Raw genomic sequence first — 142,636 nt, 5'->3', positions numbered from 1 at the left:
TTAGAGACTACACATATAAAAATCTTGTATTTTTCTCATTTTTTTCTTTTTTCCTTTTCCTCGTAAAAATTATTGTGAAAAAAAATATTCGAATTCGATATCTCTAATTTTTTGTATAAGTGAAAAAATCAATCAAATTTAAATTCTAGATCTCTCATTTTTTATACAACTGAAAAGATAAAACAGATCACTTAATTTAACTAATTTTATATAAGAAGATAGTAAATTTAAAAATGTCAGAAATGACGGTTATGGTTTGAAGACTATATACAGTAATATAGAGCAGCATCATCCAACTTCCAACACAGACAAGCCATGTGAATGAAACAGTACATGATGGTAGAAAGTCATGAAAAGGTAAGTGGTGGGACGGCTTTTTTGCACTCTTATTGTAATTATTTACCAACTAACAACCCTATATTAAAAAGATCCCATTGGAGATTATGTTTATTTTTCTTTCTTCCTTCCTTTAATATGAAAAATAAACATTGCTCTTTTGACCATCTTGGGTTTTCGTGATCAGTAAATAATTTCAACACTATTAAAAATTAAAAATTTTTCGATTTACTCACATACTTACAAGTTTGAACATATGACGGTATTTAAATTAAATTTTGGTATTAGAGTGACAATTTTAATTATATTTATAAAATTTGATGTGCTAAAATTAGTTTCATATTTCTGGCTTTTAATATTATTTGTAATAAGTTTAATGCGTAGATTTGCCTGTGAAATTTTTTTTTTCTTAATGCACCTTGAATTTTACAGGGACTACTATTTTCTGCAATAATTAGACGAAAAGCATGCAAAGGAAAGTGAATATCCATGATTGTGTCCATGTAACAACCCTAATAATCTGTTTTTCATTGATAATAAAAATCCCATTTTCTTTTTTTTTTTTTTTTAAAAAAAAACACTTTTTCCTTTCACTTTTACTCGTTTAGAGCTAAAATTGATCCCTCGTTCTCTATATCTAAATTGAAAAGTTTCATTTCTCATCTTCAAAATCGCAGCTTCCTAGTATTTCGCATTCATAAATCAAAGCTGAAATAAGAAAGAAGTCAGCAATAGTATAATATTCTTCCTCCTCATATTCATCTTCAAAATTGCAAATTTATAACAAAATCAGTGATTTAATACTAACCCCATATCTGGAACAAATGAATTCCACAAAATTTTGTGGAATTCATTTAGAAATTTATATTGTTGTGTTTGGAATGAAAAAAAAAATTGTAGATCTCGATTCTAAAAATTTAATTCTATGAAAATGAACATAGATACACCCAATTCACAAAAATGTGTGAAAATTCCAATTGAATTCCACAAAACCAAGTTATCCAACTTTTATGACAAAATTATCGTTCTCCTTCTTCAAAGTCATTTTTTACTTATTTAACTTATATATTTTATCAAATTTGACCAAAAATCATTTAAAAATTTTATTTTTAGAGAAATATTTTCTTATTATTGTGTTTTTTATTTTAATATTTTTCATCTCTTATTTTCATTTTTTTTTTTTTGTATTTTTTTATTATTGTGGGGAGAAATTCAAGTTAAATATATATTTATCACTAAATTAAATGTGATGATTTTATTAATATTATTTTTATTTTATATATTTATTTTAATAAAAATATAAACAAACTTATATATCATAACGTGAATATAATTAGTATTTATTACTTATTTTTGTGAAATTACTATTTCAAGAATATTTAAAAAAAAAAAAAAAAGCAAATGAATCTTCAATTGTGAATTTATTTCATACATGATTATCAAACATGAAAATCCTTTACAAATGAATCCATATTTTAAATTCACGTATACCAAATGGAGCATAAAACTCAACTTATTCAATATTTGAACTAAGATTGTCTAGTTTTTTTTGTCAAATCATAGATATACAAGAATGGAATATCAAGAAAAATAAAATCAAATAGGTATCACCTGGAATTATGATTCAAGGGAAAAATAAGAAACAAGATTAAAATAGAAAAATCCTAAATCCTAAATGAATATAAAACAAGCAGTTTTAGTTATATATCCTAAATTTGTTGAAGTATTTACTAAATGTAATTTTATAAATTGAAATATTTTAGTTGATCAGAAAAAAAGTTGAGGTGTCAAAAAACTTTTCTTTTTATGAAGTATAGAAACGAATGAAAGTGTGTATTGTGTCGTTTTCTCATAAGAGGCTGTTAAATTCTTATCAAAGATTAGTTTCTCTAATCTTAAATACTTATATTTTGAGAATGTTATTCATATTTCTAATAACTTTGAACACAATTTAAGTAGGAAGGATAGTAGGGTGCCTTTTCATAAAATTTGCACTGCCCATATTCAAACTCATTTAAAATTTTAATATCTAAACACAACATAAATCAGTTTAATATTACTCTTGAGATATTCATACTCAAGAATGTTTAGAATTTTAATACTCATATTCATTCTAAAGTCATTTAAAAAATACTCAAGTACCAATAAAACTACACTCTATTTATGCGTTTAGTACCTCATTAAGTCTATTTAACCCTCCTTGCATCCCCAATTGATTGGCACACTTTCTACTTCAGAAAGAAAAATTAGTTATCTTAGTTATAAATGTAAATTTGCATATATTTTTCCTATTATACCCTAACATTAATTGATATATATTACCTCCATTTTATAATACTTGTCACATTTGAAAAAATAGTTTATTTCAAAATATTTGTCACATTTGTGGTTTCAAGGATTAATAAATCTTTTTTTTTTTTTATGTTGACCCTTTGTATGTGACCAATAATTATTATTTAAATTTAATGATTTTCTTAGAGAATTAAGAGTAATATAGTCAATTTACCAATAATTTATTATAATTTAGACAAATTTAATGATTTTCTTAAAAGACGTAAAATTTAAAATGTGATAAGTATTATAGAGTAGAGGTAATACTCATTAATCTATTATTGACTTTTTGCATCAACCAAGATTAATTAATTATCTAAAATTAGTTAACACGCATTGAAAATGACTAAATCTAGTAAATACATATATTTTCAATTTTCAAAGTAATTGTTAACAAATAATGGCAGTGAAAAATAAAAAGTAATCGATAAAAATAAAAAAGATATTATTAATAAACAACATTAAATATGGGTATAATAGAGATTTAATCGTGTTAACTAATTTATTAAAATGATAAATGAACATAATCTGGGACAAACGAAAAAGAAATTTGTGCGTATTAATTGAGGATGAAGTGAGTTAATTAAACCAAACACAATTATAAAATGGTTTTTGAAGGTAATGGACTCCTGTAGTTCTAAACAACGCATCCTAAGTCTGCAGTGAATATACTTGTCTTAATTTCATTTTTCCTTTTTCAAATACTTGTCTTAATCTAATTTAATTAATACTTATACCTAATTTTAAATGAGTGCTTGCACATCAAATATCCATGAACCCTAAATTTGAGAGTCTAAGAGTTTTATAAAACATTTTTAATAAAAAGAACGTGAATCAAAAATCTCAACTTGAGTGATCATATTCGCTTCAATCGAATTATTCTATTCCACCTCTTTAAAAAATAAATTGAAAAAGACAACACAATTAGAAAAAGGCATAAAATTGAAAGAGATGTAGCGAAGAAACTTAAAAAAAAATGAAAAATGAAAAAAAAAGAGTGCTTATTTTAATGTAAAGCACAGAAGAACGAACTACCTTGTCTTGTCCCTTTCCAAAGTACCAACCACGCATGTTAGAAGTTGCAAAACAGAGAGAGATAGGACACGACCTGCATTATCTAATTTCTTTAATTAACAAAAACAGATACGCCAAGTCAAATATAGCTGATTGTAGAAGATAATTTCTTTATTTTTAATTTACTACAAATAAAATCAAAATATAAAATTTATCTATCAATAAAAAAATTTAAATTTTATAAAACAGAATTCATAACAATAAAATAAATATTATCATTCATATAGAATGTGAATACTTTGTATTTAAGCTTTTTCAATAATCAAAAAACTTGTTCAAAAATTTTTTTTTTTTTTTGAGTACAGAAAAAAAAGATTCGAACTTGAATTTATATCTATAACCAGGTTGATTGTATATTCATTAATCACTAAACTATGCATTGTTGTACTTGTTCAAAATTAATATTAATTAAGCGTAGAAGCTATATATTTTTAAAATATATCTTTGAAAATCAAATTTTTACATGTGTCTTTGTGCTTTGTGCTCGATAAATAATCACCCTAGCTTTTAAATTCCTGAATTTATAAGAAAAATGGTCCAAAAATGTTGTCCATTTTGCTATTAATAATGATTTTTCTATGATTTTTTAATCATGTAAACAATAACATATCTTATATTCCATGCCATTAACTGTATAACTAAACCTGATTTTATTCAGATCCTGTAGTTGTTACAAGTTCTGTCGGTTTTTTCTGTAACATAACACTATTTTTTTAAACTTACCTACAACCCATTTCTCAAAGATAAATCTATTTAAAAATTTGGGCTTTGATATGGTTTTATTTTTAACACTCAATATAACTAAGAAACTTTAATTAAAATAAGATTAAGCTACACTTAATCAGGAGTGATGCTAAATTAAATTAAGACACCAAAATTATAATTAAATTGAGTCACGTGATTAAGTAACATTTGGTCATATGTACAAAAATTAAATTAAGACACCAATATGGAATTAATAAGTCTAAGTTACACTTAGAATTAAATGAAATTAAGACACTCTAATTGCAATTAAATTGAGTTATACTTGATTTGTGTGGGAATACTCGGTTTTTAATTGAAAATCGAATTAAACTGACTCATTTCCCTCAAATAATCGGGTTGAATGCATAAAATTGTTTGATCAAATTTATACTCGATTTAGTTTGGCTTGTTAACTGAATGCCCATTTATACTTATTTACTTCGTTCATGAGAATTGAATCATTAATCTCACTTAAAGAGAAAGAGTACCGAATCATTCATCCGAACATTCATTGGTAAATTAACTGAAGTTAAAATCAAATAATAAATATGGATTTTCTTTTGATTTGTTATTATTAAAGTAAGAGAGGAAAATCATTCTCTCATCTCCAATAAGGAAAACAATTAAATTTGTTTAGGAGATTAGAGATATTCTAATGGAATGTGCCATGCACTTAGCAAAAGATGTTGAAGTAGGATATGACAATAACAAGATTGGATTAGTCAGTTGAGACAACAAATCGAACCATCATTAGAGCAACATGAGCATGTTCCTCCTACACGTTAATCCCCTTTGATTTAGGCACTAGAAGCCTATAATTTGACGCCTATGCTTGGAGAATCTTATTACAACCCTACTACTTACTGTCAGTTATACTGTTATAGTCACTACTGCCATGTGTCAACATTAATCAATCACGGAATATGTTGGAGGAAGGTTTCTTCTCAAGCTAACCCAACCCACCATCGTATCTTCTAATCAGGATCATATGATTCCATATTAAGTCAGAACCAAACCAGTTAAAACTGAAACAGAATAGATATGTTTTTAATAATATAATTAACTAATTTAAATATGAAAGTCCAACTGTGATACAATTTTAAGTGTAACATGTTACAATTAAAAACTGAAAATTAAATAATCAAGGGTGTTATTATTAATTATTCAATTCCCATAAAATAGAAGGAATAACGCCTACTAGTTCAAAAAAAAAAAAAAAAAAAACTCTTACATCATTTTGCTTTTAAAATATTTATTGTCTTTTAAATTAGAACATCATATATATTTGGAAAAAATATTTTTGAATTCTTAAATTATATTTTAATTAATCCTTTCATCGCTTTATTTTTTAGAAATTACTATGATATCTTTAATTTTTACTAGCTATCAAGTCTTTTTATCCAAAAAATCAACTGTTTACTATTATATAGACTCATTTTTTAGACGAAATATGCTCACTTTTTAGACAGTACTTAACTGTGAATTTATAGTAAAATTTAGAGATGTGATAATTTTTTAAAAATAGATGGATGAAATTTAAGTGTAGATACCCTATCTATCATTATTGTTTTGATTAATGGATAAAAATTATTTTTTTATTAAAAAATGAAAAGAAAAAGGAAATTGCTTTATATCTACTTGCAAGATGATGAGTATCAGATCATCTAATAACACACTTGTATACAGAGAATCAACCGTTGATAGACAATAGGTAAGTGTGTGTTCGGTTATGTACCCCAACGGAAATAAAGAAGACGGAAGTGGTGGGTGGGGCAGTACTCTTTCTAAACGGAAAGGACTTGTTTAGGACACTTTTTTGACCACAAAATCCTATGTTGCCTTAGCTACAGGCAACATCATTTCCTCTCCCTTTGGCTACACACTTTTTTATCCCTAAAATGCCCTTATACCCTAAACTGGCCCCATCTAATCAGTCTTAGGCAGGCCCCAGCATATATTCCCTAAATCTTGGATTATTTTCTATTTTAATTGAAATTACTGTGTTCAAAAGATACTGGGAGACAAGAGATCATGGGAGTGGAAAATGAAATGATAAAAACATTAGATTTAAGTATAGATTAAGGTACTATTTGTATTATTTTATTTTAAGGTATAGTTAAGCATTCAGTAATCTTAAATTTGGCATCCAGTGCTGTTGTTAAATATTAAATAACGAGAAATGTAAAAGCTTCATCATGTCATCAACACGTTGAAAAAAGTACCAATTTTATATATGTGTCCACACAAAGTTATATTCCCTGATATTTTTAGCTACAGGTCAACCAGAAGAACTGGTGAATTGAATTTAAAATAATCGGATTGTTTTACCTTTTAATCATCTAAGAAAGCGAATCTGATTGAACTGATCAATTTGTATATAATTTTATTATTATCACTGTCTGCTCAACTTCTACGAAATGTTCATTCGAAACAGACCATGAACATCTAATTGCTTTCATAGGGTTTTCCAAAAAAAAAAGGAAATAGAAAAAGGGCAATAATAATTCTTACATCATGAATCCATCATTTTTATTTAACCTCAATGACGTTCTAACAAATTCACTCACATATTTTCAAGATATGAATACAACTTTCCAACTACTAGATTTGAATTTCGTACTTGATGATGAACAAAGCGTTATGGTTGTTCCTGAAAATAGTCACTCTCAAAATATTGTTATAGGCAATAAGAAAGCAAGAAACAAAAAGGAAACATAATTGATGATGTAAAAGATTCTTTAAGCACTGTGTTTCTTTTTGAGTTGTAATAAGGTAACCTAAATGCACTTAGTTATAAAAAAGTTGCGGTTATATTTAGCATATCCATGAAGTTAATTTAAGTATGTATGGCCTACGTTTCATTCGAAGAACATGAATAAGAAATTTTCATCAGTGCTTAGTTAAATTATAAAATTACATTCAGTTAGTCAGAATTAACAAAATCCATGCACATACTCACAAAGTGTAATATTAACATAAAACTGTCTTCAAAAACTAGGGTGCAATCATCTAATTGTCTCCATATTATGAAAATTATACAAATTGCCACTCATGTCCATACTAACGTCTATAAAGTTAAGCACATTGTGAAAACCACATAGAAAATTAGTCATTCAATCATACTTTGGAAATGCAAGTGCATTAAATGCCAACCCTTTTTTTGTCTGTCACTTTTCTCATTCAACTTTATCACGTGCATAACAGAACTCATATAAGGCCATTTTAAACTTTTTATCTGTCATTCTTTCGAAAGTTTTCCTTTAAAGTAAAGTTATCTATATTAATGAAACATTCTAATTGGAAAATTTCTCTGTTTAAAGGGAACAAAGAGAATGCTTTTTCTTTTTGTTTTTTAAGAAATGATTCGTAGTAGCATCTACTTCCATATTGGCGGTGGATTGCAACTCCAATTAAAAGTAGTTAAAGTAGGTTTTGATATCGAAATAGATCAAAATCAATTTGAGATCAATCAAATTAAATTATATTTTGAGATCAATCAAATTAAATTTTATGAATCTTTTGAAATGAAACTAATTTAAAACATAATCTTAAAAATTAGCTGTAAGAAAAGCGAAAAAAATTCAATTAATCGTACCAGATTTCGATTTAGATTGGAATATTGAAAAATTCACCCACTTGAAACTCAAATGAACTATAATCTAAAGATGGATATGGAAGAGATCTAGTGTTGGTGGAGACTAATTGATTTAAGTTGCTAAAAGATTTTGAAATTGATGCAGAGTAACTTGCACTTCAATATATGGAAGATTTGGATCGCTGCAAACCTAAGAAGAAGGGGCACGGCCGTGCCATATCCAGTATGCCCATGCCAGCCTCTGAAAGACCAGGACACGGGACACACCCAAGCTTAAGAAGCACAGACATGCCTATGTTACTTTTCAACCCGCCCGTGCTAGCCTTTGGGAGTCCAGAGCACGCCCATGCCATGTACAACATGCCTGTGCCGACAGGTCTAACTACGATTCGCACATAGATACGCCCGTGTCACTTCCAGCATGCCCCCTGCCAGCCTTTGAAAGCCCAGGACACGCCCGTGCTACCACCCTTACTAGGATTTTGTCTAGTTACGACTTTTGTATTATTTTTTTTTAGGGTTTTATGCTTTAGCCTAACCTATAAATAAGCTATTTTGTATCATTGGCACATTCATTATCTTTTGATCATTATTCCTATCAATAAACTTCTTTGAGAGTTTAGTTCTCTATTTTATTCGTTGGATCAAACGTCATTGATCAAAACTCTTGACGGAGTATAATCGTTTATTTGCATTCACGTAACCGTTCTGCATCAGTTGGTATTAAAGCCGAAATGCGAAGTATTTCCATGGCCGACAATCATGATACACGACTCACAACTATCGAGGCGAGGTTCAAAGAGCTAATCGAACATATTAGGTAGTTGACTCTTGCAACCCAACAAGGCAACCCACAACTTGTAGCTACAACAACAGTTCCGAATCAGCATCAACCAGATTATGTAAGATGCCAAAATCATTATGATGGAGGCCGGGATTACAAAGGCAATGGTGACAATGTTCATGAAGGATACAAGATAAAGGTAGACCTTCAACTCTTCTCAGATCGCTAGACACTCTTGACTGCTAGCAGAGGTCGAACGATTCTTTGAGATCATGAACGTCGAGAATGAATGTAAAGTTTCCATTGTGGCCTATAAACTAAAAGGCAGTGCAACAGTATGGTGGCATTCTATTCAAAATGAACGCCATCGTCGGAGGATTGAACTTGTGAAAGATTGGATCTTATTTAAACAGATGATTGATCAGCGTTTTCTCCCTAATGATCACTCCCAAATCCTGTATAATAGGTATCATGACTGTTTCTAGGAAAATTAAAAGGTAGATGAGTATACGGAAGAATTCTTGAGATTGTAGGCTCGATGTGACAATTGTGAGACTAAATCCCAGTAGGTGGCTCATTATCAGAGGGGATTGAATCATGATATAATGTGTATGATGGGTGTAGCTGCGATTTTCACTTTGGCATATGCAATTGAGATGGCCAAACGTGTGAAAGATAGAATTAATTAGCAGTCTCGATAACCACCTAATTGTAACTAGAATTTCAAGCAACCCTATTCATCCGAAAATCAGCAGTTCAGTAGAAATTCCGGTGGACAAAACTCAAGAGCAGCCACTCCTGCAAATAGCCAGAGTTCACAACAGAAGAAAGGAAAGACTCTCGGGGAAAGGCTTCCATGACAGATAGAAACAATAAGTCAAATCCATATTAGAAGCCAATTGGATATTGTTGTTTCCGTTGTAGAAAATAGGGGCATACATCTAATATATGTCTAGAGCATAGGGGGGCTAATGATGGGCGTCGACAGGTGAATGTAGTTAATGAGGTGATTGAGGTTGAAGAGGTAGAAGACAAAGATGATGGATCCATGGCTGGTTTCAAAGATGGAGAAGTTATATATGTTGTTCAGAAAATTTTGTGTTTTCCAAAACAGGAAAGCGACACTCAATGAAGAAAAATTTTTCAAGCTAAATGTCGAGTTGGTGAAGTGGTGTGCCGACTCATTATCAAAAGTTATAGTTGTGAAAATTTGATAGCCAAGCAGTCGGTTGAAAGGCTAAATTTACCCATAGAATCACATCCTTCGCCGTACAAGGTAGGGTGGATCAAAGAGGGTCCATCGATTAAAGTAAACTAGATGTGCAAGGTTCCTATATCAATGGGAAAGTCATACTCAAACTCCGTTAGTTGTGATGTTGTGGATATGGATGCTTGTGGAGCACTGTTAGGACGTCCATGGAAGTTTGATGTGGATGCATTGCATAAGGGAAGAGAGAATTCATACCTGTTCACTTGGAAAAACAAGAAAATCATTGTCTTACCTTTTGGATCTTCTGCTAAAGCTTCTAAAGTGGAGGGGAAATCTATAGTAGCTATTTCTTTCAATGTGTAGGAATTATTTGGTGCAATTGAGAAGTCCAGAGGTGCGTTAACATTGTTGATCAAACCAGAGACAGGCTCTAATGAAGAGGCACTGGTACCCCCATTAATCAAGGAGTTGCTAGATGAGTTTCATGCCTTAGTTGAAGAACCATCTACACTTCCACCTTTGCAGGACATTCAACATCAGATTGATTTTATCCCTGGATCGAAGATACCAAACCTTCCCCATTATAAGATGAATCCAAAGGAGAGCCAGATCCTTCAAAAACAGGTAGAAGAATTATTAAAGAAGGGACATATTCGGGAGATCATTAGTCCTTGTGGGGTTCCTGCTTTATTGGTAACAAAGAAGGATGGGACTTGGAGAATGTGTGTGGATAGTAGAGCCGTTAATAAGATCACAGTGAAATATCAATTTCCTATTCCTCGTTTGGAGGACATGTTGGACCAATTGTCAGGGTCTACAATATTCTCCAAAATAGATCTCCGCAGCGGGTATCATCAAATCAGGATCAAGGAGGGTGAAGTATGGAAAACTGCATTTAAAACTAAGGATGGGTTATACAAGTGGTTAGTTATACCGTTTGGGTTTACTAATGCACCAAGCATATTCATGTGACTTATGACTCAAGTTTTGTGCCCTTTCTTGTGCAAATTTGTGGTTGTTTATTTTGATGACATCTTAAGTTTCAGTCACAGTGAGGAAGAACACCTTCAGCATCTTCGACATGTGTTGGATGCTTTATAGAAAAATGAGTTGTACATTAAACTTAAGAAGTGCAGTTTTATGACCAAGCGGATTTTGTTTCTTGGCTATATTGTTAGCTCAAAAGGAATTGATGTTGATGACAGAAAGATTAAGGCCATTGGAAAATGGCCTATTCCTAAGAACATCACTGAAGTTCGTAGCTTTCATGGACTTGCTACTTTTATAGCGGTTCATCAGGAATTTTAGCAGCATCATCCCTCCCATCACCGATTGTTTGAAAAATGAGAGAGTTCGTCAATTTGTGTGGACAGAAGCTGCAAACAAAAGCTTTAAAGAGATCAAAGATAAGCTTACTTCTGCCCCTATTCTTGCTTTACCTGACTTTGATAAAATGTTTGAGGTAGATTGTGATGCTTGCGGGATTGGAATTGGTAGTGTTTTGTCTCAATCTATAAAGCCTATTGCATTCTTTAGTGAGAAATTGAATGAAGTTAGACAGAGGTGGTCTACCTGTGACATCCTACTGAATCGAGTCATTGCATTTAGCAAGTCGAGTTGAGTCGGAACGAACCAGAACCCAATTCGAGCCATTAGAGTCCAGAGTGGGGTAGAATGGGATTTAAATTAAATAAATAAAAGAATTTGACTTAATTGAATGAAACATAAAGATGTAGACTCAATTGAAATAAAAGTATAAGGGTTAGGACCTAATTGAAATAAAGTATAAAGTTTAGGTATTAAATGGTAAAATATTGAAAATTTAGGTACTATTTGGTATTTTTAACATACTAGAAGATATATTTAGAAGTTACCCGAAAATTTCATTCACTTTACCTTCTCCATCTTCTCCTTTGTCTTCTTCCTTCACTTTACCTTCTCCATCTTCTCCTAAATCTTCCTCCATTTTCTACCTTAATATTTAACCTTTCAAGCACTAAATTCAACCTATAACTCAATCCAAGTAAGTTGAATTTCTTGAATTTCATAATTTAGTGAGATTTTGGATGATTAATAAGATGTCCTTATGTATAGGAGAGGTGAGCTCAAAGTGAGAAGAAAAAGGAAGCCAAGAAGAAGGTTTAAAGCTTTTTGATTGAAGGTTTGATATCTCTTTTAGTTTAACAAATTTTCTTGCATGAGAATATGTGTAGTGTGATGATAGGGATAAGATGTGTTGCTGAATGTTGAGTAATAGGTCTGAGAATTTCATAAGCATGAGAGGCATTGAATAAATGAATTGCATATGGATTTCATGCTGAAACAAGTTTGTTGGAAAACTGACCAGTAACTTCAACCTGAATTTAAACATGTTTACCGATGGAATTAGAAAGTGGTATCTAAGAGTTATAATGATATGTGTGCATACATACTTATTTATTTAATTCTTATTAAGTTGAGATATCCACTGAGCTTTAATTACTCAGCGAGTTACCTGTTTTAAATCGCAGGTTTTGGGTCTGGACTGTAGAGAGTCATCTTTCCAACTGCTACAGTTCATCTTTTGAAGACCCAGTAACTTCAACCTGAATTTGAACCTGTTTACCAATGGAATTAGAAAGTGGTATCAAAGAGTTATAATGATATGTGTGCATACATGCTTATTTATTTAATTCTTATTAAGTTGAGATATCCACTGAGCTTTAATTACTTAGCGAGTTACCTGTTTTAAATCGCAGGTTTTGGGTCTGGACTGTAGAGAGTCATCTTTCCAACTGCTACAGTTCATCTTTTGAAGACCCAGTCTTCAGGGTAACTGTTCATTTTGATATTTTGGTTCTGTGGCATGTAAAGGGCACATAGTTGGGCCCATTTCATTTTGGAAAATAGTGTAATGTCTTATAACTATTAAGTAAATGTCTGTATATAAATGATGTATAAAGCAACAACATGACATAATTTTTAACATACAAGATGATATCAGCATGACAGGACATAGGTTCAACCAAATTGTAGCGTCTCGGCTCGGTTCATTCGGGTTCACGGGTGGACCGGGAAGGGATGTTACACTACCTATGAGCAAGAGTTATATGTAGTTTTTTGAGCTTTCAAGAGTTGGGAATATTATTTGTTGGGGCGTGAGTTCATTATTTACATTGATCATTAGGCTTTAACTCAATTTCAAACTCAAAAGAAAGTGAGCAGGATGCATGTGTGTTGGGCAACTTATTTTGGTGCTTTCCATTATGTCATTAAGCACAAATCAGGTACTTGTAACACAGTAGCAGATACTTTGAGTAGGTGAGCAGCCTTGTTGATTACAATTAGGCAAGAGATTGTGGGGTTCGAATTTCTTGAAGATTTGTATGCCTCAGATGAAGATTGTGCCGACGTATGGGCAAAACTGATGCTAAATAGCCTACCAACAGTTTCTTGGTTCATGACGGGTATTTATTCAAGGAAAACAGGCTGTGCATCCCTCGATCTTCCCTTCGGGAAAAGTTAATCCTAGAAACCCATAGTGGAGGATTGATTGGACACCTAGGGCGAGACAAGACTATTGCAGGGATAAAGGCTCTATTTTATTCACCACAATTGAATAAGGAAGCAAGAAAGCTAGTATAGAAATGTTCAGTTTGCCAGATATAAAGGCCATTCCCAAAATACCGATCTATACACTCCATTAGCTGTATCGGAACAACCCTAGGACGACTTATCCATGGATTTTGTGTTGGTTTTACCATGAACTCAACGCGGAGTTGACTCTATTTTTGTTGTTGTAGACAGGTTCTCCAAGATGGCACACTTTATCTCCTACAAACAAACTAATGATGCCTCGCATATAGCAAAATTATTTTTTCAAGAGATTGTTCGGTTACATGGCATTCCCAAAACCATCACATCTGACAGAGACTCAAAGTTTCTAGTGCACTTTTGGACAACTTTGTGGAAGAGGTTTAACACTTAACTCCACTACAGTAGTACTGCACACCCACAAACTGATGGACAAACTGAAGTGGTGAACCAGACCCTTGGTAATTTCCTTAGGTGCATTTGCAGCGAGAAGAAGAAGATGTGGGACCTCACTCTTGCCCAAGCAGAATCCACTTACAACAGTTCGATCCATAGCGACACCAAGATGTCCCCTTTTGCAATTGTCTACCGGAAGGTACCAGCCCATACTCGTGATCTACTTTCCCTTCCAGCAGGTGTAGAGAAGAGTGTTTCAGCTAATAACTTGGCTACCGAGCATGTGGAGGTATTCAAGCAAGTGCAGCAATTCATCACTGATGCTAATGAAAAATATAAAGTTGCAGCTTATAAACACCGGCGTTATAAATTTTTTACCGTCGGCGATTGGGTCATAGTTTATCTTCTCAAGGAGCGTGGTGCAAGATAGAAGAAGACATGAAGATCTCCAGGACCTTCAATGTTGCTGATTTATTCCCTTGCTATCCCTATGATGATCACTCGAGGTCGAGTTCTTTTAAAGTGGAGGGGATTGATGCAGAGCAACTTGCACTTCAATATATGGAAGATTTGGATCACTGCAAACCTAAGAAGAAGGGGCACGGGCATGCTGGACTCTGGAAGTCTAGGACGCAAGACACGCCCAAGCTTAAGAAGCACAGACACACCTGTGTCACTTTTCAACCTGCCCGTGCACGCCCGTGTTGATAGGTCCAGCAACGATTCGCACACAGACATGCCCATGTCACTTCCAGCATGCCCCGTGCCAGCCTCTGGAAGCCCAGGACATGCCCGTGCCATGTCCAGCATGCCCGTGCCGCCATTCTTACTAGGGTTTTGTCTAGTTACGACTTTTGTATTATTTTTTTTAGAAGTTTATGCTTTAGCCTAATCTATAAATAGGTTATTTTGTATCATTGGCACATTCATTATCTTTTGATCATTATTCCTATCAATAAACTTCTTTGAGAGTTTAGTTATTTATTTTATTCATCGGATCAAACATCATTGATCAAAACTCCTAACTGAGTATAATCGTTTATTCCCATTCACGTAACCGTTCTACGTCAGAAATCATGTTGAGTTATTTAGGCTAGTAGAATCTAATCAAATCATATCATTCTAGTTCAAGAGAAGAAAAGTATAATCATTAAACCTAGCTCAACCAGACAGGTCAACCTGAAAATTAGTGACTGGCCTCAAAATCAGATTGGTTTTGCTTTTGCAAATTTAAGGAAGAGAATCAGATTGAACCGGCTGATTCATGATTGAACCAGTCAACTCGCACAAACTAAATTGATCAAACTGAATTTTTGATAGTTTCAATTATTTTTATTATATTACAATTATTTTAAATTATAATTGTTCAATTAATATATATTATTAATATTTATTTATCCTGTTAATTGAACTATTTAGCCACTGGTTAAACCAATGAACTATCTATCCGGTTTTTTTACGGATCAATATTCAAACCAGGTTTAATAACACAGGCAAAAAGCATCATACTAGTCATAGGATTAAAATGCCTTTGCTTACTCTCCAAACTTTTTAGAATGCATTTGTACTGATGTACTCCATAAAAAGTTTGTGAACAAACAAAAAAAAAAAAAAAAAAAGAAAAGAAAACAATTATCAAGCCTCATAAATGGTGCTTGCTCAAGTTAATTACTTTTATCACTTTTTATTTCTCAACCAACTTTTTGTTGCTCAACTGAAATTTGATGTAAAACTTTAACAAGTTCTATGTAATGTCTTTTTGTAATTTATATTTTTGCGAGAAGCAAATTATATTACATTGCTTTTTTTTTTAAATGCTAAAATTTTAGTTTTTTTGTACAATTTTTTTTATTGTTTTGATTATTGTACTTACTTTTTCTTAGGCCATTTAACTTGGACGTAAGAGTTTAACGTTTATGGATTTTTAGGTTTATTCGGTAACAATGTTTTATATAGCATAGTGCATTTAGTATTTTGACTAAAACACTATTCTATTATTTATAATATTTAGTGATGTAATATTTACATTAGTATTTAAAATTTGAGGGAATGAATTACAAGATATTATTTCTTTAATATTTAATGGAATGCTAGTAAAATAATTGATAAGTATTAAAATAATTAATTTTATCGAATAAGACAATGGTAAAGATGATCACATTATCCGCTTTATTGGATATTCAATCTAAATGAAGCACATAAAGTCCTATTTTTTTAAGAATGAAGCAAATATGGATATGTGACAATTTGATCGGATCTACCCGAACCTTATTTGATTAATTTCTTTCTTTATTTTTTAAAAATAAGCTTCTTTTCTTTTGGCAACTTGAATCAAGTATCACAAAATTCAACTCCTATCATCATCTCAAATCTAAATTTGTAGATTTTTAAGTAATCGAATACATAAATTGTTCTCTGAATTTTCACAAAAAAAACTTTATGGTCCTTTCAACTTTTAAAATAATCTTATGGCCTCTTAAATTTTACTTTTTGTAATAATTAAATATTTTGTCACACTAAAAAATACAGATTGGAATGCATGCACTATGGAAAGAGTGACGGGTAAAGAAGTGTCTGGCATGGACTCTGCCATAGCAAACATTTTTATCTCTTTCTCAGAAATGAAAAATGCTGACTTGTATAGGTCAGTCAAAGCAATTCGGTGATGAGCTGCGGAGTCAACCCAATTAGTCTGCCACAGTGCCACTGGTAATGCCCCTAACACCAAACATCATCAAGCAATTAAATTTCTCACTTCTCATGTACTTTCAAAAGTTCAGAACCCTCACTCTGTTTTAGATTCCTAATTCAAGGTATAATTATCATTTTTCCTTTTTAAAATTATTTTTTATAGCTTATTAAAGACATGGCATTGAAGGCCTCCGGAGCAATTCTAACATTGTAATCCATGCATTGGACTAACAACTTAGAGCCGACTGAGGAATAACTCGAATGAGTTTAACGTGGAATCGAAGAAGTTCCAGTAGTCGTTATAGCGGACCGAAAGCTCGAGCTTGATTGCGTAAATTGGTGGTCTTACTCCATTTTTCTTTACCGATCGATGTTGCTTTCTCCATATATTCTCTGCTCTTTTTTATATCAATTTCTTATTTTTCTTGTGATTTTTCCTGTCTAGTTTCATTTATCTGTCTCGTGAATCATGCACGATGTAAAATGAAGAAGGGTTGGCTTTAGGTTCGTCTCCCTTTGCTGCTTTAGAAGGGTTGGCTTTGGATTCGTCTCCCTTTGCTGCTTTCTCTGGTTTCTTGGCTTTTGTTCTTTGTTCTGTGAAGATGGCGGTGAAAATATGGCAGGGGAGATAGGTAGGTGAATGGTAGAGATGAGATGGAAGGGTTAATTTTTCTGCATGAGATGGACAAATCTGACGGGTAAAACTAATTGTCATTTGGAATGTCAATTTTCTACGTCATACGCATGTATTACATTATGCATTATTTATTGTAGTGTGGTGTGTAATTAATATTATAATAAATAATAAAATTTAGTGTATACAAAAAGTAAAATTTGAAGGGTACAAGATCATTTTAAAAATTGAGAGAATCATAAAATTTTTTTTTTTAAGTTCAGTAACCATTTATTTATTGCGCTGTTTTTAAACTCTTATACAACCATTTTTACCTAATTGCATATAAAGATTAATGAGTATGTATTAGTCAATCTAGGTGTTCCATTTTTACTTTTAACAACATTGAAATTTAATCAACACACTAGTAATTAATGTTTGGTTCTAAACATATACAAACAATTAAAGTTGGTATTTTAAAATTTTAAATGATGCTGGTTAATGAAGCCATGTTCCGCAACAACCTTTAAGATAGTTTATCGTTGTGATTATATAAAAATATATTTTTATTAATTACAGTATTCAATAATGTAGTGTATATAATACTAGCTTTAGAGGTCAAGGAAACGTTTAATTATTATCCAACTAACATTTAATATATCACAATAATTAATGGATTAATTTTTAACACTTATACCATTATTTTTAACATTTCTTTTTTTACCATTTTAAATTTAATAACTTATCAAACAATTTTTTTTATAAAAATATTTTCGCTTTAAACCGCTGTATAAATAGCAAGCAATAATACTTAACAATTAACAATTATTACAACAGTTAGTATTGTTTGTTAAACGTAATTGAAGAATAATGTGAAGATATATGACTGATTTTTTTTTTTTTTGAATTTTGAAGATATAATACTCTTTTTTAATATATTCAATTTTTTATCACAAATTTATTTTGTAATTATTATCTTAGAACATAAAAAATCAATCTTAACAATTCAAACAGTTAACAAATTAATACTTAACCGGTCTCAATATAATTTATTATTTTTCAAACTCTAATAAAGAAAAAAAAAAAAAAACTAAAATAATGCCACGTTAGTGGTTTGTCTATCACATGGGCTTTATCACAACTGAAACAACATACTCAATCTCGTAATTATCTCCAAATCCAAACCCTTTTCCATACCTCGGTATCCTCATACTGACTTTATATATTCCAAACACACTTGCAGCCACACTGCACTCCCCCAACTTCCTCTGAAAAGGAAAAAAGAGAAAAATTTCTCAGACTTTCTCTCATTTTCCTTCACTTTCCTGGAAAATGTCTAAATCCAACAAAATCCGTCACATTGTGAGAATCCAACAAATGCTAAGGCGCTGGCGTAGGAAGGCGAGACTGACGGCTGCACGCGCCCCGTCCGATGTTCCATCTGGGCACGTAGCTGTCTGTGTAGGCGCGAGTTGCAAGAGGTTCATCGTGCGCGCTACGTATCTGAACCACCCTATCTTCAAGAAACTGCTCGTACAAGCAGAAGAAGAGTACGGATTCAAAAATATCGGGCCGTTAACGATCCCTTGCGACGAGTCTCTTTTTGAGGAGATTCTACGAGTCGTCTCCCAATCTGAATCGTCCAACTCGGGCCGGTTCTTGAATCTCGAAGAGATTCAGAGATGCTGCCACGTTGGCATGAGAAATAATCTTGATTTCTTGGGCGAATCAAGGCCGTTGCTCCATGGTTAGCTAGTTTAAGTAACAGACTAATTTTGTATTTTTTTTTAATATAGTCTTTCTTTGTTTTAGGTTTTAATTAGTATTTTTTTAGTTTTTCCTTTTATTGGAGATGGCGAGTTGGGTTGGGGTTTTTTGGTGACCGAGTCATCCCGAGTTGAGGACAAAACAAGGGGTATTATTACGTAGTAATATTGATAATTATAGAAAAACATAAAACAGAAATAATGTTGAGGACAAAAAATAATGTTGTGTGAAATTTTTATTTATAGAAAAACATAAAACAGAAATAACGAACATCGATTTATGGATATTTTTCAGGAAAAAAAAAAAGAAAAAATCATATGTTTCAAATGCAAAAAAAAAAAAAAAAATATATATATATATATATATATATATATATACATTTAAAAATCCGTTTTTTAATACATAATTTTCTTTTATGATTATTACTTTATTGATTTAATATATAAACTTTAAATAAACTTATTTATCAAAGACAAGAAGCTATTGATTCTTTTAAAGTAAATTTGATGTACTGTTTTTTAAGCCTAAGCCACCAAACAATAGCAACAGGAATTTGGTAAGTTCAATTGCACAACCAATACCTCCATATAAAGAATCCTGCAAACCTGCTATTTTGGCTTTATAATTTTATGGATATTAGTCAATAGTTCTAGATTTCTGTTATATTTAGTTTTGAGCAGTTTTTTTTTTTTTTACTTAAATTATTCAAATTAGGTTGTATATGTGAAGGTCTATTGGCTCGGGTTACTATTTAAATAAAATAAATTTTTTCTAGATATTATAAGTTAATATTTTTTTTATGCTAATTAAACAAATTATCTACATAATTTTTTATAGTCTTAGCGATCTGAAGCATCAGAGCGTTTGCAGATATTTTCAACCAATATTGCTATTTCGTACTTGCATCTATACTCACAAATCTGTTCTTGCTAAGTATCACTTGTTATTTTTGTTAATTTCTCACTCAAGCATTCGATCTAATCACACCAAACTACCATAGCTGAAAAATCGAATTTTAAAAATTCAAAAACCAAACTAATTATAAAGAATCGAATTGACATATTTTGGTTTTTATTGACAATAAATTAAAATTGAAATAGAATAACCAGTGTCATAATTTATTTGTTTTTCTAAAGGAACTGACTTAATTGAAAAATTGAACTAAATATGCATTTGGTTCAGTTGATTTATATAGGTTATCGTTAATTCGTATCTAGCAGTTAGACTGTATGTGTTTGATAAAAATTTTAATTAACAACCGATAGTTGGTAGAAATTACAATGATTTCATCAGTTGTGTTCTGTAACTTTTTTCGTATCAATTGGTAGTTAATTTGTAATTATTTTGTATTTAAACTTAATTAACTTTATAAAAATAATTATTAATAAGCTTATTTTTCAAATTTATTTTTTTATGATTTTATTTATAGTTATTTAAAAATAATAAATTTCTATTAAATATTATTTTAAAATTTAATTGATATTATTATGTATAAAACATATTAAATAAAATATAATATATTGACCTTAAAAATTCAAGAAATATATATTATATCATATATTATATGATAAATAATTAATATCCTTAATATTTAGTTTACATTTTAATAGCAGCTACTATTAAAATTTTACCAAACACAATTACAAAATGATTAACAAATAAATAAATAGTCAATATTATCAATTTAATTTTAAAAAAATGTCTAATAATTTAGTTAATTAAACTAAGATTATCCTCAAGTGGATAATAAACATTCATTCCAAGATAAAACTTGCATACGCTGACGTATAGGTTCACCTATACACCAAATCAATTAATGATGAGATTTCTAAAAACTGTTCCTATTTTATCTTTTTTTTCCAATAAAATCCGAAAATTTTATTTTTATATAGATAGACTCTTACTTTGGATGTAGGCAAGTCTTTCTTTTAGAATTATCCATAATTAAATCGGTTAGTATTTTACATATATATATATATATATATATATATATATATATATATATCTTATGGCAAAGATGAGTAGGTAATTAACGGTTCAAACTTTAATAATTATTTTCATTTTGACACCTTTTCTATATTTAAAAAAAAAATGTTACTGAGTTAACATTTCAGGTAATGCAATCATATTATCTTGTTTCTGAAAAAAAATTCCAAAGAAAAGGAGAAAAAAATTAAAGGGTGTGAGGTGGTAATACTTATGAGGATAGCAAGTTGTTGGTGTGCCAATTAGGAAAATAAAGCGCATGAGATGCTATTGCTGAGCATTAACTGAGCCATCATGCCAATTTAGTGCCGCCTGCCAAAGTGCACCTTCAGTACTTTTTCTCTGAGAATGATTAAAATTAGACTTGACTTAGAATGTATTTAAAGCAGCAAATATGTTTAGTTCGCTCTAGAAATGGTAAAAAAAAAAAAAAAAAATTTCTTTTTTATACACAGGAGTACAAGAAAGTTAACTCTTTCGTTGACTTTTATTCAATCGGTAAAAACTCTTGTGATCGAGAGAATTCGAATTTAATAACCTTACATTCTTCACACTAGTGAGAACACTAACCAGACAACCAATAATTTTCTGTTAGAAATTATGAATGAGGTTGGCAACAAACTGTTATAATTAAATTCTTTAATATGAAATAATGAGGTAATGAGGTTGTCAATGAACTGTTAGAATTAAATTCCTTAGATACTTAAATCATATAATATGAAACCTAATTCATGAACCTAATTTCTTTTTCTTGCAAATAATGCCCGGTGGCAAATTTGGTGTGGCGAATTTGATGCTCTGAAACTAAATTCGACTTATTTTTATTTAATTTGTAAAAAATACGTATTTAGACCGAATCCATGATCCTACTTATGGACCAAACAAATAAAACTAAGAATTCATTAAAGAATGTTTCAATTTTTTTTTTTTGAAGCGTTTAGTCATATTTCAATAAAAATATTTAATTTTATTAGTTTGGTCCATAAATGAGGTTATAAACTCGGTCTGAATAAATTTTTCTCTGTCTTACAATGGATTTCTAATATAAGTTGTGAATTTGCATCACTGCCTAGATGGAAAATTATAAAGGGGAATGTACCAATTAATAGAATTTGAAATGTTTACTTCAAATGAGAATTCTTTTCAATGAATTTTCTTAACAGAATCAAATTGTAGAATATGCATATATAAAAGAATAAATTAATGTAATTTCAAGAAAATGACAATGTTGTCTTTGAAGAAAAAAACACAAAAATTAGAGTCAATGGAGGACTAATGAATCTTAATCAAAGAAAGATACATAATTAATAATTTAGCGGCTTTTTCTCAAGCTCAATTGTCAAGAAAGAGTTGAGATATAAATCAATGGTTGTCAATTTTTAAGTAATTGCTCTTCCATTATTATTATTATTATTATTATTATTATTATTATTATTTAAGTGATTCTTTAATCTTTATACAACTATTCTTTGTCAAACAACAAGCCAATCAAGGAATACTCTCTTTTTATCCATTTCATTTCATTTTCTTTTGTATTGATGAAGCTCCACTATGTATGATTTTTTTTTTTTTCTAATATCATGATAAAAGGTTGATAATTTGAAAAAGTCCAAAAAAAATTAATGTGATAAGATTGATTTTGAATAAAAATAAATGTTTAAATATCTTAATTTATTATAATCTCGCCCACCATATGTAGAATTATATTAACATTTTTTTAGTGATTTTTTAACCCTAAATTTAATTTGGGAATGTTATTATTAAGGCGGCTATCTTCTACTGCTTTATTCATCTTTAATGAACTCAAATCTGCTTTTTCTATAAATCAATCTATTTTTTCCTTTTCTTATTTTTATTTTCTCACTATATTTGATTTTTTTTTCTCTTTTTTGTGATGGTTGGGTAATAAATATTATCTTGATTTTATTTAGTTCGAGATTTATGATCTTAATTTATTGATGTAAATCTTGTACTATTGAGTCTATTAATCAAATCTATTCTGATACCAAAAGGTTGAAACTCATCTATTTGTATCAAATGTAACAAATTCTTAAAAAATAATTACGATATAAAATATCCAAAAAAATTATTTATCATCTAAATCAAATAAAAATATTTAAAAACTTACATATGATTTGAATCAGATTTCAAATGAAAAGATATCATATCATTCAAAATAATTTAAACAATTTCTTTCACTGTTAAAAAGATAAATAACTTTATTGTAATGCACCAACCATGTGTGATGTGTGGTTTGTTTGTTTTTCATTAATAGTTCTCGATGTTATTCAGCCATTGAACCTTTCAGTGAATAGAAAAAACAAACTAATTGTGATGCTTGAATTTTGATATTATAATTTTTTTTTATTATGACATGCGTAGCGCGTTAATTATATTCATTAATTGTATTCGTTCAATTTTTTATATCATTACTCACTTTTACTTGTTATTTATACTCGTTTTTATTTTTTAATATTAAATATTGATAATAAAATTTTCTTATATTATTTAGATTTTTATAATGTTAAAATAAATTTTTATATAAGATTAATATGAACATGATGGTTCATTAATAACACAACAATATGCATATACACGCATAATTCAGTTCAATTTATATCATCATTTATCTAAAATTCTAAAATATCAGCTAATATCGGTATACATACAATTCTATAATATCACCTAATAAATATGTTTCAATATATAACAATCAAATATTATATATATTTTAAATTAAAATTTTCAATTGTTCGTTATTCTACGAGCATTTTACTAAAAATAAATTGTTAAAGTAAAAATTTATAGATTTTGAAAGGTTTAAGCATATATATTCTATTTGAAAATATATATTTTTTAAAAATATAGGCAATCAAATTATACAAACATAAAGAAAAAAAAATTGTAAAATATATACTTTTTTCCTTTTTTTTTATCTCACCTAAATTCTAATAAAAATATCATCAAATATTTAAAAAATAAATTTGAAAAATAAAATATAAAACTTTTCAAATGTCTCATTATCATATATATATTAAAAAATAAATTCAAAAAGATAAAACTTAAAATTTTGAAATGCTAAATTATCTATATATATTTATTCAAAAAATAATTTTAATAAATTATATCAAATCAACGAATAAAATATAATTTTCTAGTTGCTGATGACTAAGGTTATTTTAAAATATTCAAATTTCATTAAAGGTGCCATCGGAAATCTCATTATTTCTATTTATTACCACACTTATATATAGTAATTATAGATTAATGAATTTACATTAAAGGGCTCCGTATCGCTTCGTGCATTATTTTTCTATAATGTGATAATTTTTTAGTGTTAAATTATTCAATATACGAATCCATTCATCCGATTAATTTTTATTTATAAAATCAATATTTTATAAGTATAAAAAAAATTTAATTTTCATGTCAAATGATTTTTTTTATTTAAATCAATGTTTCATATAAGTGCATAGTATATATATATATATATATATATATATATATATATATATATATATATATATATATATATATATATATATATATATATATATATATATATATATATTAATTAGCACGCTAAATTTACCCAAACTAAAAAGGAAACAAGGAAATTAAGAAATGTCAATCAATGTAGAAAACCCAACCAACATAGGAAAGAATATGTTCCATGTAAGTCCCAAAAATCAAACATGCGTTGAAAGAAAGAAAATTTTCTTCGAGAGTCTTGAAACGAACACGAGCTATTGGACAGGACATGACATGGACTAGAGACATTGTAATTTTTTAAAAAGTAAGACAATTTTTTAAAAATTAATTAATTTTTAAAAAATTAAGATATTAATACGATTAAAACACACTATACTAAATAAATATAATTTATTAATAATTGAAATAATTAAATAATCATTTATAATAAGTTATAAGCATAAAATAAATTTTAATTTTTCTTTTTACATTATTAATTAATTTCTCAAATCAATATAATCATTGAAATTCATAAATTCTATAGCTTACTTAGAGATATATTGGCAATTTAAAAAATTCCGATGTGTTTAAAAGATATCAAATTAATCCTTCAATATTTTTTATTTTAATTCATTCAATATAATATTTTTGGCCCCTTCTTGATAAAAACCTCGTCAATTCTGACTTCAAATCAATGTTGTGATTAATTCTTGAATTTGATAATAATAGATATGTAAATTATAAAATAGAGTTTTTCATTTCCCTGTGTGTATCTTTTAGTTTTGTATTTTAAGCATTAACAATAAACAAATATATATTTTTAAAACCACAATTTAAATTTTTTGTTAATGAATTTATCAAAAGTCTTTTAAGAATTTTCAACTGTGGTCGTGAAGTGTTCAAGAAGTGTCCTTAAAGTGTCTCCAAGGTGTCCTTAAAGTGTCCAAAATTAATAAAAATGAAATAAACATGACATATTTTAAAGTGTCCAAAATTAATAAAAATGAAATAAATATGACATATTTTAACATATGCAACAAATGTCTGAGAGTATCTAAATGGTACGTTGTACTTTTTAAGGTGACTGTGTAATCTAAGAGTGTTAGTAAATATATCAACTAGCTTATTAGTGATAAATACTTAAGAGCGTAATTCGGTTGGTATGGATTGGAATAATCTCTTCCAATTCCATTCCAAAAATATTTTTGAACTAAAAACAAATGTAATCCATTTCGTTATTTTTAAATGAAAATTTTTTATTCTATTCCATTTTGTTAAAATTCGGTTTAGAATTTTGAAATTTTGAAATTTCCTATATTTAAATTTTATTTTTCAAAATTACTTGTTGTATTTATTTTAAATGAAATATAAAAATTAAAATAACAATTTAATTATTAATAAAAGAAAATCTTAAATTCAAACATAACTTTAATTACAATTTAAAAATAATAAAAAAAAAAACATATGGGTTATAACTCAGTTGGTAACACAAGCTAGATATATGGAAAGAGCTCTCGGGTCAATATGTACTAAACTCATTTACAGGAAGCGGCAAAAAGCCTTAATTAAATCCAGATCCAAATTTTAATCGGTCTCTGATAATAAGATCTGAATACAGATAATTTAGACGAAAAAAATAATAATTCAATCTTCAATAAAAAGAAGGTGTTTGATTGATGAAGTTGAACACTCCTACGGTCTATCGACAATTACTTTCCTAGGAAAGTTGAATTATCTTGTTTGGATGGTCAAGAAAGTAAGATAATTCTACTTGGTTAAACAATGTAAAAGTTTTAATAAATTATATTTTAATTCTTAGTTTAAATGATAACAAATATATAACTTGGCACGATGCACCGATTAATTATGATAAATTATTTTTATTTGTAAATATAATTTTAAAATTTTGTCATAATATAATGGATCTTGGCATTTTGTATATAATAATTCAACTTGTACACAACATTATAAATATTTTGACATTTATCATGTACACATAATTATATAAGAAATAACATCTACACAGTTTGATTCTCATAGAGTTTCGTCAAAATATTTATTACCGCACAAATACAAATATGTTTTTTCAACCAAATATGGTTGAAAATTCATATATGTTGATTTTTGTTTTAGTTGGTACAACTTTATTGTAAACTTTTTAATAATACAATGTTATTGTCAACCTATTAAAAATAACAATTAATATAATTATTAGTGAAATGAATTTCAACGTTAATTTATTATTTAAATAATCATCAAAGACAATTTATATTCATAATTAATTGAGAAATAAATACTATAGACAATAAGAAGTTTTATTTATTTTTTTATTTTACTTGGTGATATGTACATCTAAATATATAGTAAAGGGCATTTTCGATTATTTTTAAGTAATTTACTCATTATAATTTACAAATAAAAATAAAAATTTTATTCATTTAATATCTCAATTAAAGTTTTTTAACGTGAATTCACGCAAAAATTATTTTTAAAACTGGAAGAAATACATTCTCTTATGATTCTGCTTCCCAGGATGTCCCCATTTTGTTGTTAAGAGATTGGACAAGGTCTCTGACTTTTGTCGAAGCAGGTAAAAATTACTGTTTTGAGAGAAAATGTTCAGTCGTACAACGAGAATGGCATCACTCTGTCCGTTTGTCCAAGTAAATATGGACGGCTTCATGAGGGATGATTATGTTTTGAGAAAGTGAATAATTTTCTTGAAAATGTAAAATAATTGTGTTTAATTACCTCATCAAAAAGTAAAATTAATTTCAACTGTAACATTAGTGTAAATATATCTTTTGCATAATTATTAAAGAAGTAATTATATCACTAAAATTGCACTAGTAAAACATTCATAATTTAACTAAATTATCATTTATTTTATTTAATTATCTCAATAATTATTTGTCTCTATAAATCTACTTTAAATATTAAAAAGAGAGGAAGCAAGGGTTATAAGATAGATTTTGGGTTTTTACGGCAAAATTAACTGTTTGGTAGTTGTTAACTATTTTAATTGTGTTTAATTGTTAGCTATTAGAGTAACTATTTATGAAACGCTAAAAACTAAATGTTATATAGATTAACTTTTTGCAAAATGATATCATAGCCTCTAAAAGTTAGTTTGAACGCTATGTTATCGAAAAATTTTTTAATTAGCGTTTAGTATTTTTAATAGCATTCAGCGTTTTGACTAGCGTTCAATGTTTTTAAGTGTTTTGACTAAAAGCTATTTATTACGTTGTTGTTGAACACAACCTTTTAAAATTTGTAGAAAATAGCTATTGTGTTTAACAGAGATAAGCATAAAAAAGTTATTAATAATTCTAATCTTCTCGAGATGTTGGTAACTATGTATAAAATAATTTTTGAACATCAATAGATAACTATACACCAAATTACTTTTTTTATTAATTTCTGTAGTTAAAAAAAAAAAGATAAAGATAATGTAGATATTTAGATAAGGATAAAGCTGAAATAAAATAATTAATTTATCTTAATTTGTTAAATATTAAAATATTTAGAAAAAAAGTTACAAAATATTAAAATTAAGGGAGAAAATAAATAAATAATATGGACACTATATAGGAATTCATGGAATTAAAAATTGTATATTTTCCATTTGATATTTAACACAATCAAACAATATGACAGAGATAGACGTCACATGACATATCAAAATCAGAAAATGAAACTTATGATTAAACCTCAACTTCCAAAGGATATATAATGAATTTGACTCTCTTCTGAAAATTTCATCAACCAAAAAGCCATCACATTTAAATATTTAACCACAAATTTGCTTAATAAAGGGACATAAAATTATATTCATCTAGAAAAAAATATATATGCGTATTTAATATGAACACTCAATTAATGTGATAATAACACATGATAATATTTCTTTTTCAATTAAAAAAGACATAAAGTAATTTGATGTAATTTCTTTGAACTTGATAATATTTTAAAGCCAATTTGCTGCCATTGGTGCTGCACTGCTGCTAGTTTTGATATATGATACTCAAGTATTGGCCAGTGTGTGAGATTTAAAACATACATTTAATTAATGTAATTAAGTATTTGTATTAATGAAAAATTTTTTAAGGGATAAAAATACATGAGGAAAATAATAAAAATAAAGAAAATATTTTTCCCTTGTCTAGAAACAGTGAGGGAAAAAGCAAAGGGAGGAGAGCATTTTTTAAATTCTCCAGATAATTAATCTAAAGTGGCAAATATTTTTATTATGGAGTCTAATTGTTTAGAGGTTGTGCAATTAGTTCATTCAGTTTTGCATCACGCTCATCCTTTAGCAGTTCTTGTTTTGGATATTCAGAGTTTGTTACTTCGTGATTGAGAGTGCTCTCTTTATTATGTTTATCCAGAAGCTAATTTTGTGGCTGATCATTTAACTAATTTGGTAGCTAAATTTTATTTATGCTCTCTTATTTAAACAAAAAAAAAAAAGGTTCAATGTGGACAAATTAAATTTTAGGGGTTCAATCAATAAAATTTACAAAGTTTAAGGGCTAGTCAGCATATTGTTGATTGATTGTTGCAAAGTTAAAAACATGAATTATGGGTCAATTATAAGAATTTAAAATTTAGTTGGGAAATTTTGTTTTGAAATTGGACGTAACTATTTTTTATCTATTGGACTTTTCAAGCCTTTACAAGTAGGACCCTCCCTTGTCTAATCTTGCCCTTTAAACAGTCCAAACTTTGTTCCATTAAAGGCCCTTCTAAGTCTTTTGAAACAGCTGGCTTTAGATCCCTTTCCCATCCAAATGTTCTTTTGATTTATTGATTTGCCAATCACATCCTAAAGTACTTGAATTTTGGTCATCTTTGATTATTGAGACCTTAAAAACTTATTTGTCTAACATTAAATTCCTCAAAAAAATTGTTTTAGAAATTAATATAATATTTTATAACTGTAATGAAATATAATATAATATAATATAATTAAATATAGCTGCAATGTAAACCTTATATTTGATTACATTACAGTAATGTTTTATTGCAGCTTACTAAATATAGCTTAAAATTTTAACTGACGTTCTATTGGAGAAAATGAAAAAAATTTACTGTTAAGGAGAGTGAATGACTAGGAAAATGATGAAAAAAAAAAAGAATTTATGATTAATTGAATACTAAAATATACTTTTCGCATATGTTACTTTCACAACTAAAAGAAAATAATCGCAAAGAAAGGGAGAAGATAAAAAAATGATTGATTGATTCAAATACTGACTAAAGCTAATAAAGTTTTTTGGTTCTATCAAATGATATTTCTTTTCTGAGTTTACATCGAACTTATCTAAATAAATTAGAAACTCAATAAATATAATAATCCCAAAAATTAATTATTGCTATATTACTTCATGCTTAGTTATGGCCAAAAAATAATTAAGTGGTAAAATTAAAATATGTATTTTTTTTTTTATAAAAAAAATTTGACATTAAATTTTTTTTTTTTTTTTTTTAATTTTGGAGAGTGCCACAATCCTATTGGTTTGGCTGTGTTCCATTGCGAATAATGCTATGTTTGGAAAGGAGAGGAACGAAAATAAGAAAAAACTGTTACTATTATTTTCCCATCTTATTATTCACTTTATGTTTGATTTGGAATGAATTTTCTCCAATTTGAAGAGATTGAGAAATAATGGAAGAGAAAGGAAAATATTTAAAATTTTCTTTTTTTCTAAATTTTCTTCCTTGTTCTAAACAAGGGATGAGATGAGATTCTCAATGCATTTTCTACCTATATTTTCTTTCTTCCCATAAAATCATCACTTAGTGCCAAATTGCGAGTGGAATCTATATTCTCTCTTATAAAATATAAGTCAGTTAAAAATTTTTATACCGAAATTAAGAAAATAATTAATTCTTTTAAATTATAACAAAATAAATATTATTCATATATCACATTATTATATTGTACCTAATTATAATATAAATAAAAACAAGATTGAAAAAAAAAATTATACTCCTTAAAATGCTTTTAAAAACTTATATTTTAAGATAAAATAATTACTATAAAACGATTTATACTATATATAAATGTGGGGACGCGGGAGAATAGTTTCCAATAATACCTTAACTATATTTAAGATACCCTAAAAAGTAATTTAGTCACTGCCAATTTAAAAAAATGTAGTAAAATTTTTCTTTGATTTGATTGGATATTTTGTTAATACTAATTTTTTAAACAAATATGTATAAATTTTTGAGTTTAACTTTTTCAAGTTTATTTTATTTAAATAAGTATATGTGATAACAAGGCATTTGAAAATTTTTAAATTTTTAAACTTTTGAAATCTATATTTGTTATTTGATTAAAAATATTTTATTTTAGGAGAGGACTAAAAAATTACTTTTTATTTTAATATTCTTTTTGATTTATGATTATATAATTTGATTGTATATGTTTTTTTAAAATATATTTTCAAATAAATACATATCCATAATTAAGTTTAAAATTTTTAATTCTTATTTTTTAAATAAAAGGAAAATTTTTAATATACTGTACATAAACGTGTGAATGAGAGGGAATAATGAGATTATCTATAATAAGCTTAGTGAAATTTTAAAAATCTTAAAATAACTTTTAGATAATTGATAATAATTTGAGTTTATTAAATAATTTGAGTTTTTAATAATTGATAAATTGTAATATTAAAAATAAGAGGGAGAAGTTGAAGGAGAAAAATAAGAGGAATACAATTAAGATGAGATTAAAAATTTTTTCTGTTTGATTTCAATCCCAAAATTGAATATGATGAAAAGAAATTAAAAAATAAATCAAAACCCAAAGCTGATGGAAACATGAACTCACTTTTCTTTGCGATTCCTTTACAATGAGAAGCCAATGACTAATTATTACTTTAACTGATTAATTAGGATATTAATTTTTCAAAAAACAGATTATTATCCTAATTTTAAAGTAAATTTTAATATGCAAGAAAATAAAAAAAAACATTTATAAAAAAGATTGTTATATATATATATATATATATATATATATATATATATATATATATATATATATATATATATATAAAGATGGTCTCTCGATGATTAAACATTTTTAATTTTTTGATATTTTTTCCACACATACTAAATCTTTTTAACTTGAAAGAAAACAGTGTTTGGATAATTAAGAAAAAGACTAGAATTATATATTTCTGTTTTTTGTTATTTTTGAGGTTTCAAGGATTCGTGCATGTCAATAAATTCATTTTTCCAATGTATTAAGTAAATAATACTGTCAATATCACCAAAGTGATTTCTATTATCATTGTGGCTCGTATTATTTTTAAACAATTTAAATCAGCTTTTCATTTATTTTCTTATATCTAGCAGTAAGAAATATTAGTGTTATTGACTTAAAATTAGGGGATAGATGTTGAAGATTGAATGATAACTTGATTTACTTTTTGAACACTTACTAGGGTTTTAAGCATTTGTATAAATTAGGATCTAAAAATTAGGTTTAGAAGTTAGCTTGAATTTTATTTTGAAACCACTTTATATAAAATAGAAGTACATAAAAATAGCATTACAAGTAATTTTAAGGCAAAGTGTCATGTAAATAAATATTTTATTCATTTTAATCTAAATAAAAAAAATTATGTTTTAATATGATGTAAACAAAAAAATTAAACGAGTGCAAAGAACAAATATAATAAACGTGCAACGCACGTGATAAAGAAGACAAGTGAACTTGAAAAGGAGCAATCGAATCTTTAATCCTTTGTTTAATTTGAATTTCTAAAATATCCTTTTAGTTATATTTTCATTAAGAATTAGATAATAATCTATAAATAATATTTAAGAAACTTTTTTTTCTCAATATAAGAGAAGATAATATATTAAATAACATTAATATAAGAAGAAAATTTATCATCCTTTCAAAAAAAAAAAAAAAAAAGAAACTTTATCAAAAAATATTAATAATCACAATACCGTTAAATGTCAATAATATATTTAAAAAAGGTAATCTATTAAAAAATATTAATAATCACAATACCGTGGAATCGCCTCCAAAAAGAATCCAGATTTTTAAGGATACCTATTTAAGCAACAAATCATCTAACAACTTTTATGAAAAAATAATTTTCTACAGCAAAGATGCATATTTTTAATTTTCTTAAATAATAATATTTAAAAAAAAACAATATGTATAGAGATAAAAAATAAAAAACGTATGTTTTTAAATATTTGATATAAATTCAACTATAAGAAAAAAAGAGTAAATATTATATTATACCAAGTTAGGTTGGGTATATATGGAAAGCCTATTGGCTCGGGATAGTACTTTGATGAAATAATTTTTTCATGGACGTCAATAAGTTATTAAAATAAATTTATTTGCTGATAAAAAATTATATTATATTTAAAATAAGTATTTAAATTTATCATCAAACCCATTTTAAGTAAAGTTATATAATTAACAAATAATATGATTGAAAGTTTCAATATTGTATTATGTGTTCTAAGGTATTATTATGTTAAAATTTTATATTTATATTAATAAAATTAACTTAATTCAAAGTTGTTACCACCATTACTTTAACTCTTATGTTTAATGTTTATATTAATGATTATTAGAATAACAAATTGTGTTATACAAAGATAACAGAAATTAGAAATTTTCTAATTATATGCTTATGTATTAATTTGTAAAGATTATCGCGTTATAAATTAATTAATAGTATTATTATATAATCATTTATTAATTATAAAAAAATCAAGCAAGTAATATCATAACCGTTTGTAAGGCAACCGTAATTTTTTGAGAAAAAAATAATACTTACAGAGATAAAAGAAAAAGGCAACGAATTTATATTTAAGTATTTGATTTAACTCCAACTGTATAAGCAAAAATAGTAGATATTATATATTAAATTTAAATAAATATTTAAATTTATCATTAAACCGTATATAAAATACTAATAGAGTTCTTGTTATTTATAATTAATGAAAATGAAAATTTTTAATTTACGCATTGAGCTAAGTGGAGGATAAGGGTAGAAATCAGGAAATGTTTTTCAGTCACTAACTTACGGGAGACCACCAAGTAAGCTATTTTTTTTTTTCTTTTTTCATTTTATTATTAAGATTAGAAAAGTATTTTTTTGGGAAGCATTGTAGAAAAGTATTTTTGGTGTGCTGCAATATATTTACTTTAGGATTGTAGTACCTTTTTTTTGGGTATGGTGTAGGGATAATTTGACGAGGATAAAATGTTTCTTTTATATAATATATTTTTTATTAATTAATTAACTTATTCATTTATTTAAATTTGCAACCATGAACAGTAGGGAAAGAATAGACTAGAATAACATTAAGCGACCGATATTAGATCCTTGCATGATTTGCTTTGTAATTTCTATTTATTGACTTAAGTTTAGTAGTTTTTTTTTTGTTCATCAATATCAAATTTCATACATCATATCATACGTTTTTAGTTCCAGAAGGGGCTGATTTTTGAATTTCAAATTGGTAAAATTTTTTAATATAATTTGTTTCTTGGTATATGTTGATTTCCGTAAAATTTTAATAATAATTTTTCTTTTTTTGTTACTAAATAAATTTGTAGCTATTATTATTTTGATTTAGTAAGAGATTTATTTCTTTCTTGCAATAAATAAATTACTTTTTGATGATTAAATATTTTTAATTTTTTTTGACATTTTTTTCTCTGATATCCTAAATCTATTTGACTTGAAGGAAAAATAGTGTTTAGAAAATTAGGAAAAACTAAAAACTACAATAATACTGCTATTATAGCCTTGATTACCATTATCATTTTTGGTCGTGTTATTTTTAAACAATTCAGATAATTTTTTCATTTTTTTTCTTTTACCTTGCAGTAATTTTTTTTTTATTTTTTTGTTTTCCATTATAGTTATATATAGATATTGATTTGGGGTTGGAGACAGGGGCTCGAAAATTAAGTGATGACTTGATTTTCTTTTTAGGTACCTAAAAGGATTTCAAGAATCCATATTTATAAATTAATCATTTATAAGTCGTTTTTAGGATAAAGTGTAATATAAATTAATCATTGTATTTATTTTATTCTAAATAAGAACTTATGTTTTAGTATTATATAAATAAAAAATTAAACAAGTACAGCGGACAAGTATATAACGAGTACAATCAACATGCAAATCACGTCAAAAAAAACAAAACTAGTTAGTTATAAATGTGTTTAATGTTTAGATAAAAAATTAAATTGGATAGTTGATAAATTCAAAATCTACTTATTGCACACAAATTTTCTCAAAGCTGCAAGTTGGATTATGAGGAGATATTTAGCCCATTTGTAAGAACAGTGACAGTAAGATCCATAATTTCTCTGGCTACTTCTAAATGGTAGAAGTTATGGCAATTTGATGTGAAGAATGAATTTCTTTGCAGGGAGCTAGATCATGAGACATTCACGGAGCATCCACAAGGGTTCATCTCCAAGCAATTTCCTCTCTATGTTTGCTGATTGAAAATTTTCAGGTTTAGATTCTAGCTTGTTGGTAAAAGCTAGATCTAAATATTGATGAGCTTGTTTTATTGCACGTGGATGATTATCAGATTACATAAGATAATGAAGTTGAAATTTCTTCACCTAACAAATGATTTGTTTGTTAATTTGAGATAAAGAGTTGAGGTGAGGTTGGATGTTTTCTTGGTTTAAAAGTGGAGAAATAAGATCAATGATATTTTGTAGCTTAAAAAGGTTATGCAAAAGGCTTCATGGAGCATTTTGGAATGGCAGAGTCAAAAGAAATAGCCACACCTACGAAGATTTGTCTAAAACCAAAGAAAAATGAAGGAAAGCCTTTGAAGGATGCCAGGAAAGTTTAACAACTTTTTGGTAGATTGATGTATTTTAACTATTATAAGATAAAAGTTCTCTTACTCTGTTGTGTTATTTCTTAGTTCATGCAAAGACCAACGACTCCTCATTTAATGCTCATAAAAGGTTTCTACGACACGTAAAGGGATCTCTTCATCATGGTCTTATGTATAAGATCAATAAAAGATTGATAGTTAAGTGGATCTGTTGATGTAGATTGGGCTTGTGATGCGAATGATTGTTGTTCTAACTAAATGTGCTGTATAGATATATTTATCGCGTATAAGGATAGAAGTCACGTGGTTATTTTAGAATACCTGTTCCGCTCCAATTTATATAAAAAAGATATATATAGTTATAAATTGGTTTGGGACGGACACGTATAATGAAATTATTATCATAGTGGATATGGGTAAGTTACAGACATAAGTTTTTGGATATCTACTATCCCATTTTATTAAACAGTTTGATAGTGAATTTAAATAGATTAAAATTTATGGATATTTTATCCATTTAAGAGATAATTTAAATGAATTTTGAACGAGTATGGAAAGTAAAAATTTAAACGGTTCGAATATAAATTAATATTTATTAAACGCATTTTGAGTGGACACAGATAATAAAATTTTAGATGGATATCGACATCAACAGCTTAAAATTTACCTGACAATTGCGCGGCTTCTATTCCTAATCAAGGCCTTAGCAAAGGCTAAGTTTGAGAGTTTTTTAGATGCTCTTGGAATTATTGACCATAATTATGAATTGAGGGGAGTGTTGCAAATTAATGCATCTTACATGTGTGATCTTTATTTCTATTATTTCAATTTATTTCTATTATAAATTGAATATATGATGAACTTATTTTCATGTTTCTGCAATTAAAATTCCCCAGTTTTCATCTACTCTTTTGCTTTTTTTTTTAAACTTCTCTTGTTCTTTCCTTCTGTTATCTATAGATGTTATAAATTTGAATAAAAAATTAAATATGTCATGAAATTGGTACAGAAAGTTTAGGATATGATTGATGAGTAAAACCTAATGTTTATGAATTGATGAGTAAAACCTAGGATGTATATGTCAATTCCTCTTTCTTTTTTTCCTGAGAAGGATGTCAGTTCCTCTTCTTGATGATAGATTTGCTTGTATTTGCATTTTATTATATGTGATATCTAAATATTAACCATATTACTTAGATTAAATTATGTATACTAAATTTAAGTGTCGGTTAATTGCCGTGATTTTGTAAGAAGAAACTCGTGTCTTCTAATAAGAAAGACTTACTTGCACTCGGCTCACCTATGCATCAAACTTAGTTTTGGTTCAAATTTCTTATTATATATATTAGAAAAAAAATAAAAATAAAACGGTAATATTTTCTTTAAAAAATATTTTTTCGATTGTCTCAGTGTAAAAAAGAGCACCTATTCACAATTTACTTTCCGAATAACATTTGATGGTGTGTAGGATGACAAGATGTTACTGATGGTTCATAGGATAACAATCTATCCTGTGGTTACAATGAGCAACACTCTTAGTTATTTTTTTTTACTAGTGTTAATTATATTTGTAGTTTTTGAATTTTTTTCTATTTTGGTATTTAAACCAAAAAGATTTGCAATTAAGTTTTTCAACTATAATTTTTACATAAATTATTATATTCAACTGGAATTTCTCATCCAAAAATTAAAATAAACTATTTTACTCTATTGCTTTATTTTATTTATTTTTATAAATTAATATCATCTTTTCTTCTTTTTTCTTTAATTTTTAATTCATAATTGAAAAAAAAAAGAAAAAAAATTTTAAGATTTATTTTTGAAAATAAATAAGATAATAAGATTTAAAAAAATAAAAAAAGATAGATAAATTGAATGGATGTTTATGTTTAATTATTGAGTAAAGTGGAGTATTTTAATTTTTTTAATAAAATAATCTAATCAAATACATTTTTATTATTGAAAAAGATCCCACAAATTAACTTTATGAATGAATGTACCTGAACAAAACCATGACAATGTCCATGTGATACTTGGGCCTGCCAAATGACATGTGGTCACACATCATATGTTCCACTAATTCTGATGGTTCCTGGACCATTAGTCCATTAGTGGGGCAGTAATCACGTGCTACTGATCCCCAGCAATAGCACCCATAGGAGTGACATCTGACCCTTTACTATTTTAGAACACAATTCTGTGCTGTCACTTTCGCATTAGCTACTGTTCTATGAAAATAGGTGGTAGCAGGTGACTTTATCATAAACCTTACAAAAACAATATTTATTATGTGGAGAATGACAAGCACGACCCAGTACAGATTCGTACTTTTCGAGTAGGACAATTTTGTCCCTATTCCCTTTGTACAGTCCTGTCCTCTCCTTTGCCTTTCAAATTTTTTTATTTATTTAATTGTTAAAAATGGAAAAGAATATTTGTAAGATTTTGATAATGATGTCGCAGAAGCAACTTGTTCTGTTCGGGGACCAAACTTTCTTTCTGCAATTAGGAAGATTAATTACATTTTAATTTGTTTAATTTCATATATAAAACAAGCAACTATCACATGAATAATCAAATTAATTAAGTTTTCATTCTAAAATAGGTCATCGCTGAACAAAAATATTAAAAATATTAATTTTAATTTCAAATTTTTACATCACACAGTTATGGATACTAGAATATTTTAATATCCGCTATGTAGATAATAAATCAATTTCAGTATTTTACATAGGACTAAATTTTGCTATTTTTTAAACTGAAATTTGCTAATATGGATTTTTTTTTGAATAAAAAAAATTTAGTATAGTTTAAACTTTATTAGTATAGTAAAATGTGCTAATTTGTGAAATTATAAAATTTAATATTTTCCAAATTTAGGTTAAGCTCAACTCCATTCATGTCAGATTTACCACTTTTAGAGCCGGAAGTTCAAATCTTTTCTCCTTTTGCACTTCTGTAGAATCTGTATTCCTGATTTTGCATGTAAAATTTATCAAGTAATGTAGTCAACATTCTTTGACCCGATTGATAGAACTTTGAACTTTCTAGCTAATGATGGAGCATTATATGTCCAAGCCCTGCATTCTGCTACGCCATTTACCCTTTATTTGGAAAGGAGAAGAAGGGAAATATCGAAAATTTGTTAATTTTCTTTATATAGTTATTTTCCACTCTTGTGTTTGGATACAATGAAAGGAAGAAAATAAATTTATGTGAACCCAGATGAAAAATAAGTAAAATATTACTTCACTGGTTTCCTCTTTTCCCAAACAAGGGAAAGTAATTTTCCCTAAATATTTTCTATAGTTATTTTCCTTCATTCAAATACCCTCATCCAAAGCAGGGTTATTATGTTTAAAATATTTAGGGATGACCATTTGCCATTCTAGTCCCATAACATCTAACGGGATATGGTTATACATCAATCAGGGCTAGTTGGCGTTCTCGTATGGTATAAAGGATTCGAGGAGTTAGAAATCTTGAGTTCAAGTTATTTTCACCATAAAAATTAGTACCAATATGGTAAATTTTATTAAAAGGAGAGAATTTTTCCTATTATGTTGTTAAAATGACTATTTTATTCTTAATAGCATAACAAATTATTAAGTTATTAATGTGTTAGGTCAGATTAAATTGACACATTCAACATGATACATTTAATTAAATAGGGGATAATAAATTTTGCGAGTCAATTTATTACATGATCCATTTTAAATAGTTTCATAATGGGATCAACTCATTTAAAGAACAAATTAAAAGTTAAGAGTCAATTTTAATTTTTTAAATTTATATATTTCGTGAATCATAATCACATGTCACACTATAAAAAAAAAAACGGTAAATAACGATTGTTCATCGGTCGCTAAAACATGATTGCGACCGATTTACGAGTAGTTACAAACGGTTGCAAATTTGCTGGTCACTAATCTGTTATATTGTTCTTGGTATTGTTGGTAGCAAATTGATCGTAGCAAGTCATCGGTTGCACTTTGGTAGCCAATCGGTCGCAAACTGATGGCAAATGAGTCACTGATGAATTATAGAAGTTTTTATAATGAAATAAACAGGCGGTCGCAAATTTATCGCAAATCGATCGCATAGTACAGAGCGGTAAATTTGGTGCCTTAATTTGGCGACCAATTATTGGAGAGTCTTCGATCGGTCGTAGATGATCGCAAAACGGCAAATATTTTCCCTCTAAAAATATTCCGTGAAAAAATTAATCTATCACTGCTGATAAAAAATTGGTTGCTATTTGGCACTTGATCATTGGCGGTCGCGATATCGGTTGCTAATTGCCATTTTTTTGTATTATCAAGATCCAATTTGACATCTCTATTTATTTTATTCATATGATATACATATGAGATTTATATATTATTGTGGGAATCTGAAAGCATGATCTATTAACGTAAATATTTCTACTAATTTTGGATAGTTTAATTAAATTTATTTATCTATATATTTTAAATGACTATCGAAATAAATATAATTATTAAATTCGGCCCGACCCGGCGGATCAATCAAGAAAGTCAGTGAATTGATTTCAAAACCGGACCAATTTTACTGTTGTATCATTTAAAGAGAAAATTGAACCATTGTGGAAAGTAAGTAGCGGACAGTTAGTCCGACAATACCCACTAATAGTATCAATAGAGTATATTTGGTGCCAAACATGTTATCCCCACACCACCCATTCACCTCCTAGCTCCCCCACACAAGTGGCTCTCCTTGTTCTTCTTCACCATAAAAAGACATTTTTATTTTATTAACAACATTAACAATCACAACCAACAAACAGACACATACAAAGTATTGAACAATAGGTGGTGGTGGTGGAGGATAGTTCCATCCATGCATATATATCATATATACGATTCTTGAATTTCAGCCATTATAAATGTTCCATTTTCTTGATCCATGCAAGTTCGATTTGAATTTCTTTTCCTTAAAAAAACTACTTTTCAAGTTTTAATTTCTTGTCGGTTATGAGTAGGATCTGTTTGGAATGCCAGCTTCAAATCAAAGTTATATGGATATCCTCTTTATGGATTTTGTTGTTCTTGTGTGGCTTCAAATATCCTACAATGTGAATTACATTTTTGGCAAAACGAAGTTATTGATCTAAACCCCCCGACATGAAAACTCATTGTTTGAAGTAGGTCCGATCACTATTGGATTATATCGAGTGATAAAAAAAAATTAAGAGTTTAACTTGATTGTTTTATTAGTAACTATAAAATGTATATGTGATTTAATCTTTTTCTTCTAAACGAGAAATTATAAATACACTCATTATATATGAAAATAATATATTCGGACATTAATATTTATATAGTATTCACTTAAAATTATGAAGGATGGATCTCGTATAAATATGAAAAAAATGCATATACATGTTTGATGATTGTACTAATTTTTTTCTGTTTAAGTTTGTCTTTTTTATGGTAATATTATTAAGTTGGAAACGTTTTATGTAATTCAATAATAATATAATAATAATAAGAAGAAGAAGAAGAAGAAGAAGGACATTAATTACCTTGTCATGTAGATGACAACCTTTCCTATTTGGAGATCAATGGCATTGTACTCGTGAACTTACTAATTATTTAACTAAAATCTTTAAATGCATACATAGGGCTTGTGACACAATAGATATAGTCTTTCTTTTAACTCACCAAATTGATGAAAATTCTTGTGATCGATAAGATTCGAACTCGAGAATTATCACTTTTCATATAAGTGAAAAAAACTAACCAGATCACATCTGGTATGTTATGTATTTAACAAGGGCAATCAACATCAAGTAAATACTTGAAGCATGCAAGTGGAATGATTAAGTTGAAATCTTTTTTGCATTTTTTTTAAGATGGGAAAAATTATCAAAGTTTGGTGAGGCATAAACAACTTAATTGTCAATGTTGGAGGCTTTCCTTTCGCTTTCAATTGCATGGGAACCGTAATTTTGGGGAATGATAATTAAGGAACAAGAAGAGGACTTGATTTGATATGTTTAAGGCACGATATTAATCATTATAGCAATTATAGTTTGATTGCTCAACCACCATAGCACCTTCATCCCAAAAACATAAAGCAATTTTATTTATATATCTTCTGCGTATGGTTTCATAAAAGTTTCGTTCAATGAAAGCATTTAGAAGTTTACAAATTTTAAAATTATTTTAAAGAATATAAGCTACAAATTATAGTAAGCTCATGTAACAGTCTTTAATATGATTCCAGGGTTTCATCTAAACAGACTAAGAATATATTTGGCAAAATTAGCTGTTAGTTATTTTACTAGTATTTGACTGTTAGCTATTTTAGTAGTTTTTCATGAAATGCTAAAATTTAAACGTTACATGAGTTAACTTTTCACAAAACACTACCACATCTCTAAAACTAGTTCAAACGTTATGTTACCGAATAAACGTTTAAGTATTATTTAATATCAGTCAAAACACTAAATGTTACTTAAACAGCTATTGTCAAACACAATCCAAATTTTAAAATTCGAGATTAAAATCGATGAAGATATATCAGTTGGTCTATATAAGCAAGACCAATAGAATTAATTTATACAAATCTGTCAATAAATAAAATCAAAGAATTCAAATGAATTACAAAAGATTTTAAAGCAATATATATTGATTTGATATGCATGGAGGGTGAAATTGAAGAGACAGAGTCTCCTTCCAAGAAATTCAACTAGACATGAGTGGGCCATTGGACACAAAGTGCAGAAGATATATGTAAAGACAACTGTAAACTTATTTTGATGTCCATAAGATTTAAATCTCCAACTCATTGTTTTTTTTTTCCCCCTGAATTTTTGATGTGAAAGACAAGACATATTTTCATTGTTCAAGTAGTTGGTACATGTGAATTTTGTCTCCAAATCCATAATGATAATCAAATGGAAAGATTTTGTTGTTATGGATGGATTATTAACATTTGCTTTTGGTTTAAGTTATTAATTAATAAATATAATTTTCTTGTTTATACTTGATGACAGATAATTATTCTTCCTTTTAATTAATTTATGCCTTCTGTTTTTGATTTCTTTAATTTTCTTTTCTTTTACTGTTATTTTCTCTTTGTTTGGTTGTCGATAAAGATTCTTTAAATGATATTATAATTTAGTTGTTAATTATATATATAATTATACACAAATGGACATACTTTATTATAGAAATAAGCATTAATTACCAATGTCCAATACATAAATAATTTCTCAATAAATAACTACTACAATAATATATCACATAAATACTTTTTTTTTCTTTTATTGTCTTTCAATTATGAGATTGAGAAGGCAAATAGCATTTGTTTTTTGTTTTTTAGGTCAATTTTGCACAATCTATTAATTAAATTGAATTTTCCCCATTCTTTTTTTTTTGAGGGATGACCTTTCCCCAGTCTAAGATGCCATTTAAATTGAAATTTCCTCATTCTATTAAAGGAAAAGTAATTATACTGAAATTAAAAAATTTAAATAGAAAGGATAAAAAAGAGCTTATCAAGGCAGAAAGAAAGGAGGAGCAAGGGTCTTAAATTAGGGTAGGTACCGTAGAGAGGATAAAGTGGCAAAGAGCTGTTGATGTGTAGGGGTCATATTGGGCATGTACTTTGTAGATCTGAATAAAAACCTTCACGGACTTGTATACTGAAAATATATCAACCTTACTTTATATCACTCCATGCGTAAACTTACTGGTAAAAACTTTTATGGCTCCTTCAATTTTTATTTTGACATTCCCTTGAATACTTTAATTATATTAATCACACATTAAATAAATATTTTGCCAATAAATGCAAAGAACAAAAAAAAAAAAATTGTCATTGCTAGTATAAAAAGGTCTATACGATAAGAGATAAATTTATGCATTTGACCATAATACAACATGATCAAATGTATTTTAAATATAGAATTATAGATAAGCGCATGGATTCATTGTAAATAGTGGTAAGTGTATTGCGACGTGGCAATACATTCAAGTTCGAATTCCCTTTTTCCAATACCAAAAAAAAAAAAAAAAAAAACCTTTGAGGCAATGGCAGATGTAGTGGTGGCAAGGGGATTTATGAGTTTGGCCACAATTAATGTTGTTTTTAATTAGTAATATTTCCTGAATTCCTTCATTATTTTCTTTTTTTTAGTCCAGACAAATAAGACCCATTAAGGAAAAAGAGAGATGAGATGAGAGGATGGGGATGCAAAAAAGACCAAGGCAATAATGGGCAAAGATATTATTTTCTGAGGAGGAAATTCTATGTAATAGATTTTGTGTAACAGAAGATATTCTTATGGAGCTAAGGGATTTGGAGAAACAGCTGATATATAATTATTTATGTACATTAGAAACAGTTGTAGTAATTGTCAGTCAGGGCATTCTTCTGTGGCTGAAATATAAAGAAAAAGAAACACAAAAACACTGCATTAAAAGAAAAGAGAAGAAGGACCATCTAACCATTGGCAGCCTTTCTTGCACCTCTTTAGTTAATAGTGGTCCTATATTATAAATGTTGCTTCAAATTGTTGATTATCAAATTACAGCCAAACAAAATTATTAATAAAAATAAAAGGAAAGAAGCAAAAGTGTTTGTTAGTTGTGTATGTGCAACTGAGAAAGAGAGGTAGAAATGTGCAATCCATGGATTGGTTAGTTTTTTCTTCTCTTCCAAACACAAACAAATAAAGGATTCTTTATCTAACTGAATCTTTAATTCATATTATCTATCTTAGTTCAGTTTGATTTAGGGGCGAGCAAAATGGCCTATTAAACCGAATTCACGGTATTTGATTTGGTTGATTTGTTTACAATAATTTCATTTCTCGGTTGACTTCGGTTCAAACTGAAGTTTTAAGATAATTCACTTGGTTTGATAAAATCTAATCGGTTAAGTTTCAAATTGTATTTGTCCTATTAAAGAATGACCTATCGAATCGAGTTGGTTTGATTCAATTTGATTCTCACATTAATTTTGATATCGATTTTGATCTTGGAAGTTAAGTTTGTCCTTCTGAATCTTGATTCTTTTTTATTTTAAACTGAATCGACTGTTTGCTCACTTTTGTATATCTTGTTTCAAGCACAAACAAATAATAAATAAATATGGCCAAATATATAAATTCATGATGTACTTTTCACGAAAGGTTTTTTTATACTCAACTTTTATTTTCACTCTAAACGTTTCAACATATAAAATTACTTCTATTAACAGTTCAATTTGCGAAATTATTCTGTTCAACATTTCAACTTATAAAATTAAATTGATAAATACTTATTAAAAAATTGAAAAATATAAAAAATTCATTACTCGTGTGACAATGTGTATCGAAAGTCATAATTCTTGGAGCACAATATATTTTCTCTAAAATTTTGGGTACCAAATAAATATTGATAGGCTAAGTCATGCATATGTTTTAGGCCTGCGTTTTATATTCCTTTTAAACTTATTTTTAATGCTCTTTAAATTATGATTAGAGGTGAATGTTACATAAAAATTGTGCATAATGTATGTATATGAACAATGTGATAATAGCACGTTGACAAAAAACAAGTATGAATGTCTTTTTATTGAAAAAATGGAAAAAATATTATTTAAATAAATAATTCTTGAAATACTCTTCACTTATGAAATAGGTGTATAATATCTACAATAATTTTTTTTTCCTCAGTTTACATATGTGACATCTTACTGACTCGAGTCGTTGCATAAAGTCGAGTTGAGTCCGGTTGAACCAAAATCCGGTTCGAGCCATTAGAGTCTAGAGTGGGGTAGTATGGGATGTACAATAAGAATAAAAAAAAGTGGACTTACTTAAATGAGACAAAAAGATCAAAGTATAAGGATTATGACTTACTTGCACTCAAATATAAAGTTTAGGTATTAACCTGTATTCTGTTGCAAATATAGGTACTATTTAGTAATTTCTCACATAAAATCATTGCTATATTGGAGCTTTCCCGAGACATCCATTTCACTTTCCCTTCTTCATCTTTATCTTCATCTCCTTTACTCACTTCTTTTCTCCATCTTCTTCATCTGTATCTCCATCAATTTTGCAGAAAATTGATGTAGAAAGCAACAACATGATATTATATTCAGCATACATAAGGATATCAGCCTAAAAGAACATAGGTTCAACCAGCTTATAGAGTCTCGGTTCGGTTCATTCGGGTTTAGGGGTGAACCGGAAAGAGATGTTACAACATATGTGTTTTTACATTCAGATTAGAGTATATTTAGGTAAAATTCGCCCAACAACCCGAGAAATCGAATCCTTAAATTCCATGTAAAAAGTGAATACTTTTTATTATTTTGCAGAAAGTAGCTTCAATAATGGTGCAAAACGTTGTCTATCCTAATCGTATTTAATTAATCAATTGATATGCAACTTGACGTTAGCCGGACCCAAAAGGAAAGTATGATAGCTTTACAAAACTGTTGCTTTTAGGGAATGGAATTATCAGAAAAAAAATGTAAGGCTTATAGTTGAAGATGAGTACTCTAGCCCTTTGGATATCTTCTATCTTAGGGCTATATGCCCTATCCTTTTCATCAACAACCTCATTTTAACGGTGCACATAGGCCCATCACCCTCTCTATTATCATACATATATACCATCAACAACTTCATTATTTCCCTACCTTTTTTCTTAAATTTTGTCCAAATTCATGGTGGGAAGCTTGAATGTGACAATTGCTTGTAAAAATTTGGCTCTTCCGGTGAAGAAAGTTGTTAAATATAGACTATGTTCAGCAACAATTTTAGAGATAAGCATTTATCATTTTGGCTAAAGTTAAAATATTATTTCTATTATTTATATTGTCGGTGATGCAACGTTTATAGAAATATTTAGAGTTTGAGGAAGCTGATTATGAAATGTTATTTTCTTTGAATTAATAAAACGCTAGTTAAATAGCTAGCTAATAGCTACTAGGACAGCTAGTAACTATTAAAATAACTAATTTTACCCAACATACCCATATGCTTAGATTTGATTCGATTCAATTCAATTCCTATATATAAAAAAAAAGATTGTGAATTAGTGAATTGAAGCATGACAAGTATGTGTAGAAGTTCAAAATGAATTAGAAGAGGTAAGATGGACCACAAGAATCATAGGAGATAAGATAAGAGTTATTATGGTCATGTGATTTGAATTTTCTATATCTATATATTACCGATACATATAAACAATGTAAATGCAGACATGGATATGTAAGTTTTGCTTTTGGATTATAATTAACATTAATGTAAGAAGAAGAAGATGAAGTAGACCCACACATCTATCATATCCATGCATGATAATGAAAATACATCACAATATAATAAATAAATTTAGCACCAAATAGGACTACACTTGCTGTTCCACATGCACATGCAGAAGCTATCATCTTCTCTCTATTTATAATCCTTGATAGGATAGATGCATCTAATAAATCAGGGCAATCAAGTTTACGGAATTTATCTTATGGCACTCTTAAATTTGCGGAGACCTATTCTAATTCTATAATTTTACATTTCAGTAATAATTATATCACTCGTTAAAATAAAATATAAAAGTGTAAAGTTACGATTGAACTCTTATAAGTTATTTCATTTTGACGAGGACAGTTATTTCTGAAATGTGAAATTATGGAATCATAATAGGTCCCGTCAATTTAAGGGTGCCCACAAGACAAATTTCATAAATTTTAAGAGCAAATTTATGCTCTAGACCAACAAATTAGAGGGAAAGAATCATGTTCATAATCTATCCATAAAAAAAAAAAAAAAAACAAACATTATATTCACATGTTCATATTTAATTCTTTAAAAGATATTTTGTAACGATAAAATGACAGAAATTATAAATAGAATTTAAATGCAGTAAAAATACGAGTTCTTAACTTCAATCACTATACTAATGGTTATAAGAAAGGACTATACTTTCTTACATATAAGAATATTGAATCTATGAAATCAAATTGAACCTAAGGACTCCAATGTAATATTTCATATTTGTTTGACATCACATCCTTAACAAGTTGTCCTCCTTTTTTTGGGGGGCCGAGCGATACCTTAATACAAGTAGTACTTTTCTGACATAAAAACCTAACAAATGATAGCGGTTGAAACTAACAAAACCAACGGTTGTAACCATACATGCGTAAATCAAGGCCATCAAATGACTTACCCACTAAACAAAAAGTTGTTTCATTGCACTTTTTAGAAAGGAAATGCGTTAACAAATATTATAAGTGTGCTAGATAAAATTAATTTTGTTGTTTCATGCCGTGTTTATCATTTTAATTAAGTGAAAATACTTATAATTGCTAGAATAATTTGACCGTTAGAATTAATTTTGCCGAATAAATTTAAAAAAAATATATATTATCAAATGTTGTGCCTGAAGCAAATAATTTTGTTTATATTAATAATCTCCGTGACTATGAGAATGCTGCACCTCTAATAATTCATGGAAAAGGGCAAAGAAAAAGAAAAGGTAAGCTGAAGATCCGTACATACTTAAGTACCCCACATTCTCTGACAAAACTATTGTTTTAAGAGTGTCTTTAGATGCCCTTCTGTAGAGTCATACATAGACTTGATTTGATTTGATTTTGACTAAATATCATACTTTGTTTTTCCAGCTAGCCATGCACATATCTTAATTATTATCAACTAAGAATTGACCTATTCCATTCATTCAAACAGAGATTAAGCCATTGTAATTCAGATTATTTTTAGTCTACGGTTTAATAATTCAGTGATCGAGTATCTGCTGCAAGAATTTTACATTTAAATTTTGATAATTTATTTCTTTCAAAAACTGTTGAAATAGTCAATCTTACATTTCACTGTTTAAATATAGACAATTCATTCCCTTTTAAAAAAAATCCAGATGCACTGAGAAGAGAAGAGAGAGAGAGAAAGAAGTAAGTAAGATTAATGAGGGCAAATAACACTTCTGCGTTGCTTAAAAACTTCTCTCACAGTGGTGTTAACAACTCAATCTGTGAGGAAAACCAAACTTTATACAAATCTAGCTAACCCATTAACACTTTTTTTTCTGGGTTCTACGTTAGTAATTAGACTTAAAAAACCCAAGATCAAGGGTTTAAAAGATACAATACATAAAAATTAAAAAATTAAAAAAAAAAACCAAGATCAAGAATCACAGTGAAGAAGACGGTGAAAAAAAGACTGGCCAAAAAGTAGCTAACTATTTTAGAGTAGCTATTTTGGCTTCATCTTATAGCCATCTTTCTCCATGCAAGCAACATCATCACACAATCCTTTAATGTCTCCAATTCTTGTTTATCTTAGTGAAGATGTTAGAGAGCGAAAAACAACTTCTTCACAAGGAATAGTAAGCCCCATTTCATGATCAAAGCCAAACTCTTCTTCAGCTTGTCTAAGTAGGTATTGGAACTCAGGATGAGTTAACAAAGATATAGGAACTATGTATCTACTTCTATTTTCACCAACATAAACTGCAAAATGGCCTTTTGGTACATCAAGAGGAAGACCATCATCATCATATCCATGTTTCTTGCCTAAACTTGAACATCTCTTAAGAATTTGCTTGAGCACTGCTGTTTGAGATAGTTTGTTAGATTTTCTGATAGCCATTTTTTGCTTTTTGGAGGAAAGAAAAGAATGGTTCAGTTGAGAGGGTAGATGAGAGAGTGGAGTGCAGGTGGTGATGGCAGGATAGAAGGGGTAATGGGGCTATTTATGAAGAAAGTTGAGAGAGAGAAAGAGAGAGGTCATGTGGAGATGTGGGGGCAAAGGACAAGCCACGGGTGTTTTGGGGTATGTGTATGTGAGGCAAAGACAAGGTGGGAACCAAACCCATTGGTTGTACACTTCTATGTTGGCCCTCCTAATGACAGTGTGGACCCTCTCTCTATATCACAGCATTAATTTCTCAGTTGAAGATTTTTCTCTTTACCATTTTCTCATCTTTTTACATGGGTGACGTTTAGGACTTGGTCTATTCTGTTTGCTCTAATTTTAGTGTACTTTGGTATGTAATTATGTTTCAGAATGTAATTAATTAAGCTCCATTACTTTATCTTCAAGTTGTTTCTTATTTTATTCATTTTTTGTACATTGCAGACTCTTTATAAGAAAGTGATGTCAGAATTTGAATCTTTGAGGTGTTCAATTTCATTTCAGGTTTTTACCTTATGTCTTGATATAGGATGTGTTTGTGCTTGGTAACAACTTTTTAAAATTTTTAGCGTATTGATTTTTATAGGATTCGATGACATAGCATTTGAATTAATTTTTACAGATTAAAGTAATATTTTATAAAAAGTTAACTTATTTAAGGTCTAGCATTATATAAAAAACTATTCAAACTGCTAACAGCTAAATGCTAATGCCAAATTTTGCCGAACAGAAACCCTAATGCTAAAGGTAAAATTATGTAAGAGTGAATGTCAAATTAATGTAAAATCTCCCTTCTATGTTAAAAAATAATTCATTTCAGGTTTTTCTGTTTTTTTTTTCTCTATATTAGTTCTGAGTTCATACCAACTCCACAATCACTCTGCCATGCATGCAGTTACCAATTTATAGCAAGATCTCAAATATCATTTTTGAGAGTCTCCATCTAATCTTTTGAAGTCATATTACAACACATAGCAAAGTTCAGCTCTTTCTGCCTAGTCTCAGTGTCCATAACCGTATAAAACGTCTTGGTTTCCTATGTCCTTTGTTCGCATAAAGACAACATTAGTGTATTGAGAATAGTGCAGCCTATTCAGTTTCTAACCTTCACTGCATATTTAAAATGTTTTTAGTTCTAAAATTAATCTCTCTCACTCTGTCCTAATATACCTGAAATCACGGGCCAAAAACTAAAGTGTACTGAAGAGTACAACACTATTGAGGTTTGGTTTTTTGTTATTGTTGTGGCTTGTGATTCTGTGACTAATTGACACATAAAAACAACAGTTCTTACACAGTCCATCCAAATATTTCGCAAACCCATGTGTATGTTACTGCCATTGCAGGTCTTGACCTATACAACTTTACCCTCTTGACATTGTCAAATTTACTGATAAGATACTTAGGCCTAACCCTAAAAAACCTACCCTTTACACATATACACCTATAGTTTTTTCTTTTCTTTTTTAATGTCTTACAAAATTGTTAGTATCAGAAATTACATTTGTCGACTAATTTACTCTCAGGTATTCTACTTCAAGTCACATATAGTCTAGTTTTTTTTATTCAAGTACCTATACCAAGAAAGCTGCATTTGTCTCTCATATTAGTGTGTAGAGATTGCAGTTAAGACTGCTTTTGGTTTGCAAAGAGACAAGCCAATGCCAGATGAAGTATGGATGGTCTCATATGTCTTCATATCTTAAAATAAGGAAACCTTAATTTTTAAGGTAGTCAACTCAACTGAATTAAACCTTCTTTAATCCAAATACAGTAGGTTCAACAACAAAAATTTAATACTAGCTGTCCTTTCCAAGTTTCAACAATAATTTAATGGCACCTATACATCAAATTGTTTCTACCAAATATAAAAATGAAACAACCATTCCTATTTGTTCCATCTAATCATCCAATGGTACTTAGAACTTGGAAGAGCATTATGAGCTTAATTAAACTTACTATTCGCTTGTTAATCGCTTATATGCTCTTTCTAATGACAACTATGAACACAGCTTCAGGGAATGGAGATTAGATAAGCTAAAGTACGGTGTACTTTTAAATGACTTAACTAAGCTAAGAAGTTATAGATGTTTTTTTGTTAAATTTGAAATCCTTATTTATCTAATTATCAAGTAGAGCAGTGTTAGCTACCAAAGAAAAAGGGTATCAACAGAAGAGGTTACCCTATGTGGTCCAGCTCAAATCACCACCATCAAAATAGAAGAGCAAAGTTATGTCAGACATAAATATGTCTAGAATGTGCACCACTGAAATCTTTCGAGCCTGCTTCCATTTCAAACAAGTTAGATAGGCTCAGAAAGTGATCTGCAACAACTAGATTCAATGCATGATAGGGAAATTCTCAGCAGTGCTGACTTCTCCTCTCGTTTTTCTCGAAGCATAGACGTATACATACCCTCAGGGTACTGTCCGTTATTAAGTGTAAGAAATAACGTCTGGAAATAATTTTAAGTTGTAACTCTAAATTAGCCGAGTTAAAATTTATCTATTCCTCAAATCCATGTTGAGAACGATCCAACTCTTGAAGGGTTTATTAACTCTAATTTTATTGATAATAGCTTCTCATACCTTTATGTATATATCAACATACATGCATGCATACAACTGTCACAGTGAGATAAAATTTTTTTCACAGCTAAATCCAAAAATAAAAGAAATTACCCAATAGGTCACCGTCTTTGAGAGAAACTCTTTCATGTTCTGTGAATGAGATTTCTCAGAAGAACGGACAATAAAAATTGGAGACTGGAGAGGCCCACCAAACACGCCGATATACGGTACCCCGCTGAGAGAGAGCAAGGCATTTTCTTTATAGTTGATAATGACTCTGCCTATTGTTCAGCACATGAAGGCCATGTTACTCTTGCCCCCAAAACTCCCTGTAAAGACAACGGAGTACGATCTTGTAAGATCAATTGAACTATTTGAAATGGCTAATTTTACTTGCCAAGTCTTTGTAATTTTCCATTAGTTAATTTGTCCATTCTGCTAGAGATAGCTAGAAAGTCATAATTGAAGCCATGGTACTATAAACAACCATGTGATATAGCACCATCCGTTTCTTTACATATTATGGGTATAAACAAGAACAGCTCATGTGGAAAAAACTTCACCTATGTCATCAGCGTCATGATTTTATATATGTACACTCTAACACTCAGGTAACAGATGGGGATGCCCTAGAAATGTAAACAAGCAAAAACTAAGCACACTCACATGGGTTGTAAGGGCAGTGCTAACAAGGGTCCTAGAACGCAGAGTGGCATGCAATATCGAACTTTGATCAAGCATAATTGTTGAATGGGATTTCCTCTAATACGAACATGTTAGACAACATAGAAATAGTACCTTTATGAATGAAGGACACCACTCCTAATATGGCATGGCCAACTAAAAAGACAATTAAGCAAACATTAATAATTAGATTAGGATCTTGACCACAAAAAGCCTAGCCTAGATAGAGATGGACTTGAGCCAGTTGTGAGAACAGAATATTAGTCAGCTGGACCTACTTCAAAAGAAAAAAATTAAGACAATTTATAAGAATTAAGGATAGGATTGTACCTGGGATGTGCGAAATCAAGATGAGAGTGACACAGGAATTGAAATGACCAAGACAACACGAGCAGGTCCCATCCAAATGCCAGAATAGTTGAACCTATTTCTATTTACCATCTAGAAAGAGAGTCACAAAGGAAAGGACTGATACAAGTACTTAAGAAGGACCCTCATCTTTATTTGCATATAATTCACTGGAGGCAGACTTCAATATAAGCACATGAACTCTGCAAGAATGTTTTAACCAAAGAAATCTGGAAGCTAAATTCAACTAAGGTGATTGATATGTTCAGGACAGCAATACGCATGCTAAACATTGCAAAGGTTAGAAGTGATACAAGAGTTACTGGAATCTCAAACTATATTTCAATGCCACATAGTCAAAATATTTTGATAAATGACATTCATGAATGGGAATGTGCATAACTTTTATGCCCCTAACATTGCCGAATATTTCTTGAAACACATCAATACTCTTGAAACACATCAATACTGAGAAGTAAAGAGCATGTAATTTTTATTTCTTTTCATCCGCCTCCTCTTCCAACTTTTGTTTTTGTTTAGCTAACTTTAAAAGGTAGCATATCAATTGCAATGCAAGCATATCAAATGCGCTCTTGAAAGTCCATACTTTCAGATGCAGACAGTTGAGTAATATTCATATTTACTTCTAAAGAATCAAATTATACATTTTCCTTTTGTTTATTAGTACAGAGATACATTTTCATTTGTAAGGACTGAATAGGAAGTTAAGGGGAGAATAAAAAAGAAGATGAGAAGAGGCAAAGTGAAAGAATCTCCCAACAGTTGAGAAGATAAATATTATTGTTACATCCTATGCCATCATGTGCAGCTGCTGCTCCAAAAACAATGTGAAGTAGAAATCTCAAGAAATTCACAAGTGTTAATGTATAGTCAGTGGTCAGAGGGAGATTTCATCTGTTGATGCTGCCCATCTATCAAGCTTATCTGTCTTCTGAGTTTTGCAATATGAGCTTGCACCTATTCAATACAAAGAATCTAAATTGTCAAATTATTTCATTTAACAGGCTTGAGCAAATTGAGAAACAATGCTTCTAATGCAAAAAGGATAAATAGAATCAGCAGGATTTTTATCTCCATAATCATCGGACTTATTTATCAAATCCAAAAATGTTCCCACAGACCATGGTTCATTTCATTTTAATATAAGTAAAAAAGAAATTGAAGATACAAAATCAAATGGGAAATATATACGAGTGACCAATACCAGAAGTAGTTTCCCATTTCCAGAAATAAGGTACTGATTGTCTAAGTAACTATTGCCAATACATAAAAGACTGCAGATACACGACATGAAACATCTTTTTCTGCTTATTCATTAAAAAGCTTAGAAAATTATTAGAAGTTTATCATGGCTTCATTGAGAAAGCATACAGCGAAACCACTGTCCTCGAGTATATCAAATTTTCACAACCCATTCTGTAAAATAGATCTTGAAGAGATGCAACTAAACTCAACTAGTTGTCCTAGGTCTGGTCCTTCCATAGACCCTCGTCCGCCATTTCACCTAGTTTAGATTATATCTTTAGAAAGATATGGGTTGTAAATATTTTTCACTACTTCCTACAAAGTTGTCCTAGGTCTGGTCCTTCCATTTTTTTTTTTTTTTATCCTGCAGCTTCAATACGTTGAAGTTGTTGGCCTATGATGCACATATCCAGCCCATCTGAATCTCCCTTTTCTGAATTTTTCTGTGAATACCTTAACTTTTTATCTGGTCCATCCTTAAATTTTCACATATCATTCTTAGCATCCTCATTTCTTCTCTGTTAACATAGTCATATTGTTCCTTTACTGCCTAATACTCGTTGACATATGACATGGTAGAATTGCAGTCCTGTAATATTGACAGTGCCACATAAGACTCTTGTTCCGTTTATCCACTTCAACCAACAGCATCAATCTTATGGTTGACATCCTCAATTCTCCCAAAACTTTGTATAATAAAGAAGTGACATTTCAGCAATTTCAAGTAATGCTATATGACAGATCAACTAACATGATAACAACATAAAGTGCCTTCATAGCAAACAAGGTAAAAGTACAACTACAACCTAGAGGTGTCCAATTCTATTCCCAAGCATGTCAACGATTTAGTTTTTGAGATCTAATGTTATTTCAGTTGCAATCTAATGGCCTCACACCATACCGGCCATTATGAATGACAAATACATCTTACCATTAACTTAACTTTTGAAAAGCAAGGTTCTGTTTCAATAATTGACAATTATCCACATCCATCAAACAACTGGATGGATATTTCATAAACCGAAATGGAAGAAAATATATTATAATCAAATGCATTTCTAGTTCGATCATTAAACCAATTCATTTAATTATATCACATTACATTCTCTATCACAGTGTATGTTTTTGTTAAATTTTTTAATCATATTGACCTCAGATGGTTTTTTCTATATTTTTCAAGAAGTTACATTTCTGAAATACCTTCAAATTTTGATGAAACATAACAAAGGATGGTGCTTTTATGGTTCTATCTACGAACAATTTCACTACTTGGATTCAGTAAAAAATAAAGTCAAGCATTCCAAGTCATTATATGCAATGAGATGGTAGAGAGCAAGTGCATAAATAATTACGTTCCATGCTTTTGATGCTGAAATGAGATTAGGAGGTGGATTCATGTTGTGCCGGAAATGGAGTGGATGTACATAACCTACTTCCATCTCAGCTATATATATATATATATCATGTCAGAACAACTAAAGACACAAACGAAAATAGGAAAGACTACTCGTCAATTTTCTATCACATGATGATGCAGCTATACATCCAAATGATTCTTTGTAACCTTCATTCACTCCAGGCTAATCCATTATTAAACACAAAGGGACAAAGAAGTGATAGGTCAAAAGGTTTCAACTTTGAACAATATCATAAGAGTTACAAAAGATTAGCAAACAATTTCAGCTGAAACACTGGAGGGAATTGATATATGTCAGACGCATGGTTTCTTTAATAAAATGGAGATTTTTTTCAAGTCCTCATTTTACTCTATCTTTCTCTCAAACGCACATATATATGCTCTTGCACACCCCTGCGCAGAAATAAAGTTCAATACATCCTTGCTGGAAGAAGACTCAATTCTTGCATAACATAAATCAGATAAAACATCATTTAACTCATCAACAGTAAATATTGGTTTCTGTCATCCATGATCACTACAGAAGTTACAGTGGCATAGCCTTTACATGTTGGGCAATGATTCTCAGTTTCAAAGATCATAAAAAAAATATATGATTAATGAATAATTTTCAACCCCTATTTGAAAATGTTTTGGGTGCAAAGACATTGCAACATCAACGTGATGCCATTAATTGATAGAACTGAGAATTCTCAGCATGTGATGTTGTCAAAGATCAGGTAACATGGTGAACAATGATATGACAGAGCAGGACTAAAGGAGAATCAAGTTGCATTTTAGACTAGAAGAACAAGAATAAATAGAGAAAGAAGTATAATGGAGAAAGTAGATCGTAAATGTCTAAATGAAATCTATTGGTTTTTAGGGGGTCCAACATATAACTATACTTGAAAAGCACATGCTAGAATTCATGTGAGATTAAGACATAACAAACAAATGGGTCCATCTTTTGGAGAAAGATGGTCGGACCCCCTACCTTCTGCAACAAAAATAGTTAGACAATTTCTGCATCAAAATGTGACACTCCAGCTTTTTGTCTCCATCAAATTGAAGAACTGTTCGACTATGTTTTCTAGGAAGATGTTTTACTAAGATACAGAAAATAAAAAGAGAATTCAAACACAAGAAAAAACTATGAACTGATGATGAAGGATAACTGTTCATCAACAAAGATTTCTTCCCATTATGGAGTTTTCCCTTTGGTCATTCATACAGGCTGATTGTTTATTCATGTGTTTTGTCAGTAATGATTAATGATTATATTCATGGTTGAGTAAAGTTCATGTTTTAACTAAAGATAGTGAGGCGGAGTGAAAAATAGCATTCTATAGTTGTTAGTTGTTACCATTTCTCATTTTCTTTATCATTGAAAGTTAGAATATAATTAACTTGTGCTTCCTGGCACAACTTGCCACACAACATTTCCCAGTTTACATTGAAAAACACCTCCAGAACAGAATCATATTCAAAGAGAAGAAGTGGTGATACAAACACACGAACCCTAATTGCACAAGAGGATATTCTACTCCCAAGTGGGCCTATTATAAGGGCAAGGACTAAGAAAGTCAAGGAAGCATTTGATGGATTGGTCAAGAAGACATTTGGGCCTAATGATGAAGCGCCAAATAACGAGATGGGCCTGATCCAAGGCTAGTTCACATGATCCAAATATGTGGACCTTATGCCTTATATTTAGCTTATGTTTAAATTAGCATAATTGGCCTATTTCAATTGGGCTTTATGTTTTAATTAGTTTTAGGATTTCCTACATATAAATACCTAGCTTTCAAGCATTATAGAGACAGATTTTAGTTTATGCGTTTTGTTTCAAGAGAGACTAATTCTCTTTGGTTCTTCATTGAACTTGTTTTCGAACTTATCAAAGAAAATTAATCTTTATGGCATTCATCTTTTTATCTTGATATCTTTGGTTCATACTTCTAGTTGAGTATTGGGTCAAGATCCGTAATTCCACCCAAGAACAAATTCTTAATTTGGGAATTAGGGTTCCTAATTTGGGATTTAGGGTTTATATATCAAATCTGATTTAGGGTGTCAAGACACAATTCTTGAGGTTCCGCATCAAGTGGGCATTGACCCATATTAACCACTAAAAGAGAGTACAACAACAACAACAACTAAGCCTTAGTCCCAAACTAGTTGGGGTCAGCCATACAAATCCCTTGTTGCCAATATCTGCTTTGATCAAATTAATACTAATGCAAGCAAAGTATAAATGAACCACTAAGAGAAGAGTACGAAAGAAAAAAAAAAAATAAATAAGAAGAAGAAGCTTCTATATTAAGTCCATAAAGAAGTATTTGACTTCAAGCCTCTATAATTTATAATGTTCATAAAGGGATACCTATAAGGAGATTTTTCAGGAATAAAATGAACACTGGAAGGTAGAAGCAGAAAACTTTCATTTATAAAGAAGAAAATGCCTTCGGAATAGAAATAAATTCAAAGAGAAGAGATGGCATTGACCCCTATAAACCACTTAGAAAAGAAACAGTAGAGAAAACTTTTGTACCAAGTGCATAAATAACTGAGAGAAAATGCCAAAGGCTCTATAATCCATCATGTAAAATAAAAAAAAAAGGAGAATTTCTCTAGAATGATTTTGTTGGAAAAAATGAAATCTGGAAACAAGGAGGGGACAGGAAGAAAGCAGTCTGAGGTAGAGGTTTGAGAAAAGACATATAATATAGATGAATAAATTCAAAGAGAATAGATGGCATTGACCCCTATAAACCACTTAGAAAAGAAACAGTAGAGAAAACTTTTGTATCAAGTGCATAAATAAGTAACTGAGAGAAAATGCCAAAGGCTCTATAATCCATCATGTAAAATAAAAAAAAGGAGAATTTCTCTAGAATGATTTTGTCAGAAAAAATGTAATCTGGAAACAAGGAGGGACAGGCAGAAAGCAGTCTGATGTAGAGGTTTGAAAAAGAATCCAGAAAAGACATATATAATCTAGATGAATAAGGATGGTGAGAAACCAAGAGGCAAGAGCAATAACATTGTAGACAAAAATAAATGCATGAGAACATGACAACGCAATTACAGAAACTTTGATGAATATCTAATATTTTTACACAGTGGAATAAATAGTAATGAAAAGAAAAGATGGACTTGTTTCTGACCTGCTGGCGAGCTGCTGCAAGTTGTAAGAGCTCATCTGCTTCAGAGAAGTTCATAAACCACTGGCTTAGAGGATGATCTTTAGTGTCACCTCTCTTCCTTTTACTCGCATCCTCAACTGGTACTATAAAAACACAAAAAGATAAAAAGAAAAAAAGATAATTGTTGTAACTATGGGGGGAAAAAGAAATGCCTTGCAAAAATGCATATTGAAAGGCATACCAGGGGGAGGCAAAGTAAAACCAGCAGGTAATCTGGGTAAGGTTACGGCAGGATGACTCTGCACACGAGCGAAGAAACCTTCCGAAGGCTCAGGGAACACAATCTCATCATATGATTCCACAACAACAGGCTTCTTGGTAGACATAGGACCAGATTCATCCTCCGGATACAACTTCAAATGATGATATCTGTGCATAATTTAAACCTTAAATAGGCCAATCTTGAAGTTTGTTAAAATTTAACTTTTTGATACATGAACTATAGTGGCCAATCCATTGCTTGGTGCACAGAAAAAGACTTAATTTTGCAGCCTTAAAGATGCAGGTTTGTGTTCTAAGAGCAGATACTTTATGTAAAAGTAGCACCTGAGACTGTCTCCAGTTCTCCCTTATGGGACTCCAGTTTAATGGAACCACAAATCTTGTGTGTGTATGAAAGAAGAAAAACAAATTGGAGGTGAAGATATCTTCCTCTTAAGAAATTAAGAAATCTAACTGAAATAAATAAAAAAAATGATATGCAATGCCCTCCAATCACATAGAATACCAGCACAATGGGCTCTTTCAAATCTCACTAAAGCTGAATCCATCACAAAAACAAGAAAAACTACATTGCCAAATAACAACTGCAATGATAAACTTTGATCCTTATAGAGATTTGAGCATTTCTCTCTTGTCAGTTACTCTAAATAACAAAAAATACCAGTAAATTAGAAGCTTTGACACTCTTTTTTTTTAACTGTTGGAATTAAATACCAGTAAATGGTCCGACCCTTCCCTGGACCCTGCACAAAGCAGGAGCTTCATGCACCGGGCTGCCCTTTTTTCTTTTGTTGGAATTAATTTTCAGAAAATTTTCTAGCATATCCATGAATACCTAATTGTACTAAGACATATAAATGGTCCATTCCAAACATATTAAAAAGTCATACGACTAAGAAGAAGATGAGAATGAAATTTACTTTTATAATTCATGAAGCATATGTTTTATTATAGTATCTGGTTACATTGTTGCACGTCCCATGGATCCTTGGTAGTAATTTTCGGGAGAATTTAAAGGTTTTTACTCCAGGAAAGATGTTAGAAGAACATAGAAGAATTGGAGAGGTTTAAGTGACAAGAAAGGATCCATAACACCTTATATTTAGGTTCCCGGAGGAAAAAATCTAAGACACAGAATATGAAAAGCAAAAATAAGTATTTCCTTCCAAAAAAAAAAAAAACAAATCCCAAAAAGCAAATATAGAGATCTGCTGATAGGACTTTCAAAGTTCATTAAACCAAGGGGACTTGACTATTAAGGCTTGACATAATCAGAACAGGTGGTAGCAAGATGGAATAATCTGACCAAAGCTCTCTTCATCCTACGACTGTTAAAGTTCTTGAAATTTTCACTCTGATTCATGGGACTAAGCCACCATTGTCTGAAAAGAGAATCTCTCTTCTTCTTGCTCCTTTCATTCTCTTTTGTTTGGCCCTTATTGATATATATGTAGTGCAAAGGACTTTTCTATGTGATTCATATAAACTGGTACACCATTTATCAGTAGTTTCGAGTATTGTCCTAAAATCTTTTTCGACTTATTTTTTTCAGTCTGTTTTCCTTCTGGGTATACATTCTTCTTTTTTACCCATCTCCAACTTCATACTTTACTTATGGGAGAAAGGAATGGAATGGCATGGGATACCTTCAAAATAAACAACCAAAGGCATGCAAGAGTAACATTAGGAGACAGCAAGCCTATAACTTAATCAAAAAGCATGTGGTCTGAGGGAGTTACATGAGCACTTCCAACAATGTCGTTAGACACAAAATTTTCAAGACTATCCCTTTGGGTTTGAATACCAAATTGCAGGTCAGAACATGACTCCCTTTTTTCTTCTTTCACACCATATCTCTGGTTGATTTTCCAATATTACCAATAACTCCTAGAGGATTTTAATAAAAGAAAGAAGCCGAACTAAGTGCGCAAGCTTGAACAAGAGTGGCGTTTTTCACCAAGAGAAAACAAAAATTAAAGGTATGCGACTAAATATGCATGCTGGAAAGCAAATTATAGGACAAATTGCAAATTCAAGCATTCTTGTCCGCCATACACCACAAGGTTACAAAGAAAACACAATTCAAGGACACTGGCATCTTTTCCACATCAAATACTCTAGATTCCGTACCAACAAAAGTTTTTGAAAGTTCTAGATATACTCGATGTTCCATAAAAACACTTACACGTGATTCCAAATAGTCTAAGCCACCTTACAATGAAAAAACAAAAAAAAAAAAAAATTGAGAACAATACTCACTATAGCACAACACATAAGACATCAATAAGAATATGAGGTGTTATTAGGCTTTCTTTGTCTAGAATGCATTTTCAGTATTCACCTTTCAGAGAATAGCAAATAGAAAAAAAAAAAAAAAAAAAAAAAAAAAAAAAACCCTTACCTTCACTAACACTTTAGCTTTCAAATTCTGGTTGAGTGAAAAGAATAATCATCAGTGGAAAGAATATTCATCAAAGGGAGATACAGGGTGAGAATACATAGATTTGCATGAAACGTTTCAAGAAGAATCTGAAGCACAAGTCCCTTATTGACCCTGCCCTAGGGAGTAAATAAACAGATTCTAATAAAGCAAGTGGTGAAGATAATTTATCATCGCCCCTTCATTGAGATTTATATGCTTTTTAGGATCAGGTGTTATAAAAGAGGAATTCATACATCTTTTATACAATGTTCAAGAAATCATACAAAAAATTCATTCGTTGACAATGTTCCAAGATTCCTCAGTGCTTTAAAGAAGTGATTACATGCCTTGTCCTTGTCCTCTTCCAAAACAGCTCCTATTTCCTCTTCCTCCTGAAAGGCCTTTATAACTACCAACAATCATCCTTAAAGGTAAGGCATCAATCCATTCAACCACGATGGATCCAGAATTCATTTCCTCACTCGATCGCGCTCTCAATAAGATAATGGTTAAAAACATAAAATGATCTTGTCATAAATATTTAAATTAAGTGATCAACTATACCGGTAACTTCCTGCAGAACATTCAACAATGTTATCTATACAAATCCCATATTGAATAATTTTTTGATATTATCTACAGTTTTATCTTATTGTTTTATTTTTTTATTTTCTTTTAGAAGTTTTCTCTAGCCTGCAGTCAATATTTGCAAATCCTAGTTCGGTGCTTCAAGAATACAGAAGAATGACTGAGTACAAAATTATTGGCTGCCTATAATTTCTGTAATATTCCACTAAAATTAATACCGAGTAAAAGGGATGACATATCATATTCATGATGCAGCATATTACATTGACTAGGAGTTACATTATTTATATATTTATATCAATTTTTACATAGATTTCTATTATATGTGGTGCATCTATTGAATGCTTACAAAGAATGATCTATGATTTTCAAAACATACCAACTAAAATAAAACCAAATAATATGCAAAGAAACTCACAAGTTTAATGGTTTATCACAAACATCACTATGGAAATACAGTGTGATGGCAATCTCGAATTCACCCCACCCTGCTTCAGATAATTCAAAAGGTGGTGATTCAACAACTCTTATTGGATTATTGAAACTGGAATGCAGCTGAAAAACAGCTCGCTTTATCACTACGCCAAGATCCTCATTTGTGGCCCCTCGTACATACACAGTCCATTTATGTGACTGATACCTGATTAACAAATCAATTTGTAAATAATAAGAATAAACAGCAAAGGCCTATCTAATTAACAACTAAAAATTTACTCACTCATTTGCCTTTTTGCCAAGCCAGAATGAGATGTTGCCGTAAACTATAGGAATGCTAATCTCAACATCTTTGAGCTTCTTATTCAGAATCTACAACAAAATCATCAAAAATGACATTATATACATGCAAAAAAGTAACGGCAGTTCCCAAGACAAAAACCTCGTGGATACTAGCCATGCAAAAGTTGTAATCATAATAATGATTAAAGGAAATCAGCAATTGCTAAAATTTGATAAGAAATAAAAAATTACCTTAAACTACACAAAATTCGTGAAAATCACAGGATTAGATTTAAAACTTGTAAAGAGAAATAAAAACCAAAAGCTCTGGAAAGCAGCATTAATAGTAACTTCAGCAAATACGAAAATAAGTATACATCCAAATGACAACAGAAACAAACTTTAACTTGGAGCTATAGCAAAAGTCCCACTAACAGCAAAAAAGCAAAACTTAAAAACAGAGTCTGCTGTGTTTCAAACATTGTATTGAAGACCAAAGTTAGTAATACCATTTTTTTATGGTGATTCAAGAACTCGGTAAATATGCAAATGAAAATTAAACCCAATTTAAAATTCATGATCTACTAAAGTCCTATTATAAACCGATAAAGGAAACTCGAAACAGAGCCTTTGCATTGAGACTAATGAAAATTACTTCCAAGAAACAGTCTTTTGCTTGTGGAGATTTTTATTTTTGGCGATTTAAGAGATGGGTTATCGTTAAATTTGAAACTGAAATTGGGAACTATTAGTTACCTTCTTTTCAGTGTCCTCAGTTTTGCTCATTTTGGTCCTCTGGGATTTGGATGTGGTCCCACTTAATTCAGGTTGATCTTGACCGTTTCTTTTCGATGATGAAATATTTGTCATGTCCTTTAACACGCTCTCTAGTTAGATTCAAAGAAATTAGGGTTTTCCTCTGCCAAATCACAGTGCGCGGTTTAGGGTTTCAAGATAAAATTATTGCCTACTTCGAGATTGAATGAATGCTTTTCTAGTGCACCAATCACACCAGATGTTAAAGGGGCAAAAGTGAACAAGGAAATTTTTGTGGAATTAAATTACTAAAAAGCCCTTAATTTAAGGTCGTGGCATTTAAGTCCTTAATTTTTGTGGAATAAAATCTTTTACCGTTATTTATAACGACCCTGTTTGGTTTTGCGCCACACTTAAAACCAGCTAACTGACATTTCAAAGTTATAAGCAATAGCTCATTAATTCAAGAACCCTGAATTTGTATATTTAAAACCCTGGTGAGGTGTATTCAAGAAAGCAGGATCATTATAGTGAGATGTTGGATCATGAGTTTAACTGCTTGATGCTCTACTCCTTTTCCTTTCTTTTTTTCTTCTCCTTCCTTGTGAAAGTAAAGGTAAGAGGGTATGAAAAATAATGACCTCATATATTATTTTCGTCTCTCGGTGTAAATTCATAGGTTATGTTGATATATTGTAATCAACTGTATTGTAATCAACTATATAATAGAATGAGAATATATATATATATATAATTCTGAAACAAAAATGAAATTCAAGTTGCTCTTTACATCTAACATTCCTATTTATCTTTTTTACACAATTTTAAATTTTCTTTCATTTTACTATAATTTGATTGGATGTTAATATTAAATAATTATAAAATCATCTTTACATATTATTTATAACAAAACAATATATTGAATTTTAAAATTAAGAGATTATCTTTAAATGCATAAATTTATCCCTTTTTTTCTCTTTATATGTCGATCCACTCCTTTTTTTTCTTGAAATGTCTCTCTTTATGGTCTCCCGTTTTGCTTCTACTACTGTCATGCTTATCATTATCATTTTTCTCTAAATTGGTAATTCTTTTCCTTTTTCATTTTTTTACGTGATTTGATCTTTTTTTTTTTTTTAACATGCTATTGGTTTCTCACTAACAGTAATTAGTTCTTTCTTTATCAATAATAATATCCCCTTTTACTGGAATACCATTTGTTGGTCCTTTACTCTTTTCTTTTATGGTTTTGTTTTCCAGATCACTCGAGATCAATTGTTAATCCCAACTATACATGCATTAAAGGCTTATGGTTACTAAATATTAATTGTTGGTTAGTGAGAATTGAAATATTTACATTTTTATTATATTTTGATTTATAATGTACATTTATATTTTCATGTTTTGTTAGAAATATGTATATTTGTAATCTCAAATTGATTTTGAGAATGGTATTGAATAATATGATTTGGTTCAATATTACATTACATAATATATTATTATATATAAAGCTTTGGCATTTGTGTATGGATTCCAATGAACAACAAAAATTTTCAAACAGTTATAATTTTTTTTCTAAAGTGAAAAAATATTGCTGTAAATGTGCCATATTTACTAGCATTCTTGTGTATGTTATTGATTATATGGTGTGATTGAGAGTTAAATAGAGCCATTTCAAGAGAAAAAGTAGGATACAGTAGCAACAAAATGGAGCATTTTCATTAAATAGGCAAGTTTTCTTCAGAGATGTAATAAAAGTATTTCATCTTTTATGCTTTACTAATTTCATGATATATTAGGAAAACTAAACTTTATTTTCTAGGCAACCAAACAACTGTTAATATTGCCTTTGTAAGCCACATATTATATTTGAATATGAAATACCACTTTTCATTTGAAGCTCCCTAAGAAACTGTTTTAATTTGACTAACTCATAAAAGTATGTTTTAGCTTTTTCCAATGTGTGTATATATATATATATATATTGCTGCACTTGAATTTGTCTATGAATTAGTAAAGCATAATTTATATGCTTCTCACCTTTTTATTTTTTAGTTTTCTATGACTATACTTTATTATTTAATTTAAATTTCCCACCCCTTATTGCTAATTAAAGAGAAAAAAAAATTTGGTGTTCAATTTCAGTTTTTGGCCTATTTCATATTGTTTAACTTAATTTGATTTTTATTTTTTTTATTGTTAAATTAACATATTAAAGCTAAAAAGATTAATGAATATATGCCAAACTAAAGTTTTTTTTTCTAATTATTTTATTTTGTTGTGTTTAATTTTGTCTCAGGTTTAATAAGTAAAGATGAATGATTTAATAACCAAATCAATATTCACAAGCTATATCGACCTAAAGAGGAAAGTAATGAAAGATCTTGAAGTTGGACCTGACCTGTGGATAATGCACAAACATACAACCACCATAATACATCAAAACATACAAACACCATGTGTCTGGATTTCAGTTTATTTCTTAAAAAAGTTGAGCTTATCAGGAAAAAAATAGAACTAATCTGTAAACATATAGAAATCTCGAAAAGGCAATAATTATCAAATTTTAACTATAAGAAATGAACAAGGGCCGATGAAGTTAAAAGGCGCTTATCTGAATTTACAAAAATAATCTCAAATTATAGGATTAAAATTGTAATTACCATTATAATTTATTATTTAATAATAATAATTATTACTTCAACATGCGCAATGTGCGGGCATTCATCTAATTACATTATATGACTAATTACATTATTTGGTTAAATTTTTTTTAACCTTTTAATGTAATTAAAACTATATGGATAATCTTTATTATTTAAATGGATGTAATATTCATTATATATATAAAAAAAATCTATGTAAAGCTCATTATATTCTTCAAAGCACACACCTATTCTCAATCATAATTACCACTCTACCACTCCATCACCACTGCAATCACCACCACCACCGCAATGTCCATTCCATCACCATCACCACTCTAATGACCACTCCATCACCACCACCACTTTACTACCACCACCACCACTCTATTGCCACCTTACACTGTAACCATCGCCACCTGCCACCGTAACCACTACCATCACAACCACCACATCATTATTTTTTTGTATTGTTATAGAAATAGGAAGAATGAAATGAAAAATCACAAAATAAATCAAAATACCATAATTTTATATTGTAATTTAATTTATTTAACGAAGAATATATAAAATTATATAAAAAATTAATTTTCAATGACTTTAACTTTTATTTTGTTGCATTACATTTTTTCAGCTGTTTTTTTCTTTAATTTTCTAGTCCAAATAATTGATAGATTTAAATAGTTTTTAATAGTTTGATATAATGAATAACTTTTAATTCAAATATTTCTTTTTTTTTTTATTCATAATAATGTGGCGGTAGTGATGGTGATAGAGTGGTAGTTGTGGTGGAGGTGAAGTGATGGTGGTGTGCTAAGTATATTATATATTTACAAACAAAAATAAAAATGGATTGTGATTACATTTTATAAATTTTCTCAATTATTTTACCGAACATAGTAATGAAATCGTAATTACATTCCATTATGTTACATTTTTTATTACATTACATTTCATTACATTAAACTAAACATAACCGTAATTTTCTTCTAATACCATCAAAATTAGAATCTCAGTTTTGAAACCCAATGTATCTCCTATGTATCTCATGAATAACAAAGAAGAGTTTCAAATTCTATTAGCTTTATATATTAATGGTAAAGCCAACTCACTTCCTTTTCCTTCTAGCTACTGCTTGAAAATTAGAACAAACTTGTCCCTCTGACAAAAGAGTACATAAAAACCTAATTTGCACTTAAATTTCATCATTTTCAAGTTTCTTACAAAATCAATCTAGCATATTAAATGCTGAATGTAAGTATTTACACAACAACCTTAACTTTTGTGATTTACAGTTTTACCACATTTCCTCTTTCAATCAGAACTGCTGCTTTTGATATTCTGTTTGAGAATAATGGTTAAAGACCTGCAATAGTGATCAAATTCAACTTTAAATTTGTCATAGTCTCTGTGCTATCAATCTGCCGAAGCTGTGAGATGAAAAAATGCATCGGTAGGGGATCTTACCGCCTTAGAGGGGGAAGCACCCGCGACGAAGAGGAAGCGAGAATGGCGCTTTGTTGTTATCAAATCAACAATTGAACCATATGTTATATTTCAAAACTAACAATAATTCAGTTAACTTTTGACCTCAATCCAGCTACATCCGACATCTTTCTTTAATTCTCTATTTTTCATTATTTCCCTAAGCTGGTCAATCTCGTTCCACATACCAAACCTAGCATATAAATTTGATAACATGACATATATCCCTACATTTTGAGGCTCCAACTTAAGTGCCTCTTGAGCAGCCAATTTACCCAACTCGATATTCCCGTGTTCCTCACAAGCACTAAGCAAAGCCCCCCACATAGAAATGCTGAAACTGTCTTGTCCTTTAGTGAGCATCTCACTCACTAGCTTCCAGGCCTTATTTAACTCACCAGCCCTACAAAGTAAATCAACTACACAGCTGTAGTGCTCTGGGCCAGGATTTATTTTAAAGTCTCGAGTCATTGATTCAAAATACTCTATTCCAAGTTGCAGTTGGCCAGTGTGACCACAGGCTGAGATAACTGTAACATATGCCACCCCATCTGGTCTAATCCCTTCTTTTAACATCTCCTCAAACAATCCAATCACCTCTATAAAATGCCCATTTCTACCATAAACACCGATCATTGAAGTCCACAAAACAATATCCCCAATTCTCTTTCTTCCCAGTTGAAATCCTGCCAAATTGAAAACTTGCAGAGCCTTCACTACAAAACCACACTTGCCATACATTTCAATCAATGAACTCTGGAGAAAGACATCATTTACCACATCATAGATTTTACGGGTCAAGTAGGCATGCACTTGCCTGCCAAATTCTACAGCAGCAAGCCCCGCGCACGTGCGCAGCATTGCTGATATAGTAAACTGATCATAATCCAAACTCAAAAAAGGCATCTTTCTTATCAACGTAACTCCTTGATCCCATAATTTAGCTTCAACATACCCTGATAAAAGTGCATTTGCACAAACTGTATTCTTCACGGGAATTTCATCAAACATCATTGCTGCATTATTAACGAACAACAATTTTGCATATAAATCAATCAAAGCACTACCCACAAACACACTAGATAACCAACCTGATTTCATCACGTGGGCATGTATTTGTTCTCCAAAATTCAGATTCTCCAAAGAAGATGAAGCTTTTAAGGAACTGCACAAAGCATAAGTATCCAAAGAAACACTTTCTGAATGCATAAGAGAGCAGGTTTTTACTGCATGTAATGGGAACCCTTTTTTACAAAAATCAGATAGCAGTGGATTGAAGTGTAATGGGCTTTTGGGGTTTAAGAACTTGCAGCAATTAGTTAAGGTTTCAAAGTTGTTCTCGTTGAGGCAATTGGTGTAAGAAAAGATGAGTTTGCTGTGAATATTAGGAGAGATAAAGAGTAAGCCTGTCCTGAGTAGGTGAGCATGGAGCTTCTTGATGGCAATCAAATTTTTAGTTTGACAAGAATGGTCCAAGAATTGAATGAGACAACCATATGATGGGGTGATATGGGAACCGAAATGGTTGAACATGTTCTACGTGTTTGATCTTATGCAACAGTTTGTTAAATTCCTCTGGTATTATAGGTTTGCTCTCGTCATTTACAAATCATGTTTGTTATGTCAGTTGAACAAAGCAGATGATGGAATTCAACAACTATTTCTCCTTCAAATGATGGAATACTTGAATTGAACGTACTGATTAGAAAACACCACAAGCCTCCTCTATGATGTATTTGTGTGTTTGAACTTTGAAATAAATTTTAAAATTGGAAAATTAAAATGATAATTGAAAAGTAGTAACAAGGTATTTTATTTTAATTTTAATAAATATAATTTTATTGTAATCATTTTGAACATTTTTGTTTTTGTTTTTGAAACCTATAATCTAGGGCATTTGACAAAAATAACGTTCTTTAGAAAACTATCTTCCAATCTAATGTCATGTGTACTAAATTAATATAATATGACAAGAATGCTCCTGGCATGTCGCTTGCTAGTTTTGTTTCAGAAACATGTTACTACAGAAAATTCGGAAAGTACATTGGAAAACATTCACAAAGCAGGAAAAGGATGCATGTGACTGAAACCAATATGAAATATAAGGCAACAAGAATGAAATTATGAAGACTAAATTTTAAAATCGATTGAGAGTATAATGGAAGAACAATTTGTTCAAATTTCTATTTTCTAACTTCTCATGTGGATGGACAACAAACATTCAACATCTCACCTAACTCTATAAAAAAATAAGTAGGCAATTTACAAGAACTTTACAAAAATTGATGGTTCTTATTGTGTTCTCTATAATAGATTCAAGCCAGAAATAATGTCAATGAAGATATCTTCTCTGCAAGGAAGTGTCAGACCGCCCATTGGATGATTAAATCCAAATTCTTCCTCAGCTTCTCTTAGCAATTCTTGGAATGAAGGCTGATTCAAGACTGAAATCGGGACTATAAATCGCTTCTTTTGGTTCTCTCCAACATAGACTGCAAAAAAGCCTTTTGGAATTGAATTAGCTTGGTGATCAGCAAGAAAACTTGATCGGCGAAGAATTTGCTTAACACTTTTTGAAAGAATAGCCATTGCTATCTTTTCTTTTCTTGTTTTTGCCTAGTTATTTCTTCAGACAATGCAGATTTTGATTTCAAAACTTGATTTGGTTGTGGCTTTGTGGATTCATGTATATAGTTAGAATGGAAATGTGGAAAATCTAAGAAATGTGAATGAGTGGTGAAGAGGCCTTTGAGTGAGGTTCGGTGGAGACATAAGCAGGTGAAGGATCACATGGCTTTGTCTTCCTGGAATACATAATGTCAAACTAGGGACCATTTGGAAATAAAATTTAGATATGAGAAAAATCAGGTTCATTTAAGTTTGTTTGATCATATTAGGATACAAGACATGCGTAAGACATATAAGCTTGTTATTATTGACTAGATATGTGAAAAATAGAAAGCATTACTGGCATCATCTTATGAACAGTGATAACTAGCATTTATTGCCTTAAGTGTGCAGAAAAAATTGATATATGAAGCACAAAAAAACATTGAAAATTGCTTGACAAGGCCTTGTGAAGAGCCTGCAAGGCAAATGACATTGTCTGTCTATCTTTTTTTTAGACCACCCCATTTCAGAAGTTATTGCAAATAATTGACTATATGATCATTTCCAGCCAACAAATTTGAATATCATTTTTGTATGAATTCTGAGAAAGCAATAATGGTACCATCAAGCTGGTCCCAACATATGATATGGACAAATGTGTTAATAACTCAGTATAGTAAAGAAAAACTAGCCAATGTGAGAAAAGGAAAAATCAGAAGAAATGAAAGTTTTCATTTGGAAACTTGGAGTTTAATTAACATGAAAGAATGAATACCTTGATTCTTTTTCATTTTCTTAAACAAAAATTATATACTTGGAGAATGAAAATTTAATAATTTGGTCATACAAATAAACATCAGGGAAAATCAATTATGTAATAATCTTTCTCATTCTATTGCAAAGAAAGTATTTACAAAGATTTGACCAATTGGCTTTGCAAAATTGTTTTCATTGATTAGACTAATTTGAATTCTCTTATGATTTAGTCAAGCTAGAAATGACATCAATGAAAGTATCTTCTCTGCATGGAATTGTCAAACCCCCCATGGGATGATCAAAACCATATTCCTCCTCTGCTCTACTTAGCAAATCTTGAAATGAAGACTCATTTAGATAAGACACAGGAACTAAAAATCGCTTCTTTTCTGTCTCTCCAATATAAACTGCTAAGAAACCTTTTGGTACATTTGAATACCTTGAAGATGCTTTATTTGCTGAGCCACGCAGAATTTGCTTGGCAAGAACAGCAGACAGATATCTAGCCATTGTGGTTCAGTGGGAAAGAATCAAGAAACAGAAGATGGTTAATTTTATGTGTAAGTAAAGGTTATTAAGTTTTCGATCTGTTGCTTTTGGATTGAATGTGTGGTTATATATATAGATAGATAGATAAAGAAGTGTCCTCTTAACATGTTAATGAGAGGCCAAAATAGTTTGCTGCTGCAATAGAACATAGCCCATGAAGGGCCATGTGGTCTTGCCTTCTAACTAAACAGCAAATATATAATACTTTGTCTATATGTTAGAATGCCAAACTAAATCTATTTGAGTGAACTGAGGTAAAGAAAAAGATTTCCATTGCATATGCTACATGCCAGACTGTCCCTAAGACAATTAGTGGATGTCCTTATATTAGATTTTTGATTAAGGACATGTTTTAGACAACTAGTTCTGTATGTGTTCATATAAAGGAAGAATAAAGAAAGGGACAGGTAAGGTAATGTATAGTTAAAGTTGGAAAACTTGAAAAATAAAAAGAGGGTATGAATTGTTTTTAGTTGAATTCAATATCTATGAGACAATGGATGTGATGGAATGAACTAAAACAGTTGAATATTAAAAGAACAACAGAAACTGAAGAATTTGCACAAACATACTTTTCTTAGATTTTGGTCCTAATTTCAGAAGTTCTATTTTTGTTTGAGGCAATTATTTGAAATGTTGATTCCTCAAATATGTATCAAATTTGCTTTATAGGCTCCAGGGCCTGTTTCAAGAATTAAAGTGATTTCTTGAGGCTGAACAGATTTTCTTTTTTCTCAATCAGAAGCTACCTTAACGTATCCATTTTAAAAAGTCTGTGCAGCAAAAGTATCTACATAATCAGATTATTCCCTTTGAGAATAGCCTTCATCAACCATCCGAGCGTTGTATTTGTTATATAACCATTTAAAGCCTATAGCTTGATTTTTCACAGGCTTTTCATTCAATTTCTCTATTCAGTTATGCCCAATTTTTCCATACTGTTTTTATTCAGAATTATAACCAAGAAAGGTTGCTTTCTGAAGAAAGAATGCTTCTCTATTATTAAGAGTTCTTGTAGGTAGCCTGTTCTGCAGGTAAAGAACTGTATAAATAGCATAAACTAAAATTTCTTGGACATCAAAAAATCTTTTTTGTTTTTCGCTTCCCAAAAGAAACTTCATTTTGCTGTTGCTCAGTCAATTTGTATATTCAATATCAGAATCTTTAAATAACCGATTAAATTGTTCTGAAGTACACCCTTTAGCAATATCTGACCTCAGATTATTAGTGTAATTAATCACTTCTGATTAATCAATTAATCATGTGGTATTAGGACCGTGAAAATTAATTGTCTATTCAGAACAGATTCAAAATGAGAAGTTCAAAAATTAAAAAAAAAAACAGTAAAGACTGCGCAAAAAAAAAAATGCAAACTTATTTGCAATAGCATCTCACAATTGGGAAAATTTGATTCAGTGGAAAACTATGTACATTGTCATGACAAATTCTAGCGATACAAAATTGTTTCTATGAATAGTTCAATTTCCATTTTTCATAATCTACACAAGTTAGCAGTAACATCAATAAAAGTATCTTCACTGCAGGCAATTGTCAAACCACCCATTGGATGATCAAAACCATATTCCTCTTCTGCTCTACTTAGCAAATCAGAAATGAAGGGTGGTTCAAGTAGGATATTGGAACTACATATCTCTTCTTCTCAGCTTCCCCAACATAAACTGCCATGAAACCTTTTGGCACGTCAAAAGATCTTGAAGCAGCTTTCCTTGAAGTTAGTGTAGATGTGCGAAGAACGCTAGGCAATCGAATGGCCATGGGATCTCAGTTGGTCGTTGTATTTGTGCTGAAGAAACAAGAAGCTGGTTTGGCTGTGAGCAAATATGTGGAAATATAAGTATGAAGAAATGAGAAAACACTTTGATGGCTTTGAGACAAGTATGTACTCATAATATATAGAGATGAAATAGAGAGAATGGCCAAGAATCATCTGGCTGGGGACATAACTAATGAGAAAGTATCACATGGCTTTGTCTTGCAGATAATCAGCCTAAGTAGGGAACAGAAAATAGTGTATAATTCTGATTATGTTTATTTGTTGTGAAACAACGTGCCCTACAACTATACAAGTTTATTTTTGGGGTTTAGTCAGAGACATAAACAGCTGAATGATCGTATGGTTATGTCTTCAGGCCTATTATCATGACCTAAGTAGTGATTATTTGTTGGAATACATAATGTCCAAGCAAGGACCACATGAAATTGAAATTTTGATAGAGGGAAAATCAGGATAACTAGTTTAAGCGTTCCATTACTCTATAATGTAAGACATCTGATTAAGCTTGTTACTAGTAGCAAGGAGGGCACAAACAGAAAGCCTTGATAGGACCACAACATGAACACAGATAAAGAACCAGCATTTCTTGCCTTAGCACGTTAATTTGTAAGGCAAACTGATCTGTGGACCACCAAAAGAAAAAATATATATATATAGACAAGACCTTGTGAAGAGGATGTGAAGGAAGAGTCATTCAGCAAAGAATTGACCATGGCAATAATGTTGAATTTATCATCATTTCCAGCCATCAAATCACAATTTGGGTGAACATGCTGTGGGCTTCAATACACACTTCACTTAAAAATGCAAGAAGCAACAAAATAAAGAACGAATACAGTGTTAGAAAAGGAAAATCAGCAGAACATAGAAAAGCATATTTGTACTGAAGTTCAATTACAATGACCATTAGGAATATTTGAGTTTTATTTATCTTCCCAAATGAAGGATTGTGTTGAGTAGAAGCATGCCTCTGAGTTCTTACATTCATTTAAAAAAAATCTATATTAAATTAAACATAAGATAGTTTCCAAGCAAGATATACAATGACTTAAATAAGTAGAAAAAAAGAGAGTGGATGAAGGAAAGAGCAGGCTAATTCCAAATTATATATGCAACGATCTTTCTCATTCTTTTCCAAGTAATATATCTACATTGACTACATATTAATTAGTCATTTATTATATTATCATTAATTGGAATTGTCTATAGGAAATATATAACTTAGTAGTGGGTCATGATATAAATAATGCTTCCATCTCTCTCTTTATCCTTCTAATCAATTGGCAGGCAAAGCAATGTGATTGCTTTTGAAATTGTCCTTTGGGTGGGGGGGGGGGGGGGGGGGGGGGGGACCAAATTGCAATTGCATGCTGCTCAGTGCTCATCCTATTGAGGCTAAGATCAAGAAAGTTCTTGCCATGTATATATATGTGTCTGAGTTTAACAAGGGTAGCAAGCTTTAGTTAAAGTTCTTTGCCTTCATGAGTTTTAAGAATTCATTCAATCAAACACCTTTGAAAGAATTTGAAAATGGGTATTAGCTTGCCTAGCATAATTAATACCAAGAAAATTGCAAGGATTCTTTTGCCACAAGAAACTACTGATGTGCCTTAAGGCCATTTTGCTCTATATGTTGGAGAAACTCAAAGAAGAGATTTACTGTTACAATTTCATACTCAAAGAATCCTTCCTTTCAGAACTTGTTGATTCAAGTTGAAGAAGAGATTGGGTTTAATCATTCTATGGGACGTCCATAACATGTAGTGAACAAGTTTTTGCTCATCTCATTTTCAGTTTGTAGAGGCCTTTTTAGATAGATGACAATGCTCTAACAAACTAACTTATGTAACAATTTCGTATGGAAAATGAAAGTATATGAAACAATTTTGTATAGAGAAATGAAAGCAAATGCATATTTCATTAAATATGATATCATTAAGAGTTAGTTTGAAAAACTAGTTTCATTTTGAAGCCATTTCTCTGATTTTCTTTTTCCTCTATGAATTATGTTTCTATGTTGGCTATGTGCAAGTTGTAATTGCCACTGCTTGTTAATCATCTTAAAACCCAAAATGATTACTTCTTCAATATTCAGGTCATTTATTACCAAAATTCAAAAGTTTCATTAATTGTTCAACCTGACATAAAATTGAAACATCAAAAATTTAATTTGTTCTTGAGACTGAATGATATTTCTAGATACAAGAAGTTATAATATCTTCTTCCAATCAAAAGTAAGGTAAAAATTGGTTTCTTGCTACTGTTTATATTTTTAATATATAATTTTTGTGCAGTGATACTACTTGGAGAAGATATCTATAGTATACCTATTTAGACAACTTGAGGACCACCATTAGGCCCTATCACCCTGCAAAATAATGTCTCTCCTGTAAGGAGGAAAATAGAGAGCAAATACTATAATCAACTATATTTCAAGCGTTGGGGCTGAGGTGGTGGGTCTTGATGTTTCAGAAATGAAAATTGGTAAGTGGCCTTTTAATTCTACTGATAATTAGGTAGAAGACCAAACCATGTGATCCCTCATTAGCATAAAAAATAATGCATAGAGAATTTCCACTGTATACCCTTTAATGTTTGTTATATATAGCCTAACATTTAGATTGAAAAGGCATCACCAAGTTCTTGCAATATTCTTAAGCATCAAAAGTTCTTTTGCTCTTTAAGTCTTTATTAATCTTTCTCTTGTTCATCTACATCAAAATTATGGGTTTCCGTTTGCCTGCTATTATTCGCCCAAAGCAACTTCTTCAAAGATCGCCTTCTACAGGAAGCCAAACAAGTTCAGGAGCCATAGATGTGCCAAAGGGCTACCTTGCAGTCTATGTTGGAGAAAACCAAATGAAGAGATTTGTAATTCCAGTATCATTCTTGAATCAACCTTCATTTCAAGAATTACTAACCCAAGCTGAAGAAGAATTCGGATATGATCATCCAATGGGTGGTCTCACTATTCCCTGTAGCCAAAGTAGATTTATCGATGTCATTTCTTGCTTAAACCATTTATAAATCATGATAGAGATGGTTAACACAATTTTGTAAAGTACAGAGATAGCATAATCATTAATCAATGAAATTTTTGTTTCTTCATATTCTCTAGTTCCCTCTAGTATTCTTCAATTTTCTTTTCCATGATTTTCTGTTGTAGGAAAAATCTTTCCTTCATACACTTTTCTGAAAAGGGAAACAAAATTTATCATTCTTAGAAAAATATCATTGATTCCAGTCCTGTTCTGCTTGAAATGGGACCAAGTTTAGACTAAAAGTCAAGTTTAAGAGCAACTTATGTTTGATTCCACCTGATAGATGGATCTGCAGGGAACACTTTCGCTAATCTTTTCATTTGAACTTCAAATTTAGCTTGCTTTTTTAGCTTCAACTTTACTTTGACTGTTCAACAACATAATTTGCCAACAACTGATGGTGTCCTTATCAGAAGGAAAATATAGAATGAATATTATATATATAATAATAAAAATGATGCTGAAATTCATGAGTACTAGGTAAAACCTGATTCAGACACAAATAGGAATGAATTGATTATTAGTATGATTATATTTAACCCTTTGGAACAGAAACCTCCAACACTTTCTTTTTCTTGATTGCATTATTAATCTATTTAAGGCAAACCCAATGGACATCAAATGAAACTTGTTCCATTCGACACTTTTTTTCCTGTTTGAATGCTTGCCGAACAAAAAGGAAAAGGGACAAGAAAACAGCAATTCTCAAACCATTTTTCGTCATGTTACTTATTCTTATTCTTAAAAAAAATTCAATACTTCTCACAATTTGTTTTCATAAAATTTTCCTGTTTGAATGCCCTGTTGAACAGAAATGAAAAGAGACAAGATGATAGCAGAAATTGCAAGTATATGGTACTCATTTTCATTGTAATTAAAAAGAAAGTATCTACATTGACTTGTCTAGTTCTACCATACAAAATTGTTTTTATGATTAGACTAATTTGAATTCTCTCATGATCTAGTCAAGCTAGAAGTGACATCAATAAAAGTATCTTTTCTACAGGGAATTGTCAAGCCGCCCATTGGATGATCAAAACCATATTCCTCTTCTACTTTACTTAGGAAATCTTGAAATGAAGGCTCATTTAGATACGATATTGGAACCAAACATCGCTTCCTCTCTGTCTCTCCAATGTAAACTGCTAAGAAACCTTTCGGCAAATCCGGAGAGCTTGAGGATGCATTATTTGTAGACCGGCGCAGAATTTGTTTAGCAAGAACAGAAGATAGATATCTAGCCATTGGTAGGAAAAAATAAAGAAAAAAAGGATATTGTTCTTTGTAAGTGAATACTGAATTGTATTGCTAGTGAATACGCTGATATATGTTTGCTGTGACTTGTGGCTTCAACATATAGATATATATAGATGAATAACTTATAGAGGGAGTGGCCTAAAGTCATTCTCTCTTATCTGCTGAGGACATAGCTCATAAAGGGTCATGTGGTCTTGCCTTCTAATTAATTACTAGCATTTATCAGTCACCCGTATTCATAAATTTCATACTTTGTCTACCTGTTAGAATGCTAGAATACCCCACAACCACATATATAAGCAAATTGCATTATAGCAAAGATTTGAAATGGGTTCTTAATGCCAGCATATACATGCCGGATTGACCCTTTGATTAACAGCACAATTGAGACAATTGGTCAAGTGAAATATATATTAAGAACCGCTGGTTCAATCCATTAATTGCTTTTAAATGGTCCCTCATGGTCATTGGTTATGATGTCCATCAATACACACAATATGAAGGGTATGTATTTTCTGGCCCCTAGTTGAGTGGTTAGAAGATAACACCATGTGATACTCTTATGAGCTATGACCCTAATAGCAAACACAAGCAAATGGGTCAAGCCAAACACTCATCTATATATTCTACCTGCTAGCTTATCACAAACAACTCAAAAATTGATATACCAAAAAAAAAAAAAAAAAATCCAGTTACTTTTTGCTATTATTTTCCCCAAGAAATATACAATGGGCATTCATTTACCTGGTGTTCTTGCTAAGAAACTTTTTCACCAAGCTTCTGGTAAATCATCTTCTTTTGATATTCCGAAAGGCTTCGTAGCAATTTATGTTGGAGAAGCACAAAGGAAGAGATTTCTGGTTCCCTTATCATACTTGAATCATCCTGCATTTCAAGATTTGCTTAGCATAGCTGAAGAAGTGTTCGATTTTGATCATACAATGGGTGGTTTGACAATTCCCTGCACAGAAGATACTTTTGATGCTGTCATTTCTAATTTGAGTGCATCATAAGAAATCATACTCAAAGTAACTACAAAATAACAATTTCGTAGGGCAGAAACTGATTAATTTAATGTAAATATGAGTTGTAAAGGATTAAAAAATTTTGTGTGATGAGAAAAACTATTTGCTACAAAATTTGGCTTTCTTTTGCATAGCCGGTGCTCTATAACTTTGATTGTTCCTGTCTTTTATCATAAGTAATTCTTGATTGTGAATTCCAAATGTACATTGTTTTTCTTTTAAGGCACAGAAAGAAAAGAGATGTTAATATACAAAAATCATATTGTGTTTCTTCATACATTTCCAATCAATTTCATTTGAAGAGAAATTTTGAAGATAATTGTGGTTATTCACTTGCAAAAGTAAATGGAAAGGCCAATCCTATTTATGAGGTGCTTAAATCAGTCGCCAAGGTACTCAAGTATGGATGCAAAGCCATTTTCTCATAGTTGCATCAGGTTCTTAGTAATTATGAGTCTAACCATTCAATGAATTTTAGTTGTTTCTTAACTAAAACTAATGTTCATTTGCTTCCTATTTCCCTAACTCAAAATTAACTAGTACATTTTGTTTATGCATGCTCTTCATTGAGTTGTTTCTGCTATCCAATTTCAGCAGAGCAACTCAATAAGAAGTCCTCATGACCTGGAATTTTCATAATGTAATTGCAAAAGCAATTCTGCATAACAATATATGCATACTTAGACATGCTAAAGCTTTAATAAACTATGTACTTACTATTTGACATAGAGTTTGTTGCATGATATGGAAATAAAGCCAAGTGTTAGCAGTAGTGACACTTGTGAAACTGCCAAGGATGCTACCAAAACAACAAAATGCAGGTTCTGAAATTAAGATGGTAGTTTGAGATGCTAAGATTGAAAAACGCTGAAACTGTCATGGATTATTCAAATCGATTAACAAACATTATAAATCAAGACAGATATTGAAATTAATCTATAGTTTCAGTGACTTTTGGTATAATTATTATTTAAACTTTTTGGAACAAAAACCTCATATGTTTTCTGTTTCTTGATTGCATGATTAATCTATTCAAGGCACACCCAATGCAGCTAAATCGATACTTGTCTCTGTTGCAAAAAAAAGAAAAGGGCTAGAAAATAGCAAGAAATTGCAAATTATATACTAATATTTCTCATTTCACTAAAAGAATGTATCTTCATTGGCTTGTAGATTTATACCACACAAAATTGTTTTATGTGATTAGACTAATTTGAATTCTCTTATAATCTCATCAAGCTAGAAGTGACATAAATAAAAGTGTCTTCTCTGCAGGGAATTGTCAAACCACCCATTGGATGATCAAAACCATATTCCTCTTCTGCTCTGCTTAGCAAATCTTGAAATGAAGGGTGGTTCAAGTAGGATATTGGAACTACATATCTCTTCTTCTCAGTTTCCCCAACATAAACAGCTATGAAACCTTTAGGCACCTCAAAAAGATACCTTGAGGCAGCTTTCTTTGAAGCTAGAGTAGGTGTGCGAAGAATGCTTGGCAAACGAATGGCCATGGGTCTCGGTTGATTATGTACTTGTGTAGAAGAAACAACAAGATGGTTTGGCTGCCTGTGAGCTAATATATGTGGAAATATAAGTATAGAGAAATGAGAAAATACTTTGATGGCTTTGAGACAACTATGTGGTCATTATATATATAGATGAAATGGAGTGAGTGGCCAAGAATCATTTGGCTGGTAACATAACTAATGAGAAAGTATCACATGGCTTTGTCTTGCAGATAATCAGCCTAAGTAGCGAACAGAAAATAGTGTATCATTCATATTATGTCTATTTGTTGAGAAATAACATGCCCTACAACAACAAAAATAATCCTGTGGACAGGCTAAAGAAAATAAAGGGACTCTTAGATTGGATATCAATCTTGATACTGATAGATAAGTAAGTCACCCTTGGATTAAGTGCATGCTTGAGACAATGAGATAACGTTCTTGAATTCATGGATTAGGGACATACTTGAGACAAAAAAATAAGATGGGATACGTTCAAATGGAAGATAAATAAATGAGGGATAAATATAGGTATAGAATTCAATCGCAAAAAAAAAAAAAAAATCAATTGTGAATAAATCAGAACAGAACATATTAACATCTTTGTAAGTTTAGCTTCGGATGAGATTTTTTTTTTTTTTTTTTTTTGAAAAAAATTTGCGTACAGAATCTGTTTTCTGCATAAATCAGAAAATCCATAAGGCTTAACTTCCAAGTGATAAATTAACGTGTTATTTTTGCTAGGCACTTCTCTAGAAAACTGTAAGAATGACGTTTGATGCAACTAGCAGGTTAGCTAAGAGTGTCAGGAAATTACTAAGATTAGCTCAAGTAGATGAGAAATAAAAAAATAAGGGAAGCAACAAAATAATAATATCTACAAATTTTAAAATTGCTCAAATTTCTATTAGTAAGTTCTTTTTTAGATGAAAAGTGTACAATAAGTTTACAAAAATTGTTTGTTGTGATTTTTAATTCATTACATTACAAGGAATTGAAGCCTGAAATAGTGTCAATTGAAGATCTCTCCCTCAGATTTTCTGAGCAATTGTTGGAATGCAGGCTGATTCAAGACTAAAAGTGGAAATATGAACGTTCTCCTTTGGCCCTGTTCAACATAGACTTTAAGACTCCTTTTGGAGTCAAAACTGCTAGGTCGGCTACCAAATATGATCGGCCAAGAATTTGTTTAGCTTGCATGACTCTTTTTGAAAGAATAGTCATTGTTGCTTCACCTATAATTGGTTTAGACAATGAAGAGAGAATATCTCTTCTTCTTCTTCTTCTTTTTATTTTTGTTTAAAACTTGACTGTTCTGTGGATTGATGTATTTTTATGTGTAGTTGGATTGGAATGAGCTATCAAGAAAATTTTTGTGGGGTTCAGTGAAAGAAACAGCTGAAGGATCATATGGTAGTGAATGAATCTGTATATTTGTTGGAATACATAATTAATTTCCGAGCAAGGACCCAAATGAAATTGGATAGAAGAAAAAACAAAGGGTTACGAATTTGATTACTCTATGATGTAAGACACCTAACTAAGCTTGTTATAATTAGCAAGGAAGTGATAAAAGGAAAGCCTTGATAGCACCAGAAAACATTAATAGAACTTGTAAGGCAAACAGACATATGGACCACCAAAAAAAAAAAAGAATTCTAGACGAGGCCTTGTGAAGAGGATGTGAAGCAAGTGGCCATGCTTTTAGAATCATCTGATTAAGGAAATATATGGAAAGAATACAATGTTAGAAAAAAGAAAAATCAGCAAAATATGTCATGACCGTGGAAAAGCATATTTGTGCTGAAGTACAATTACAATGACAGTGTGGAGGCTTTTTAGTTCTTATCTTCCTTGTGTTGATTAGATGAATGCCTTGAGTTCTTACATTCATTTACATGAAATCTGTCTTCTTAAATAATTTGTTTTCCTGTTTGGATGCCCTCTTGAACAACAAGGGAAAGAGATAAGAAAATAGCAGGAAATTTTGTAAATTATATAATAATCTTTCTCATTTCTATTAAAAAGAAATTATCTACATTGACTTCTCTATTTCTACCATACAAAATTGTTTTCTGTGATTGGACTAACTTGCATTCTCTTATGATCTACTCAAGCTAGAAGTTACATCAATGAAAGTATCTTCTCTGCAGGGAATTGTCAAACCACCCATCGGATGATGAAAACCATATTTCTCTTCTGCTTTACTTAGCAAATCTTGAAATGAAGGCTCATTTAGATAGGAGATGGGAACCAAATATCGCTTCTTCTCGTTCTCTCCAATGTAAACTGCTAAGAAGCCTTTTGGGACATTTGAAGAATTTGGAGATGCTTTATTTGCAGACCGGCGCAAAATTTGTTTGGCAAGAATAGTGGACAGATGTCTAGCCATTGATGGCAAGAATCAAGAAAAAGGAAGATAATTTTCTGTGTTTGTGAATTGTATTGCTAGAGAATATGCTGATATGTGTTTGCTGTGACTTTGAGCTCCAATATTTAGATATATATATAGATGAAGAACTATGTGTGTAGACATTCCTCTAATATATAGAGTGAGTGGCCTAAAATCATTTTCTCTTATCTTCTTATGACACAGCTCATAAACGGTCATGTGGTATTGCCTTCTAACTAATTAGCAATTATTAGTCATGCGTATGCAGAACTTTCATAATATGTCTACATAATGCTAGAATACCCCACAACCACATCTATAAGAAAATTGTGGTGTAGCAATAGATTTGAAATGGATTCTCAATGCCGGCACATACATGCCAGATTGACCCTTTGATTGTGAACATGCTTGAGACAAGTAGGAGAGTAGCTGGTCCAATCCATTAATTGCTTAATTAGCTGGTTCCTCATTGCCGTTGGCTATGATGTCTATCAATACACACAACATGAAGTATATGAAGTTTCTGGCCCTCAGTTGAGTAGTCTGAAGACAACACCATGTGATATCCTTATGAGCTATGACCCTCTAATAGCACATACAAGCAAATGGTTCTAAGCCAAACACTTATCTATATATAGTTAGCTACTAACTTATCCCAAATACAAAATATTATAACAAAAAAATCTTTAGGTTACTTTTTGTGATACTTTTCTAAAGAAATGACAATGGGCATTCATTTTCCTGGTGTTCTTGCTAAGCAAATTTTTCGCCATGCTTCTAGTAAAACATCCTCTTTAGATGTTCCAAAAGGATCCATACCAGTTTCTGTTGGAGAAGCACAAAGGAAGAGATTTCTAGGTCCTATATCATACTTGAATCAGCCTTCATTTCAAGTTTTGCTTAGCATGGCTGAAGAAGAGTTCAGTTTTAATCATCCAATGGGTGGTTTGACAGTTCCCTGTACAGAAGATACCTTTGACGTTGTAATTTCTTATTTGAGTACATCATAAGAGATGGTACTCCAAGGTAAATACAAAACAACAATTTTGTATGGGAGCCATTGGTTAATTCAATGTAAATATTAGTTGTAAAGGAGTAAACAATTTTGTGTAGTGAGCAAAATTATATGCTATAAATATTGGCTTTCTTTTTGCGTAGCTAGTGCTCTACACATTTGATTGTTCCTGATCTTTTATCAGAATTAGTTCTTGATATTGAATTCAAAGAGTACATTGTTTTCTTTTAAGGCACAGAGAGATAAGAAACGTTACAGGACAGGAATCATAATTTGGTTCTTCATAGATTTCCAGTCAGTTCCATTCAAAGAAAGACTTTCAAGAAAAAATATGGTCATCATTTCAGAAATAAATGAACGCCAACCTATTTATAATGCTTAAATCAGTCATCAAGGTACTCAAGTTTGCATGAAAAGACATTTTTTAATAGTTGCATCAGGTTCTCAGTAATTTTCAGTATAACCATTCAATTCATTTTAATTGCTTCTTAACTCAAATTATTGTTCATTAGCTTCCTATTTCTCCAACTCAAATTTAACTAGTACATTGTATCTCCGCGCACTCTCCGATGAGTTGTTTCTGCTTTCCAATTCAGCAGAGCAACTTGATAAAGAGAAGTCCTTATGACTTGGAATTTCCATATTACAATTGCAAAATAATTCTGCATAACAATATATGCACACTTATAAATGCAGAAGCTTTGATAAACTATGTATTTATTGTTTTATTTACAGTCCGTTAGTAGTAGTGACACTTAGGCTATTACTTTTTCTGTTGATATTTTGTTTTCTTGTAAAAATGAACAAAAGATGGCAGCAATACCAAATATGTGGTGAAGCTTATCTTGTAAAGAGTTTGTAAAAAGCAATTTGTAATCTTCTTTTAAAAGCTCATTTTAAAGCAAATTGAAAGAAAATATATTGTGTTCTAGCAAAAGATTAAAGAACTATGTTCTAAAGGAAGTGATACTTGAATAATGGATGTGATGCACTGAATTTGAAATGAAAGATTGAAAGAATAGAAGAAACTGAAGCATTACATATTTTTTTGCAATATTCTTTCCTTTGATGTCCCACTTTCTCTGAAAACTTCTTCCTTTCTAGTCAACGGTTGAGATACAAATAGGGCAAGTAAAACTCCAATAATGGCCTAAAATCTGGAGTTCATGAATTATTAGGAATAATAAATTGATGAAAAGACCTAAAATTTTCATAAAGCCAAAGAAAGCACATGATACTAAAAATTGAATTATGACCATACCTGGTATGAAAATGAATGGGGCAAGTTTGTCTTATGGTCTTCTATTGATTTCAGTGATGCATACTCTACAATTTTCTAAGGTGTGGAATAAATAGTAAAATCTTATTTACAGAAAATTATCATGTGTAGTGTAAGCGAAAATTAACTTTTTTTTAATTTATTTATTTTGACAGTGTAAGCCCAAGATCTTGAGCTAGCTAGGAATTCCCTAATGTGGTGTACAAATCAGTTCATTGAAGATATGCAGGTCAGATTTAGGAGAAAATTATACTGGTTGCATTTCTAGTCCAGGGCAGTGATGAAGCTCAAGTTCATATTTTCAGAAACAATTTAACTCCAAAATACAAACAGTTATCAAGTCCATGCATGAGTTTAAGTGCTAGTTTGGTGAAATAAATTGGTCAATTATGTTTCTCTTTCTCTCTCTCTTTCTTTTTTATTTTTTCATTTCTTCTTGGTATATATGCAATAAATTATGACTGAAGATAAGTTGAATGAAAAATAAGGAAGATGAGAAAGCAAAAGGCAATTGTAAATTATGTAATAATATTTCTAATTCTATTGCCAAGGAAGTATCTATAATGATTTCTTAATTTGACTTTACAAAAATATTTTCTGTGATTAGACTAGTTTGAATTCTCTTATGATCTAGCCAAGCTACAAGTTACATCAATAAAAGTATCTTCTCTGCACGGAATTGTCAAACCTCCCATTGGATGATCAAAACCATACTCCTCTTCTGCTTTGCTTAGCAAATCTTGAAATGAAGGCTCATTCAGATAGGATACCGGAACTAGAAAACGCTTCTTTTCGGTCTCTCCAACGTAAACTGCTAAGAAACCTTTTGGTAATGAATATTTAGACGAGGCTTTATTTGCAGATCGGTGCAGAATTTGCTTGGCAAGAATTGCAGACAGATGTCTAGCCATGTTGTGTAACTATATGGGAAAGAATCAAGAAAAAGGAAGATAACTTTTTTTGGAATTGAAGATTATTGTTGTAGAATATGCTGACCTATGCTGGAGATGACATGAGACTCTAGTTTATGAGTATATATAGACAGTCCTCTAACATATGGAGTGACCTAGATCATTTTCTGTTATCTGCTTAGGACATAGGCCTTAGAGAGTCATGTGGTCTTGCCTTGTAACCAATTAGCATATATTGGGTCCCTGCACATGTATAACTTTAATACCATTCTACATGTTAGAAAAGAAGCATACCCCACAACCATATCAATAACCAAATTATGATCTAGCAAAAGATTTGAAATGGATCTCATCAATGCCAGGATGCCTTACAACCAACCACATGTATAAATATTTGAAAGGAAATGGTTGAGACAATTGTTGAGTATATATATTCCTGAAGTAACTCTTTGATTCGAGACATGCTCGCGACAACTACTATAGTCTTAAATAGGGAAGATAAGACATAAATTGCAGAAGGAAAATTTGAGAACTCAAAAAAAAGTGGAAGATGTGTGATCATAGTACATGATTCACGTGATCTGCATTGGAGTTTGTCTTGAATAGGTATTGGTACATTCAAGAAACGAAGCAGGCTGGCCATTTATATTGGTATTCTAATTTATTTAGTACATTCGTACCTTTTTTTTATTTTATAAGCTTTTCAACTTTATCCATTCAATACATTTCCTATTCTTTATTTTTCCTTTATATGAACACATAAGCAACTAGTTGACCAAAACCTGTCCTAAATCAAATATTTGCTTTAAGGACATCCACTAAACAAAGCATGCATCACCATTTATTATCCATTTATCCAATTTCAAATCTTTTTCTTGACCTGATTTCAGTCAAACAGATCTTGTTTGGCATTCTAACGTATAGTATTAAATTTATCGCCCCACACAGCCTGATATTTGCTGTTTAGTCAGAAGGCAAGACCATGTGGCCCTTATTGGGCAATGTTCTGAGCAGATTGCAACAGCAAACTATTTTGAGGACTGTATGTTAGAGGACTGTGTACACATACTTCTTCATCTATATATATCTAAATATCGGATCCAGTAGTCACAGCAAACACATATCAGCATATTATCCAGCAATACAATTCACATACACAGGAAACTATCTTCTTTTTAATTGATTCTTTCCATCAATGGCTAGACATCTATCTACTATTCTTGCTAAACAAATTCTGCGCCGGTCTGCAAATAAAGCATCTTCAAGTTCTTCAAATGTCCCAAAAGGCTTCTTAGCAGTTTATATTGGAGAGAAAGAGAAGAAGCGATATTTGGTTCCTATATCCTATCTAAATGAGCCTTCATTTCAAGATTTGCTAAGTAAAGCAGAAGAGGAATATGGTTTTGATCATCCAATGGGTGGTTTGACAATTCCCTGCAGAGAAGATACTTTTATTGATGTAACTTCTAGCTTAAGTAGATCATAAGAGAATGAAAGTTAGTCCAACCACAGAAAATAGTTTTGTATGGTAGAAATAGATCAATGTAGATAATTTATTTTTAATAGAATTTATCTTATAATTTGCAATCTTCTGCTATTTTCTTGTCTCTTTTCCTTTTTGTTTAACAGGGCATCCAAACAGGAATATTTAAATTAAAAGAAATTATGAAAAGTTTGAATTCTTTTAGGAAGAAAAGAAAGAAGAAGATAAGGTGAGCCAAAATTGTTTGACAATTGTTTTTCTAGTATGTTTTCCTTTTTGTTTATCTAGCTCTTGAACAGGAAAATTTTTTATCGAACAAATTTCACTTGATCTCCATTGGGTATGCGTTGAATAGTAATATTATGCAATCAAGAAACAAAAAATATTGGAGGTTTTTGTTCCAAAAAGATTAAACAATAATTATACTAGTAATCGCCAAAACTATCAATTAATTATCATTTATCTTCTCCACAATTCTTTTATCTGTGAGTTCTTCCCCCAATATCTGATCTGATTTACAACTTTCATTTATTTGCTTGAATAATCCTTGAAAATTTCAGTGTCTTTCATCCTGAGCATCTCAAACTCCCTTCTGAAATTCAGAACCTACTTTTTTTGTGTTTTACATGGCTTGAAATTCTTCTTTCAGTTTATCCTATATTTCTTGGCAGTTTAACAAGCTCTGATCCTAGCAAAGTCCAATTCATTCAAACCTGAATGTATGCAGGTAAGTGCTTTAAAAATTGTTGCAACCTCTCACGGTCATTCTTCATCTGAATTGCAGTAGGATTATTTGGCAAAGGACTTGGTTCCTTATTAGTATCAAAAAAACTCCTACAGATCGTAAGCTTGAAGGTAGACTTTCAATTTAACAGCCCAGAGAGCATAACTTTCTCCTGCAAAGACAGGAGGTTATGGAGCACAGAAGCCATTTTGAGGCCATAAAAAAAAACGAACTCTTTCTTCCGGTTTGTGGGGGGTTTTCCTTTGCTGGTTTTCATAGTCCCTCAGGACCTCAAAGTGCTCTAATACCACTTCATAAGCTGAGAGGAGGACAAAAAAATTCCATAAAATAAAAAAGGAAGGCAAAATAGCAGCATACATTCAATCAATCAAAATGAGTTTTACAAAGATTACAATTTGCTTTTTACCAAGTCATTAACTAATACTTCCTAAACCAAAAGTTTACGTTAATCTTCACTTCAACATCATTGCTATCAGATTTCGTTCATTTTTACAACCAAAAAAAAAAAAAAAAAAAAAAAAAGGAACATGCTGAGTGACAGCCTAAGGGTACCTAGAGCTAACACTAAGCTTTATATTCATATTATGCAACAAACTGTAAATCAAACAGCAACCACTAGTTTATGAAAGCTTTAGCATGTATGAGTGTGAATATATCGTAATGGAGAATTATTTCTTATAATATGGACATTCCAAGTCAAAAGGATTTGTCTTTATTAAGTTGCTTTGCTGAAATTGTATAGCAGAACAGAAACAACTCATTGGAGAGCATGATAAAAAAATAAAATATACTTCTTAATCTGAGTTAGGGAAATAAATGCTAAATAAAGTTAGACTGATAATTACAAAGAACCTCATACAACCATTAGAAAATGGCTTTTCATGCATACTCAAGTACCTTGATGACTGATTTAATGACCTTAAAAACTGGATTTGCCTTTCATTTAGTTTTGCAAGTCAATAACTACATTTGTCTTCTGAGTTCTTCTTCAAATGAAATTGATTGGAAATGTATGAAGAACCAATTCCAGTCTAGTAACATTTCTTACTTTGGCGTGCACTAAAATAAAAAAAATGCATATTTTGATTTCACTATCAAGAATTAACTTGTTCTGATAAAACAGGGCTGTCAATAGAGCACTGGCCACGCAAAAAGAAAGAGAAAATTTAGGGCAAATAATTTTTCTCATTACACAAAATTGTTCAATTCTTTACAACTCATATTTACATTGAATTAATCAGGGCCTGCCCTACGAAATTGCTATTTTATAGTTGCCTTCGAGTACCATTTCTTATGATGTGCTCAAATTAGAAATGACAGCATCAAAAGTATCTTCTGTGCAGGGAATTGTCAAACCACCCATTGGATGATCAAAACCGAACACTTCTTCAGCTGTGCTAAGCAAATCTTGAAATGAGGGATGATTCAAGTATGATAAGGGAACCAGAAATCTCTTCCTTTGTGCTTCTCCAACACAAACTGCTACAAAGCCTTTTGGAACATCTAAAGAGAATGATTTACCAGAAGCTTGGCGAAAAAGTTTCTTAGCAAGAACCCCAGGTAAATGAATACCCATTGTATATTTCTTGAGAAAATAATCGCAAGAAGTAACTTAAAAGAGCTTTTTTTTTTTTCGTATTTGAATTTTTGAGTTGTTTTTGATAAGCCAGTAGCCAAGAATATATAGATGAGTGTTTGGCTTGAACTAATTGCCTGTGTCCGCTATTAGGGTCATAGCTTATGCGGTATCACATGGTATTGTCTTCTAACCACTCGACTAGGGGCAAGAAAATTCATATCCTTCATGTTGTGTGTATTGATGGACATCATAGGCAATGACCATGAGGGACCATTTAAATAAGCAATTAATGGATTGAACCAGCTGTTCTTAATATATATTTCACTCGACCGATTCTCTCAAGCGTGCTGTTCATCAAAGGGTCAATCTGGCATGTATATGCTGGCATTAAGAATCCATTCTGCTACAAAGCCTTTTGGAACATCTAAAGAGGATGATTTACCAGAAGCTTGGCGAAAAAGTTTCTTAGCAAGAACCCCAGGTAAATGAATACCCATGGTATATTTCTTGAGAAAATAATCGCAAGAAGTAACTTAAAAGAGCTTTTTTTTTTTCGTATTTGAATTTTTGAGTTGTTTTTGATAAGCCAGTAGCTAAGAATATATAGATGAGTGTTTGGCTTGAATTAATTGCCTGTGTCCGCTATTTGGGTCATAGCTTATGCGGTATCACATGGTATTGTCTTCTAACCACTCGACTAGGGGCAAGAAAATTCATATCCTTCATGTTGTGTGTATTGATGGACATCATAGGCAATGACCATGAGGGACCATTTAAATAAGCAATTAATGGATTGAACCAGCTGTTCTTAATATATATTTCACTCGACCGATTCTCTCAAGCGTGCTGTTCATCAAAGGGTCAATCTGGCATGTATATGCTGGCATTAAGAATCCATTTCAAATCTTTTGCTATACTTTAATTTGCTTATATATGTGGCTGTGGGGTATTCTAGCATTCTAACAGGTAGACAAAATATGAAAGTTATGAATACACTTGACTGATAAATACTAATTAATTAGAAGGCAAGACCACATGACCCTTTATGATCTATGTCCTTAATCGATTAGAGAGAATGATTTTAGGCCACTTCCTCTATATGTTCGAGGACTGTCTATTCACATACTTCATCTATATATAGCTATACATTGAAGCCACAAGTCACAGCAAACATATATCAGCATATTCACTAGCAATACCCAGAAAACAATCTTCTTTTTCTTGATTCTTTCCCACCAATGGCTAGGCATCTGTCTTCTGTTCTGGCTAAACAAATTCTGCGCCGGTCTTCAAATAAAGCATCCTCAAGTTCTTCACATGTACCGAAAGGTTTCTTAGCAGTTTATATTGGAGAGACAGAGAAGAAGCGATATTTGGTTCCAATATCCTATCTAAATGAGCCTTCATTTCAAGATTTGCTAAGCAAGGCAGAAGAGGAATATAGTTTTGATTATCCGATGGGCGGTTTGACAATCCCCTGCAGAGAAGATACTTTTCTTGATGTAACTTCTAGCTTGACTAGATTATAGGAGAATTCAAATTAGTCTCATCGCAGAAAACAATTTTGTATAGAATAAATGGACAAGTCAATGTAGATACTTTCTTTTTTTAATAGAATGAGAGAGATCATTATATAATTTGCAAATTCCTGCTATTTCCTTTTCTTTTCCCATATGATATTTCTGTTGATCTATCTTCTAGCTTGAGTAGATCATAAGAGAATGCAAGTTAGTCTAATCACGGAACAATTTTGTACAGCCAAAATCTCCAAGTCAATGTAGATACATACTTTGGAAGGATGAGGAAGACTATTACATAAGCAATTTGTGGCCTAGTAAAAGGTTATAAAGTTATATTCTTAAGGAAGATTCAGTTGAACAATGGATGAGATGCACTGAATTTGAAAAGGAAAATCGAAAGAATAAAAGAAACTGAAGCATTATAGACTTTTTGACAATATTCTTTCCTTTGATGTCCCACTTTCTCTAAAAACTTTATTTCTTACTAGTCAAAGGTTGAGATACAAATAGAGTAAGTAAATCCCCAATTATAGCCTAAAATCTGGACTGCCTGAATTATGAGGAATAGTAAAATGAAGAAAAGACCTAAAATTTTCATAAAATGCTATGGAGAGCACATGCTACTAAAAATTGAATCATGACCATACTCATGTGAAAAAGAATGGGACGAGGTTGCCTTATGGTAGCTTTCTTCTTCTATTGATTTCAGTGATGCATACTCTATAATTTTCTAAGTTGTGGAACAAATAGTAAAATCTTAGTTTACAGAAACCTTATCATGTGTAGTGTACATGTTTCTTTTTTTTTATTGTATTATATAGTTAGAAAAATAGCCTTCCAAGCAAAAATAATTGAGTTGCTATGTTCAAATTGACAGTGTAAGCCCAAGAATTTGGCTAGCTAGGACTTCCCTGATGTGGTGTAGGAATCAGTTCATTTAAGATGTGCAAATCATATTTAGGAAAAATTATGTTGGTTGCATTTCTTCTCCAGGGCAGTAATGAAGCTCAAGTTCATATTTTCAGAAACAATTAAACTCCGAGTAGCTATGAAGTCCATATCAGTACAAAATCTAGAATTTGCACTATGCAAAAAATAATTCTGACATTCATGAGTTTGAGTGCTACTTTGATGAAACAACTTAGTGAATTCTGTTTCACTAAGAGGGAAGATGAGAAAACAGAAAAGCAGTTGTAAATTATGTAATAATCCTTCTAATTCTATTGCAAAGTAAGTATCTATAATGACTTAATTTGGCCTTACAAAATTGTTTTCTGTGATTAGACTAATTTGAATTCTCTTATGATCTAGCCAAGCTACAAGTTACATAAATAAAAGTATCTTCTCTGCATGGAATTGTCAAACTGCCCATTGGATGATCAAAACCATACTCCTCTTCTGCTTTGCTTAGCATATCTTGAAATGAAGGCTCTTTCAGATAGGATACCGGAACTAAAAAACGCTTCTTTTCGGACTCTCCAACATAAACTGTGTCATAGCCCTGACCTGGTCAGTATTGTCCGCTTTAGGCTTTGCAACCCTCACGGATTTGTCCCTCAGGCAAGCTTTGCAACCCTCCCAAAAGCGCGCTAACCAAGTTAGAAGGCCAGCACACCCCCCCTTGTTATAGCCCTGACCTGGTCAGTATTGTCCGCTTTAGGCTTTGCAACCTTCACGGATTTGTCCCTCAGGCAAGCTTTGCAACCCGCCCAAAAGCGCGCTAACCAAGTTAGAAGCTACCCCTCTTATGTATAGATCGTTTACCCCGTCCTTAACCGATGTGAGATTTGCCTAAGGTGTGCTGGCCTTGCCACATACACCCCCCCTTGGGGACTCAGCGTCCTCGCTGAGGTTTGCCCCACCACCGGCCAGAGGGCACAGGGCCGGCTCTGATACTAATCGTCATAGCCCTGACCTGGTCAGTATTGTCCGCTTTAGGCTTTGCAACCCTCACGGATTTGTCCCTCAGGCAGGCTTTGCAACCCGCCCAAAAGCGCGCTAACCAAGTTAGAAGCTACCCCCTCTTATGTATAGATCGTTTACCCCGTCCTTAACCGATGTGGGATTTGCCTAAGGTGTGCTGGCCTTACCACAAACTGCTAAGAAACCTTTTGGTAAATTTGAATATTTAGACGAGGCTTTATTCATAGATCGGTGCAGAATTTGCTTGGCAAGAATTGCAGACAGATGTCTAGCCATAGTGTGTAACAATGTGGGAAAGAATCAAGAAAAAGGGAGAAAATTTTCTTTGTACTTGAAGATTATTGCTTTAGAATATGATGACTTATGTTGGATATGACATGAGACTCTGGTATATGAGTATATATAGACAGTCCTCTAAAATATGGAGTCGGTTAGATAATTTTCTGTTATCTGCTTAGGACATAGGCCATAGAGTCATGTGCCCTTGCTTGTAACCAATTAGCATATATAGGGTCATGCACATGTAAAACTTTAATACCATTCTACATGTTAGAAAAGAAGCATGCCCCGCAATCATATGAATAAACAAAATATGCTCTAGCAAAAGATTTGAAATGGATATCATCAATGCCAGGATACCTTACAACCAACCACATGGTTGTGGGGTATTCTAGCATTCTAACAGGTAGACATAGTATGAAAGTTATGCATACGCTTGACAAATAATTGCTAATCAGTTATAAGGCAAGACCGGATGACCCTTTACAAGCTATGTCCTAAGCAGATAAGAGAGTGATTATAGGCCACTCTATGTGTTAGAGGTCTGTCTATACACATGCTTCTTCATCTGTATATATCTACATGTTGGAGCCAGATAGCAAACATACATCAGCATATTCTCTAGCAATACACAGAAAACAATCTTATTTTTTTCTTGATTTTTTCCCACCAATGGCTAGACATCTGTCTTCTTTCTAGCTACACAAATTCTTCGCCGGACTTCAAATAAAGCATCCTCATATTCTTCACATGTACCGAAAGGTTTCTTAGCAGTTTACATTGGAGAGACAGAGAAGAAGCGATATTTGGTTCCAATAGCATATCTAAATGAGGCTTCTTTTCAAGATTTGCTAAGTAAGGCAGAAGAGGAATATGGTTTTGATCATCCGATGGGCGGTTTGACAATTCCATGCAGAGAAGATACTTTTGTTGATGTAACTTCTAGGTTGACTAGATAATAAGAGAATTCAAATTAGTCTAATCACAGAAAACAATTTTGTATGGAGTAAATAGACAAGTCAATGTAGATATTTTTTTATAATAGCATGAGAGAGATTATTATATAATTTGCTAATTCCTGCAATTCTTGTCTCTTTTTCTGAACAGGGCATTCAAACAGGAAAATTTTTATTAAAACAGATTATGAAAAGTTTTGAATTCTTTTAAGAAGACAAAAAGAAAGCAAAAGAAAAGATGAGCCAAAATGTTTTGACAGTTGATGTTTCTTGCACTCTCTTATGATATTTTTGCCGATGTATATTCTAGCTTTAGTAGATCATAAGAGAATGCAAGTTAGTTTAATCACAGCAAAATTTTTCATACCCAAGATGGCCAAGTCAATCTAGATATATTCTTTTGAAAGAATGAGAAAGATCGTTACATAATTTGGAATTAGCCTGTTGTTTCCTTTCTCCACGCCCTTGTTTGTTCTACTTATTTATGTCATTGTGTACCTTGCTTGGAAAACTATCTTATGTTTAATTTAATGAATATTTTATTTAAATAAATGTAAGAACTCAGAGGCATGCTTTTACTCAACAAAACCCTTCATTTGGGAAGATAGAAAACTCAAATCTTACTAATGTTCATTGTAATTGAACTTCAGCACAAGTATGCATTTCTATATTCTGCTGATTTTTCCTTTTCTAACACTGTATTCTTTCTTTATTAGTACAAATCCCTCCTAATATTCAAGTTACTTCTTGCATTTTTTACTGAAGTGTGTATTGAAGCTTACAGCATATTCACCAAAATTGTGGTTTGATGGCTGGAAATGATCATGAAGTCAACATTATTGCCGTAGTCAATTCTTTGCTGAATGAGATGATTCTAAAAGCATTGCCACTTCCTTCACATCCTCTTCACAAGGTCTTGCCTATATATATATATATATATATATATATATATATTGGTGGTCCACATATCAGTTTGCCTTACAAATTAATGTGCTAACGCCATAAATGCTGGTTCTTTTATCCGTATTCATGTTGTGGTCCTGTCAAGGCTTTCTGTTTGTCCCCTCTTTGCTAACAGTAACAAGCTTAATAAGATGTCTTACATCATATAGAGTAATCGAATGCTTAAACTAGTTATCCTGATTTTTCCTCTATCAAAATTTCAATTTCATGTTGTCCTTGCTTGGACATTATGTATTCCAACAAATACACACATTCAATCACTACTAATTTCATGAAAATAGGCTTGTAGACATAGCCATTGATCCTTCAGCTGTTTATGTCTCTGACTAAACCCCAAAAATAAACTTGTATAGTTGTAGGGCATGTTGTTTCTCAACAAATAAACATAATAAGAATTATACACTATTTTGTGTTCCCTATTCAGGCTGATTATCTGTAAGACAAAGCCATGTGATACTTTCTCATTTGTTATGTTACCAGCCAAATGATTCTTGGCCACTCACTCCATTTCATCTATATATATTATGACTACATACTTTTCTCAAACCCATCAAAGTGTTTTCTCATTTCTCTATACTTATATTTCCACATATTAGCTCACAGCCAAACCATCTTCTTGTTTCTTCAGCACAAATACAACGATCAACTGAGATCCCATGGCCATTCGTTTGCCTAGCGTTCTTCGCACATCTACAGTAGCTTCAAGGAAATCTGCTTCAAGATCTTTTGACGTGCCAAAAGGTTTCATAGCAGTTTATGTTGGGGAAACTGAGAAGAAGAGATATATAGTTCCAATATCCTACTTGAACCACCCTTCATTTCAAGATTTGCTAAGTAGAGCAGAAGAGGAATATGGTTTTGATCATCCAATGGGTGGTTCGACAATTCCCTGCAGAGAAGACACTTTTATTTATGTCACTTCTAGCTTGACTAGATCATAAGAGAATTCAAATTAGTCTAATCACAAGAAACAATTTTGTACAAGTCAATGTAGATACATTCTTTTAGTGGAATGAGAAATATTTATATATAATTTGCAATTTCTTGCTATTTTCTTGTACTTTTTCTTTTTTGTGCAACAGAGACAAGTATCGATTTAGCTGCATTGGTTGTGCCTTGAATAGATTAATCATGCAATCAAGAAACAAAAAACATCGGAGGTTTTTGTTCCAAAAAGGTTAAATAATATTATACCAATAATCACTGAAACTATCGATTAATTTCAATATCTGATTTGATTACAACGTTTGTTAATCGATTTGAACAATCCATGACAGTTTCAGCATTTTTCAACCTTGGCATCTCAAACTACCTTCTTAAATTCGGAACCTGCATTTTTCTTGTTTGGTCATTGCCTTACAGAATTCTTCTTTCCGTTTATCCCAAGATTCCTTGGCAGTTTCACAAGCCATGATCCTTGCAAAGATCACTTCATTCACACCTGAATGTATGCAGGTAAGTGCTTTAAACTTTTTTGAAACCTCTTACTGTAATATTCATAAACTTGGAGGTAGGCTTTCATTTAACAGCCTAGAAAGCATAGCGTTCTAAAGACAGGAGGTATTGGAGCAGAGATGCTATTTGAAGCCGCCATAATAATAATAATAATAATAATAATAATCAAAAGCTGAATTCTTTCTTCTGGTTTATGGGGGGTTTTCCTTACCTGGTTTTCCTCTTTCTCACAGTCACTCAAGACCTCAATGGGATCTAATACCAATTTGGAAACGTGAGATAATAAAAAAAAGGAGTTTCGTGCTTTCATTCAATTAAACTGAATTTTTATAAAAAGATCAAAGTTTGATTTTTACCATCTATTTACCTAAATACTAGCTAAACCAAAAGTTTAAGTTAAGCTGCACCAAAAAATTGAGTTGCTCTGCTGAAATTGGGAAGCAGAAACAACTAAATGAAGAACGTGCAAAAATTTACTTGTTAATTTGGGTTTGGGAAATAGGAAGCAAATGAAAATTAATTTTAGTTAAGTAACAACTAAAATGCATTGAATGTTTAGACTGATAATCACTAAGAACCTGATGCAACTATGAGAAAATGGCTTTGCATGCATACTTGAGTTCCTCATAAACAGGATTGGCCTTTTCATTTACTTTTGCAAGTGAATAACCACAATTATCTTGAAAGTTCCTCTTCAAATGAAACTGATTGGAAGAACCACAATATGATTTTTGTATCTTAACATTTCTTCTCTCTCTGTCCCTTAAAAGAATTTGTCTATGCAAAAGAAAGCGAAAATTTGTAGCAAATAATTTTTCTCATTACACAAAATTGTTAAATCCTTTACAAATTCATATTTACATTGAATTGATCAGTGCCTGCCGTATGAAATTGCTATTTTGTAGTTACCTTTGAGTACCATGTCATACAATGTACTCAAATTAGAAATGACAGCATCAAAAGTATCTTGTGTGCAGGGAATTGTCAAACCACCCACTGGATGATCAAGACCGAACACTTCTCTAGCTATGCTAAGCAAATCTTGAAATGAAGGATGATTCAAGTATGATAAGGGAACCAGAAATCTCTTCCTTTGTGCTTCTCCAACATAAACTACTGCGTGGAACATCTAAAGAGGATGATTTACCAGAAACTTGGAGAAAAAGTTTCTTAGGAAGAAGACCAGGTAAATGAATGCCCATTGTATTTCTTGAGAAAATAATAGCAAAAAGTAACTTGATTTTTTCGTTTTTTTGCGTTTTTTTTTTGTATATAATTTTAGAGTTGTTTGTGATAAGCTAGTTGGTAGAATATATAGATGAGTGTTTAGCTTGAACTAATTGCTTGTCTGCTATTAGGGTCGTAGCTTATGCGGTATCACATGGTGTTGTCTTCTAACTACTCAACTAGGGGCCAGAAAATTCATATACTTCATATTGTCTGTATTGATAGACATCATAGCCAATGACCAGCTAAATAAGCAATTAATGGATTGGACCTTCTGTTCTTAATATATATATACTCGACCAATTGTCTCAAGCGTGCTCTTAATCAAAGGGTCAATCCAGCGTGTATATGGGGGCATTAAGAATCTATTTCAAATCTTTTGCTATACTGCAATTTGCTTATATTTGTGGCTGTGGGGTATTCTAGCATTCTAACAGCTAGACAAAATATGAAAGTTATGAATACACTTGACTGATAAAAACTAATTAATTAGAAGGCAAGACCGACAAGACAGAATTCTTACAGGCCACTTCCTCTATATGTTAGAGGATTGTCTATTCACATACTTCATCTATATATGTCTATATATTGAAGCCAAAAGTCACAACAAGCATATATCAGCATATTCACAAGCAATACAATTTAGTATTCACTTACAAAGAAAACAGTCTTCTTTTTTCTTGCTTCTTTCCGACCAATGGCTAGATATCTGTCTTCTGTTCTTGCTAAACAAATTCTGCGCCGGTCTACAAGTAAATCATCCTCAAGCTCTCCGAATGTGCCAAAAGGTTTCTTAGCAGTTTACATTGGAGAGACAGAGAAGAAGCGATATTTGGTCCCAATATCCTATCTAAATGAGCCTTCATTTCAAGACTTGCTAAGTAAAGCAGAAGAGGAATATGGTTTTGATCATCCAATGGGCGGTTTGACAATTCCATGCGGAGAAGATACTTTTATTGATGTCACTTCTCGCTTGACTAGATCATGAGAGAATTCAAATTAGTCTAATCACATAAGACAATTTTGTAGCGTAGAACTAGACAAGTCAATGTAGATGCTTTCTTTTTAAATAGAAGGAGAAAGAGTCTCGTATAATTTGCAATTCCCTGCTATTTTCTTGTCCCTTTTCCTTTTTTTCAACAGGGCATTCAAACAGGACAATTTTATCAAAACAAATTATGAGAAGTTCTGAAATTTTTTCGAGAATAAAAGATAGAAAAAATAACATGACGAAAAAGGGTTTGAGAATTGCTGTTTTCTTGTCTCTTTTCCTCTTTGTTCAGCATGCATTCAAACAGGAAACGAAGTGTTGAATGGTACAAGTTTTAATTGATGTCGAATGGGTTTGTGTTAAATAGATTAATTATGCAATCAAGGAAAAAAAAAGTATTGGAGTTTTCTGTTCCTAAGGGTTAAATAATAATCATACTAATAATCACTTCAATTATCAATTAATTTTATTTCTCATCCCTATTTGTGTCTGACTCAGTTTTTACCAAACACTCATGAATTTCAGCCTCATTTTGATTATTATATATACAATATTCATCCTGCAATTTCCTTGTTATAAGGACACCATCATTTGTTTGTAAAATACTTTACCTTTTGGATTATCTGTTGGAATTCTCTATTACAAACGCAACAACAAACCCAGCAACAAAAGAAAAACGGAGGATTCTCTATACCTCACACTCAAAACACGTGAAAAATAAACATACCACCACACAAAACACACTTCAGCCATTAGATGTTCTGCTTTATATAACAGCAGTACCCTTACAAAAGTTATGGTTCATAACTACATCAATCTAAAATATACTTTATACCAAATCTCCTTAAATAAAGGAAACACCCATATTCTCTACTGTCTTTCCAGAATTATAGGATTACAAAAACAAAAAAGAAATTAAATCTTCTAGAAAAATATCAATATCACAACATTATCTTTATCATACTTGTTTATATTTCCATCATTTACTATCAGTCATATACAAAAATACTAAACTGAATTGAGAGTCCCAAATTATGTCGTTGAACAGTCAAAGTAAAGTTGAAGCTCAAAAAGCAAGCTAAATTTGAACTTCAAATGAAAAGATTAGTGAAAATGTCTCCCCTGCAGACCCATCTATCAGATGGAATCAAACATGAGTTGCTCTTAAGCTTGAATTTTAGTCTCAAATTCGTCCCATTTCAAACAGAACAGGAATAGAAGGAAAGATTTTGTTTCCCTTTTCAGAACAGTGTAGGAAAGAAAGATTTTTCCTACAACAGAAAATCATGGAAAAGAAAATTGAAGAATACTAGAAGAGAACTGCAGAATATGAAGAAACAAAAACTTCATTGATTAATGATTATGCTATCTCTGTACTTTACAAAATTGTGTTAACCATCTCTATCATGATTTATAAATGGTTTAAGCAAGAAACGACATCAATAAATCTACTTTGGCTACAGGGTATAGTGAGACCACCCATTGGATGATCATATCCGAATTCTTCTTCAGCTTGGGTTAGTAATTCTCGAAATGAAGGTTGATTCAAGAATGATACTGGAATTACAAATCTCTTCATTTGGTTTTCTCCAACATAGACTGCAAGGTAGCCTTTTGGCACATCTATGGCTCCTGAACTTGTTTGGCTTCCTGTAGAAGGCGACCTTTGAAGGATTTGCTTGGCACGAATAATAGCAGGCAATCGGAAACCCATAACTTCGGTGTAGATGAACAAGAGAAATATTAATAAAGACTCACAGAGCAAAAGAACTTTTGATGCTTAAGAATATTGCAAGAACTTGGCGATGCCTTTCAATCTAAATGTTAGACTATATATAACAAACAATTAAAGGGTATATAGTGGAAATTCTCTATGCATTTTTTTATGCTAATGAGGGATCACATGGTCTGGTCTTCTACCTAATTATCAATAGAATTAAAGGGCTACTTACCAATTTTCATTTCTCTGAACATCATGACCCACCACCTCAGCCCCAACGGCTGAAATGAGTTGATTATAGTATTTGCTCTCTATTTTCCTCCTTACAGGAGAGACATTATTTTTCAGGGTGAGAGGGCCTAATCGTGGGTCCTCAAGTTATCTAAATAGGTATACTATAGATATCTTCTCAAACATTATATATTAAAAATCCAAAACAGTAACAAGAAACCAATTTTACCTTACTCAGGCTGATTATCTGCAAGACAAAGCCATGTGATACTTTCTCATTAGCTATGTTCCCAGCCAAATAATTCTTGGCCACTCGCTCCATTTCATCTATACATATTATGACTACATACTTGTCTCAAAGCCATCAAAGTGATTTCTCATCTCTCTATACTTATATTTCCACACATAGCTCGCAGCCAAACCATCTTCTTGTTTCTTCAGCCAATCAACTGAGATCCCATGGCCATTCGTTTGCCTAGCGTTCTTCGCACATCTACACTAGCTTCAAGGAAATCTGCTTCAAGATCTTTTGACGTGCAAAAGGTTTCATAGCAGTTTATGTTGGGGAAAATGAGAAGAAGAGATATGTAGTTCCAATATCCTACTTGAACCACCCTTCATTTCAAGATTTGCTAAGTAGAGCAGAAGAGGAATATGGTTTTTATCATCCAATGCGTGGTTTGACAATTTCCTGCAGAGAGACACTTTTATTTATGTCACTTCTAGCTTGACTAGATCATAAGAGAATTCAAATTAGTCTAATCACAGAAAACAATTTTGTACGGTATAAATATACAAGTCAATGTAGATACATTCTTTTAGTGGAATGAGAAATGTTAATATATAATTTGCAATTTCTCCCTATTTTCTTTCCTTTTTCTTTTTTGTGCAACAGAGACAAGTATTGATTTAGCTGCATTGGGTGTACCTTGAGTAGATTAATCATGCAATCAAGAAACAAAAAACATTGGAGGTTTTTGTTCCACAAAGGTTAATAATAAGTATACCAAGATTCACTGAAATTATCGATTAATTTCAATATCTGTTTTGATTTACAACGTTTGTTAATCGATTTGAATAATCCATGACAGTTTCAGCGTTTTTCAATCTTAGCATCTCAAACTACCTTCTTAAATTCAGAACCGGCATTTTTCTTATTGATCCTTGCCATTCTCACTCCTGAATGTATGAAGGTAAGTGCTTTAAAGTTTTTTGAAACCTATTATTGTGATACTTCATAAACTTGGAGGTAGGTTTTCATTTTAACAGCCTAGAAAGCGTAGCCTTCTCCCGTAAAGACAGGAGGTATTGGAGCAGAGAAGCTACTTGAAGCCATAATAATAATAATAATAATAATAATAATAATAATACTGAATTCTTTCTTCTGGTTTTTTGGGGGGTTTTCCTTACCTGATTTTCTGTCTTTCTCACAGTCCTTCAAGACCTCAATGGGCTCTAATACCAATTTGTAAACGTGAGAGAAGGGAAAAAAAAAAAGTTTCGTGTTTTCATTCAATTAAACTGAATTTTTATACAGATTACAAATTGATTTGTACCAACTCTCCACCTAAATACTTCATAAACCAAAAGTTTAAGTTAAGCTGCACCAAAAGATTGGCAGTGCTGCCAGCTTTTGTTCATTTTTTAAAGAAAAACAAAATTTCAAAAGGACGAGCAAACTGACGGCCTGAGTGACACTACTGCTAACACTTGGCTTTATTGCAATTATATTATGAAAATTCTAAGTCATGAGGACCTCTTGTTCAGTTGCTCTGCTGAAATTGGATAGCAGAAGCAACTCAATGAAGAGCGTGCAAAAATAAAATATACTAGTTAATTTGAGTTAGGGAAATAAAAGTAAATGAACATTAATTTTAGTTAAGAAACAACTAAAATGCATTAAATGGTTATATTGATAATTACTAAGAACCTGATGCAACTAGGAGAAAATGGCTTTGCATGCATACTTGAGTACCTTGGCGACTGATTTAAGCACCTTATAAATAGGATTGGCCTTTTCATTTACTTTTCCAAGTAAATAACCACAATTATCTCGGAAGTTTCTCTTCAAATGGAATTGATTGGAAATGTATGAAGAACCATAATATGATTTTTGTATATTAACATTGCTTCTCTCTCAGCCTTAAAAGAAAAACAATGTTTTTTTGTATATTAACAGGTTTATTCGCAAGTGTACGAAATCATAAACAAGTAATAAAGAATAAGTAGAGTATCGTACCTACGAGGATTGTATACCAAATGCTAAAATTGTATTAACCTACTATTATCTAAACCACAATAAGAAGAATAACTGTAAAATAAAAGAAATAAAATAAAACAATAAATAAGAGATAGAGCAAGACAATTTGATGAAATTAAATTAATGATTAAAGACTACTAGAGATTTTGACTTCATTTAACTCTATTCAATTTATTTTATTAGTTTGATAATCAATTTTAATTATGCAAGTAGAGGAAACAATCCTAAAATCACTAACAAGCTCTCCCGATGTATTGTAGCTGCTTTAGCCCAGTCTAATTATCTATCTTCCAATAGTGCAATTAAACATGAATTAAATTATTAAGTTTTATGGTTTGTTTATGAATCCATAACTTAATGTCGTTAACTTATGAAAACCCCAATGAGTCAAACCATATAGCTTCCGTATCAAGTTATTATTCTCATGTAATTTATTATTATTTTTATATCAAAAACCCTTCTCCCGATAGTGATTAATTAAATGAATCAATTCAGAGGAGAAACTCTACCTGGAAGCATTAGATTCAATAATAAATTATATCATGAATAAGGAAAAGTAAATCTAATATTATAAATTGAAATCGAAATTAAGCTACATCAAATTCCTAGTATATAAATTTAGTTCGACATAGTAAATAAATTAAACCAAATAAACTTGTAATCGCTCTCATAGTCAACATGAATATTGAAAATAAAACAAGAAGAGAGTTTAGAAATAAAAACTAATCGACAATTGGCTTGTATCGCTTCCTTGAATCTTGATCTCTAACTTGATTGCTTGAAGTCTTTTAAGGAGAAATGATTGTAGAATGGATGTGATGTGTATCTCAATATTTCAGCTCCAACATTCTTTGATGCAAATTTTGGCTATTTTTCTGCTAAAAACTTTCAAATCAAGCTTATCAAGAATCAAGAAAACTTAATTAAAAAAATAAATAAATCTAAACAAAAACTAATTCAAGTAATTAAAAACACTAAAAATTCTTAATAAAAATTATATTAACATACTATAAAAATAAGACCAATCATATATGCAAAAGAAAGTGGAAATTTGTAGGAACTAATTTTTCTAATTACACAAAATTGTTTAATCCTTTACGGCTCATATTTACATTGAATTAATCAGTGTTTGCACTAACAAATTGTTATTTTGAGAACCATTTCTTATGATGTACTCAAATTAGAAATGACAGCATCAAAAATATCTTTTTTGCAGGGGATTGTCAAAGCACCCATTGTATGATCAAAACCGAACACTTATTCAGCTATGCTAAGCAAATCTTGAAATGAAGGATGATTCAAGTATGATAAGGGAACCAGAAATCTCTTCCTTTGCGCTTCTCCAACATAAATTGCTACGAAGCCTTTCGGAACATCAAAAGAGGATGATTTACCAGAAGCTTGGTGAAAAAGTTTCTTAGCAAGAACACCAGGTAAATGAATACCCATTGTATATTTCTTGGAGAAAATAATAGCAAAAAGTAACTGGATTTTTTTTTTTTTTTTTGGTATATCAATTTTTGAGTTGCTTGTGATAAGCTAGCAGGTAGAATATATAGATGAGTGTTTGGCTTGGACCATTTGCTTGTGTTTGCTATTAGGGTCATAGCTCATAAGAGTATCACATGGTGTTATCTTCTAACCACTCAACTAGGGGCCAGAAAATACATACCCTTCATATTGTGTTAAGAAGTTGACTTAGCTGCTGCACTTCTAAAGATCAGTTGCTGCATTTTTTGTTTTTCTGTTATGATTTGACATGTTGCATTTCAGTCATTATTTCCTTTTTTGTTTTCTAGCTGAGTTGTTAAACATGGAGACATGTTCCATGTTTTGAGCTGAAATATAGGAATGTTTTGAGCTGAAATATAGGAATTTCTGTTATCCTTTTTTGTTGTATTTAAGCACATTTGCAGTTAGTAAAACATAACACTGCAATATTCCTTTTTTTTCTCTGTTATTTCTTAGTTTGTTCCAACAAACTGGTATCAGAGCCCTCTTCTTAAGGGACTTGTGAGGAATTTGAGTGCATTCAAAATGGAGGCTTTGAGTGCAGAAACTCCTTTCACTGCCATTGCACCTCCTGTGTTCAATGGAGAAAATTATCAAGTTTGGGCAATCAAAATGGAGGCTTACCTGGATGCAAATGATCTTTGGGAGGCTGTTGAGGAAGACTACCAAGTGCTTCCACTACCCGACAATCCTACAGTGGCTCAAATGAAGAATTTCAAAGAAAGGAAGGCAAGAAAGTCCAAGGCCAAAAGCTGTTTGTTTGCTGCAGTTTCATCTTCAATTTTCACTAGAATCATGACCTTGAAAACAGCCTTTGATATATGGAACTATCTCAAGAAGGAGTATGAGGGAAATGAGAAGATCAAAGGAATGCAAGTGCTGAATCTGGTTAGAGAATTTGAGATGCAGAAAATGAAGGAATCTGAAACTATTAAAGAGTATTCAGATAGACTTCTCAATATCGTAAACAAGGTACGATTATTTGGTTCTGAATTTGCTGATACAAGAATAGTTCAAAAAATTCTTGTTACTGTCCCGGAAAGATTTGAAGCTACCATCTCTTCTTTGGAAAATACTAAGGATCTGTCAAAGATTGGCTTGGCAGAATTGATACATGCTTTGCAGGCTCAAGAACAGAGAAAGCTTATGAGAAGTGAAGGTTCTGTTGAAGGAGCATTGGCTGCAAAGGTGCAAACAAATCAAGGAGGGAAAGGGAAGTACAAAGGAAACAAGAAGGAAGGTTCAGATTCATCAAAGTCTGACTTTCCTCCTTGTAAGCACTGCAACAAAAAGGGTCATTCACCATCGAAATGTTGGAGGAGACCTGATGTGAAATGTGAGAAGTGCCAGAAAATGGGACATCATCAGAAAATATGCAAGAGCAAGGTTGTAGCTCAAGTTGATCTACAGCAGAAAAATGTTGCTCAAGTAGCTGATTATGAGGAGGAGCAACTATTTGTAGCTACTTGTCTTGCAGCAAGTCATTCAAGTGACAAATGGCTCATTGACAGTGCTTGCACCAACCACATGACCTTTGACAGGGATCTATTCAAGGAGCTGGATACGTCATTCATTTCCAAAGTAAAGATTGGTAATGGAGAATATATCGTAGCGAAAGGGATAGGCACAGTTGCAGTAGATACTTCAACAGGTACAAAGTTTATTCAAGAAGTGTTATTTGTACCTAACATTACTCAAAATTTGCTAAGTGTTGGTCAGCTTCTTGAAAATGGTTTTAAAGTGTTTTTTGAGAGCAATCATTGCTTAATCAAAAACTCAAAAGATGAAGATATGTTCAAAGTGCGCATGAAAGGGAAGAGTTTTGCACTAGATTTTCTACAAGCAAAGCAATCAGTCTACTCAGCAACAACAGTGAATGCAAAAGTGTGGCATAAAAGGCTGGGTCATTTTCATCATAGAGCAGTGGCAAATATGCAAAAGAATGAACTTGTTCGAGGTTTGCCTAATCTTGAAGTTGAAATGCCAGAATGCAAGGCTTGCCAATATGGAAAGCAATCAAGGCTTCCTTTCAAGAAAGCTACTTGGAGAGCATCAGAAAAGCTGCAGTTGATTCATACTGATGTGGCTGGTCCTCATAGAACTCCTTCACCTAATGGAAGTAAGTATTATCTGCTTTTTATTGATGATTATAGCAGAATGTGCTGGATATATTTTCTCAGATTCAAATCAGAAGTGGCTGGTGTGTTCTGGAAATTCAAGAACTGGATTGAAACACAAAGTGGCTGCAAAATTCAGACGTTAAGGTCTGATAATGGGAAGGAGTACACGTCTGCAACTTTCAGTGAGTTCTGTGAAGAGGCTGGAATTGAACATCAACTCACTGCTCCATATACTCCTCAGCAAAATGGAGTCAGCGAACGTAAAAAATCGTACAGTGATGGAGATGGCCAGGTGCTTGCTTCATGAAAAGGAGTTGCCAAAAGAATACTGGGCAGAGGCTGCTAACACTTTTGTGTTTCTGCTGAACCGACTTCCTACAAAGGCAGTTGATGGGAAGACACCTTTTGAGGCTTGGTATGGTTACAAACCCTCTTTAAAAAATTTAAGAGTGTTTGGTTGCTTGTGTTTCACTTATGTGCCTCAGATTAAAAGAGACAAGCTCGATAGAAAAGCTGAAGCTGGAATCTTTGTGGGATACAGTTCAGTTTCAAAGGCTTATAGAGTTTTTCAACCTGATACAAGAAAAATTCTAATAAGCAGAGATGTGCATTTTATGGAAGATACTAAATGGAATTGGAAAGGAGATCAGGCTGGTACAATTCCAATTCAAGATTTAAAGTTGCTAGAGCTGTCCGAAACTGATTTGGTTGATGATGAACCTATCAGAGGCACAAGATCACTTTCTGAAATCTATCAAAAGTGCAATATTGTGGTCCTGGAACCAGAAAATTTTCAGGAGGCAAAAAGAGATAAAAAATGGGTAGCTGCAATGGAGGAGGAGTTGAGTATGATTAAAAAAAATAAAACATGGCAGCTGGTTAAAAGACCTGATGACAGAAAGGTGATTGGAGTAAAGTGGGTATTCAAAACAAAGCTGAATGGAGATGGCTCTATAAACAAGCATAAAGCAAGGCTTGTTGTGAAAGGTTATGCTCAAATCCCTGGTGTTGATTTTTCTGACACATTTGCTCCTGTTGCCAGAATTGAAACAATCAGGTTGCTGTTGGCTATTGCTGCTCAAAAGGGCTGGAAAGTGTACCAGTTAGATGTCAAGTCAGCGTTTCTAAATGGTCTTCTTGAGGAGGAGATCTACGTTGAACAACCTGAGGGGTTTGTTGTGAAAGAGCAAGAAGATGATGTGTATTTGCTCAAAAAAGCACTATACGGTCTGAAACAGGCACCAAGGGCCTGGTATAGCAGAATTGATGAGCATTTGATGCAGCTGGGATTCAAAAAAAGTCTCAATGAGGCTACCCTCTACATCAAAGGTGATGAGATCAATTTTGTTGTTGTTTCCCTGTATGTGGATGACTTACTTGTTACAGGAAGCAATTTGGAACTTGTGAATAAATTCAAGAAAGATATGCAACAGACCTTTGAGATGACTGACTTGGGAGAAATGGCATATTTTCTTGGAATGGAGGTTCAACAAAAGGAGAAAGAGGTGTTCATTTGCCAAACCAAATATGCTAAAGAAATTCTGAAGAAATTCAGAATGGATGAGTGCAAGATTGCTACAACTCCTATGGGTAAAAATGTAAAGCTCAGCAAGGAAGATGTAGCGGAAAAGGTTGATGAAACTCTTTACAGAAGTTTAGTGGGTTGTTTGATGTATTTAACTGCCACAAGACCTGACATCTTACATTCTGTGAGTCTGCTATCTCGATTTATGAATTGTGCTACTGAAACTCATTTTTCTGCTGCTAAAAGAGTTCTAAGATATGTGAAAGGAACATTGAAGCATGGAATCAAGTTCGGTGCTAGTCAGTTTCATGTTCTGCAGGGCTATTCTGATAGTGATCATGGTGGTTCTGATGATATGAAGAGTACTTCAGGTTATTGTTTTAATCTGGGGTCAGGAATGTTCTCTTGGTGTTGTAAAAAACAAGAAGTTGTTGCACAATCAACTGCAGAGGCAGAGTTTATTGCAGCTACAGCTGCTGCAAATCAAGCTTTATGGCTTAGAAAGGTGTTATTTGATCTGAACCTGAAGCAAAATGAAGGCACAGATGTGTTTGTGGATAATCAAGCAGCAATAGCTATCTCAAACAATCCTGTTTTCCATGGAAAAACAAAACACTTTAATATCAAATTGTTTTTCCTTAGAGATGTGCAGAAAGAAGGTTCTGTTGTTCTGAAATATTGCAAAACTGATGACAATGTTGCAGACATCTTTACAAAATCTTTGGAAAAAAGCAAATTTGAGTTTCTAAGGGAAAAACTTGGAGTTTGCAGCATCAAAGCCAAGGAGGAGTGTTAAGAAGTTGACTTAGCTGCTGCACTTCTAAAGATCAGTTGCTGCATTTTTTGTTTTTCTGTTATGATTTGACATGTTGCATTTCAGTCATTATTTCCTTTTTTGTTTTCTAGCTGAGTTGTTAAACATGGAGACATGTTCCATGTTTTGAGCTGAAATATAGGAATGTTTTGAGCTGAAATATAGGAATTTCTGTTATCCTTTTTTGTTGTATTTAAGCACATTTGCAGTTAGTAAAACATAACACTGCAATATTCCTTTTTTTTCTCTGTTATTTCTTAGTTTGTTCCAACATATTGTGTGTATTGATGGACATCATGGCCAATGACCATGAGGGACCATTTAAATAAGCAATTAATGGATTGAACCAGCTGTTCTTAATATATATTTCACTCGACCAATAGTCTCAATTGTGCTGTTAATCAAAGGGTCAATCCGGCATGTATATGCTGGCATGAAGAACCCATTTCAAATCTTTTGCTATAGTGCAATTTGCTTATATATGTGGTTGTGGGGTATTCTAGCATTCTAACAGGTAGACACAGTATGAAAGTTATGAATACGCTTGGCTGATAAATGCTAGTAATTAATTAGAAGGCAAGACCACATGACCCTTTGTGAGCTATGTCCTAAGCAATAAGAGAGAATGACTTTAGGCCACTCCCTCTATATGTTATTCATCTATATATATCTATATGTTGAAGCCACAAGTCACAGCAAACATACATCAACATATTCACTAGCAATACAATTCAATATTCACTTGCATAGAACAATATCCTTTTTTTCTTGATTTTTTCCTACCAGTGGCTAGATATCTATCTTCTGTTCTTGCTAAACAAATTCTGCGCCGGTCTACAAATAATGCATCCTCAAGCTCTCCGGATGTGCCGAAAGGTTTCTTAGCAGTTTACATTGGAGAGACAGAGAAGAAGCGATATTTGGTTCCAATATCGTATCTAAATGAGCCTTCATTTCAAGATTTGCTAAGTAAAGCAGAAGAGGAATATGGTTTTGATCATCCAATGGGCGGCTTGACAATTCCCTGTAGAGAAGATACTTTTATTGATGTCACTTCTAGCTTGACTAGATCATGAGAGAATTCAAATTAGTCTAATCATAAAAACAACTTTGTATGGTAGAACTAGACAAGTCAATGTCGATACTTTCTTTTTAATTACAATGAAAATGAGTACCATATACTTGCAATTTCTGTTATTATCTTGTCTCTTTTCATTTCTGTTCAACAGGGCATTCAAACAGGAAAATTTTATGAAAACAAATTGTGAGAAGTATTGAATTTTTTTAAGAATAAGAATAAATAACATGACGAAAAATGGTTTGAGAATTGCTGTTTTCTTTTCCCTTTTCCTTTTTGTACAGCAAGCTTTCAAACAGGAAAAAAAGTGTCGAATGGAACTAGTTTCAGTTGATGTCCATTGGGTTTGCCTTAAATAGATTAATTATGCAATCAAGAAAAAGAAGTGTTGGAGGTTTCTGTTCCAAAGGGTTAAATATAATCATACTAATAATCAATTCATTCCTATTTGTGTCTGAATCAGTTTTTAACTCGTACTCATGAATTTCAGCATCATTTTTATTATTATATATATAATATTTCATTCTATATTTTCCTTCTGATAAGGACAGCATTAGCTGTTGGCAAATTATGTTGTTGGACGGTCAAAGTAAAGTTGAAGCTAAAAAAGCAACCTAAATTTGAAGTTCAAATGAAAAGATTAGCGAAAGTGTCCCCTGCAGATCCATCTATCAGGTGGAATCAAACATAAGTTGCTCTTAAACTTGGCTTTTAGTCTAAACTTGGTCCCATTTCAAGCAGAACAGGACTGGAATCAATGATATTTTGCTAAGAATGATAAAAGTTTGTTTCCCTTTTCAGAAAAGTGCATGAAGGAAAGATTTTTCCTACGACAGAAAATCATGGAAAAGAAAATTGAAGAATACTAGAAGAGAACTGCAAAATATGAAGAAACAAAAATTTCATTGATTAATGATTATGGTATCTCTGTACTTTACAAAATTGTATTAACCATCTCTATCATGATCTATAATGGTTTAAGCAAGAAATGACATCAATAAATCTACTTTGGCTACAGGGTATAGTGAGACCACCCATTGGATGATCATATCCGAATTCTTCTTCAGCTTGGGTTAGTAATTCTTGAAATGAAGGTTGATTCAAGAATGATACTGGAATTACAAATCTCTTCATTTGGTTTTCTCCAACATAGACTGCAAGGTAGCCCTTTGGCACATCTTTGGCTCCAGAACTTGTTTGGCTTCCTGTAGAAGGCGATCTTTGAAGAATTTGCTTTGGGCGAATAATAGCAGGCAAACGGAAACCCATAATTTTGATGTAGATGAACAAGAGAAAGATTAATAAAGACTTAAAGAGCAAAAGAACTTTTGATGCTTAAGAATATTGCAAGAACTTGGTGATGCCTTTTCAATCTAAATGTTAGACTATATATAACAAACATTAAAGGGTATACAGTGGAAATTCTCTATGCATTATTTTTTATGCTAATGAGGGATCACATGGTTTGGTCTTCTACCTAATTATCAGTAGAATTAAAAGGCCACTTACCAATTTTCATTTCTGAAACATCAAGACCCACCACCACAGCCCCAACGCTTGAAATATAGTTGATTATAGTATTTGCTCTCTATTTTCCTCCCTCCTTACAGGAGAGACATTATTTTGCAGGGTGATAGGGCCTAAAGACAAATTTCAAAAGAGATCACATTGCTTTGCCTCCCATTTGACAAGAAAGATTAAGAGAGATGAAAGCATTAATCATATCATATCATGACCCACTTCTAAGTCATATATTTCCTGCGGACCATTCAAATTAATGATAATATAATATGGGGATTAAGCTGCATTTTCTTCAAGCAACAAGACATCAAAATGATTCTTGTTAGTGAAAGCTCAGTATCAGAGTGTAGTAACATTGTCTCTCCATCTTGTCTCTAATATAACAGACACAAGAAATAAACAAGTCATTACTTCATATGACAATGTTTCTCAAATTATGAAAAAGGAAGTTAGATCCATTTTAGAAAAGTTAGGCTGTTGTGTTACAGCTGGAAAGACTAAAACAAAGATTACCTGTACCCGTCCTTTCTTTTTTCTGTTAGGCAAGAAAAAGAAAAAAGGATAAAATTACTAGTGGAATTCAGCTATAACAAAAATGAGAATCTCTTTTGTTATATATCTTGGGAAAATCCCATGCACCAACTTGCCAACAAGCTATGTCAAGTTCAAAAGTGCATTTTTCCTACTTTTATCTGCATCACCACTTGCATATCTGTACTTTTTGTGTAAGGAACTTTAATCATAAAAAGAGGATGACACAGCATCTTGAACAACAAGTATAACCTGCAATGTCTAGTATTAATGATATGCTTAACCATTTTTGGGTTCTGCATTGAAAAATATTACCTAAAATAAAATGATTCCATTACATTTATAGAACAAATCATAACAAATCCTTAAACTTCTAGTAATTCAAAGGTTAAATATCCCATGATGAATGGATTTATTTATTTATTTCTTTTTAACATATTTCAGTTTTTTTGGAAGTCAGAACAAGTAAAAAAAATTTTTTTGGTTTGTGAGATGTAGAAAATATTGCAGTAACAGATGAGTTAATGCAGTAGTATTTTAGAAGCTACCATAACTGTCCATCTGCAGATTAACTATAGAGCAGCCTGGCAATTACTTGTTTTATATTTATGAGCACACCATAAATAGCAGAATTCGTAAACAGAAGTACAAAAATGGTACCAAGTGAAGGGATTTTGGTTCAAGTTAACTTTGCAAAACTAAGATGAGTAAATACAAAGAATGAAATTTATATTATACTTAATTTTTCAATTAAAAATTGCTACATAAGTTAGTGGGTTCAAGTAAATCAAACATAAATTAGCAGAATTCATATAAGAAAAGTACAAAATGGTACCATAAAGTACTAGGCACTTCTCTAAGTTGCGTTGAATCTGGAAAGAAAGACTAAAGATTTTCACACATGAAATACCTGAGGAAGACCTTTCAGGTAATTAATTGTAAGACCGAAGCTACTAATCAAACATAAATTACTCTTAAACTTGAGTTATATAAGTTGCAGATTCTGCTGATTCAAGCAGAAACGGAATGGAGTCACTAAAATTTTGCTAAACAAAAAAATTCTTTGCCTTTTAGAAAAGTGTAGGAAAATTTTTCCTACAACAGAAAGTCATGGAAAAGAAAATTGCAGAACACAATCAAGAAGAGAACTGCAGAATATGAAGAAACAAAAACTTAATTGATTAATGATTAAGCTATCTCTGTACTTTACAAAATTGTGTCGACCATCTCTATCATGATTTATGATTGGTTTAAGCAAGAAATGACATCAATAAATCTACTCTTGGTACAGGGAATAGTGAGACCACCCATTGGATGATCATATCCGAATTTTTCTTCAGCTTGGCTTAGTAATTCTTGAAATGAAGGTTGATTCAAGAATGATACTGGAATTATAAATCTCTTCATTTGGTTTTTTCCAACATAGACTGCAAGGTAGCCTTTTGGCACGTCCATGACTCCTGAACTTGTTTGGCTTCTTGTAGAAGGCGACCTTTGAAGAATTTGCTTAGCACGAATAATAGCAGGCAAACGGAAACCCATAACTCGGTGTGGATGAACAAGAAGAAAGATTAATAAAGACTTATAGAGCAAAAGAACTTTTGATGTCTAAGGATATTGCAAGAACTTGGTGATGCCTTTCAATGTAAATGTTAGACTATATATAACAAATATTAAAGGGTATACAGTCGAATTCTCTATGCATTTTTTTATGCTAATTAATAAGGGATCACATGGTTTGGTCTTCTACCTAATTATCAATAGAACTAAAAGGCTATTTTCCAATTTTCATTTCTTTGAAACATAATGACCCACCACCTCAGCTCCAACACTCGAAATTGAGTAGATTTGTAAAAATCACCATTTTTTTACTCTTTACAGGAGCGACATTATATTTCAGTGTGATAGGGCCTTATGGTGGGTACTGAAGTTATATAAAATAACACTACAGATATCTTCTCCAAGTATGATTATTACTGCAAAAAAAACGAAAATGAAACTGTAAATTAAAAAATCTACACAGTAACAAACATAAATAATTTTGCTGTACTTAGAAGATATTACACTTCTTATATTTAGAAAAATATCACTCAGTCTCAAGAACAAATTAATTTATGAATGCTGCATTTTATATCAGGTTGAACAATTAATGGAACTTTTGAATTTTGAGTGACTGCAATATCTATCGAAGATAAATATTTTGGGTACTAACCTGATTAATATGTAGCAGGAACATTTGTGCTAATCCATTGACAGTATAATTTGTTAATTATCCATAGCAGCTTAAGGATAAACAGTAAAGTGCATCTTTTCAATTGCAACTTGTACAGAGCCACCATCCAAACAGAATTCATAGGGAGGAAAAGAAATGGCACAGAAATGGGATCAAAATTAAATGAAGATATTTTGCTTTAAACTAACTTTGTATAATATGATATTCAATGAAAAATAATGAAATTAATACATTTACTTTCATTTCTCAATACAAAGTTGTTACATATACTTTCATTTCTCAAAACAAAATTGTTACATAGGTTAGTGTCTTATAGTAAAGTCATATATCTAAAAAGGCCTCTACAGACTGAAAATGAGATGAGTGAAAACTTGCTCACTACATGGTATTGTGAGACCTCCCATAGGATGATCAAATCCAAACTCTTCTTCAACTTGACTCAACAAATTCTGGAAGGAAGGATTCTTCAGGTATGAAATTGGAATAGTAAATCTCTTCTTTTGAGTTTCTCCAACATATACAGCAAAATGGCCTTTAGGCACATCAGTGGTTTCTTGTGACAAAAAAATCCATCTTGCAATTTTCTTGGTATAAATTATGCTAGGCAACCGAATACCCATTTTCAAATTCTTTTAAAGGTGTTTGATTGAATGAATTCTTAAAACTCTTTAAAACAAAGAAAGAACTTTGGCTAAAGCTTGCTGCCCTTTTTAAACTCACACACATATATATACATGGCAAGAACTTTCTTGATCTTAGCCTCAATAGGATGAGCGCCATGCAATTGCAATATTGTGCCCCCCAAAGGACAAATTTCAAAAGCAATCACATTGCTTTGCCTCCCAATTGATTAGAAGGATAAAGAAAGATGAAAGCATTATTGTATCATGACCCACTACTGAGTTGTATATATCCTATAGACCATTGAAATTAATGATAAAACAATAAATGGCTAATTAATATGTGGATCAAAGTGCATTTTCTTCAATCAAGTAGACATCAATATGTTTCATGTTAGTTTAAGTTCAGTATCAAGTGTACTACTAACATTGGCTCTGCTTCTTTTCACTAACAGAGACAAAAAATAATAATAATAATAATAATCAGTTCATATGACAATGTTTCTCAAATTATGAAAAATAACAAGATCTACTTTAAAAAAGATAGGGTCTTGTTTTACAGCTGGAAAGACAATTACATAGATTACCTGATATCTGTCCTTCAAATTTTTTGTCAGGCAAGATAAAATTACTAGTGGAGTACAGCATGTGTCACTGTTTGATGATAAAAGAGCGTCTTATGTTATGTATCTTGGGAAAATATTCAATTTTCTGATAATCCTATGCATCAACTTGCCAACAAGCCATGTAAGTTCAAATGAATACTGTACCCTTTGTGTAAGGAACTTTAGATAGTGACAGCTTCCTGAACAACAATTTGACCTGCTATGTCTAGTTTCAATGATATGCTTAACCATCCTTGGGTTCTGCATATGAAAAATATTTCCTAAAATCAAATGAATCTAATAGATGTACGGTATAGAACAAGCCATACCAAAACCTTAAATATCCTATGAAGAATGAATTTGTTTTACATTTTTGATCTTAAGATACTTAAAATATTGAAGCTGCAGATGACGTAATTGACTAGCGACATTTTTTATAAGCTTGCATAACAGTCTATCCTACAGATTAACTACAGAGCAGCTTGGCAGTTACTTGTTACATATATATATATATATATATATATATATATATAAGCATAACATGATATGGCAGAATTCATAAAGAAAAGGAAAGAAATGGCACCAAAGGTAGAGATCCGGATTCAAATTAACTTCGAATAACTAAGATTTAAACCATACTGACAATACTTTGAACTGGATTGAATGATATGTGCAATATGGTCCCATTAGGACATATTTCACAACAGATCACATGGTTTTGCTCCCCAACTGATTAGGAAGTCAAGATAGATTACAAATCAATATGACAGTCAAGTCAAATGAAATATCAGCTTATAGTGAACTAACATATGGATCGAATTCTGCAGAACTAATTCTTTCAGCCACTACATATGTTCTTGGAATTTCATGATCAAGTGATCACTCATTGAACACTACCATTTAGCAAAACCATGTGTATGGTCCCTACAAGACACAAAAATGATGAAAAAACACTCATTATTTGACATGATAATGTTTCTTGCACTTATGAAATGGTACTATTGGTTTCTGAATCTTTTGAACCTCACCAGAAAGTACTAGGCACTTTCCTGTAAGTTGTGTTGAAGCTGGAAGGAAAGACTAAAGATGTGAACTCATAAAATACCTGATGTTGACCTTTCAACAATTTAATGGATGAATTTGTTGGACAAGCATAAAGTTCACATGAGTCATTCCCTACCATCACCACTTCACTACCCAACTTAGCATACCATATTATGTAATATGCTTTCAGTACTCTTAATTATTGAAATTAAGACAAGGAACCCTTCTTAATTAACAGTACTCTTACTCAAATTAACTAATTATACTCAACTAATTTCATTATTAATACTTAACAGCATCAATGCTGATCGATAAGATTAACATCTGCAATTTTTTTTTTCCTTTTAATTTGTTTCTTTAATTCAATAAATAACTTTTAAGATGAATGAATTTTACCTCATAAATAGGCTAAGTACTAAAAGATTAAGCTCTTTAAGAGTCATTACTAGGTTTCAGTTTTCACTGATCATAAATAAAATGGAAATTGAAAAAACTGTATAACTATTCTCTAGCACAATACATTCATCCTCTACCCACCACTTCATTTTGTTTTCCATTATATGGTAGCTGCAAATTCTGGTCTGAATAGATATTCATATCATCTCAAGTCAGACTTTTATAAAGCTAGGATTGCAGTGATGGAGGAATGCAAATTAATTCATTTTATGGGCACCAGGAAAAAAAGTAGAATTTCCAGATACAAATAAAAAGAATGCAATAAACAAATTTATGTATATTTTCCTTTTGTTAATCCAAAATTGGTACATGTATTAGTTTGTTAAACAGTTAACATACTCCTAATAACTGTATCGTTAAAGTTTTACAAGCTGAAAATGAGATGATTGAATACTTCTTCACTACATGGAATCGTGAGGCCACCCATAGGATGATGAAACCCAAACTCTTCCTCTGCTTGACTTAGCAATTTTTGAAATGAAGGATATTTTAAGTATGATATTGGAACTGCATATCTCTTGTGATTTTCTCCAACATAAACAGCAAAATAGCCTTTAGGGACATCTCCACTTTCCTGTGACAAAAGAACCCGTCTTGGAATTTGCTTCGTATTAACAATTCTTGGCAAGCGAATACCCATTTTGAATCTTTTTATAAAGTGTTGGACTGAATTGAATTCTCTTCTGATAGTTGAAAGTAAAGATCAAGAAGTAGAGGAAAACCTGGCTGGCTGTTTATCTTTGGTGAAGGCATATATATAGGCAAAAAGCTTTATTGCAACAAGTGCAACATGGGGTCCTTAGGGAAATAATTCACGAGGGATTCACATGATTTTGCCTGCCATTTCCATTTGCCAAAAAACAAGAAGATTTAAGAAAGCTTTCTTCGGACCCTTTTATTTTTCTCTTGCTGCAACGCAATTCAGGCATGGCCTACTTGCAAGACAGACGCTCATCACTCGTCTTGTAACTTTAAGTTGTATCAACTTGCATGCTATCCATGTAATTAAAGACATGAACGATCTGTGAGTCACCATCAGGCCCATCACCAACAGTAAGCATCAGTACATCATCATCATCTTATGGAAGTCCTTGCCAGTACAACGGCAGGACATTCTAAAGAGATGCTATTTTTTATTTTATTTTTATTTTTTATTTTTTGTATGATTAGCTGTCACCAGTTGTTGATCGCATATGTAAAATTTAGAAAGGAAAAATTACTATTAAGTCTCTGTATTTATCAAAATATAATTAGTTGGTCCTTACCTTTTTTAAAAATACTTTTTGAAATTCCTATATTTTCAATTTGTCATAACTTTTAGTCCTTACATTCAATTTTCTCCAATTTTTCCGTTTGTAAATAAGGGTCAAAAGTGAGAAAATTTAAAACTAATCCCAAAATCCCCTGTGTTTTCTGTCATTTCTCTTCTTTTACTGGCTAACACTGTAAATATCTCAAAATACCCAATTAATCTCACTATTAATTAATATGCTTTTTTCCATCATCAACCTCGTATCTCCAGATCTATTTGAGGTAATATACTTTTGTTCTTATATATTTCTCTCTATTTCTTCTGTTTATGTATATACCCCTATTTCTTTTACGGTCTACTTTGAAGGTTATTTCATGGCAGAACTATGTTTGTTGTATGGCTTATAATAGATGCATGTTTGAATTTCTAAAAGATGCAGAGATGAGGCTTAATATTCAAACGAGAAAGAGAGAGCGCTTGAAGAAGTGGATAGAGTTTGTTGTTATTATTTCATATCTTTATTTTCTATTTTTGATTTTGATTTTTTAATCTTTGATTGCATATTTTTTTTTCCTTGATTTTTTATTATGATTATGAATACTTCGTTGATTTATATTTTGATTTTGATTATTTTGCTGATTTTTTTTATTAAAATTGTTGTGATGAAGTTTAATGGTAAAAATACGAGACAAGGATAATAATATTTTTGTCTTTTCATTGACTTAACGGCCAAATTGGTTAAAATCGGATAGAAGGACTAACGAATATGACCAAATGAAACTTTGCGACTTCAAAAAGCATTGTGTAAAAAATACAGTGATTGACTAATTGTATTTTAAAAAATACATGGATATTACAATAATTTTTACATTTAGAAAATACTTGGCGAAAACCCACATTATGGACTAAATGAATAAAAATAAGAATTTTTTTTCAAATTATATTTACTCTATCTTTTTTTTCCCCATTATATGGTAAGAGATAGCTTGTTTGAATAAATAAAATGGCTTTTCTTTTTCACATGGGCTAGCACCAAATAGGGCCAAATGGAGTACCGGGATATCTTGGGGCAGGAAAATGGGCTCAAGCCCTTTGATTATTAATAGGCTACAACCATATAAATTAACCAGAAAGCATAAAGAATAATATCTATTAATCTAGAATTAAAACTACACTTTGATACAGTTTAAGCCTCTCAATTAAGAAAATAACCATTATTACATTAAATTTTTTGATAAGATAGATTATTCTTAATTTTTTAATTTATTTCATTTTATTTTTTATATAAAATCAAGAAACTATAAATTCCCTTATTTGGGGACATCCGATAAAATCGGATGAGAAAGGATACATAAGATAATTGATGATATGATTAAGGCCATGAGAATGGCTCCTGGGGTTGGACTTGCTGCTCCCCAGAATGGAGTCCCTTTAAGGATAACTAATTGATATCCTCGGCTGATTTGTTTGAGGGTGTGCCAAACAAGCGCCACACGGTCCGGTTTTTGGTGCGTGATACGGGACTGTGACATTACCTAACCTAACTCATTGGTTTTAGTTTTTGGATTAATGTCGAATATTTACTTGATTTCAATTACTATCATCTAAAGCTTTTTTTTTCCCTTAAAATTGATTTCAATTGAATAATATATTTAGGATAAATAAATAATTGAGTGCAAATGTGCAATAGAAAGGTTGGCTTTAGGGTACGAGGAATCTTAAATTTAAGGATCTCAATCTATCAATTACTTTTATGACCTCATCGGTTGGACATGATTTAGAGAAAGGAGATCAAGTCATCTTTCATCTAGGAATAGTAATGGATATATAGGGTATTTTTGAGTGCTCCATCCGATTTAACACAATATGATTATATGTTATTTCGTTATTTATAAATGTATTTAAGATTAATATTTGAATTTATGAAAAATTATAAGTTTTCAATTCATATGAATAATGACTTTTTCATCTCCATTTTAAATCAGGCTATATTTTATTGAAATAAATAAATGCATCTTGGAAGGCCTGATTTTGATCTTGAATCCATTTAACAATTAAGTATGTGTTTAATTCACCTGATTTAGGTAGTTAATTGCTAATTTATACTTAATAACTACATTGTATAAACTATCGGTATCCGGACTCTATTATTAAGGACAGATTAATCCGCCTCGAAGCTTAGTCACAGTTAAGGCTCTTCGCTTCTCCCTGCAAATGTGTTTAGTAGGAATTAAACTCGAAAGCTCTTTCCACATGTCCAGCCATCGTTGCCAATTAAGCCACAACCCGTAGATTACTTAATAACCAAGTTATAACTATAGGCGTTTGATATGAATATTCATAAGTAATTAATAGTTGATTGCATTAACTATTTTTTGAAGCTTCTTCTTATCAGTTGAGCTCTTCAAAATAGTCGATGCCTCTTCCAGGATTGAATTGATTATCCCTGTCGATGGGTCTACATTCATCTTTGACTGTCGTCTGATACTGTTCACTTTTCCACCGTTCTTATAACCAGTAATTACAAAATGTACAAGATCTTATAATCCAAAGACGTGCAAGTCGAGTAGCCTTGGCAATATTCTTCAAAATTAGAGGATAAAGATTTGTAAACAGATAGAATAGAAATATTTACTAGAGATTTACTAGTAATTTCCATGCAAGTCTCCAACAATTGTAGGGATTAATAGTGATATTTAGCATAGAGTTCTAAATAGGAATATATATCTTTTCCCAAATAAATACTGATTTGGGATTTCAGAAAGAACCTTATATAAACAATATTATTTTTCAAAAGAAAGGGGCTCTCGAAGCAATGGAACTCTAAACACAATTGATTCTTTCTCTTTAATATGTTAGAGGCTATCAAAAACAATTACTGGTTTTCAAAATGATAATCAAGTTTATTACCGAAAGACTAATTATGATTCCTATCCTTACAGAAATCTCCGCTAGAGTTAATGTTGCATTGTTTTCTAATTGAAGAAGACATTATCATCCAGAAAATGTCTATTTCTGCAGTCTATTAACCCTGAATTTTCATGTAAGGTATTTACTTTCCACATTGAGAAAGATTACAAAATTACCTGTGAAAGTGTCAGGATTCATGGCTAGTAACACCCTGTATAATTCAGAACCCTCTTCAAGGCGACCAAGCTTCACCAGTAGAGAAACCTGTTGTTACTTGTTTGCCAATATGTCAACCTGAATCCATATCATGCTAGTAAATATCAGGCATCTGCTAATAGTTTGTTAAGGTTAGCCAAGCAACCACCAATTTACATTGTACAGTTACAATTTTTTACTCTTTCTTATGCAACTCCTCAAGAGCTCTGTCAAGAAAGTTGCGTTCCTCTAATAAAGAGATCTGGAGGTAAAAGAAATAGCATCAACGGGTATATTAGACTTTTTTCTTTTTAATCATTTAGTATTTGAAGCCCCTTGTCCATCAAATTAATATGTACATGGGGATTTTAGACAAAATAATGGGGTATATAATTTCACTCGAAGCAAACAAATATCCATCAATGAGTTTACTTAGAATAGTAAAGTTGCAGGTTCAAAATCCTAGTAAGCCAAATTAACGTAAGAAGAAAAAAAACTTTGGAAAACATTTGATGGCAAGATATAAATTGTCTTTTTATAATATTTATAGCATTATGGCAATGAATTGCTATATTCTTGAGTTAGGTGTTTACATTATATATACATATAGAACAAGAACTCTTTCAAACATTATGAGATGGAAAGACTTGAAATAATGGGAAAGGGTTAAGGACACATGTCCCAATCATTCACATGGCTATGTTACTAAAATAAAGATAAGATTTTAAAGGACAATTCTTCATTGTATAACTTGAGAAATTAACATGGCCTACCACTTTAAGAAATTCAAAGTAGTACTTCTGCCCTTAGCTGAAATTATTATTTGAAAGGCTAGATAGAAATTAACAAGTGTGCAACGTACGAATAAAATCTTCGATCGTATATATTCTTTTGGCTAGCTATTGATATGTCATAAATCGCCATTGCACGTTCTTTGTTGAAGTTTTGAACCAAGCAAAAGAGAAAGTGGCACTCATTTCTGTCTTGACCTTTTGAAAACCACAACATATGAAAGTGATGATCATATGAAGATGGGGCTACTTATTGAAAGAATGATGGGTTGAATGGAAGCATCTAGCTCTCTTTCATTTGATTTTTTTTTTTTTTCCAACTTTTTTTTTTTTTTTTTTTTGAGCAATATCCTCGACCACAACTACTGAAGCTATTAACCATGTGGCCATGCACGCACCATTTTCTTTCATCATCATCATCATAAGAATTAAGTATTATTGAAATTTCTCTTCTAACCAATTTGATATAGTTTGAAATATTTTATTTGAAAAAATTTCATAGTATCTCTTTAAGAGATTGTGAGTTGATATCCAATAATTTTTATTATGAAATATTTATTATCTCTCACTATGAGAATATAAATATTTACTGTTTCATTACTTTTTTTTATAACACTCATTCATTTTGTTTACATTCATAATCTTCACACTAAAAAAATCATTTTTATATTTATCTTTTTTCTCAATAACTTATTATCATTTTTATTATATCACAAAAAAATCAACGAATTATATTTAAACAAAAAACGAGTAACTATAATGAGTATTGACGTGCAAATGCAAGTTGTCAAAAACTGGTATATGTAAAATTAGAAATATATGTCCAATAAGGTAACATGATAAACCTTAATCTTTTGCCCAAAAATCTACTACTTAAACAATAACAATCTCAATCTGTACATCAAGTTTCTTTTTTCCACTTAAATCCCTGTAAGAGATGTTATTAATGTTGGGCTAGATTCCATAGTCTAGATATTAGTCCACCGCCAGTCTAAATCATACATTACATAAAAATTCAACGTAGATGGTTCGTTGAAAGGAAAATTAGGTCTAGTGAGTATCGGAGGCGTCTGAAGGGATTCAAACGGCATTGTTCTTTGCATTTTCTACAAAAGTACTGGTGTCATGGATTCAAATCAAGCTGAAATGCTTGCACTTATACAAGCATTGGAGATTTATGTCTCTTCTTAATACAACTCTATCTCTTTAATTATTAAATCAGATTCAAAAAATGTTGTTTTATGGGCCACAAATAAACTTTCAAGACCTTGCCATAGTGGATAAATTTCAATAAGCTGGATTCCATCGTGTCTTCTTTATCATATGTGTTTTGCATCCATGCAAACAGATCTAAAAACTTATTTGCCGATACCTTAGCAAAGAAAGTAGTTGATCAGGTGAATCCTTTTTTAGCTTGGCTTTAATCTCATTTACTAGCTCTTGAGATAATTGATTGAAAGAGTTTTATTTTCCCTTGTTGCTTCTTTTCCTCACTCATGAAAAGAAGCCGAATTAATTTTAATTCTCTATCTCTGCCTCTTTTTAGTTATTTTCAGGTTGCGGTTTTATTTTTATATATGCAATAGGCTTTTCTCCTCTTTTTCAGGTCTAGGTTTTAAAGGTGTATTGGAGAAAGCTTGCTGGCTTGGGAGTAGAATCCTGGATTATGGGAGTTTTTCCTATTTGCTTCAGCTATTTTCTAATAATAATTAATTTATATTTGCTGATAAAAAAAATACATTACATACAAATTTTAGAGGTGATTCCTACGAGTTTTTGGATACCACTATTATGGTGCAACACTTAGCCCTGTAGATTCCAGGGGCTGCTTCTATAATATATATATATATATATATATATATATATATATATATATATATATATATATATATATATCATGGAGATAAAAGAAACCTTGGACAGGCAAAGAAACGGTTTTCCTGTCGGTTATATTTTTAGAAAATAGTAATAGACTCGTGACAAAAGAAAACTTATACGATAAAATTTCAGACTAATAATAGACAAACAGATTGTACATGGGTCCTATAGATTTTGTAATTTTTTTCTCTCTATTGCAGTTACTTCTTTTGAGTTTCAAAAAATGGATTTCAAACAATTGTATTCTATAATTGGTTTGTGATTTCATATAATCATCCTGTATGGAATCATGATTTTACTATATAAAGGCTAACTCCATAATAAAGTGTTATTGGAGCTAACAATTCAACTCCTGCTATATACACATCGGATAAATAAGAGAAAGGAAAAGGCCATAAAATTATAAATGTGGGTATTACACGTCCTAATTACACCTGTCTTTTTTATGAATAAAATAGTGTATATTAGAACACAGCCTTTCCTATTTGTTCTTATTGTAACCCACTTCATGATATTTCCCATAGATGTCATTACGTATTTAATTTGCATAGCTATGTTTTGTTCCCACCTACACTCATTCAAATTATCCAAAACCGTCTTAATCCCAAACATCACACATTTTCAGAAAACAACACTTTACCATCCTGTTTTCTTTCCACGCGGAACAAAACCTGTAGGTAGATGAAGTTATCTTCAAAGACAACATCGTTTCACCAACAGACATAAAATTGAATGTCCATTAACAATTTTGGATAGCACATTCAATCGATGGACATGTTGTTTCTACACATTTCTTTGTCTCTTAACACTACAGATTCAAAGTGGCCCCTTAATTCACAAAAACACCTAAAATCAAAGATATTTTACGTGCTTCCCTCAAAGAAAATCAAACCCTAATTCCGAAATTAACGTTGAAGGCAGATTCATGCATCTGTAGTACTTTAGTACCCCACAAAATGCACATCTGTATGGATTCCTTGTATTAAGTTCCTCTCTTATAAACTCATTTATATAGATGGGACAAAATTGTGCTCTACATCTCACTTTTCCTTCCTGTTCTTTAATTCCTTATTCTGTTAAGTAGCTTTATCCTACATTTCCAAGTTTTAAGGAGATACGTAAGTAGTTGTTTGAGTTTCTTACAGCTGGCCTGAAGTTTTTTGGTTACTATATACCTTGAATCCGACAATGAATATTGAGTTATCAACTATTTAGTTTTGTCTGAATTAACTATCTTCTTAACGTGGCATTCATTTGAAAATTTGATTCTTTTTTTTTTTTTTTTAACAATAAAGACACCAAGGTAATCATTCTGGATAATACGAGAGAGGTTTAGTGGAGGAGAAATCAGGGAGGATGTATCAAGAAGCAAACTATGGCCAAATGCAGTCAGTCAATCAAAAGAGTTTGCTGCCCAGCAAAGTGCTTTGTCCTAGAATTGAACTTGTGTTCTCTTGCATTGAACTTGTCCTAGAATTGATCAGCAGAGACAGATTGCAGAGCTTAGAGCGCATGTGATGCGGCTGTCCGGTGAGCCCGGTGATAGTACTTCTTCCTCTGATCTTGCGCCTGCTGCAGACCGAAATGTTTCGACGTCTCAGCAGCAGCCACTACCGGCTCCTGATCCCGATGCTGCAGACGATACCTTGGTCACCCCTCCTGGTGCTACATCACATCCAGCAGGTACTCCTCCCGGCGATCCGACATCGGGAGATCTGACATCGAATCCTGCAGATGAGCAGCAACGTAGATTTGATTTTAGTCCTTTTTAGTTTTTCATTTGTATTTTGATATTTTGTTCAGTACAATAAAAATTACATTTTTATATTGTTCTTGAATTGCGTGTGTGATATATATGTATATATGTCAATTTTCACAGGTGCGGAAAAATTATGGTTTTATAATAATATTTAATTTTTTTTTTCACTTTTGCGACCGATTTACGACCTATTTGATACCAAAAAATAAAATTTTAAATTTATTTTTTGCGACCGATTTGCGACCTATTTTAAAAATTGCGACAGATTTTTCTGCGACCAAATTTACGACAGAGTTTCCAAATCAACCACGACCAAAAATTGCGACCGATTATTCAAATTTGAGACCGATTATATCGGTCGCTCATTTGCGACCGATGACTTCGTCAGTCGCAAAAAACTTTTGCAACCAGGTAGTTTGTGACCGATATCTGTCGGTCGCTAAGTGAAATTAGCGACCGATATGTGCCATTTTGTGACCGATTTATCGGTCGCAAAATAACGTTTTTTTTGTAGTGCAGTAACTCTTAGTGACATTTGACCGATCTAGCTAGAAGCATAATACGTAATTTTTGGGTAGCATTTGGTACTTTGACTAGAGTTATCTTGACAAAATTAGTTATTTATATAGTTGTTTTATCAACATTTCATCTAATGTTGAATGGAGTAATGTTTTATAATCCATTTCTTCAAATTCTAAATACCAGTATAAATATTACGCCGCCGAATACCAAATAATAAGTTGACTATGTCAACATAATAAACATTATTGCCGAACAAAGCTAACTAGATTAAAACACTATATCTATATTTTATAGTGATCAATGACATATATTTATATTAGTGTTTAGAATTTGAATGAACTGACTATTCAATATTATTCCTTGTAATATTTAGTGAAACACTAATAAAATAACTGACAATTTTAGCACACTAAGGTATAACCTAATGATAAATGCATATACAACATGACATTTTTAAGACAGCTAAAAAATAAATAATTTTGCCAAAACAAACCATAATCCATGCCGGACTTGCACCTTTAATTGATATTTATTGCCAATTCTAACGCTCTAAAGAAATGGTGATAATTTTCTTTGATAATGTGACATTATCCAAATATATATAAAGTTTTTTAATTGTTTAATTCTTCAGTACTGATTCTTTCTATATGTATAAAAATGTGATAAAAAGATATATTTTTTTAAAAAAAAATAATGCCACAAATTCTTTCATTCAAATCTTGCAACAAACTCAATTAATGTGCAACTATGGTTACGTTGACCTCAAGTAGTCTTTAATGACTTATTGTTAAACAATATATATAGCATTTATGACTAAGAAATTAATAGTGTAAGCAGGAATGCATGCATGTCAAAATTCTGTGTCATTAATATAAATCTTTTTAAATAATTAATGAAATTTTTTCGATCTTTCCATTATACTATATCAATTCCATAACACTCGTCACATTTAAAAAATAATTTATTCTGAAATACTTCTTCTGGTTCAAAATATAAGTCGTTATATAAATCATTTTGAGTATTTTAAGGAGTAATAACTGATATTTTTTTAATATTACCCTTGTTTATATTAGATACAATAAATACTTTCACAAGTAACTACTGGTTTTGAAATAAAAGATAATTTGGTCAAATTACCCTTGGGTTTATTTTAATCTAGGAGAATTAATTGATTTCTTAATTGCTGTGCAAAAATTTTAAATGATTTATATTTTAGGACAGAGAGAGTACTTATCACATTTATAGTTTCAAAGAGTAATAAATTTTTTTTTCCATGTTTACGCTTGTATATGACCAATAATTCTTTGATGTTTAGATATAGGAGCATTGAATTAAAGGTATATAATATAGTCGATTTACTCAATAATTTATTTTAATTTAGACAAATTTAATTATTTTCTTAAAAGTACGTGAAATTTTAAATGTGACAAGTAGTATGGAACACACGTAATATATATTAAATACATTAACTATTAATAATGTGAAATAAATAGTAATTTAATCAAATTAATAAATATTTTATGACTCCATAGAAAAATTAAGCACTTCTTTAATCACGATAGAAAAATATTAAATCACTAATATTTATAAGGGATTGAGGAAGTACTAAAAATTATTAAATCAACCTCTTATAAATAAAATAAACAAAAAAATTTTTGAATAATTTTTATCAACCATGGTTTAGTCAGCTACTCGTTTTGTTATTAATAAAACCATTAATATTCAGCAAGTCTAAGTCAAAACGTTATGACATTAATTAATTAATTATGATATCATCTCTGAAACTTGTAGTTAGAAATATGACGAAAAAAACATTTAGAAATAAAAATGAGTAGTGCTACTATTAATTAATTATGATATCATGCGCTTTTATCTCTCATTTTAAAAGATTAAAAAAAATACTATTAATTATTTTTTAAAAAAATTTACCTTTATTTTTATTTAATACATTAATTATTTTTTCTAATTTCTTTAAACTCATATTACCGCCTTCCTCTTTTCCACTGGCAGATTAATAAAGAAGTTATATAATTTAATTATTTTCTTAATCACGGGACCAAATTTTTGAACCACAACGATTCATATGATTTCAGAAAGGAAAAAGAAATTTCAAGAAACGTTTTCTAAATAAAACCGTTTGGAATACGTAAAAGTAGGTGGTTCACGGTTTAATCTGCAGCCACCAATTAATATACGTGACATATGCTAATTTAAACCAAAAAAAAAAAAAGAGTAGGGACACAGAACTCATCCAGCAACTGGGGACTATAGTAGGGTAGTTGTTGGCTGCATAGCAGCCCACAGATAACACTAGCAGTCTAAGTTCAATGCTTCAGTACGTATGAATAACAGGCAAAACAATTTCGATTGAGACAACTCTTTTTATGCAAAAGCATGTTTGCACGCGTCAACGAGTCAATTTGGTTTTCATTGATTAGATTAGATCAGTACCTTCCACTGTATGTTTGTGTATACCTATATATTATTATTTTTGAAATTAAATCGGATCGGTGACTCACTGAATCATGACTTGACCAACTGAATTGAACTTAAAAAAATATATATACGTTCAAGTAACTTTTTGAAAAAAAAAAATTATATTATTGAAAAAAATCTAAAAATTTGCTTGTATTGTATGTTTTGCTATCAAAGCCAAAATTTTTAGACTTCACTTCTACGCTTGAACCATTTGTCTATTTTAATTTAGATATTTAAAGATTTTTCCCATTGACTTTAAATTCATACTAAGCTCTAAATTTCATTAAATCAAATTGAAATAGAACTGTTTGATTTAGTTTATTTTCGGTATCTATAAAATGATCATTTTAGCATGATCCTTATTTATATAATTTGAAAGAGGAGAACCAATTATGTAGCATCTACTTCAAGAGTTGAAGTATTTTATAAATCTTTTATAAAAGCTACCCGTATTAACAGGATAAAACCAAAATTTAAATAGAAGGGAGCAAATCGTATGGCACACAAGTTAAGGGGGTCAAAAATGGCATGAGTGCTTTGAAAATAACCAAAAACAAGGTTCTCACACCTTGAATTTGTACAACAATTTTAACTTTTTTCTTTTTTTTTTTTTTTTTTAAAGAGAAGGGGTACAGTTACCCATGTTACCCTACACCTAGCTTCGTCCTTTGTAATAGATAGCAGCTAATTTGCGTTTTAACCAGATGAACAGGCCAATCCTGTTCCATTTAAAAAAAAAAAAAAAAAAAAAAAAAACTCCTACTGTATATCCATTTATAAAGCAAGAGAGAAAGAGAGCGCACTGCTAGCTGTCAGGACGGAGCCTGTGGTGGATACGGTTTGGGCCGTGTTTGGCTTCTTTTTTATACTACAGAACTACAAATATAGAAATATTTATATATATACACACACACACATTTGCACCTCTCTTTTGGTCTTAAAGGTGGTAGGGCATGTTATGTCTAGTAACAAACAAAGCATACCATGTGAAAGTTCAACAAGTCCTTCACCTGATGTGTTCCTTAATATTCTTCAATAACCTCTCAATATTCACCATCTCATTCTCACCTTCATATCACATATCCATTTCTTTATAGCAGCTAGGTTTAGAAGCTCCTATATATACCCAAGTAACAGAGACATACATTTCAAGCCAAAGTAAATCATTCCAAACAAAATTAGCTAGACTTATCATTTTCCTGAAATGGGTATTCAACTGATGGGGATAGCTCATGCCAAACAAAAGCTTCAACGCAGTCTTTCAGCGAAAATCGCAAGCGTTTTGGCTACTAGTAGTAATAGTGTTCCTAAAGGCCACATTGCTGTTTACGTTGGAGATGGGTATAGAAAGAGATTTGTAATTCCAATATCGTTTTTGAACCATCCTTTGTTCTTGGATTTGCTTCATAAAGCAGAAGAAGAGTTTGGATTTGATCATCCAATGGGCGGTCTTACGTTACCTTGCACTGAAGAGTATTTCATTACTCTAACTTCAGTTTTAAGTTCATAAACAAACAATTTGAGACGACTAAGTCTGTCTCATTTTTTGTTTTTCTTCATCTTATTCTTCTTGGATAAATTAATTAGTTCAGTTTCATTTAGATGTTATATATGATTTGTAAATTATCAATTGTTTCTGTTGTAGAATTTTTGATAAGAACTTGTTTTTTATTACTATAAAAATTCAAACTTTTACCAAGCATATATATAATCTTTTACCTTCTTGTGTGTGTGTGTCCGCGTACACGCAAATATTTTGGCGTATGATTTCATAATCTGAAGTACGTCGGCTGGCTTATGATCAGGTTATTGACACAAAAATGGAGCAGAAAACATTTATTTTGTAAACATTGTTTTACATATTTTGATATTTAAGGTTGTTATATCTAATTGATCAACTACGACATTGAAATTTGTAATTCTGGACAGTAAGTAGTTTTTATACATTAGAAAATTTAAAAGTTGTACACTGTTAGTGTTTAAATTTCTCATGCGTTCTACTACATTTAGCGTATATGTCACCCATATATCAAGTTAATTCAACAAAAGTATTTGGTACGATAAGGCAGGGAAAAATATAAAATAATAAATAAATTATGAAATTTTATTTTCAAATAATATTAACTATTTATTTAGTATATGGGTGATGTTGATGAAGGTAAGTACATGTGCCAAGTATTTTTGAATTAAAGAATATATATGCTTCTTAACACATGATATAGATACCGCTTGCCAGAAGCACAGTCCAATAGGTAGGTAGCACATGTTTTGAAATTTAAATTTGGGCTGAATCTATAGTCAGTGGCGGGCCAACGATTCTATTCTTGTGTAGAAATGGAAATGGGACAGGTATTTAGATTACCATTCCGCTCCAATCCGTTCAACTAAAATAAAATAGTTATACGTGAGTTTGAGATAAATATAAATAATGAAATTATTACTTGCAATGGATATATTAAGGTATGGGTATAAGACTCTGTATACCCGTTATAATAAACGATTTGAATATGGGTATCTATATATACCCTATCCATTTTTTAATAAAAATATATATTTATTAAACGAATTTGGATTGTGATAATTTATAATTTATGGATGTCTATCCATTGGGTTTGAGACGGATAAAATTTTAAAAAGATGCGGATACTGATAGTTCAAAATTTTCGGGTATTCGCGCTATTTTTATCTCTAGTCTTGTGGCTAGTAAAAGCCGAATCAGATTGACTAGGCCGGTCGGATCTAGATTTTGATTATGGTCGACGCTGCTTTTCAATTAAATACTGGCCATAATATTTTGTTGTTTCTAGAAAACGGAATTTGAAACCAAAATTAGTGGTTTTGACCAATTTGATCGGTTTTTAATTGTTTAGATCGGTTCCTGCCTTCCTGGTGAAATATAAAGTCGGTTCGTTTGAAGAGTAATAGTCTACTTGTCTAATTAAAAATTATGGGTCCATGATTTTAGTGTCAATAAAGTCAAAAAAAAATATCATTTTCTTCAATTTTAAGCTTCTTTTTGACGTACGAGACCCATCTTCAAGAAAAAGAATATACATATATCCTAAACTCTTGTTGTTCATAACAGTAACAGCAGTCGCATCTCGAGTGAATTTCAAATTCTTTCTTTATCTATTAATTAAAATATTTAAATCTTTGTTTAATTAATTAAAATTAGGGTTAAATTGAAACTCCATAATCATATTTGGTAGAGAAAAAATAATCTGTAAAAATATCCTAACATCTCAAATATGACATAATTTTTTTTATTAAACAATTTTTTAAAACACAAATTTTAATACTTGAATAGATTATTATTTTAAAATAAATTTCATAACTAAGTGGTATAATTATTCTTTTCACTTATATAAGAAATAAAATCTCAACTTTGAGACCTCTCCTTTACAATAATTTTTACCAATTTGGTAAGTGAGGGAAATGATTACCACTTTTTGTATAGTCCAATATATTTTTTTAGCTCATTAAACCTCCTATCGAATAAATAAATAAATACATAAATTTCATTGCAAACGAAATGTGATTTATCATTAAAATAGATGTCAAATGGAAACGTGAATAAAAGAAATTCATAAAGCTTACTTTTGAAAGTACCATATGATAAATTTGGTATTATTATAATTTACTTTTTATCAGGCCAAAAATAAAGTTGCTATTATTATTATTATCATCATCAAAATCTATAAAATGAACATTTATGAACAAAAAAAAAAGTAAATCAAATTAAGAAAGCATAAAAAAAAAAAACACAAATTAAAGAGTAAGTCAACTATAAGAAGTGTTTGGATGAGAAATGACAATGACAAAATCATGCTTAGGACATGGAATTGTGAGACCAAAAATTAGATCATTGAAACCCAAATCTTCTTCAGGTTGACATGACAATTTCTGAAATGGATGCTTCAAAAGGAAGTTGGAACTTCAAATTGCTTCTTCTATTTCTGTCCAACATAAATCACAAAATGCCTTTGGGAATTGGGAACCGGATGGTTGTTGCAAATATTGATGTTTTAGACTTTGTGTTGATAACTCCTTAATACTACCCATATTCCAATGACACCGCTATTCTTGTTTTCAATTAACCTTTAACATTGACTACGTACTATATCAAGGATAAGATCATAAGACATATATATCCTGTGTGCATGGAAACAAAAAGTTTTAATTTGATGACTGTGAATTCAAGAAAGCTAAATATGATTTTTTTTTTTTTTTTTTTTTTTGGGGGGGGGGGGGGGGCTAAAAATACATATATATATATATATATATATATATATACACAAAATATACAAGCACAGAGGTATATCTACGCAGTTAGTGGATATTTTTTCTTCTTTTTTCTCCTAAAGAAAAATGATAAGATAACTTAGGACATTGATCGTTGCACGGCAGCAAGCAACTTGTACTTTGTCCTTCACGACCCAACTTGGGTGTGTAAGGTCCCACAATAGGAAATTATCAAAACACTGCTAAAAATAGAATATAAACTAACTGGTCACAAATATAATAAAATTCTTCTAGACTCTATGGGCTTTTTAGCATTTTCTTGGCGCCAACTTGCTGATTTTATTGGCTGCTAGATCCGGAAAACCATCGCACATCTAGCTGCAGAATTTCTAAAACTCTGAACTTGATAATATATATATATACATATATCTTGATTCTTGAATCTTGATAAGGAATTTTACAAGTCTATGTCTATCTCTCAATCTTGACATCAGCATATCAAAACGCACGTGCATCTGCTTATCCCATTATTATCACCTAGGAGTCAATATTGCAGGTACATGCATGAGAACCGTAATTATTATAATTGGAACTCAGAGTAAATAGCAACTATATATGTATATACATGTAGGCATTTTGAGGGTTAGTAATAATCTAAACAGTAATGCATGTGCTTGAATTATTGCCCCAGAAAAATGGTACTAACAAAATATATGTAACATAACATTTGCTGCAACAAAACATTGATTTAAGATATTATAATTTATGAAACCCAATATCATAACACCTATGTCCAAACCCCAGCTAGATTGACGGTTTCACTTGTAGTTGTGGTATTGTAGTAATTAGCAATCTCCACATGCTGAGTAATTGATCGCCTCAAGGAATGTAAATCAGCCAAGCTCAAACCTATTTGCATGAAGCTGGACTTGATAGAATTTAGTTGAATTTGAACTTGACTTGAGGTTTAAGTTTAACTTGTAAAATCTAGTTTGGCTCAAGGTTCATAAAGCCTAAAATAGATTGATAAAGCTAAATGATATTTCAAGCTCATTCAAATCTAATTTTTTTAAACTTTTTTAAAGTTGAGATTCAGCAACTTGCAAACCTGTTCAACTCGTTTACACTCTATTTGATCTCTTATGATATACTAGTATCTCCACATGCAGTAATTGTTGGCCGTCACTTGATCCAGCTACCTGTGTACGGCCATCTGTTTTGGAGATAACATTAATTCTAGACTTAAAACATAGCCCATGTGCACAAATCCTAACAAGCTAACAGCCAATCTGCTGACGACAATACCCCCCACCGCTTTCCCAACTGGTAAGTATGGCACTCCACTCCACAAACCTCTAAAACCCTATAAATACAAACCAACACAATAGCCAAATCCAAAAAACCCAACTTCCTCTCACTATTCGAAAGACTTGGATTAAAGTTTTCATCTTTTTGACCATCTAAATAATGGGTATTCGCTTGCGATCAATGTTTCCTAGTGTAAAGCAAATACTTCAAGGGAAATATGTTCTTTCAAGAAATGATCAATCGGAGGTGCCAAGAGGACACCTTGCTGTTTACGTTGGAGAGCAGCAGAAGAAGCGATTTGTAGTACCAATATCTTACTTACGTCACCCTTCTTTTCAAGATTTACTTAAACGAGCTGAGGAAGAGTTTGGCTTTGATCATCCAATGGGTGGGCTTACAATTCCTTGCAAAGAAGATGCCTTCCTTGATCTAACTTCTAATTTACTTGCATCGTCATAAAGAGGAAGAGTTTTGTATATGTACTGAAACAAATTTCAGTGTCTGATCTCAGTTTTGTATTATCTTTCATTTTTGGTAGAAAGATAATTATTGGTTTAATTAGTATAATTAATTATATTCGACACTACAGCTTTTTATAAGCTTCGGCAATTCTATTTGCTCAATGCTTGTCCTATAAAAGGAGCTACAAAGGAAGAAAAGGCATTTCTAATAAACCAAATAAAAGATAGTACTACAAGTACAAGCAATATGCAAAATTTGTTTTTTTGGATGGATACTCCATTAAGTAGGATGTTCATCAAACTAAGAAGCATTAACTTGAAGACGATGATTTTGATGTTAAAACTGGATCTTATTAGCTGATATGGACTAGCTCTAAGATATGAATATTATCTCTTTTTTTGTTCGGTATAAACAATCAGTTTTATATCAAACTCCGCTCTTCGCCTCTTTCTGCAAGTGTGTTTAGTGGCGATAAAATCTAAGAATTCTTTCTAAGTGACCTGGTACATTGCCAATTGAACCTTAAGTCCTAGGTATGAATATCATCTCTTTGATTAACAAAAATATCTTACATAATAAACACAATCCTAAACCACATTCCAAAGCCGTAAAGTCCATTGGATATCTTACGACAAGAATTGTTAACCCATAATAAAAGGATATGCAATTTCAATTAGAGTTTCTAATTTCAAGCCCAAACTAGCACACCAATTCTATCCTGTACATTTTCAAAAAAGAAATTTAATAAAAAAATAATTTTTAAAAATTGAAAAAAAAAAAAGAAAGCAAATATAATGGACATTTTACTGAAACAAACAATGAAACCTTTTTTTTTTTTTTTTTGCTAGAGATACTATGGACGGAGCTATATATATTACACTGCTATAATTATAGTAGACTTAAACTCAATACATCGACTCACTACAAGTTAATGGTCGGTCCAAGCCCATTGAGGGCAAACCATAATGGGTACAAAATACTTTATTATTGAAAATTGGGAGGGGGAATAGGACCTAACACCTTTTGATCCTAGGGCATCACTCCTTGATATTAGGCTAAGGAATCATTTGCAACAAACAATGGATTTTAGCATTTAATTTTTTTATTTTTAGGATAATAGGAGGCAAAATTAATTATTTTAAAAGTTGTTAATTGTTTTAGTAACTGTCAGTTATTTTATTAATATTTCATCAAATATTAAAATGAGTAACTTTCTATAATTCACTCTATCAAACACTATATACTAGTATTAATGCTATGACCGAACACTATAAATAATAAAAAAAGTCAAAACACTAAAAGTTATGTCAAAAATTACTGCTAAACATGACTAATATCTAGAATTGACTTTTTATTTTGATTCATGTACTTCTCAAACCATTATTAAATTATTCTACAATAATTTCTGTACACATAAATCCTTTTTTTTATGGCAGCTACGAATAGGTCTGCCCCTGGGTAAGATTGTATTACAGGTTAATCTTCACAACTTATACTCAACCCATTCCTCTACCCAATTAAAGCTAAAGGATTTATATTAAATTAGAAAATTTATAAAAAAATAAATAAAATACATCATAATTTAAATCCTTGACTAATGAAGGAAGTAAGCATATTTACTTATCAACTCCAAGAAGCCTTCATTAACTGCAATAAAACAAGCTTAGCACCTACTTTTTGAAAATCATAAAAGATTGACTCCATTCGATTCAGGCTGAAGTCAGAAGACATTAATGTGTTCATATTGAGACAAAGACTCATCCAATGTACTGTGTATTGCCTGCATTGAAGAACAGCATCACAAGGATTTGCTTGTACATGTAGTAACCAAGCTTAGCATACCACAAGCTTTGTTCTTATAATATATAGTTTCTGTTTAGGGTTTTTATTTGGGTTAATGAAACATGTAGGGTTGGTAATATATGGTTATTGTTTCTTTGTGGACCCTTAACTATTTATTCTAACTATTATCTACAGGAAAATGTTGGAGCAAGTAGTTAATTAGTTCTTGCACAAGACTTGCTACTACATAGAAGTCATCATATAGATAATAGTTAAAAAGATGCTATTTTGCACGAAATATCCAAATTATGAATGAAATTATAAATTAGAGGCCTTATAATTAGATTTTGAAAATAAAAGTCATCATATGTTAAGTTGACTATAACTAAAGGATCAATTTATATTTTTCCTTTCCCACAAAACAAAAGTTGTTTCAAATAACTTTCTTTTGATCTTCATTCCAAAATGAAATAGAAAACTCAATATGAGACAAAGGATATATTTTTAAGTCTTTAGTCCCTCAAATATCATATTTTTTTAATAAATAGTTAAGTATAAAGGTTATCTCAATTGTTAAATAGTTTATTCCATTAGGATTCAAATTACTACAACTTCTAGCTACATGATTTGCATATGCATATGAAACAAAATGGAGCCAACAAGTTTATGAAGTAGGAATAATACCATCATATACTAACTAGAGGATCCAAAGGGTCCCACAATAGATACTACCACCACCTATAAAAATCTCTTCTAACTGATGTTTATGGTTATTGTGATGAGTTAGTTACTTCCAGATCCAAGAATATATATATATATATATAGAGAGAGAGAGAGAGAGGCTGTTGTTCAATGTATTTGCCCATACCAATATAACTATTAGTCATGTGCTTACCATATCATTCTATCCTAAATGGAGGCATATATAAAGTACTTGTTTGTAATGCAACTTCACATGTTCCTTTTTTTTTTTTTTTTTTTTGGAAGGTTTTATTTGGAATTAGGTGCACGTGCCTTTTCAAATTATTATGATGCAATTTGACCTTAGAAGGAGATATTAATTTTGTCATTTAGATTTTGGATTGGGTATTATTTAAGTATTTATATCCTTCCCCAAATGCCTAAATCCATATCTCAATGCTTGAATTTTCTTCCTTTGAATCACCTCTCATTTTCACTTTGCGACCTACCTGCATTCTACTAGAAGACTCAATTGGGTTTTTGGTAGGAATATTTGAAAGCTGATTTTCTTGTATACATGTATTCTTCTTTAACCCTCCAATTATTCCAAATGTCTCCTTCCCTGACGATGGAAGCCACAAGTTTTTCATGCCAAAAAGCACCAACCCAACTGCTGTTATGGCAAAAGGCAATCTTATTAATTTTGGCTCGACAACTGCTATTATGGGCAGCTAGACTGCTCAACTATAGGTCAATCGGTTCAATTGGGTTGTCTTTCTTAAATTGTTAAAAGTAAAACCGGTCAGATTGTGAGGTTGATTTACCAGTTTTCCGAGTTGACCTGACGGGTCAGATCAGGTTTAATACCTACGCCAAAAAGCAACAAAAATTTTTTTTTATTTTTTTATTGGTTAAACAAAAAAAAAAAAAAAAAAAAAAAAAAAAAAAAAAAAACACATTTAGACAATTATTAATTAGATAGCAAGTTATAAACCTGATATGCACTACCAAATGCCATGACTTTCTGATGTGTTCAGATGGGAAAACAGATACAATTCAAGCCTTGAATCACATTATTTTATAATTCAAACATTAAATAATAAAACTGAAAAATTATTCCAGTTGTATCAATAATTTGTTAGCTAATCACAATCATTGTAGTATCCCAGCCTGATGTCCTTCGTTATTAAAAAGTTTATCTATTTAAACACTTAACAATTAAAAAAATTCTGACAAAATCAACAAATTAAAAAGTCCATACATATCCAACAATATAATTTTCCTATATATATAATTTTCCCAAGTTAGTCTTGGTATGCAGTGATATAATTCCTAAATTTACCTGCATGGCTAGACCTTGTCCTGTTGCCACCATCATGAGAAGACTCAAGTAGATGAGTTGAATCAATTTGCGGTTCAATCAGCGAAAATAAATTACATCTCTGAGAAAACTTTATTTATCTATAAAGTTAGAGGTTGTACAGGAAAACTTTACCTAAACATCTTCAAAACACTTATGCTAAACAAACAGAAAAAATCACATTGTGCTATTTCTTATAAATTTCAAGCCAAACCTCCTATATGAAATACTGAAGTGGCTTTAAAATTATTTTTTAAGAAAAAAAACTGAAAATAGAACATAGGTCCCATTTCATAAATCTCATCCTAGTCACAATAAGATTGGTGTGCATATGGGAGAAAGAGTGTGTGAGATGCTTATATATGTTTGATTGATGATGTTACATTGTTACTGAGGGAGTCCTGTTTTGAAGCATTAGAAAGGACACACAGGCTGAGATGTATATTTATTTCAGACCATAACTTTCCAAGAATCAAGTGGGCCTCCTCCATCCCTATAGCTGTTCAAAACAGCTAGCTATATATGTATCAACATAAGCCAATTCAGCAAAGCCATGTGATCACCTTCTTGTGGGATCCCATTAATCTGCTTCTATAAATACCTGACTCCAAGTTTCTGAATTTTCAAGGTCTTGCTCTTGCATGTGCATATTCAAAATGCCTTCTAAATTAATATTCAGTGCTAAGCAAATTCTTAAAAGATCACACACTAATTTTCTGACAAGAAATCAATCGGCCAATGTCCCAAAAGGCCACATTGCAATATATGTTGGAGAATATCAGAAGAAACGTTTCATTGTTCCAATTTCATATATAAATCATCCTTTGTTTGTTGATTTGCTTAATCGTGCTGAAGAAGAGTTTGGATTCAATCATCCAATGGGTGGCCTCACGATTCCTTGTCAAGAACATGTATTCATTGATCTCACTTCTCGATTGCAAACCTCATGAAAAATTAATAATTTCAAAGATTTTTTATGGAGTTTTTTTTTTTTTTTTTTCCTTTCTTTCATGAATTCCTACTGGGAAGAGAAGAAAGGATTTGTAATCTTATTATGCATAGGGTTTTTCACATGTTTAGTCAGAATAGAAGACAGGGATATGTAAATTATAGTCTTTTTTTTTTTTTTTTTCCTTTTGAGAGATCAAGGTTTTTTTTTGTAGTGAGTAGTACTGGAATGTAATATAACATAATCAAATGTATTTTTTATATATTATTTTAGTAATGAAATGTATTTAATGTAAGGTATGAACTTCAAATTTGTAACCATAACAACCAACCAGGTGGTGGTCTGATTGATCTTTTCACTTATGTGAGGAGTGAGAAGTCTCGAATTTAAATCCTCTCAATCACAATTGTTGTCACCAGTTGAGTGAGCCAAGGAGAGGGTTACCCATATAGTGTTATTTTGGTCCATAAAAGCCTTAATACATTAAAAAGCAAATTCATAACCATAACAAATTCAACTCCATAAAATGTAATCAATTATAATTATATATATATATATATATCACAAGTGTCCCTAATTCATCTTCAGACCCATAAGAAAATGGCTTCCAGCAAAAATTTTATCCATTCGCCTATAAGATTGCAAACTTTTTAAAATATAAACTATTTTTAAGTTCTCATTCACACCTGTAATCAAGATTGAATAATTTCTGGACGTGGAATTAGAATTTCATATACCAAAATATTTAAAGATGGAAGTTGACCACCATCTTTTTTTTCTTTTCTTTTTTTCTTTTTTTCAGGAAATTTGGACCATCATCCTTGCTAACCCTTTAGTTAATGATTAAAATGGTAAATTGCTACCAAAGGTAGTGCGGGTTAGATCAACAAAAGTGAATTACTTTCTGAAGTAAACATATCTAAAAATAGGGGGTGAAGATATTTTAGTAAAAAACGGACAAATTAAGCCGAATTGAATTAATTCGGTTATTTGGTTTTCAGTTTCGACTTTGATTTCTAACCTTATATAATTTCGGTTTAGATCTTGATATCAATTATAGTAAAAAAAAATTATTTTTTAAGCAAAATCGAACTGTTTAACTAGGTTCAATTCGATTTATGCAACTCGGTTTGAACAAAAACTCAAATTTGATTTTCTGTTTTTGTAGTTGAGTTCAATTAGAAAATCAAACTGCATGTTCGCACACCCTTACCTGAAAAATTAAGTCCCAAGTATACAAACACATGTTAAAAAAAAAAAAAAAGGATAAATTACTATACTACATGAGATCTAGCCCAATTAACAAGTGCATTCCTATTTTCTTTGCAATAAATTAAATGATCTTCGTATTTTATATATAAAATAAATAGTTCATTCATAAAAAATAGTCAGAATATTTCATTAAATAATGACAAAAGATAAATATCTCAAATATATATTTCACCATCTCTCTTGTTTTTTTTTCTGATAAAATTTTAACTTGGCCATTAACTCTTTTAGATTTTCATATTTAATTTTCACTTTAAAGTTGAAAATTATTTTGAAAATTTTAGAATAATTAAAAACATTTTTTATGTATAAATAACAAAATTTATTTAACTTTTCATTTTAATTAGTTTGAAAAATACAAGTTATCTTTTTAAAATAAAAAATTATATTATGAAAATATGTAATTTTTTCCAATGATAAATAAAAAATGAGTTCAATTTTATCCAAAAATAAATTTTTTCTTAACTATGTGATAAAATTAATTTTGAATCTAAATAGACAAATTAAAAATTAATTAATTTATATATTTTTTTTCTTATTATCAATAGCATTTTAGTATACGTATTAAAGCAAATTTTGACAAGCACATCAATTTATGTGTTTTGAAAGGGAGACTCTATCTTCTAAACACAAGCACATGCATGTGAATGACTATTTAATTTATTTCTTAAAAAAAGTGACCAAATTGTTAATTAAACTAATTAATTGAATTTCAAAGAGTAAATTAAATAGTAATATAATCCGACAGAATTTCTACAAAAGAATTAGGATTATATTATTATAAATATAATATTGTCAACTCCTGATCTACAACTACAAGCTTATTAGGTTGAGTAGTTTCTTGATGAAAACAAGGATGCATTTATATTATGGACACCATCATGTGTGAATTGGTTTTTCAAGGTGATTTTGTGTCGACTATGGCTATACATTGTTAAGGATGTGGTTTGTGTTCCCAAAGATACTGGTTTTGAGATCTTTGAAAATGGGTATTTAGGTTTCAATATAAGGCCCAATCATTGAAAAAAACTCCAATTTTACTCGTTGTTTTATTTATTTATTTTTTAAGTTTAACTTTCTAACCCCAAACTTTGCAGGTTGTTTTAATTCTTTTCTAAATTTAACTTTCTTCTTCAGGTACATTGAACTGGAATATTAATTACAATAGCACCCAAAATTTAAATTCTACTCGACTTAACGAGTAAAAATTACTTTTGTAGACCCACCAATCTCTCTCATGGTCAAATTAACATATCGAATAGGCTAACCCAAAACACATTGTTTCAAACTTCTCTCAACTCCATTGTGCAACTCTATCTCCAGTGTAGCTGATCGCATTTTCGATTATTGTCCGACAATAATCGTCTTCTCATTCTCCCAAATCGTAACCCTTGATCAATTTCACCATTTGAATGAATTTCCTGTGTGAAACGAAAAGAAGAAAATTTTGAGCCAAAAAATGGTGAGATAAAAATCGGTTTCCTTTCTCGTTGCTTTCTAGCATCAGTAAAAGTTTAAATCATCAAAAAACAATGTTCTCCTCTTAACCGTTATAGACGCGACCAAGGATTCCGGTGCAACCAAACATTTTTTTGCAAAGACATTCAATCATGTAGGTTTTAAAACATTCCTTTCTTCTTCGAGCTTATCTCTGTTGGGTATCAGCTCTGATACCACTTGTTAGGCATTAGCTCTGATAACAGTTTTTGGGCATCAGCTCTGATACCACTTATTGGGTCCTTTCAACCAATTAAGAGAAAATTAACGCAGCGGAAAAATAGACTTGTGACACACAGAAATTTACATGGCTCACCCTCAACTGTTTAGGGCTACGTCCACGGGACAAACTCC

General features: G+C 31.1%; 25 protein-coding genes and 6 pseudogenes across 27 annotated transcripts; 14 read left to right on the top strand and 17 right to left on the bottom strand.

The window, feature by feature from the left end:
• Window positions 1-18,606: 18,606 nt before the first annotated feature.
• LOC105643819 (indole-3-acetic acid-induced protein ARG7) lies at window positions 18,607-19,400 on the top strand. Its single transcript, XM_012229030.4, has one exon. It carries the CDS (start codon window positions 18,680-18,682, stop codon window positions 19,097-19,099), a length of 420 nt encoding a protein of 139 aa, XP_012084420.1. The 5' UTR covers window positions 18,607-18,679; the 3' UTR covers window positions 19,100-19,400.
• Window positions 19,401-48,377: 28,977 nt separating this feature from the next.
• Window positions 48,378-49,159, bottom strand: LOC105643817 (protein SMALL AUXIN UP-REGULATED RNA 12). Its single transcript, XM_012229029.4, has one exon. The coding sequence runs from the start codon at window positions 49,062-49,064 to the stop codon at window positions 48,750-48,752; it is 315 nt and encodes a 104-aa protein (XP_012084419.1). The 5' UTR covers window positions 49,065-49,159; the 3' UTR covers window positions 48,378-48,749.
• Window positions 49,160-53,319: 4,160 nt separating this feature from the next.
• LOC105643816 (transcription initiation factor TFIID subunit 14b) lies at window positions 53,320-63,511 on the bottom strand. Of its 2 annotated transcripts, none has more exons than XM_012229027.4 (6): window positions 63,289-63,511; window positions 62,534-62,622; window positions 62,234-62,455; window positions 58,765-58,952; window positions 58,545-58,666; window positions 53,320-53,690 (listed from the first exon to the last, which is right to left on the bottom strand). In XM_012229027.4, the coding sequence occupies exons 1-6, from the start codon at window positions 63,400-63,402 to the stop codon at window positions 53,604-53,606; spliced, it is 822 nt and encodes a 273-aa protein (XP_012084417.1). In that variant the 5' UTR covers window positions 63,403-63,511; the 3' UTR covers window positions 53,320-53,603. The 2 variants fall into 2 exon arrangements, with proteins under 2 accessions (XP_012084417.1, XP_020538788.1); XM_020683129.3 differs by lacking the exon at window positions 63,289-63,511 and adding an exon at window positions 63,042-63,178.
• Window positions 63,512-66,997: 3,486 nt separating this feature from the next.
• On the bottom strand, window positions 66,998-69,307 carry LOC105643851 (putative pentatricopeptide repeat-containing protein At3g23330). Its single transcript, XM_012229075.4, has 2 exons — window positions 67,401-69,307; window positions 66,998-67,299 (listed from the first exon to the last, which is right to left on the bottom strand). The coding sequence occupies exon 1, from the start codon at window positions 68,949-68,951 to the stop codon at window positions 67,512-67,514; it is 1,440 nt and encodes a 479-aa protein (XP_012084465.1). The 5' UTR covers window positions 68,952-69,307; the 3' UTR covers window positions 66,998-67,299; window positions 67,401-67,511.
• Window positions 69,308-69,539: 232 nt separating this feature from the next.
• LOC105643815 (auxin-responsive protein SAUR21) lies at window positions 69,540-70,263 on the bottom strand. The gene has a single exon (XM_012229026.4). It carries the CDS (start codon window positions 70,005-70,007, stop codon window positions 69,723-69,725), a length of 285 nt encoding a protein of 94 aa, XP_012084416.1. The 5' UTR covers window positions 70,008-70,263; the 3' UTR covers window positions 69,540-69,722.
• A 635-nt stretch (window positions 70,264-70,898) lies between these two features.
• Window positions 70,899-71,610, bottom strand: LOC110008740 (auxin-responsive protein SAUR23). Its single transcript, XM_020683131.2, has one exon. It carries the CDS (start codon window positions 71,292-71,294, stop codon window positions 71,004-71,006), a length of 291 nt encoding a protein of 96 aa, XP_020538790.1. The 5' UTR covers window positions 71,295-71,610; the 3' UTR covers window positions 70,899-71,003.
• Window positions 71,611-72,707: 1,097 nt separating this feature from the next.
• On the bottom strand, window positions 72,708-73,315 carry LOC105643814 (auxin-responsive protein SAUR21 pseudogene; annotated as a pseudogene).
• A 1,290-nt stretch (window positions 73,316-74,605) lies between these two features.
• LOC149499273 (auxin-induced protein 15A-like) lies at window positions 74,606-74,929 on the top strand (annotated as a pseudogene).
• Window positions 74,930-75,508: 579 nt separating this feature from the next.
• On the top strand, window positions 75,509-76,236 carry LOC149499272 (auxin-induced protein X15-like). The gene has a single exon (XM_089720015.1). The coding sequence runs from the start codon at window positions 75,853-75,855 to the stop codon at window positions 76,153-76,155; it is 303 nt and encodes a 100-aa protein (XP_089576141.1). The 5' UTR covers window positions 75,509-75,852; the 3' UTR covers window positions 76,156-76,236.
• A 766-nt stretch (window positions 76,237-77,002) lies between these two features.
• Window positions 77,003-77,529, bottom strand: LOC105643811 (auxin-responsive protein SAUR21 pseudogene; annotated as a pseudogene).
• Window positions 77,530-78,109: 580 nt separating this feature from the next.
• Window positions 78,110-78,674, top strand: LOC105643850 (auxin-responsive protein SAUR24). Its single transcript, XM_012229074.3, has one exon. It carries the CDS (start codon window positions 78,155-78,157, stop codon window positions 78,437-78,439), a length of 285 nt encoding a protein of 94 aa, XP_012084464.1. The 5' UTR covers window positions 78,110-78,154; the 3' UTR covers window positions 78,440-78,674.
• An 878-nt stretch (window positions 78,675-79,552) lies between these two features.
• On the bottom strand, window positions 79,553-80,086 carry LOC105643810 (auxin-responsive protein SAUR21). Its single transcript, XM_012229023.4, has one exon. It carries the CDS (start codon window positions 79,960-79,962, stop codon window positions 79,675-79,677), a length of 288 nt encoding a protein of 95 aa, XP_012084413.1. The 5' UTR covers window positions 79,963-80,086; the 3' UTR covers window positions 79,553-79,674.
• Window positions 80,087-81,934: 1,848 nt separating this feature from the next.
• Window positions 81,935-82,481, bottom strand: LOC105643809 (auxin-responsive protein SAUR23). Its single transcript, XM_012229022.4, has one exon. It carries the CDS (start codon window positions 82,349-82,351, stop codon window positions 82,061-82,063), a length of 291 nt encoding a protein of 96 aa, XP_012084412.1. The 5' UTR covers window positions 82,352-82,481; the 3' UTR covers window positions 81,935-82,060.
• Window positions 82,482-83,012: 531 nt separating this feature from the next.
• LOC119369631 (auxin-responsive protein SAUR23-like) lies at window positions 83,013-83,570 on the top strand. Its single transcript, XM_089725763.1, has one exon. The coding sequence runs from the start codon at window positions 83,071-83,073 to the stop codon at window positions 83,359-83,361; it is 291 nt and encodes a 96-aa protein (XP_089581889.1). The 5' UTR covers window positions 83,013-83,070; the 3' UTR covers window positions 83,362-83,570.
• Window positions 83,571-85,138: 1,568 nt separating this feature from the next.
• On the bottom strand, window positions 85,139-85,671 carry LOC105643849 (auxin-responsive protein SAUR23). Its single transcript, XM_020683132.3, has one exon. The coding sequence runs from the start codon at window positions 85,554-85,556 to the stop codon at window positions 85,269-85,271; it is 288 nt and encodes a 95-aa protein (XP_020538791.1). The 5' UTR covers window positions 85,557-85,671; the 3' UTR covers window positions 85,139-85,268.
• An 819-nt stretch (window positions 85,672-86,490) lies between these two features.
• On the top strand, window positions 86,491-87,143 carry LOC105643808 (auxin-responsive protein SAUR23). The gene has a single exon (XM_012229021.4). The coding sequence runs from the start codon at window positions 86,752-86,754 to the stop codon at window positions 87,040-87,042; it is 291 nt and encodes a 96-aa protein (XP_012084411.1). The 5' UTR covers window positions 86,491-86,751; the 3' UTR covers window positions 87,043-87,143.
• A 1,806-nt stretch (window positions 87,144-88,949) lies between these two features.
• On the bottom strand, window positions 88,950-89,893 carry LOC105643807 (auxin-induced protein 15A). Its single transcript, XM_020683108.3, has one exon. It carries the CDS (start codon window positions 89,358-89,360, stop codon window positions 89,076-89,078), a length of 285 nt encoding a protein of 94 aa, XP_020538767.1. The 5' UTR covers window positions 89,361-89,893; the 3' UTR covers window positions 88,950-89,075.
• Window positions 89,153-96,044, top strand: LOC149499270 (auxin-responsive protein SAUR21-like). The gene is made up of 2 exons (XM_089716678.1): window positions 89,153-89,344; window positions 95,633-96,044. Exon 2 carries the CDS (start codon window positions 95,661-95,663, stop codon window positions 95,943-95,945), a length of 285 nt encoding a protein of 94 aa, XP_089572804.1. The 5' UTR covers window positions 89,153-89,344; window positions 95,633-95,660; the 3' UTR covers window positions 95,946-96,044.
• On the top strand, window positions 90,060-91,000 carry LOC105643806 (auxin-responsive protein SAUR23). Its single transcript, XM_012229019.4, has one exon. It carries the CDS (start codon window positions 90,602-90,604, stop codon window positions 90,890-90,892), a length of 291 nt encoding a protein of 96 aa, XP_012084409.1. The 5' UTR covers window positions 90,060-90,601; the 3' UTR covers window positions 90,893-91,000.
• On the top strand, window positions 93,682-94,199 carry LOC149499271 (auxin-responsive protein SAUR20 pseudogene; annotated as a pseudogene).
• A 2,063-nt stretch (window positions 96,045-98,107) lies between the features above and the next one.
• LOC149499269 (auxin-responsive protein SAUR21-like) lies at window positions 98,108-98,761 on the top strand. Its single transcript, XM_089716672.1, has one exon. It carries the CDS (start codon window positions 98,384-98,386, stop codon window positions 98,672-98,674), a length of 291 nt encoding a protein of 96 aa, XP_089572798.1. The 5' UTR covers window positions 98,108-98,383; the 3' UTR covers window positions 98,675-98,761.
• A 1,246-nt stretch (window positions 98,762-100,007) lies between these two features.
• LOC149499268 (auxin-induced protein X15-like) lies at window positions 100,008-100,998 on the bottom strand. 2 transcript variants are annotated; one of them, XM_089716657.1, is made up of 2 exons: window positions 100,858-100,998; window positions 100,008-100,393 (listed from the first exon to the last, which is right to left on the bottom strand). In XM_089716657.1, exon 2 carries the CDS (start codon window positions 100,389-100,391, stop codon window positions 100,089-100,091), a length of 303 nt encoding a protein of 100 aa, XP_089572783.1. In that variant the 5' UTR covers window positions 100,392-100,393; window positions 100,858-100,998; the 3' UTR covers window positions 100,008-100,088. The 2 variants fall into 2 exon arrangements, with proteins under 2 accessions (XP_089572783.1, XP_089572780.1); XM_089716654.1 differs by lacking the exon at window positions 100,858-100,998 and adding an exon at window positions 100,630-100,767.
• Window positions 100,999-101,087: 89 nt separating this feature from the next.
• Window positions 101,088-101,482, top strand: LOC149499267 (auxin-responsive protein SAUR21-like; annotated as a pseudogene).
• A 2,545-nt stretch (window positions 101,483-104,027) lies between these two features.
• LOC149499266 (auxin-induced protein 15A-like) lies at window positions 104,028-104,337 on the bottom strand (annotated as a pseudogene).
• Window positions 104,338-110,823: 6,486 nt separating this feature from the next.
• LOC105643802 (auxin-induced protein 15A) lies at window positions 110,824-111,433 on the bottom strand. Its single transcript, XM_012229015.4, has one exon. It carries the CDS (start codon window positions 111,204-111,206, stop codon window positions 110,898-110,900), a length of 309 nt encoding a protein of 102 aa, XP_012084405.3. The 5' UTR covers window positions 111,207-111,433; the 3' UTR covers window positions 110,824-110,897.
• A 1,714-nt stretch (window positions 111,434-113,147) lies between these two features.
• LOC105643801 (auxin-induced protein 15A-like) lies at window positions 113,148-113,779 on the bottom strand. Its single transcript, XM_020683139.3, has one exon. The coding sequence runs from the start codon at window positions 113,529-113,531 to the stop codon at window positions 113,229-113,231; it is 303 nt and encodes a 100-aa protein (XP_020538798.1). The 5' UTR covers window positions 113,532-113,779; the 3' UTR covers window positions 113,148-113,228.
• Window positions 113,780-114,441: 662 nt separating this feature from the next.
• On the bottom strand, window positions 114,442-115,053 carry LOC149499265 (auxin-induced protein 15A-like). The gene has a single exon (XM_089725889.1). The coding sequence runs from the start codon at window positions 114,840-114,842 to the stop codon at window positions 114,564-114,566; it is 279 nt and encodes a 92-aa protein (XP_089582015.1). The 5' UTR covers window positions 114,843-115,053; the 3' UTR covers window positions 114,442-114,563.
• Window positions 115,054-117,204: 2,151 nt separating this feature from the next.
• LOC149499264 (auxin-induced protein 15A-like) lies at window positions 117,205-117,933 on the bottom strand. The gene has a single exon (XM_089725892.1). The coding sequence runs from the start codon at window positions 117,585-117,587 to the stop codon at window positions 117,312-117,314; it is 276 nt and encodes a 91-aa protein (XP_089582018.1). The 5' UTR covers window positions 117,588-117,933; the 3' UTR covers window positions 117,205-117,311.
• Window positions 117,934-129,667: 11,734 nt separating this feature from the next.
• On the top strand, window positions 129,668-130,333 carry LOC105643800 (SAUR-like auxin-responsive protein family). Its single transcript, XM_012229013.4, has one exon. The coding sequence runs from the start codon at window positions 129,937-129,939 to the stop codon at window positions 130,240-130,242; it is 306 nt and encodes a 101-aa protein (XP_012084403.1). The 5' UTR covers window positions 129,668-129,936; the 3' UTR covers window positions 130,243-130,333.
• Window positions 130,334-134,359: 4,026 nt separating this feature from the next.
• LOC110010507 (auxin-responsive protein SAUR21) lies at window positions 134,360-134,881 on the top strand. Its single transcript, XM_020683140.3, has one exon. It carries the CDS (start codon window positions 134,442-134,444, stop codon window positions 134,739-134,741), a length of 300 nt encoding a protein of 99 aa, XP_020538799.1. The 5' UTR covers window positions 134,360-134,441; the 3' UTR covers window positions 134,742-134,881.
• Window positions 134,882-139,208: 4,327 nt separating this feature from the next.
• On the top strand, window positions 139,209-139,658 carry LOC105643799 (auxin-responsive protein SAUR21). Its single transcript, XM_020683112.2, has one exon. The coding sequence runs from the start codon at window positions 139,209-139,211 to the stop codon at window positions 139,515-139,517; it is 309 nt and encodes a 102-aa protein (XP_020538771.1). The 3' UTR covers window positions 139,518-139,658.
• The last annotated feature ends 2,978 nt before the right edge of the window (window positions 139,659-142,636 follow it).

This window comes from Jatropha curcas, chromosome 1 (genome assembly GCF_041381405.1).
Source record: "Jatropha curcas cultivar XTBG-Jc1 chromosome 1, XTBG_Jcur_1.0, whole genome shotgun sequence".
In the NCBI taxonomy this organism is placed as follows: Eukaryota; Viridiplantae; Streptophyta; class Magnoliopsida; order Malpighiales; family Euphorbiaceae; genus Jatropha; species Jatropha curcas.
This window is presented reverse-complemented; position numbering and strand designations above follow the sequence as displayed.

Excerpts from the sequence above, each read along its gene's own strand:
- LOC105643819 (XM_012229030.4), top strand. The coding sequence starts at position 18,680 with ATGTCTAAATCCAACAAAATCCGTCACATTGTGAGAATCCAACAAATG.
- LOC105643817 (XM_012229029.4), bottom strand. The coding sequence starts at position 49,064 with ATGGCTATCAGAAAATCTAACAAACTATCTCAAACAGCAGTGCTCAAG.
- LOC105643816 (XM_012229027.4), bottom strand. The coding sequence starts at position 63,402 with ATGACAAATATTTCATCATCGAAAAGAAACGGTCAAGATCAACCTGAA. Across the intron at positions 62,456-62,533 it reads CTTGGCAAAAAGGCAAATGA|GTATCAGTCACATAAATGGA; the intron begins GTGAGTAAATTT and ends TTTGTTAATCAG. Across the intron at positions 53,691-58,544 it reads TTGCAGCAGCTCGCCAGCAG|GTGCAAGCTCATATTGCAAA; the intron begins GTCAGAAACAAG and ends TGTATTGAATAG.
- LOC105643851 (XM_012229075.4), bottom strand. The coding sequence starts at position 68,951 with ATGTTCAACCATTTCGGTTCCCATATCACCCCATCATATGGTTGTCTC.
- LOC105643815 (XM_012229026.4), bottom strand. The coding sequence starts at position 70,007 with ATGGCTATTCTTTCAAAAAGTGTTAAGCAAATTCTTCGCCGATCAAGT.
- LOC110008740 (XM_020683131.2), bottom strand. The coding sequence starts at position 71,294 with ATGGCTAGATATCTGTCTGCTGTTCTTGCCAAGCAAATTCTGCGTGGC.
- LOC149499272 (XM_089720015.1), top strand. The coding sequence starts at position 75,853 with ATGGGTTTCCGTTTGCCTGCTATTATTCGCCCAAAGCAACTTCTTCAA.
- LOC105643850 (XM_012229074.3), top strand. The coding sequence starts at position 78,155 with ATGGGCATTCATTTACCTGGTGTTCTTGCTAAGAAACTTTTTCACCAA.
- LOC105643810 (XM_012229023.4), bottom strand. The coding sequence starts at position 79,962 with ATGGCCATTCGTTTGCCAAGCATTCTTCGCACACCTACTCTAGCTTCA.
- LOC105643809 (XM_012229022.4), bottom strand. The coding sequence starts at position 82,351 with ATGGCTAGACATCTGTCCACTATTCTTGCCAAACAAATTTTGCGCCGG.
- LOC119369631 (XM_089725763.1), top strand. The coding sequence starts at position 83,071 with ATGACAATGGGCATTCATTTTCCTGGTGTTCTTGCTAAGCAAATTTTT.
- LOC105643849 (XM_020683132.3), bottom strand. The coding sequence starts at position 85,556 with ATGGCTAGACATCTGTCTGCAATTCTTGCCAAGCAAATTCTGCACCGA.
- LOC105643808 (XM_012229021.4), top strand. The coding sequence starts at position 86,752 with ATGGCTAGACATCTATCTACTATTCTTGCTAAACAAATTCTGCGCCGG.
- LOC105643807 (XM_020683108.3), bottom strand. The coding sequence starts at position 89,360 with ATGGGTATTCATTTACCTGGGGTTCTTGCTAAGAAACTTTTTCGCCAA.
- LOC105643806 (XM_012229019.4), top strand. The coding sequence starts at position 90,602 with ATGGCTAGGCATCTGTCTTCTGTTCTGGCTAAACAAATTCTGCGCCGG.
- LOC149499270 (XM_089716678.1), top strand. The coding sequence starts at position 95,661 with ATGGCCATTCGTTTGCCTAGCGTTCTTCGCACATCTACAGTAGCTTCA.
- LOC149499269 (XM_089716672.1), top strand. The coding sequence starts at position 98,384 with ATGGCTAGATATCTGTCTTCTGTTCTTGCTAAACAAATTCTGCGCCGG.
- LOC149499268 (XM_089716654.1), bottom strand. The coding sequence starts at position 100,654 with ATGATGTTCAGAGAAATGAAAATTG. Across the intron at positions 100,394-100,629 it reads GTTCAGAGAAATGAAAATTG|TTATGGGTTTCCGATTGCCT; the intron begins GTAAGTAGCCCT and ends TCTACACCGAAG.
- LOC105643802 (XM_012229015.4), bottom strand. The coding sequence starts at position 111,206 with ATGGGTTTCCGTTTGCCTGCTATTATTCGCCCAAAGCAAATTCTTCAA.
- LOC105643801 (XM_020683139.3), bottom strand. The coding sequence starts at position 113,531 with ATGGGTTTCCGTTTGCCTGCTATTATTCGTGCTAAGCAAATTCTTCAA.
- LOC149499265 (XM_089725889.1), bottom strand. The coding sequence starts at position 114,842 with ATGGGTATTCGGTTGCCTAGCATAATTTATACCAAGAAAATTGCAAGA.
- LOC149499264 (XM_089725892.1), bottom strand. The coding sequence starts at position 117,587 with ATGGGTATTCGCTTGCCAAGAATTGTTAATACGAAGCAAATTCCAAGA.
- LOC105643800 (XM_012229013.4), top strand. The coding sequence starts at position 129,937 with ATGGGTATTCAACTGATGGGGATAGCTCATGCCAAACAAAAGCTTCAA.
- LOC110010507 (XM_020683140.3), top strand. The coding sequence starts at position 134,442 with ATGGGTATTCGCTTGCGATCAATGTTTCCTAGTGTAAAGCAAATACTT.
- LOC105643799 (XM_020683112.2), top strand. The coding sequence starts at position 139,209 with ATGTGCATATTCAAAATGCCTTCTAAATTAATATTCAGTGCTAAGCAA.